The 141722-nt window shown below is 37.7% G+C and overlaps 13 protein-coding genes and 2 pseudogenes across 18 annotated transcripts; 7 read left to right on the forward strand and 8 right to left on the reverse strand.

Annotated features, from left to right (window-relative positions):
- The first annotated feature begins 5304 nt into the window (after positions 1-5304).
- On the forward strand, positions 5305-9890 carry LOC126805134 (protein unc-13 homolog). Its single transcript, XM_050532243.1, has 5 exons — positions 5305-6030; positions 6421-7287; positions 7431-7886; positions 8049-8238; positions 8329-9890. Exons 1-5 carry the CDS (start codon positions 5527-5529, stop codon positions 9258-9260), a joined length of 2949 nt encoding a protein of 982 aa, XP_050388200.1. The 5' UTR covers positions 5305-5526; the 3' UTR covers positions 9261-9890.
- Positions 9891-10038: 148 nt separating this feature from the next.
- LOC126805135 (dolichyl-diphosphooligosaccharide--protein glycosyltransferase subunit STT3A) lies at positions 10039-16563 on the reverse strand. Its single transcript, XM_050532244.1, has 23 exons — positions 16366-16563; positions 16063-16125; positions 15825-15880; positions 15631-15702; positions 15380-15485; positions 15244-15294; positions 14595-14690; positions 14395-14454; positions 14188-14301; positions 13864-13950; positions 13517-13620; positions 13336-13431; positions 12842-12962; positions 12630-12710; positions 12404-12535; positions 12083-12313; positions 11621-11764; positions 11266-11452; positions 11091-11188; positions 10841-10920; positions 10663-10750; positions 10343-10432; positions 10039-10237 (listed from the first exon to the last, which is right to left on the reverse strand). The coding sequence occupies exons 1-23, from the start codon at positions 16480-16482 to the stop codon at positions 10178-10180; spliced, it is 2334 nt and encodes a 777-aa protein (XP_050388201.1). The 5' UTR covers positions 16483-16563; the 3' UTR covers positions 10039-10177.
- Positions 16564-17301: 738 nt separating this feature from the next.
- Positions 17302-19742, forward strand: LOC126796683 (SNW/SKI-interacting protein). Its single transcript, XM_050523457.1, has 2 exons — positions 17302-17434; positions 17701-19742. The coding sequence occupies exon 2, from the start codon at positions 17711-17713 to the stop codon at positions 19538-19540; it is 1830 nt and encodes a 609-aa protein (XP_050379414.1). The 5' UTR covers positions 17302-17434; positions 17701-17710; the 3' UTR covers positions 19541-19742.
- Positions 19743-19913: 171 nt separating this feature from the next.
- On the reverse strand, positions 19914-22222 carry LOC126787665 (protein phosphatase 1 regulatory inhibitor subunit PPP1R7 homolog). The gene is made up of 6 exons (XM_050513557.1): positions 21909-22222; positions 21593-21823; positions 21292-21438; positions 21060-21202; positions 20857-20971; positions 19914-20378 (listed from the first exon to the last, which is right to left on the reverse strand). The coding sequence occupies exons 1-6, from the start codon at positions 22197-22199 to the stop codon at positions 20298-20300; spliced, it is 1008 nt and encodes a 335-aa protein (XP_050369514.1). The 5' UTR covers positions 22200-22222; the 3' UTR covers positions 19914-20297.
- Positions 22223-28460: 6238 nt separating this feature from the next.
- LOC126791075 (cell division cycle protein 27 homolog B) lies at positions 28461-35316 on the reverse strand. Of its 2 annotated transcripts, none has more exons than XM_050517584.1 (16): positions 35159-35316; positions 34554-34626; positions 34322-34431; positions 34069-34115; positions 33524-33621; positions 33114-33412; positions 32690-32833; positions 31963-32173; positions 31266-31489; positions 31111-31176; positions 30581-30700; positions 29924-30000; positions 29681-29800; positions 29365-29584; positions 28981-29262; positions 28461-28847 (listed from the first exon to the last, which is right to left on the reverse strand). In XM_050517584.1, the coding sequence occupies exons 1-16, from the start codon at positions 35261-35263 to the stop codon at positions 28797-28799; spliced, it is 2247 nt and encodes a 748-aa protein (XP_050373541.1). In that variant the 5' UTR covers positions 35264-35316; the 3' UTR covers positions 28461-28796. The 2 variants fall into 2 exon arrangements, with proteins under 2 accessions (XP_050373541.1, XP_050373469.1); XM_050517512.1 differs by having other exon boundaries at positions 32660-32833.
- Positions 35317-36050: 734 nt separating this feature from the next.
- LOC126793435 (lachrymatory-factor synthase-like) lies at positions 36051-36519 on the reverse strand (annotated as a pseudogene).
- Positions 36520-37539: 1020 nt separating this feature from the next.
- On the reverse strand, positions 37540-38665 carry LOC126797476 (lachrymatory-factor synthase-like; annotated as a pseudogene).
- Positions 38666-39924: 1259 nt separating this feature from the next.
- On the reverse strand, positions 39925-40542 carry LOC126797375 (lachrymatory-factor synthase-like). Its single transcript, XM_050524016.1, has one exon. The coding sequence runs from the start codon at positions 40540-40542 to the stop codon at positions 40024-40026; it is 519 nt and encodes a 172-aa protein (XP_050379973.1). The 3' UTR covers positions 39925-40023.
- An 838-nt stretch (positions 40543-41380) lies between these two features.
- On the reverse strand, positions 41381-43269 carry LOC126795159 (uncharacterized). 2 transcript variants are annotated; one of them, XM_050521993.1, is made up of 2 exons: positions 43190-43269; positions 41381-42632 (listed from the first exon to the last, which is right to left on the reverse strand). In XM_050521993.1, the coding sequence occupies exon 2, from the start codon at positions 42619-42621 to the stop codon at positions 41644-41646; it is 978 nt and encodes a 325-aa protein (XP_050377950.1). In that variant the 5' UTR covers positions 42622-42632; positions 43190-43269; the 3' UTR covers positions 41381-41643. The 2 variants fall into 2 exon arrangements, with proteins under 2 accessions (XP_050377950.1, XP_050377958.1); XM_050522001.1 differs by lacking the exon at positions 43190-43269 and adding an exon at positions 43068-43155.
- An 8156-nt stretch (positions 43270-51425) lies between these two features.
- Positions 51426-52569, forward strand: LOC126795150 (uncharacterized). The gene has a single exon (XM_050521983.1). The coding sequence runs from the start codon at positions 51510-51512 to the stop codon at positions 52170-52172; it is 663 nt and encodes a 220-aa protein (XP_050377940.1). The 5' UTR covers positions 51426-51509; the 3' UTR covers positions 52173-52569.
- A 6054-nt stretch (positions 52570-58623) lies between these two features.
- On the forward strand, positions 58624-64951 carry LOC126787025 (golgin candidate 1). Its single transcript, XM_050512988.1, has 20 exons — positions 58624-58825; positions 59464-59544; positions 59891-59940; positions 60025-60690; positions 60801-60863; positions 61072-61149; positions 61260-61463; positions 61743-61799; positions 61895-61969; positions 62063-62134; positions 62500-62562; positions 62663-62761; positions 62844-62915; positions 63041-63109; positions 63357-63404; positions 63499-63671; positions 64059-64104; positions 64179-64277; positions 64373-64417; positions 64497-64951. Exons 1-20 carry the CDS (start codon positions 58798-58800, stop codon positions 64566-64568), a joined length of 2160 nt encoding a protein of 719 aa, XP_050368945.1. The 5' UTR covers positions 58624-58797; the 3' UTR covers positions 64569-64951.
- An 827-nt stretch (positions 64952-65778) lies between these two features.
- Positions 65779-72950, forward strand: LOC126782790 (uncharacterized). 2 transcript variants are annotated; one of them, XM_050508144.1, is made up of 7 exons: positions 65779-66298; positions 66410-66466; positions 66562-66693; positions 66780-66908; positions 66986-67138; positions 71786-72402; positions 72483-72950. In XM_050508144.1, exons 1-7 carry the CDS (start codon positions 65962-65964, stop codon positions 72792-72794), a joined length of 1737 nt encoding a protein of 578 aa, XP_050364101.1. In that variant the 5' UTR covers positions 65779-65961; the 3' UTR covers positions 72795-72950. The 2 variants fall into 2 exon arrangements, with proteins under 2 accessions (XP_050364101.1, XP_050364177.1); XM_050508220.1 differs by having other exon boundaries at positions 67001-67138.
- Positions 72951-82795: 9845 nt separating this feature from the next.
- On the forward strand, positions 82796-92447 carry LOC126782698 (probable RNA-dependent RNA polymerase 3). Its single transcript, XM_050508034.1, is given in 20 exon segments — positions 82796-83375; positions 83492-83612; positions 83727-83856; positions 84166-84240; positions 85519-85711; positions 86513-86714; positions 86813-86900; positions 87015-87155; positions 87929-88003; positions 88129-88200; positions 88535-88644; positions 88862-89010; positions 89200-89425; positions 89809-89950; positions 89952-90041; positions 90991-91139; positions 91297-91459; positions 91562-91700; positions 91798-91967; positions 92062-92447. Coding segments are annotated over 20 exon segments (3033 nt in total). The 5' UTR covers positions 82796-83011; the 3' UTR covers positions 92296-92447.
- A 5357-nt stretch (positions 92448-97804) lies between these two features.
- Positions 97805-107547, forward strand: LOC126782577 (probable RNA-dependent RNA polymerase 3). Of its 2 annotated transcripts, XM_050507885.1 has the most exons (24): positions 97813-98321; positions 98436-98492; positions 98588-98719; positions 98806-98934; positions 99022-99165; positions 99246-99389; positions 99506-99626; positions 99733-99862; positions 100164-100238; positions 100758-100950; positions 101681-101879; positions 101978-102065; positions 102180-102320; positions 102917-102991; positions 103116-103187; positions 103536-103645; positions 103863-104011; positions 104199-104424; positions 104808-105033; positions 106038-106186; positions 106344-106506; positions 106637-106775; positions 106873-107042; positions 107136-107547. In XM_050507885.1, the coding sequence occupies exons 1-24, from the start codon at positions 97958-97960 to the stop codon at positions 107367-107369; spliced, it is 3630 nt and encodes a 1209-aa protein (XP_050363842.1). In that variant the 5' UTR covers positions 97813-97957; the 3' UTR covers positions 107370-107547. The 2 variants fall into 2 exon arrangements, 1 of the variants encoding a protein (XP_050363842.1); XR_007670785.1 differs by lacking the exons at positions 106873-107042; positions 107136-107547 and having other exon boundaries at positions 97805-98321; positions 106406-106506; positions 106637-106673.
- An 18931-nt stretch (positions 107548-126478) lies between these two features.
- On the reverse strand, positions 126479-129489 carry LOC126785369 (2-oxoglutarate-Fe(II) type oxidoreductase hxnY). 2 transcript variants are annotated; one of them, XM_050511038.1, is made up of 11 exons: positions 129232-129489; positions 128941-129136; positions 128720-128821; positions 128542-128593; positions 128130-128251; positions 127938-128038; positions 127788-127846; positions 127484-127540; positions 127268-127313; positions 127011-127090; positions 126479-126906 (listed from the first exon to the last, which is right to left on the reverse strand). In XM_050511038.1, the coding sequence occupies exons 1-11, from the start codon at positions 129337-129339 to the stop codon at positions 126816-126818; spliced, it is 1014 nt and encodes a 337-aa protein (XP_050366995.1). In that variant the 5' UTR covers positions 129340-129489; the 3' UTR covers positions 126479-126815. The 2 variants fall into 2 exon arrangements, with proteins under 2 accessions (XP_050366995.1, XP_050367004.1); XM_050511047.1 differs by having other exon boundaries at positions 126480-126906; positions 128720-128818.
- Between the last annotated feature and the right edge of the window lie 12233 nt (positions 129490-141722).

The raw sequence follows: 141722 nt of genomic DNA on the forward strand, positions 1-141722 counted from the left end.
TGAGATTTGAAAGAACCACATGAATTACTGAAGCTCGCAAAATCGACAAACAATACGAACAACACAAAACTCAATTATTTTCAGTTAAAACCTGCAAGCAAGGGTCATGATCTGCCAGCCACGTTGTGTGTTAATGAGAGAATACGCTACTTATATTAATTTACATTTAGTAGCATGCTTGAGTGACCTCATGACTTTCCACCATACACTATTTTTTATAGTATGTTTGGATTATTGGAAAATGACATGCAATATAGGTAGAATTTCGAAGAACTTAATAAATATGTAGAATGAACCTCGCTCATTCTACTTGTGGGCTCCCCACGTTTATGTATACTTTCTTCCACTTTGAATCTCTTTTGGTCTACTTTTTGGAGCAGCATTTGGACTAGTTCCGGAGTAAGTAGGCAATGAGGAGAGACAAATACTAAGTGGAAAGTTTTTCTGTATGTATCGTTCTCGTTTTATCTAAAGGGTGATCAAGATTCCAAAGAGATCGACAAGAAAATCTAATCTCATTTTTCTAATGGAAAAGTGATGATAATACCATAACAAAATGTTCCTTTCATATATTCATGGTAGAGGTCCTCACAAACCATCTTCAAATAGCAAAGACTTCTATTGATGATCGAAAGTTACAAGTCGAACCAAAAGAAAAGGCAAATGCATGTGAGTGGAACTTATTATAGGATAATCAAATGCCCAATATGTTCCACCTCCACATTATAGCTAGGACTAGGAATACCACAACAAATAGTGGTCGTAATGATCCCGACGTGTCTCAATTTGCCATATGCATGATATATATATATATATAGGAAAGTTTTCAGGTTTAGATTTCATGATTCCGTCAATGACAGGCCGTAACGGCGGGGCGGACCCCGATATGTACATTCCCTTCATTATGGCGGTCATGTCTGTGCCGGCTGAAGCTTCATCGGCAACCCACGGTGGCTGGAATGACGAAATCGCTGAAATCTCCCTAGAAACTTGAATTTTGCAGATTTCGCCTGCTATGGGTCGCCGATGGAACTCCGACCGGCACAGACATGACCATTAGAATGTAGGGAGTGTGGTTGTCGTGATCTGCCCCGCCATTGCGACTTGCCGTTGCCGAAACGCCGAATCTGCAAGGTGCGAACGTCCGCATCAGAAGCCAATGGTTTTGGTGCGGATTTCCATTTTTAAACCACTTTTCGGTCGAATTTTCTCATCTTCACCATCTAATATGTAGAAAATATTGTGTAGATAATCTCTGAAAAATTTCAGCCAATTTAGTGATCGTTAAAGTCTTCAAAATCGAAAAACAAATAGACGGACTGAATTATGTTAAACATGAACCATTCATGTTTTTAACAGAAAAACACAATTTTGAAGGACTTAACGATCACCAAATTTGTTGAAATTTTGCAAATATGATATACACAATATTATCTAGATACTAGACGGTGAAGATGAGGAAATTCAATCAAAAAGTAATGCATAAATAAAAATCCGCACTAAAACAGTGGTCCAAACCTCCGCAATCAAAAAAGATGTATATATGTATATATGTATGCATGATCATGCATGCAACTAACTAGTTTTAAACAAAAGAAGAAAGGCTCACGTAGAATTGGCATAGATATACGAAGATATTGAGTAGCAGAGGACGTACGGGTCGAGTGGTCGACTACATGTACCAATGATATTCTGCCGACTGGTTCTGAATCACCGTTGGAGTCACATCCATCTTTATCGGCTGAAGAAACCAATTTTTCTGATGCGGTCAAACTTTGACTCCGGTCACCGATATGCTCACTTGGCCGGTGCTGTGCCCTTACGGTAAGGAGCACCATAGGGCCCCTTCAGATTCTGCTGTACTTGCACGTGGGATATCGTATTTCTATTCAACCCCACGTGTGATCGAACTCCTCTAGCTTACGCCTTACGGTGCTTACCTAATTGTATTTGGTACCACTTACACAAAAGTCACCTTTCAAATTCATCATTAGTTGGACACTCTAGTTTGATTGCGATTGCAGTCTATTATTCTCGTCGTCATATATGTTAAATCATCTCCATGAAATCTTATGGAAGCAGAAATCGTGAAAGAAATGACATTCGAACTATGAAAGTCGTAAGATAGCTTATTAGTAATTTAGTAATGAAATGATCCGTAATTTCAAGAAATAAGATCTTAAATTGCACAAGGACATATACATGAATAATGACGTTGTGATGATCGGGTTACTTCGTTAAAATAATGTCATTGTTACGGTATTCTATTGCAATTTCTTTGTGAAAATAATAGAACCTAAAAGACTCTAAAACTCCTAAATGGTTGATCAAAGTATGTACTATTGGGCTGTTTGAGAGTTACCCACTATAGTTATGGGCCAACACCTAGTTGATATGGCAAAGCAATAACATTAACTTGATTTGTGGCATGTTTTCTCATTCTTTCAGCCCAAGCCGACCTATGGCTAGAATTCAGAAAGGCCAATTAAGAATGATATTCCAGTATTGTGTCTTCTAAGTTCTAACTATAGCAATAACATAAACCATCCCCTTTTTCGTTTTACATTTATTCATATAAATTCTTTGAATTTCATGGACTCTTTTATATACTCTCATGTTCAATGGTGACTGATACTGTACAAATGAGATCCTCCTGTATTTGTGAACTTGTTGTGATCGATTGTATGATAAGTGTGATTGCTGTGAACCAAACAGAGATCCCAGTTTCCTGAGTTGAAGTGTACACGGCATCACTTTGGTTCGTTCTTATAAACTACTTGCTAGTTGATCACAAACGAAAACTTGAAAGGTATTCATATGAAATGTGAAACTAGGATCACAATTTGAAGCAGAAACTACAGTAGAGATTATAAGGGTATAACACAAGTACAGAACCATTTTAATCAATCAATGCCTATCTTCACAGTTAGAACAAGATACCACAAACCAATTAATAAACACCCGATATCTTCACTGGAGACAAACTTAAGAAAGCTACCAACAGTTTCAATGAAGCTAGGATCTTTGGTACAAAAAATGAATCAAGAACTTCTGTCATACTTGCACTTTGCAGTTCTCTCTGTTCCCATCATTTACAGAGCCATCAACTCCTCAAACAGAATTGTTCTGCCTCGTCAAACTCACGTATATACACGAGTGCAAAGTGTAAGAATTGAATAATATTTCTGTGAGCATTTTTTTGAGCACATATATAGTCCTAGCTAATATGATAGGAGATCTGTTCCCATCATTCAAAAAAAAAAAATCTGATGGGAACATTCACAGTGATTAAGGTATTAAGCATTCTTAAAGAACATATATAGTCCTTATATATGAGACATCCTCCAAGATCATGATGCTTAATTAGCGTAAGGATCATGCATCAGTGAAGACTGATGATCAAACAGAAAGAACGTTCTCCCTTCAAACCTATCAGTTTATATGAGTCAATCCTAACCAATAACTACTTCCAATACTGCAGCTAATTCCCACGTTCGTCTACACTATTGTCCAAATCGGTAATAACTAATAACGTAAACACTAAGATATATACGTTCGGTGTTGTAGTCGGTGACATACCATGCATGCTCTTCACTTATTGAATCCAAATACTTCTGGCCTCTCTTAATCAATTTAGCATGGAAACACGCAGATACAAGGCCCCAATGAAAGTTACCACATGATTTAAATAGAGTTTCATTTTATTACAATTTACAAACAACACAATACAAGGCCAAAGGCTAGCTCTAACTGAAAAGCAGCATAATAGGGAAGCGTTTAACACACAACACATATTTATACAATCAATGTGTTTCAAATATATATACACTGCTCTTAATTATGCTAAAAATAATCACAGTTCGTAAATTACCCCCAACGGAACTTTGGGTTGTGTTCCAGATACTAGTGAAGTTGTTATCAACACCAAAAACCAGAAAAAATAGCAAGGTTTCGGTGAGTTGAAGGAGAAGGGAAGCAGATGCAAAGTGTGGGAGTATATACTGCATGTGATGACTTAATTAAGCTCCTCTAATTAAGCAGCGGTCTCAGGTGTCCAATGACAACATCGTCATAAAGAATTGGATAAGTACAATCATACAAATCCAAACAATGTTTCTGTTATGCGAAGACTACTCCAAACAATACGAATGGAAAACTTATTGACATGGAAAGAAAAAAAGGCTATGTGACAAATGGAAGAGAGATGCTCAAACTACTATCTATAGATTCAGCCAAATGCTGCTAATGCAGGCCTTGTGTCCCGTTGCGTTTTTTTAGCTTATATCCAAGAATTTGATGATAACTTACCAGATATAAAGATACCAGATTCAAGCTAATATTTCCTCTAGCTAGTTCTTTGTACCTGAATTATGGTAGATCTAATCAATACTTCATGCTTGTGACAATAGATGCTGAGCTAACAGAAAATACAAGGAATAAAAGAGGTCTCAATCCACCCATGAGGTTGAAACTTGAAAGGTTGGAAATTTATATAGAAAATTCCTTCGTGGGTAACAATTCATTTTCTTTGGTTGAAATGTAGGTAGGTTGGATTGTTGGAATTGAGATGTGAATGTAGTATATGGAGAAAGGTACATTAAAGCATTCACTTTTTTTGGCTGATCTATACCTAACCTCTCCAACATTTAAAGCAGATAAATATTCACTGCAATATATTTTCAGATTTTTATTTACAAACCCAGATCTTCTTTCTTCATTCAGTGATTTTACTCCATTCTGGTCATGGATAAGACTGTTACCAGACTAGTTTGTTTTAAGCTCACAAAACAAAACTGGCACAACCTGGGAAGCTAGATGTGGAATTGATATTTCTGATTTAGGACTAAATTCAGGAAACAACATGGTACTTGCCTCCCGTCATGTACCCCCTATATTCCTTTCTGTGGGCTCAGCAAACCACAAAACAAATAGGACCCCCATTTCCTTTTTGTTCTTTCTTAAACCTCAAGCTACAATTCTTGAACAAAATCAGATCAAGCAGAAGGTGCAGAACAGACTTCGAAGTTGAAAGCTCTACACTAATAGTATGATAATAATACAAAGACCAATTCATCTCCATTCCAAAACTCAAAAGACTCAGTAAAGCTCATATCACAACAAAGACATACAACTCATAGAGAAGACAAGGTCTTTGCAAGAAATGGTGTCAAGTTTGACATTCATATAATAAAAACAATTTAATACCCCAATATCTAACTGATGATAACTGTTACACTCTTAAACCAAAAAAAAAAGATGATAACTGTTACACATTTCCATTAAATTATCCATTGTTCTAATATCCAAAATTCAAAAAAGAGTCCTACTTTTCTCTCCTCCAAAAACCCATCTTCTTCTTCTTCCCCAAATTTCAATCCCAATAGAAACAAAGTAGTGGGTTCTCAAATTCAGTGCCTTTTTTTAATCTCTAAACAAAACTTCATGATCACAATCATGGCTTCCTTGAAAGTCAAGCAAGCATAACCCCACAACCAAAAACCAAAGTCTCTTCCTTTCTTTACCAAAATGGCTCAGATCATCAGAGACAGAGTGTTCGGCTCTTTTGGCGGTTCAAGAAGACACAACAAACTCCCTATTCCAATTCCAATCCCAAAACCAGAACCAGAACCAGAACCCGAACCCGATCGGGTCATGCCCGTTTACCCAGTTGAAGACCTCCCCAACCCGTTCGGGGAGTTGGGCCGGGAAATCTCGGACTCGGACCTCCGGGAAACCGTGTACGAGATCCTAGTCGGAGCATGCCGGAGCTCCGGACCGAAACCGCTCACCTACACGCCGCAGTCGGAGAAGCCCGACCGGAGTTCGCTGTCGTCGCTTCAGAGGTCGCTGACGTCGTCGGCGAAGGCGGCGCTGGGTTTGAAGCAAACGGCGTCGTCTAAGAGGCTTGGGACAGTTGGAAGTAGCAAACGGACCGGGTCGGTTTTTGAGCTCATGCGGGTCCAGATGAGGGTTTCGGAGCAGACCGATACCCGAATCCGAAGAGCCCTTCTCAGAGTTGCTGCTGGTCAGGTTAGTAGTGATTTCTTTCTTCTATCTAAATTTATGTTCTGTAATTTTTAGTATTTGGAATTTTTACTGTTTATTTTGTAGCAAATAAGTAAGAAAAATCGAATTGTGAATCAAAATTTTACTGTTGTATTGATCAATGTGTTTTATGCTTAAAATAGTGTTTGAGGAATCTGAGTATTAGTAAATTTTGTTTTCTTCATAATGGTTCAATTTTTAGCTGCTGTATTTTTTTTTTTCTGCATTTCTGATGAAGTTTGTTGTAAACTTGTAATAGTAAGGCTTAGTTTGTGTTTACTGAGATTTGGGACTGTGAAGGGTGTTGAATGCATGGTTTGGACTTTTGGCTGATTGTTGATGTTATGGAAATGTGTTTGTGTGTTTGTGTTATAGCTGGGACGAAAGATAGAGTGCATGGTCTTGCCACTGGAGCTCTTGCAGCATTTCAGGTCGTTGGATTTTGGCACCCAGCAAGAGTATGAGGCTTGGCAGAGGAGGAATTTGAAGGTTCTTGAAGCGGGGCTTCTTGTGTATCCGCATATGCCTTTGGATAGGAAAGACACTGCTGCTCAACAGCTGCGGAAGATTATTCGTGGGGCGTTGGAGAAGCCCATGGAGGCTGGGAAGAATACCGAGACAATGCAGGTTCTCCGCAGTGTTGTTATGTCTCTTGCCTGCAGATCGTTTGATGGGTCTGTTTCTGATGTGTGCCACTGGGCGGATGGATTTCCTTTGAACCTCAGGCTCTACCAGAAGCTCCTTGAGTCGTGTTTTGACCTGAATGAACAGACCTCTATAATTGAAGAGCTTGATGAGGTTTTAGAAGTCATGAAGAAGACCTGGGTGGTACTCGGAATAAACCAAATTCTGCATAATCTTTGTTTTGCTTGGGTTCTGTTTCATCGATATGTTACAACCGGCCAAGTGGATAATGATCTGCTGTCTGCATCCAATAACCTCTTGGCTGAAGTTCAGCAGGATGCCAATGCCACAAAAGATCCAGCTTATTTGAAAATCGTAAGTTCAACATTGAATGCAATACTGAGTTGGACTGAGAAAAGGCTTCTTGCCTACCGTAAATGTTTCAACTCTGGCAACATTGAGGTGATGCAAAACATTGTCTCCCTGGGGGTATTATCAGCAAAAGTACTAGCAGAGGATATTTCTCAGGAGCGTCGTAGGAAGAAGAAAGAAGTTGATGTGCCGCATGACAGGGTTGACAGCTACATAAGATCATCAATACGCACTGCTTTTGCTCAGGCAAGTTCTCATACTCCATTACTGGAACATTTCTACAAGATGCTATATTGTGCATCATGCTCGGAATTATATTATTAAGCTTCCTTAACTTTCCTTGTACGCTGTAAATCATATTGTTCATTAATTACTATCTCTTATGACAGAAACTGGAAAAAGTGGGCTCCAACAAGCGCCCATCAAAGAGCCACAATAATCATGTTCCTACACTTTCTGTCCTTGCAATTGAAGTTAGCGAACTGGCCTTTAGTGAGAAGGATATATTTGGTCCAGTATTGAAGAGATGGCACCCTTTTGCAACTGGGGTTGCTATGGCTACACTACATTCTTGCTACGGAGACGAGCTCAAGCAATTTGTGGATCGTATCAGTGAGTTGACTCCTGATACTGTACAAGTACTAAGAGCTGCTGACAAATTGGAGAAAGATCTTGTGCAGATTGCTGTTGAAGATTCTGTGGATAGTGAGGATGGCGGGAAATCCATTATACAGGAGATGCCTCCTTATGAGGCTGAAGCTGTAATGGCTGAGCTTGCGAAGGATTGGATAAGGACAAGAGTAGACAGGCTGAAGGAATGGGTTGACAGAAACGTGCAACTAGAGGTATGCATTTTCTTTCTTGACAAATGACAAGAAGTATCTCTGCTTGAGCTTCTCACTGGTGACTCAACCACATTCAGAGATTACGGAATTGTGTCCCACAGTGATCAAGTTTCAGTTGCGCAACTTGAGACTATTTTCTTATGTTGTGAACTTTCTCTACAGGTCTGGAATCCACAAGCAAACAAAGAACGCATAGCTCCATCTGCCGTTGAAGTTTTACGTATTATAGATGATACACTGGAAGCATTCTTTATGTTGCCTATACCAATGCATCCCGGATTGATTCCAGAATTGAAGTCTGGTCTTGATAGATGTCTTCAATACTATGTATCAAAGGCCAAGACTGGCTGTGGTATAGATCTAAAAAGCTTACTCTAGTGCATTAAATTTGAAGTTTTCAATCTCCATTATAACAAATATTTCTCTTCTATGATCTGTGCAGGAACCAGAGTTACCTTCATTCCCTCTATGCCTGCTTTGACTAGATGTTCAGCAGGATCAAAATTTCATGGTGTATTCAAGAAGGAACGGTCACATATAAACCAGAGGAGGAAAGCACAGGTTGGAAGTACAAATGGGGATAGTTTGTGTGGGATTCCACAGCTTTGTGTTCGCATTAATACTCTGCAGCTGATTCGAGGGGAGTTGGGAGTTTTTGAGAAGAGGATATTTGCTCATCTGGGGAACTTGGGATCCACTCAAAAGGGGGATTTTGTGAATGGGATGGGAAAAATGTTTGAGCTCTCCGCATCTGCTTGTGTAGAAGGGATCCATCAACTTTGTGAGGCAACAGCTTACAAGGTTGTTTTCCATGAACTAAGTCATGTTCTTTGGGATGGCTTATATAATGTGGATGCTTCTTCTTGTAGAATTGAGCCTTTTCTACAGGAACTCGAGCAATTTTTGGAGATCATCTCGTCAGCAGTTCATGACAGAGTTAGAACACGCGTCATAACGGATCTCATGAAAGCTTCCTTTGATGGATTCTTGATGGTTTTGCTTGCTGGAGGCCCTTCCCGCAGTTTTACACAGAGAGATGCTGACATAATGGAGGAGGATTTTAAATTTCTGACAGATTTGTTCTGGTCAAATGGGGATGGATTACCAGCTGATTTAATAGATAAGTTGTCAACCACTGTTAAGGACATTCTTCCTCTCTACCATACTGATACCAATAGCCTTATTGAACGGTTCAAGCGCGTGACTCTGGAGAACTATGGCTCTTCTGCCAGGTCTAACCTGCCATTGCCTCCAACTTCGGATAAGTGGAATTCCAATGACCCAAATACACTTCTACGTGTCTTATGTCATAGGAATGATGAGACTGCAGCCAAGTTCCTGAAGAAGACTTATAATTTGCCTAAGAAGCTGTAACAACTGCGGTGATGAATGACAACAACAAAATGCAAGGTTTCCGCAGCAACTAGGGTCATTTCGCTCTTGCTTACTATGATGTCACCCCTGAACAGCTCCAGAGATGATCTTGTTTTGTGAGAAGAGCCGTTCAGTTGGGGGCATAATATTCACATGTACAGTGTATTTGATGACCACAGGTTACATGTGCTTGATGCTCATAGCTTAGTTAGTCGAACTTCAAGCTTGATGCAGAGGCTTGGAATTCTAATCTTCAAACTTCAAAGATTATTCTTTCTCCTGATGTGTTCATAATAATGCTCGAGGGAATGTGGTGAGACACTTCATTTTTCTCTTGCATTGTATCCGATTACTGTCGGAGGCACTTTCCGGCAAAGAAATACTGACAGCTGCAAATTTTGCGAAATTTATCTGTTCTTTTTAAGAGTATACGTAAATACTGGGAAATTTACTGAGAATGATTGGACTACATACTCCAATCTGATGAACTGATATTACTTTGGTGATAATAATGGGCCTGTAGCAAAGATTTACCAAATTTATGTAGTAGCATCTCTAGGTAAACAACAGTTATCATGTCAAGTTACTTTTCGATATTTGACAAAAGGCGCCATTGTGTAGCTAGGACATGCTGAGTTTGAGAGCCAAATGCTTTCATTTGAACTACCAAATTGACTCATCGCACCTTGTCTTTTGAACCACCAGATGTTGAGTTTTTTTTGGCAGTCCATTTCAACCAACACTTATAGATTATGCCCTAAAAGAGTACAAATCAAAATCATCTAAAGCGTAGCAAAATTGTCATTTGAATTTCGTAAGAATGCCACTGCTTTCTGAGCCTTCTCAGCCTCTAGAGGCCCTCGCTTTTTGTATACATAATGAAGTTACAGATAACATAAGCAAAGATTAGATGGCTTTTAGTTCCATGGATTCTTTCTATTTCCACTTCTTTGTCCACTAATCGTAGAGGTTGATTTCTGTCAATACAGCAAGCATTAGTGATTTTGTATCATTACAAATAATGGTCCAAATAATAACAATAACCAAACATAATACTGGGGAACAGAGATGATGAAACATACCGATTTTGACTTTTTAGTCTTTCCTCTGATTCGGTTCTTTGGTGATTTTAGTTTGTATATCCGAACCATCCAATGGTGAGTTGTAAAGACCTAAATTGAACAAAATTCAACATCAGTTAGAAGCTTATGAAAAAAGGGTAGGAAGATTCTGTGTGCTTGCGTTATTCCCGCTAATTAAAAAAATTCACAAGGAATGACAATGAAACCGAAACAGGTGAATCGAATCTAATCGATTGTTGTCTTTTCTTTTATCACATATATTGAGAAAGTATTTCACACGAGACCGGCAAAGCATCAATTAAATGTTTAGACAATCTGACCTCTTCAAAATGGGTTAGTTTGAAATGCTTCTTTCCTATTTCTGTTCGCCTCACCCTATCAAAGCCTTTACCATCTGTGTCCACAAACCTGTAGTAAATGAAGACAAGCAACACATTTTAACAGCAGGAACAATCAAACTCTACAGATGAATAAAAAAACCTTGACATTTGTTCAGACCTGTAATAAGAGAGCTTGTACATGAGACAATTTAGCATGGTAGGGGTGGCCTGATTGTCAATCCGATACTGACCGTCTCTCTGGTGGAGGAATGACAATGTAAACACATGGTTCATGACTCAATATTAGAATACTATTAACTGAAATCTTCCATAGTACTTAAGTGTAAAAATATATAAAATTAACTGACAGCCAATCAGTTACCCCAGGAAAGGGGAAAGGAAAGAAATGAGTGAAGAAAATAACTCACTAAATAATCAGGTTCCTTGATATGAGGAAATACACCACCTCCAATACGGACCATCCACAGGAATTTATTGATATCATCACTGGGGTACCCAACAAGACCTGAATAAGTATATTCATACATCAGAATTAAGTTTAACTTTCTTTGGTAAGATTTCAGCATGGAAAAAGAAGCCAACCTCCAAAAACAACAAGAACATATTTTACATCCAATGAGTTGAAAATTTCCCACGCGGCCTTTTCTGGAGAAGACATGGCTGTACCAACTGTTGCAATATGAGTGTTGTTCCAGGTATTATTATCAACAATGACAGTACGGTTAGCCATGGCAGTGGTTTGGTAACCATAATCCCACCAAGATGCAACCTGCAAAAAGTGATATATTCAGTTATATTACTATTCTCCCTTGATAAATAAATAAGGTAGAGAACAGCATGTAGCTTGAATGATTACTTATTTGCAACTCCCAGTCTGTTAAAAATCAAAATGAGATACTAATCATACTGGAAAAAAACTCAATGCTGAGAACCTCACTTTATCATCCACCTCAGTATTGTGGCTTAGCCATGCATAAGCCTCTCTAAAATCATCAAACACATGGAGACCGTCATGTGAATGAGATGTTAGAACAATGGATGGGGCTGAATATGCTTCTGCTGCTGCCCAGACACAATGAACCTACACAACAATCAACAACTCATCATCACAAGCCTCTTGTAAGTCAAAATTCATTGGAAGAAGTCCAAAAGGAATATAGGAAGTCGCTTCTCTGTAGGAAAATTACAAGTTCATCTGGAAATAAGGGTTCTGTTTGAAAATTTTATATAAGTAACAAATGCATAATATCAAAAGGCAGGAAGGAGGTACAAGTTCAAACACCATCATGTACTGTTACAAAAGAAATTTGATAAAATCTACTAGTGTACATGAATATCAGAATCAGATGTCAGATTAGTGGTTGATAGTAAACATAGAGAACAACAAAGAATACTATACCACATAGAAGGCACCCAGCAGCACCAGTAGAAAAAGAGCAAGAATCGATCCCTCAAAAGGTAGCACCAGAAGCTTCTTTTCTATTCGAATTTTGATAGAAGGCTTTTCCATTGGTTCTTTTTCCTTCTTCCTGTTCTTTCTTGAGGGTCTCTCCTTTAATGTCTCTCCACCTTTATCAGCCTTAGGCACTTCATTCAGTGGCACAGGGCTATCAGTACTGGTCACCTCTGCCTTGATGTCCAAAAAGAAACAGTCAATGCTAGTCTAAATTGAGCAAAGTTGAATTAACATCAATGAGCGACATAACGAATGCATGCTCACCTCAACTGGTGAAAGCCCTGGTAATCCAGGGAACTGAAACTTGATTGATCGTGTGAAAACTTCAAAAGCTTCAGAGAGAGCAATTCCGGAAGTAATGCATGCTGCTGGAGCAAGTACCAGCATAAGCCGTACCTGTAATATTACCAAACAATTTATTTTACATGAATCGTGCATTAAGGCTAGAAGAAAACAAATCAGACTTTTGATTACCCGCAAAAGTTCTTACCATAACTCCAGAGAAATAAACTGACGTTACTATATACAGGATGACAAAAGAGCTTGCATCTGATAAGGGTGAAAAGCATGCCTAGTAACAGATATGAGCCATTAACACAGCAGTTAGAACACGGAAAACATAGAGAGCTGTACAAAAAAGAAAAACTATAGTAACTTGAAAATAAAAGGGTACAAATAGTAACTAAGAAGAAAATATCTTACAATTATGCCCGCTGGAACTAAGAATGCCAACACATTAATGTCCATAAAGTACGAGGGCCAAGTAGGAGGTTGATGTTCACTAACACTGGCAATAATCGGGATGTACTTGCTTGCATAGGTTCTGAAAAGAAAAAAAGATGGTACATGTAACATGAGACAATGAGATTACTTTTTCCATGAGAAACATGAGAATAATTTGGCAAGTTTATGCCTAAGCACAATGACATGAGACATAAAGATTACTCTCTCCGTGAGAATCCACCGAACACTAATTAAGTTCAGAATCTATTTCCTTCCCCAAATTAGCCCAACAGAATCACAGAACTAGACCAAAGCAATATATTTTTAATGATTTCTGAGGCCATAAATCCAACTGCAGTATAGTTATACACTTGTCCAGTTATAAAATGTCTGACTATACTAATGCGAGTTCATCCATAAGACCACAAGTTAGCGAAGCAAAAGACCATATATATAGTGAATTTTGTACTTACGGATCAAGAAGACTCAGACTTCGCCCACTCCATCCCTTTGTTGGGCTTGAAGCTACCAAAGCTACCAGCACTGCTATCACAGCACAGCATATTACCCTGAAAAATAATGTGAGAGATGGCTATCAATTGCGTTCAACCATGAGAGCTAGCACAAGTTCAAATACAGAACAAGTAAGCTTACGCGCCAATAGAGAGAACAAGTGTCACAGCAACTTTGAACATTTTAGGAGAAAGAACCCCTTTGATATAGTATACAAATGCGACCACATGTATAATTATAAAAACCTGCATAAGAAAGAAAACATGTTGTCACATAAACAGTAGCAACATAAGTATATGACACGATCAAATGCATCTGATGTAAAGTACAAGTGATTTTTGTTTCTGCAGCAAATGGAAAAAAAAAACCGACTAGCTTTGGTGGTAGTCCTAATGAATAAAGGCATTGATTTCACAAAACTAGGTTGTTACTTAGTTATGTAGCCAATCCACGACACGCTCCAGTATCAAAAGTTGGTAAACACTCACCAAGAAGGATGCAAAATGTTCGGATGTCATGACTGCATTAAATCCAACAACAGGCACCAAAGCAGCTAATAATGTTCCCAAGACAACCTGGATTAAAAAAATTATGTGTTCAAGAAGAAGCAAGAATCTCAACAGAGTATAAGAATAATGGAGCTTCCTTGAGTTCTCTATGAAATCTTACTTCTAACTCAAAATTAAACCAAGTTGTGATTATTCAGTTAACTTTCCAATCTCGAGAATATAGGTATCAATTATATACTTTCAAGGCTAAATGCATCTATTAATTTCAACCCCGCATAAAGCTTTGGAAGCAATTATACTTACAAGAGGAGCATAGGCAATGTACAGCCGCGATGAGTACCGACCAGTTACAATGCACATAAGCACATGGATTGGAATAAGATTGATAATAAATGTGTAGCCTCCCCAAGAGCAAACCTGTAACATTGACAAAATGCAGATCAAATCAAATTGAATGTGATGTGAAATTGAGTAACTTTTATCATAGAACAAACAACTTCAAAAAATTACCATGTAAAAGTATGCTAGGGCATTAAGAGTTGCATAGAAGAGGGATCCTGTATTCAGAGTCTGAACATAAAGCATTCAGAGTCAGAAAAAAATTGAAGCATGTTATAGAGATATTCATGTAGCTTGTGTAAACCATATATCTATGGGATACAGATAAAATGGAGAAACTTTAGAAACCTGAAACCTGAAATAAAGTTAACCTTTATGTAGAGATAGAAAGTGAAGACCAAAGCAAAAATAGCCACAGCTTCATTGTCATAGCTTCCAGCTACAGAACGCGAAATGTAAGATGGGACCTGTAAACAAAATCATAACAGGTCAAAAACAAACAAGTGTCTGTTGCAAAGAATAATTTCAGTCATACAGCACAACATATCCATAGAGAAGCGACGGCATGAATTCTTTGTAAACTATTGTTCCAACCAGATGAGAAAGCATAAAATACGAATTTAGAATGCACATTTCACACTTCACTGAAAATCTACAAGAGGTCTATGCAAAACTATACAAAAGTGGCTAGAACCATTGTTACTTGTCCAGTTGTGACTGCAAATTTTACATGAAGAAAATTTTGAGGATATTTCATGCAGGATTTTCAAATTATGTCAGAGCAGAGCACCAGTGAGACTTAGGACAAATCTGTACGTTCTATTGGACCAAAACCCAATAGCCTAGCCAGGTGAAGTAAATTTTGACATGATAAACATGGTTATACATGATCCCAAGAAATAGTTACTGGTTAATGCCACAAATAGGTTGCACCAACACTATTTTCAACAATTAGTGGCATTCAAAACCAAGAAAACGATTCTTTTTTGTTTTGTTTTGAGGAACCAGCATATTATTTACCATCGCAATAAGAGCTGCAGCAGTTAGTCCAGCACCAGTGCCCTTAACTTCCTGGAAAATGGTAACTGAATATCAAATCAACAAAAAAGGATGAAAAGATTAACTTTGAAGAAATAACTAAGGTGTGAATACGAACCCGAGTCAGAAGATAAGCTGCCCAGGATGTGAAAGCAGAGAATATAGGCGCTGTAAATACACAAATAGTTTCCACCGAAAGAGGAATATTTAATGAATTCAGCAACCTGAGACAAGAGCGCAAACATACCAAACCTTAGTAACACAGTACAACAGTTCTTTTGTCTTTCATTTTCTCCTTGGGCTTGTGTAAATATTCATGTCAAACTCAATCCATAAAGAAAAAGATATCTTTATAAATGCAATACTCACCACCATAGGGTTCCTGCTGTCAAGGTCAATCCAGGGTAAACAGTTCCACCAATCACACGACCAAGAGGATACCTTCAATGAAATAATAGAATGTGCATTAACTATATATTGCTGGATGCATTGACTTTATATTGCTAGATTATGTAATCAAATAACATATGGAGCTCAATGCCATAACAAGTAGAAGAAATTACCAGGTCCGGTCATCGAACCAGTTCCAAAAGTCATATATCCCATTCTTTGTCAGAAACTGAAACCATCAAAAAACAGTATTACCCTCTATACAGCTTACTGAGCTTAGCATCACTGCAATACAATAAGACAAACCGGTACACAATATGCTAATATCTTCCTAAGCTTTCAAAGCAGACCTAACTGAACAGAAGGTTACTCGATGCCGAACTGATGCGAAAATGAGAAAAAGAAACCAACCTGAGTGACTCTGTAATTGAAATAAGGATCAAACTCGTGAATAACACTCTCGTACTTTATAACCTGCAGATTAAATAAGCATTACTAATCAAATCACTGATAAATCACAGTTCTTAAACTCCATTTCACAAAACTAAACCAAAACAAATCACAAAACCTACACTATGATTCATAAGCTAAATATAATCCATAACTACACGAACAACTATATACATGCATTATAGAGGCATCGATACTAGTAAGACTGAGTTTGAACAAAACTAAACGATAAGATCTAGACGAATTGAGGAAGATGAAGCTTACGGAGAAGAGACGGATCGAGAAAGCGAGAACGCCGATCAGGATGAGGATGAAGAAAGAGAGGACATTACCGAAAGCATTCCTCAAGGTTTTACCGCTGGAGGGCTCGGAGGCCTCCATTGACGACCTCAACGAGCTTCGAGGTTTTCACAGAGAGAGAGAGAATTACAGAGAAGACTGAGGGGTTTTGGAAAGGCGTGAGTAGGGGAGAAGACTTTGCTGAACTAGACTGAGAGAGAGGTTGGTGGTGCTAGGGTGAGTAGCCAAAACTGCCCCCGCGTTTTCTCAGAAATGGCGGAGTTGTCCTCGGGTTATATACGTGGCTGGTTCTTATAGATGCGAGGCAGAAGCAAGGCTGGTGATTGGTCACGAACGACGCAGGTGTGTCACGACGTACGACGAGTCTAGCATTGGTGTGTGGGCCTGATTAGAAGCCCAAGTCACTAGAAACCAAAGCCCCAAACCATAATGCTTGCTTCCAAATAATTTCATCTCTATTCTCTAAGCTTATAAAGGTATTTGTTTGATGTCTTATGCTTCCCCAACCTCTTTAAGAATGGCATTTTCAAATTTAGAGAAAAACAAAAGATTCGTCTGAAATCATGATTTTCGCTCAAAACTCTGGAATTTTCAAATTTAGAGAAAAACACACGGTTTTTCGGCCAAAATCGCATATTCATAGTGTTCCACCAAAATCCTCCTGTAATTAAATCATCAACTTCGGAAAATTGTAAAAACAAAACGGCTCTATATCAAATATCAAGCCGTTTTGTTTTTACAATTTTCCGAAATTGGAGCACATCTCTAAAACTAAGTGATATCTATGCCCTAGGCCCAAAACAACATTGGTGGTCCAACATTAGCTAAAAAGCACAGAAATGGATCAGCCCAATCTATATAGCCATTCCCCAATCGAAGAAAATTCTAAATTCCCATTCCTCTCTCTGTATATAAACAGAAGCACTTATCCGTCGACTTTTTTCCACTGTCTTCTCCAACCTTTCTCCCCTGATCCACAAACTCGCCGTATCTAATTAAACCAGCCGCCAGAAAATATCTCGCCGCCGTTAAGGTCAGTTTCCGATTCGCCGTCTCCGTAGCTCCTTGCTTCTCTCTCAATCTGTATAATGAAATCAATTCAATGATTTGTTTCTCTCCTGATCTAGAAGTTAGGGTTTTTGATTATCTGTGTTCTAGCTTTATCTCGCTTCAATTTTTGTTTCGATTTTAGGTTCTTTAGTTTGGTATTTATATGAATCGGCGTATGTTGATTGTTATTCATTTGAGTTTAAGCTGATTAGGTATGTATTAATTTGGTATTGCTTTGTTTTTGAATAGCTTAATAACCATGGCGGCTCTGAAGGAGCTTCTTCCGCCAGCGAAATCGACCACCGCCACTTATTACGACCACTCGAACGATTCGTGGTTCAAGCAGCGGTTCAGTACAGAGACCGAGGCCGAAAAGGCTGCTGTGGTGAAGCCCAAGGCTGTGCCTCCTTACCTGAAGCGTCAAGGTTTTGTGCCGAGGAAGGTGGAGGACTTTGGAGATGGGGGCGCGTTCCCGGAGATTCATATCGCTCAGTACCCGCTCGGCATGGGCAGGGACAAGTTGGCGAAGCCTGGGAGTAAGGTTCTTCCGGTGACTGTTGATTCGAAGGGGAATATATCTTATGATGCGATTGTTAAGCAGAATGAGAATTCGAGGAAGATTGTGTATTCCCAGCATAAGGATATTGTGCCGATGATTTTGAAGAATGAGGAGGATATGATGAGTGAGGAGGAGGACGAGGAGTTGCAGAAGGAGATTGAGGAGACAACAGCAGAGACGAAAGCTGCACTTGAGAAGATTGTGAATGTGAGACTGAGCGCTGCACAGCCGAAGAATGTGGCGACGCAGTCGTCGGATTCGAAGTTTATCAAGTATAAGCCGTCTCAGAAGTCGTTGGCTTTTAATTCTGGTGCCAAGGAGAGGATTATTAGGATGGTCGAGATGCCTGTTGACCCACTTGAGCCTCCAAAGTTCAAGCATAAGCGTGTTCCAAGGGCTTCCGGGTCACCACCTGTCCCAGTCCTGCATTCCCCACCTCGGCCAGTGTCTGTGAAAGACCAGCAGGATTGGAAGATTCCACCTTGCATTTCAAACTGGAAGAATCCAAAAGGATATACAATCCCATTGGACAAACGTTTGGCTGCTGATGGAAGAGGTCTTCAAGACGTTCAGATTAATGATAATTTTGCAAAGCTTTCCGAGTCTTTGTATGTAGCAGAGCAGAAGGCTAGGGACGCAGTTGAGTTGAGATCTAAAGTTCAGAGGGAGATGCTGCAGAAGGAGAAGGATAGGAAAGAGCAGGAGCTCCGGGCTTTAGCTCAAAAAGCTCGTTCTGAGAGAACAGGAGCTGCACCCCCAGCTTCCTTTTCGATGCCTTCTGAGAGGGCAGGCATGGATACTGATAGGAGAGATGGGGATTATGAGCGTCATAGGGAAAAGGAGATGGATTACCCCAAGGAGACAAGAGAGGAGAAAGAACAGAGGTTGCAACGGGAGAAGATCCGTGAGGAGAGACGGCGAGAGAGGGAAAGGGAGAGAAGGTTGGAAGCCAAAGATGCTGCAATGGGAAAGAAAAGTAAAATCACAAGAGATAGGGATCGTGATGTTAGTGAGAAAGTGGCCCTTGGCATGGCTTCTTCTGGAGCAGGAAGAGGAGGAGAGGTTATGTATGACCAGAGGCTGTTTAACCAGGAGAAGGGAATGGGCTCTGGGTTTGCTACTGATGACCAGTACAATGTTTATGATAAGGGCTTGTTCACTGCACAGCCTACACTGTCCACTTTATACAGGCCAAAGAAGGATACCGATGCTGAGATGTATGGAGGGGCTGATGAGCAATTGGATAAGATTATGAAGACTGATCGCTTTAAACCTGACAAAGGATTCTCAGGAGCTTCTGAGAAGGCTGGTGGTCCGAGAGATGGACCTCTTGAATTTGAGAAGGATACCGAAGAAGCTGATCCATTTGGTCTCGACCAGTTCATGACAACCATAAATAAGGGAAAGAAGGCCATTGACAGAGTTGGCAAAGGAGGGACGATGAATGCAACTGCTGGGTCTTCTATGCGAGATAGCTCTGATACGGGATCCGGGAGAAGTCGTATCGGGTTCGAAAGGGGGAGCCGCTAAAAATGTGTCAATCAGCTTGTTTGGTAGTTGGATCAACATTTGGCCCTTATGTATGTTTTGTTGCTTAGAAAAAAGTCAGTAACGTACCGTACTGTCTTGATTTTTCTCTGGTTGTATAATGATGACTGATGAGTGTTTCGTTCATTGTGAACAAGTGCGTTCCTACTTTTAATTGTGAAACAGCTCCAGTTATTCATGTTCACCAATGTCTAGTTTATTATTCAGAAATTGTTGTCACTGGCCAAGGCGGTTCTCCACTTGATTATGCCTGGTAAATTGATAGTTCCGCGCCTACATGAGTGCTGTTCATTCAACAGGTACAAAGGCAACTCAGTTGTAGTACAACTTCTAAGGGAAGAACTTAAAACCTTGATCAATTGTAAGTTTTGAGTCTGAAATCTCACAACCTGATAACACGATCAGAAGTCATTTGGGAAGGACCAAATCTCACATCACCTCATAAAGTATGAAATGAATAAGAGTATAGTAAGACTAGACGGTAAACTAAATAACATGAAATTCAGTCAACTCTAGAAACCGGTGACATCAATTTTCAATAAATATGCCTAGTCTGGTACCCATCTACAGAGCATGTCCTTCTGGTACGGGCTGAACACTGGCCTGCAAATCGGTTACATGAGAACACAAACATTGGCCAGTGTCGTTTGGAGTCCTGAAAGAACACCCGTATTGCAGCTTGGAATTCCAGTGCTTCTTCATATAAATCATGTGGACAAAACTGAAACCACCATAACTTTTAAGCAAACATATAAGAATCAATCTGCTGAATGTTCGGGAAGGTCTGTTTCAATGCAGCAGAATAGTTGGGAGATTTTGCCTGAAATAGGAGAAGCATGATCACTGATCAGATATAGATAATGACATAATGTTAAAATCATACAAAACACATTCGCCAACCTCAGAAATTCTTACAGAAAAGGATGATGCATAACATATAATTTTGTGTCATACAGACCTTTTTCAAACTTGTACACTACCAATCCATAGATGTATGATCCTCCAATGCTACTATTGCACATGGACTCTAGGAGGTTTTACATCATCGTGCCAAAACTCTCACAGCCAATACCAACCATCAGCCTTTAGCAAACTATCCTAATGCTGCTAACTACTACCTTTAACTACTTTAGTTTTAATTGGTCACCTCAACAGCCAAAACTTGGAGGCACATGACATTTTGATTAATATGAGTTAACATTTTAGTATGGAGTTTATAAAGTTTCTTCAAGGTGTAACTGAAGTATATGAGAGGTACTGAGTAATATAATTATTAAAAATCTAGCAGATAATCATACACATGGATTGTGTTCGAGATAGATAGTAGCCAGCTTCTCTCTTGAACCAACAACAGCCTCAGCAATGCCTTCAATTGATTCTATCTGGTTGTCATTAAGCCACAGGTCTTCTAACCTATACGCAAAGTTCTCATTAGTTGGTACAATCAACAAGAAAGGACAAGACATATCAAGCCAACGGTTACAAAGACAAGAATTCATACATTGTCAAGTTTTCAATATCATTCACTGCTGTTAGCTTGTTATTAGATACATCCAACACACGCAGGCTAACCAACGTCGAGAGGCCTTCCATTTTGGAAATACCATTATGGCTCAAGTACAGTTCCTCCAGCGCAACGCAACCCTGTAAAAAGAAAAATGGGGCAATTCAATTTAATATCAACCAAAACGCCTCCAAAAACAGTGTATTATAGTAAGGAAAGGACCGCGTACCTCAAATCCAGCCATGGAAGTTAGCCGATTGCTTTGCAAGCTAATCTTCTTGATGCACTTCAGCCCACATAAATCAACAACCTTGATACGATTCCGGCCCAGCCATAGCTCTTGTAACTTTGTCATATTCTCCAGACTCTGCATCACCTGAAATTGGCACCTCACTCACTTATAGCATCAAACCTTTACTCGAAAATTTCTCATACAACAATGTTAAATGCTACATTGCTACATTACCAATATTAACAACCTAAAACATTATCAAATGCTCTCTACTTATAGCAAAACAGAGAGAACAAACCCTCAGCCGATTCGAACCGAGCTCGAGAATTTGAAGCTCATGGAGGTGATCAATCTCCTCGATCTTCGTAACTTCATTCTTGGAGACATAGAGCTCCTTGAGGTTGCTGGAGACCTTGGACATTCCCTGAAGCGATGTAATCTCATTGAAGGAGACGTCGAAAACCAGAAGCTTCTGGAAGATACTCGCGTCTGGTATTTTCCTCAGCTTATTATCCCTCAGCACCAATTCCTGCACACAATTTCATCATATTGAAAATTTAAGAGAGAAATTGAAAAAAAAAAAATTGGTGTGGTGAATTCGGTGGAGGACGAACCTCGAGGCCGGAGAGGGCGGTCCAGGCGGAGATCGGCTCGACGGCGGCGTCTTCGAGGAGGTTCTGGCGGAAGGAGAGCTTGGCGAGGCTGGAGAGGGCGGAAATGCGAGTGTCCAAGGTGGAGAGGCGGTTGGCGGTGAGGTCTAGCTCGGTGAGACTCGGCGGTAAGTCAACCGATTCGAGGGAGTGGAGTTGGCAGCTGGTGAGATCGAGGACGGTGGAGGAGGAATCGCCGTCGTCCTCGGCCGTTGGATCGTCGTGATTCGGCGGTGGTTTGGTTTGGTCGTCCATCGAGGAATAAGGTAAAGGCTGCGTGTTTGTCTCTGATTTATTCTGTTCTCTATTGATCCACGGGTAAACCCGACCCGTCTGATCAAGGCCTGGTTTCGCTTTTTCTTATCTGGTAAATAACTCGAATGACTACTACTATGAATTTGTATAATCAAATTCACTAATTAATTTGTAATTCTATATGTGCATGCAATTTGCAATCGTTTGTACATAATTACTATATCTCTAATCTTGAACACAACAGTTTAAAACAAAAAGAGTCTCAAATTGCAACATTTGGCCAAACGATTTTCAATCTTGAAGTAAACTTTGATCTAGGATAGTATTATGAGGTCCGATGTTAACAAAGAATCATTTGATTTGATGGCACACCAAGGAAATACAAAAATATAACTTTAGTCATCAAAATATGCTTCGGCACTTTAGTCATTCAACTTTTAAAACTTCACTTTGGTCATTAAACTATACTACTACACATATTTTACATTGGTCATTTTGTCTATCTTTTGTGTTAATAAAACGTTAAATTCTAATATATAAGGTCATATTTGTTATTCCAATTAGAAACGAATTAAACATTGTGCTAGAGAATAAACAAAGTTGTCGTTTAAATGCTTTAATCTCCGAACTACACTTCGAGTTAATAAAGAAAACAATGAAAATAAACGGAATAACAAATGTGACATACGGGTAATATAGTTGGATGTCAAAGTGAAATATTCAAAACTTCAATGATTAAAGTGTCGAGCGAAACATACTTCGATGAGTAAATTGATATTTCTTCCCCAAGGAAAATATAATATTGCTAGTTGAAACCGATAGAGAAATTTTCTAACATTTATTCATCAGTTGTTTCGAATCTTTTTCTGGAAATTTATGTAAATTTCAAGTTTTTTGGAAATTTGCCGATTCCGGCTACTATGGGCCGGCGATAGAGCTCCGGTCAGCACAGACATGAGAACCATAAATGGGGAACACGGTCGACACCATCTGCGCCGTTGTTGCTTGTCGCTGAAATCGCCGACGTCCACATTTTTGGAGAGTTGCGAACGTATGTTTTTGATCGGGCATATATATATATATATATTATAAAAAGAAACAAAAGAATAGGGGTTGATGTTATTCATGACTTTTGAGCTCTATTACAAAAGGATTTGCTAGTGTTAAGAGAATATTATTTGTTGTTTAAGATCATTGTTTGATGATTCCTTTTTGGATTTTAATTTGATAACTTAATTCTAATGCTTCCGATGTCTATAACTCATCTATAGAAGCAATTGCAATTGATCGATGCATGCAGCGTACGCGTCTTTTTTTTCTTTCTTTTCCCCTTATTGAGTTGACATTTTTCTAAGTGACTTGTACTATTATTTTTAAGCATTCCGTTGATTTGGTTGAGAAAATTTTTCTGGATCCGCCACTAATTATAAGAATACCCTTCTTGAAGCTCAATATGAAACCGAGGACCATAATATTCTTGTCTTATATGGTAACTTATTTCAATTGACATTATGTATGACGAGAACAGAGATATGCATGCACAGATCGAGAAGCGAAGCCATCGATAGGGTCATGGTAATCATCATCGCCCACATCGAGCCAGAAATCATGAGAGACGGGTTAAGGAAAATGATAGTAACATTCATGAGAAAACAGGACGTGCGGCAGCATCGTAATAATGGCGCCAACAGAAAAAAAAATTTACTCCAGAAAGTGATATGTAATGCTTCCAAGGACCTCAGAAAGAGAAGAGCGAAGTTGGAGGAGCCTATCCATGATTCAAAGATCGATATAGAAGATGACCTCTCCACCATTGCTACCATAATCAACAGATTCAAATTTACTCGTACAATATTCGACAAGTCTTCCAAGAGAGGCCGTGTCCTGTATTTTATGGATAAGTTGTTGGAGCTCATTGATTGATCTGTTCGCTTTGCTATATTTGGTGTCAAAGGAAGGAATGGGGTGCTGTTGCGGAATATCACAAACGTGTACGATGCAACGTTGGAGTAAGCGGCAAACACCACTTTATAAAACATTGATAATTGACCAACCGGTATATAGTTACTTGAGTCACAAGCCTTACAACAATAGAGAACTTAAATGATATAACATAATTACTCAGTCGTACGTACGTATCTATATAACAAGAAATATATACATCATATAAATATTATTAACATGCATGATGCTAAAGATCAATAAAAACAATGCTAAATTTGGCGCCGCAATCTTATATGGCATGCTACGTCACATTGTCACATCAACAATTAAAATTATATAAAAATGTCATTTTAAATAAAAAGACAATCATATTCTTGTTAATCCAACGGTTCTAAATTTATTATAAAAATATTTGTTGTTCTTTTTTATCATTTCTTGTTTTTCATCACAATAATACTTTTAAAATATAATTTAAAAAATTGAAATTTGTGAAAATATGCTTGAAATATGTGTGTGCATGTGCGAAATATATATATATATATATATGCACAAAATATATTTATTTTTAAATTTTAGACAATTTAAGGTAACTACAACATTTATATTTAGATGAAAACTTTTGGTAAGATTCTTTTGGGTTTTTTTTTTAAATGGAATATTCTTTTGTTCAGGTATAATCGATTTAAGGGGATATGTAAAGTAACAAATGTTATTTTTCCTAGAATATAAATATCTTAATTAATACCATATTTAATACAATTATGTCGATTGTAATCTTTATAGTGACAAATATGTCAAGATTCATGACTTTCTTATTTAATTAATTTACATTTACAATTAATTAATGACTATATTTAATTAATACAATTACCATATAGGCACCCATCCACACACATATATATATATATCGTCTGCGCGCGCACACACACATATATATCTATATATTTCAAACATACTTTGTATATATCATTTTTTTAATTACATTTTGAAAAAAAAATTAAGAACTACAATTTTTTTATAATAATCTAAAGTTATTAGATTAACAAGGATAAAATTGTATTTTTATTTAAAAATGACATTTGTGATTATTGTAATTGCTGACATGACAATGTGATGTGGCATGTCACGTGAGATTGTGACGCCGAATCTGACTTCATATTATGGTGGTAAAATATTTCCATATTATATATACGTAACATACTAGTATTTGGAGCTTCAGGCCCCATATATACGTACAGTTCTCTACCGTTTTGGGCGCCACATAGTCGTAAAGCTAAAAAATATCCGTCTCTTCAAGCTTTCTACCCTCTCCTCGATCCGTTGATGACGTGGCCCGAAAGCCTCTCTCTCTCTCTCTCTAGATAAAAACCAGAAACTTAAATCACAGGCAGAATTTTTTTAATTACCTCCTTCTCCTAGATGAAGTAGAAATCTGACAACCTTTTCCTGGATGAATTAGTATATAGACAAACTCTCATTATGATTTATGAACCTATATATATGACCTCAATCGGGCGGGCAACCGTGCTGCCTTATGAATATTAGGCTCGATCGTACTCACAACATTGTGTGGTAAGGGCAAAGGACGACTTGGAGGACAACCGATCTCAATGGAGATCAATGATAGAGATATAAAGAGAGGCAGCAGGAACAAGAGGGTGAGGCGAAGCCATATGGATCATACATTTCGATACAGAAATCATAGAAGACAGGATAAAGAAGATGATAGCGATATTCATAGGGATAGATGCAAGTACAGGAGGGTAAGGCGAAGCCATCAATATGATCATAGAGATCATGATGGTCGTACACTTCAAAACAGAAAGCATAGAAGACAGGTAAAAGCAGATGATATTGATATTAATAGGGATAGAGATATGCACAGAGACAAGTACAGGAGGGTAAGGCGAGGCAATAGATATGATCATAGAGATCATGATGATCACGATCATCATACACCTCGACACAGAAAGCATAAGAGAGGATATGATAGTGATATGTATAATAGGGATTCGTCCAGTCCGCATGATACCGGTGCCAACGGAAACGTTTTTAGTCAAGAAAGAGAAGAAACTTATTTTAAGGACCTTAGAAAGAAAAGACCGAGGTTGGAGGAACTCGTCCACGATTTGAAGGAAGTTGACAACTCTCCACCATTGCTGCCATTATCAACAGATTCAGATATAGTCGTAAAATGGACTAGTCTTCCTAGAGATGCCGTGTTCTGTATTTTGGACAAGTTGTTGGATCCCGTTGATCATGTACGCTTTGCAAGGGTGTCAATGGAATGGGGCGATGTTGCAAAATATTATAACGATACGACGCAACGTTGGACTAAGCAGGGAATACCACTTCCCATGCTCATGATTCCTACTGGAACTGAAGGCGAGCAAAAACTGTACAGCGTTTCAGAAAGAAGAATTTACGACCACATTCGGGTACCAGTTCCTTATAATGACAAGTGTTATAGCTCTAACTTTGGTTGGCTGGCCACTATTGACAGATCTCTAGAGGAAATATGGATATCTGATCTGAGAAAAAGCCCTTGCGGACATGAAGTAGTAGTAGCCACTTATCAAATTACTCTGCGAAACCCTTCCAGAGAAGGAACAGATGTAATTCATCTTCCTCCTTTAAAGTACAGCTTCGTAAAACTTGATGAAAATTACAGCAGATTCATAGTCCCCTATGTGCTCTTGTCCGACGATCCCTATTTGCACCCGGAAAACTATGTAATCTTAGCATTCTGCAATTTTTATCTGCCGCTAGCTTTGTTTAAACGAGGGAAAAAGGATTGGGATTAGTTTAAGTCTCCACGAGTCTCCGGCAACCGTATGTATTCCAGTGCTATATTTTATAGAAGCCAAATATATGCCATTGACGACCCTGGAGCGACGATGATGAAAGCTGCTGTTAGTTACACCGGTAGTAGTCCTCCAGAAAGGATCCTTAGACAACCTGATAGAAAACAATGGAGTCAATTAGCTAAATCTTATCTTGTGGAATCAACCAAGGGAGACCTGTTGTGTGTTCGGAAAACTAATGAGAAAATCGACGGCGGTGGGTGGTCGTTTATCGAAAGATTCAGGGTTTACAAAATTGTGGAAGATGAATTCACATTTAAAATGTTAGAGATGGAAGACATTGGTGATGAGGCTATATTTTTGGCCGGCGGTCAATCAATATGCGTATCGGCTTCAAAATTTCCTGGATGTCAGCCGAATTCTATATACCACACTAGTAATGACATCAGAAGATTGAAAACCACCTGCCCTCGGAAGACGCCCAGAATGTGTGAAATGGGTGTGTACAATTTAGATAGCAAAGTCATGACAGAGCTTTACTCATCTGAAGATGAGCGCTACTGGAACAATTACATGCCCCACTGGGTCCTTCCATCTTTTAACGGACTCTTCTTCTAGCTAGTTAACTCAGCTTGCTGCTAGCTCACTGATCAAATTGTACAGATACATGCAGTAACTAACAAACTCATGAGTAACAATTGAGATAACGTACTATTTGAGAGGGGGCAAATACAGGGAGTGTGGACTAAGAGCAAAACATCTCTAAGCTATATATAAAGCTATTATCATTACAGAGAACAAACTGATCAGCATCTTAACAAATTAACAATGATGCTTGGTGGCAACAACACTATATCAGCCAGATTAGATGGAGCTTAATTAGGAAACTGAAAATGTATTGTGAAATATGCAGAATAGATAAGTACGTACAAGAAAGAGTACAGATATGAGAGAATACATCAAATACAGATTAATTCAGCGTCATTTACAAGTACTACTAAGATTTAGCCAAATTGTCAAAACAGGAGTGTGCTTCAGCAGCAGGTCTAGTGCTCCTTCGGTAGAATCAAAAGATAATCTGTTTGAAAGTCTGAAAATGTGCAAGTCCTATACTCCAAAACAAGCGGTGAAGCAAGAACAAAACAAGCACTATCAGGGGAATATGCATATCAAACTTCAAAAATGGACATATCAACTGTATTAAACTAAGATATAATAGAATCTATGTTGTGAAACTTGAGAAAAAAAAAAAAGACGATTCAGATTGGTAGAAAAACCAACCATCATAAACAAGTTAGGAAGATTCTTCCAAGTTATGTATGACATATCTCGGCCAACAATATAAAACGAGGAAGATGAACAAGAGAACCTTGCTTTTGGGTTTCAAGTGCGGCCCCGTCCTGCTTTTTTATTCTTTTTTCCTTTTCCCAAAGTAAGGTTTAAAGGTTATATAGTTTGTAGAGAATAAATGTGATCACATGAAATACAAGACCCGTTATAGATAGGGATTTGAACAATTTATTTCAAAGAACAAAGCAAATTATGATTATGGACAACTTCTGATTTGGCCGTAAAACATACAAGCATCTCATCAAGATCATGATACAAATTAGCCGTAAGCATATTAGTCATGTTGTCAAATCATGTCTTTCAGTATGTGATTCACCTACAAAACTGAGGTCATTTTTTACAATCTACAGACCGCATGTTGTGCTTGGTCTAACTGGGAAATAGCCGGAGCTTGGGCTTTGCGATCCAAGTCAGTCAAAGCCCCAGCTAACCACCTAATTGCGGCCGATCTTTTTAAGCCGAATAATTTACACCATGTTCACTTTTCTTGCAAGTGGATCTACAAGCTGTCTTCTAATTCATCTGGTACAAGTAACCTCTCAATGGCAGCCTGTGCAAAATCAGGAGATAAGGATGAGCAAAAACGCTTAATTCTGTGTGTGAAATTTTCTATGTTGCAGGTCATATAATTACCAACTGTAACTGAAAATGCAATCAGTAAGGCCAACAGATTATGGAATCACCTTAATGGCAGTGACATCAGCTGTAGATGGTTTCAAATCCAATGCAATGCCAAAATGAAGCATTGCTTTGTCGTGCATGTTTCGCCGCTTATAAATCCTGCCCATCAAAGCATGCACACTACTTTCACGAGGAGAGTATTCATTAAGCTCCTCCAAGACTGCTAAAGCTTCATCAAACTTCTCTAAGCTCATTAATATATTAGCCTTATGATACATGGGGACAGGATTCTTCTCATCTGCTCTGATAGCCTTCTCCATTATTGCTAAAGCTTCATCACTTCTCTGCCATATAGGAACACAATTTCAGTTATAAGATTAACTATTCCGTAGATTAAAGTAAAACTTCTTGAAATAAAATTTTACAACTTATATAGTCAACGGAACCTGTAAAGCATGCAATGCTGTGCCGAGATTAGACGCAATAACAGAGGAACACGGATTAATTTGGTTAGCCATCCGGAAGTGATGCTCTGCAAACTCAAACTTCTCTTGCCGAAAATATATCATTCCAAGCCCAAACCAGGAATTATAATGCCTTGCGTCTAGACGAAGTGCACTCTGATAGCTCTTCATTCCATTCTCAAAATCATCTAGGGCTACATATCTAGAACAAGGTCAAAACCATCAGGAAATAAAATAACTACGAAAAATTTCATTTCGTACATCAGATACCGAAAGGAAGAAAGGGTGTGTCTCATACTCATGACCACAAAGGGTATGTGCATATGTGAATTTTGAATTAAGTTGAACAGCTCGCTGGAAATTCTTCAGAGCAGTTTCATGATCTTTCTGCAAGCTATAGCAATTTCCCATTGCACACCTACAAGCCAGTCAACAAGATAAGTTAAATGGTGAAAATGTAATTCGGTCTCAAAAGCTAATGACAGATTATTATGAAACAAAATTAAAAATAAAATGCTTTGTGAGAGCTAGATTTATCTACCAAGACTGAGGAGCTAAGCGATCAGTTGATAAGAGCTCTTGTGCCAAGTAACTTAACTTCATATCTTCGTTCAAAAGCTGCAAAAAAAATTGGAATATATTCAGTAAAGCAACTAAATACCTGGTTGTACAGATAGAAGCTGTGACTAACAAGGTCGTGAGTAAAGATTGAAATAGCTATTTGGAAGGGGGGGGGGGGTGGGGGGAATAGGGAGTGTGGACTATAAGCAGAACATCTGTAAATATTAAAGTATAGACCAAAATCTAAACAGCATGAAGATAGCTAAGTAAGAAGCATTATCCACAATGACTGTGTGGAGTAACTTGAGTATCTAATGTCTCCAACATACCCTTTGAAAAACACAAAATCATTCATCTAACGGGGGGAAATGTTACTGTTTTAAGTTGAGGCTTTGAAATGGGAACTCACATAAAACAGTATTCCATTCCTTCCAAGTTATTAACATTACAGTGAACAAAGGGAGCAGCTTAACAACTTGGTGACAACAACGCTATATTAGTCAGATTAGCTGGAGCAACCAAACTGATGATGTAAACTCAACATACTCTGAAAAGTGAAAACCAAATGCCATTTGTCGAAAATAGGAAGCTGAAAAGGCAGCATACAAAGAGTTTCATGTACATCAATGGGACTCACATAAAGAACTGTGGAATATATATCCATTCCTTCTAAACTGTAAGGTGATGCCTGCCTAGCCCGACTGAAGGCCCTATCAGCTTCAAAATAATCTAGCAATTCAGAATAAGCTTTTCCAACCTGCAATTGAAGAATGCCAGATTAGTAAGTTATACACAGGTATTAACATGTATCGTGAAATAGGCTTATATAATTAAGTACAAGGAAGAGTAGAGGCATCAACTACAGTTACTGCAGCCTCATTTACACTGATTACTATGATATCAAATTTAGCTAAACTTTGACAAAAGAGGAAATAAACATCTTAATAGGGGAATAGATATCAGACAAACAACTGAAGATGTTGTTGATGGAATCTATGATTAATAAATTTCAATGATATCACTAAATGTAGACAACTGACAGCTGAAAATGGTGCGGATGAAAATCCTATTATATATATAAAAACATCCAATGCATCTGTACAAGGTTGTTACTCTCGTCAAAGTTGGAGATGATATAGAAATCTATCCCAGAATGGCAGAAACTACCTGGCAGAGTACCCAGCTTGTATTGTAATGCTTGTATGAAAGTTTCAGAAAGGCATCTAGTGCGTCCTGTGCAAAACAGCATAATTAAACAATCAAACCTAAACCCAGGAATTAGAATATTAGACTCGGATATACTTGTAATGGCCAAGTAGTACCTGGCACTTGTACATGCATGAAAGCCTATAACCTTCCCCAAGAATTCTCAACAGGTTCAATAATTCTGAAGCACCGCTCATAACTTTTGAAGCATTCATAATACCTCCACCAACTGACAGCGTAGCTCCATCTTGTTCAAGATATCTGGTTTCACTAGTAGGAGTAAAACCAGAGATGGATGCTGTATTTGAACGGGAATCATCGAATGCCTCATTCCGTACGCCTAGATAAGACCAAGTTAGATTTCACCACTATTAGCTGAAAGGCCATTAAACAGAATACGAGTAAAGGGAGCATGAGTTGTATTAGCCTGGCAACTTATTTAAACCTATCTCATTCTAGGAACTTATCTATTGAAGAAACAGCATTACTGGCATGCGCAGTTTCCAAAATCCCAGATCGAATTGATATTTAGGTTAAAAAGCATTTAATAGGAAGCAAAGCTTTATCAAATGCAATTACTATAATATACAGAAGTTCAGTTGTTTCTCCAAAAATGAAAGAAGGACTAACCGAGTAAGTACAATAACTAAGAAAACGTTTTTCTCCCGCTCGTATACACATGCTAGTTTAGTTCACTTTCAGCAAGTAAATAATTACAATGGTTAAGAAAAGGTTTTTTTTCTCCCTGCTCATATACATATGCTAGTTTAGTTCATTTTTAGCAAGTAATTGAGAAACAAGACATTGCAATACCTTCATCAAGGTTTTCATTGGCCCATGGCTGACCCTTACGACTTGCCAAAGAGCGTGCTACAGAGCCCAACTTAGAACTTCCAATTTTAGAAGAATTTGTAGTTCCATTTCCAGCTGCCATGGACACACTTGCATTGGTGTTAGCAGCTGCTTCAGCAGCAAGTCTATTGCTCCTTCTGTTGCCAGAATCAAAAGATAATCTACTTGAAATCTGAAAAGAGGACAAATAGTCATTGACTTAAGAATGTTAAGGAATCAACGTGAGAATGTAAACGAATGTTGCAATCAGGCTTAAGAGAAAGTAACACCACCAACAATAAAAATGACCTCTGTCTAGGCCCGAATGAAGCAAGAAAACAAGAAAAGCATAAAGTGTAGAAAACAACCAAGTGCAAGTAAACAAAGAAATATGACATAATGGTTTTCAAAGGTTAAAGTCTGAAACCAGCCCAGTTAAACCAAATCAAAGGCAGGATATCATGATAACAAGCGACACAAATTTCCTTTCATCAGAAAACCAACAGTTGAATTTTATCACCAGTGACTCAAAGAAACTTTTTATGTGTGGTTCAGAATATTGAAGATACATGATTATAGATATGCAATGAAACTAGACCGCTACTTTACATAAACTTGAGCAGTTGATATATGCTAACAAACAAGAAAGTATGGAAGCAAAGAATATGATTCTTCATACCAATCGAATAGCTGACTCATTGTTAGCTACCTTTCGAAGTTTTCCTTCATCAACAAATTTTCTTCTCCCAGATTGAATGGTAGAGCTTATCGTTGACCTAGGAGAGCTATCAGTACCAGAGCTAAGGTACACCGGAGGGGCTCTGCACACCGGCGGGGGAGCGGTACCGGACAACTGCATACAGCGAAACTTAGAGCAACGAGGATGCAACAGTGAAAATGACATGGGTGATTTTTTTGTGTAATTTTGAAATATTTAAGTAATTTTGACTTTAGTATACATATGAATTACAAATATTGGAAGGCAATATTAAGTCTCCTCTTCCCATAACAAGCCAGAATAGAAACACTACTAAAACTTTTACTCATAAAATTGAGTAGAATGTGGAAGAAAATAGATGCACCAACATGGGAGAAGACTTCCGAAAACATATGAAGAGAAAATATATATATACCTGCATAGGCATTGGCGAAGGAGTGTTATAGAAAGATATGTTAGAACTTCCGTTTGTAGGCTGACCAGAAACTCCTATAACATGCGAATTTCCAAAACTATCTCTTGTATTACTGCCTTGGACAAGTTTCAATTGTCTTGGACTAACATCTTCAAAGCTAAAGTTCCTTCCATAAACTAAATTGCAATCATCGTTTGTCGTCAGCAAACTTTGAGAAGCTAATCCATGATGCAAGTACTGTTTTTGTATGGTAACAGAAGCAGCTTCCCCAAAAACCACAGCTGCTTCTTCAGCAGAACCTGAAATAAAGAAATGATAAAACCTTTAGATCTGAACATAAGGTCTTTCCATTAATAATATTGGAAAGACATGTGGATCAATACAAATTACTTGCAATAAAATTTACTGACCTAGCACACAGAGCTCTTCATACGCAGCCCACATTAAAGGGTCTATAGTCAAAGCTTGTTTAAAGTGCTGAATGGCACTTTTCCTTCTATCAGTATACCTAGAATAAAACAACCAATAACCAATGATATTAGAGACATGTACATACATAAAATATGTCAACGTACAAAAGAAATTGGACATTAAAAAAATGTAAGGACAGAATAGCTATTGAGGTACATGAAATAGAATATATGTCTTGAAACTTAGGTGACAGTAGGCCAATGAGTTATTTCGCATGCATTCAAGTGCTAGGTCAATGTGGGGCTATGGCTAAGCTAAAGAGGACATCTGTGGTACTAGAACACAGATCGGTACAGAAAACGAACTATCACAAGAGAACATCCCAGTAGAAGATACTATTGAAAATCTGAAGAATTTCCAGACAGAGATATTCTGGCCAACAACAAAAGGATAAACAATATACAAGCCTGAATTAGCCCAAGGATCACATGTCTTTGACAAAGTTAAAATATCCCCTATAAATTTGATTCAAAAGAAGACAGACCTATAAATAAGCCCAAGAAGGTAATGACCAGCTGCGCCATTTGGAACCTGCATAAAGAAATAATTAGAGCATATGAACAAGGTAACAACTGAAGAAATGAAAGATGCAAGACTAGCACCTAAATACATAATGCCTAAAGGGTTAGTTCCTTTGGTCAATATCTCCCTCATTTCAATCAATTGTCAAAGAAGCTTGCAATCAAGTGCATTTATTTTTTTACATCAAGATTGCCAAGAAATACAGCCGCAAGTACCTCTGCACTAGGCTCATTAGCAGGGGACAATGCTGCTTCTGCTTCATGGAGAAGATTCATCTGATAGCACGACATTGCAAACAAATAGCGGGATTGAGCCACTTGTGTACCTTCACAAAAATCAACAGAAAGAAGCTGAGATATGCTAAAATGATAACAATGAATTAAAACAATAAAAATACGACACAATGGTCAAATGTATACACTGAATGCATGCACTGGTATTTCTTACCCTTTAAAATATGGTACGCTGCATAAGCTTGATTACTATGCAAGTAGCATCCAGCCAACAATTGCAAATTCGTCTGCAATAACACGTCGTCAGTGACTCCATAAACAACCAGCAAGCTATAAAAACAACACGATACCGCCTCGTCTCATATAATGAACATTTCACAAGCACATTTCTCCAAAATAAACAGCTCAAATCTATAGAACAAGTATGTATATAGTCAAATACATCACTCTAGTAACGAATTGCTCCGAAAACAGTCTACGCCCGAAAAATCACATGAAAAATTCATTTCAAATTAACAACAAACCATTAGTAACTATTCTCCAATCGAACATTTCCAAAGTGAAACGAAGAACATGAACACAGCGAAAACTAAAATCGAATTGAAATCTAAGCCGATGAAACCCTAGGTGTCTCAATTGGAAACACTGAATTCCGCAGTCTAGTCAACACTCGGAAAAAAAAACTAGAGCAAATCAAATTCGAATATTCTCCATCTCCGTCCGAATTTCCTAGGGTTTTGAGAGCGAAAAGAAACGGAGAGGTGAAGTAAAACAGAGGCGGCGGAGACGGAGGAGGAGGAGGAGGAGGAGGTGACGAACCTCGGAGGGGAACTCGGCGCAGAGACGCTCGCAGAGGAAAATGGCGTTGCGGTGGAGGAAATCGCGGAGGCTGTGGTGGACGGCGTCTCGGAGTATGGCCTCCATGGCTGGGTCTGGGTTTGGGTTCAGTGAATCAGAGAGAAGAGAAGAAGAAGAAGAAGAAGAAGAAGAAGAAGAAGAAGAAGAAGAAGGGGGTTTTGGTTTAAGGCTTTTTGTTTGGGTTTGAAATCAGGGCGGCACGTGTGTGATCTCTTCTTAATTTCAAATCACGCCGGAAGTCTCATCCTCCAGCTGCCTCCCTATATTTTGTCTGTTTTTTTTTTCTTTCTAAAAATACGATATTCAATTATGAGACAAGTGCTTTAACGGTAACAAGCAGAAAAAGGAATTAAAATTTGATTTTAGAAAAAAAAAAATACATGTTAAATAAACAGTTTCCGAAATTTCTTTATATAAAGATCACGATTGAAATACAATAATGTAATCGGACTTAGATGATCGAACTTCATCAGTTCGGTTTAGATCTTTGTTTACTCAAACGACTCTTTTTTTTTACGTTTATTGATGAGTAAATATTGATCTACATTAGCTTAATTATGTTATTCAACAACTTATTGAAACAAACATGGACATATCTATACACTGTACACAGAGCTTGCGGATTATAGATGGTGTGACAATTACCCATATGGATCGAATCGTCTTAAATGAGCTATTACAAAAGTACATACACATTGAATGAGTTGCAAAGAAATAGTCATGTCCTTAGCAACGAACTTATTTGGGATCGGATCCATGTTTAATAAGTTTGTTGCTAAGGACACATTGAGTGAATCGCAAAGAAGTAGCTATGTCCAGGCCAACAGAATCGAACCGCGAATGAGTTCAGACTTCAATGTTGATTAAGGCTGGCTTCCATTCTGCTAGCCATGGCTTGGAAGTCGGTGCTTTTAAGCATGTCCAGATCCTTCAGTGTCCACCCCTCTTCCTCGGGCAAGACTCGCATGGTTGCAATGTACGAGTTGAAACCCATATTCCCATCTATAATGGAATAGCTGAAGGTCATCTGGCTCGAGTCTATGGACAGTAGCTGCTGCTTACACCAGTTCACCTGCTCCGGTTTGTTGCTTTCACGATCAGCCGGGGTCATGATTCCCTCTAAGTAGCGCACACAGCCTGGCTGCCCCGATACGCCCTGCACAGGAAAGCAATTGGGGAAGGTTGGCAACCACTTGTGTAGGCCAAAGTCCTCCAGCAAAGGCCACATTTGTTCTGCTTTTGGACCTCGTAGCTCTGCACGACCCGCGCCTTCCCATTTTCTCTGAGGCTTGTCATCATGAGCCATGAGTAGTAGGTTCCATTAGAAAGCTAACAATTGAAGGTTTAATTTGTTTCAGGATGTTTATATATAAGGACATAAGGTCATTGAACGATATTATAGTTAGGCCAAAAAATCCTGATCGATGTCTGATATCCATGCCTAGTTTCATGTCATATATCAGTATAACCAATTAAATGAATCTAATGTGCCTGAATAGCAGGCACAATAATGGAGCTGTTAGGTATAGCTAGCTTAATTACTTCTTTGGCGATGCATGTGATATGAGAAGAACGCTGTCTTCGATCGACCCTAGACAAATAGAGGATCCTAGCCTTCAGCTCCTGACATGATTAGCCCTAAGTAGATAGACGAAGGATCGATCGATGTTGGTGTTTGGTTCAGTTAGGTCTTGATTCCCCACTTCCCCGCCGACTGTACGTTCGAATTCGAATGGATCAAGCTAGTGATCAACCATCATCCTACTTCAAGGTATTGCAATCAGCAATTAATTAAATCCCTCGATCATTTCATGTGGTGTGCGTCAGTGCAAGGGCGCCGGGCAGTAACTCGAATACTCGATCTTCTGTGAACGTTTCGAACAGTCCATGAATCCTGCAACGTTTCGAACATTCGATCAGGCACGATATACTGAAGAACAATACGACGGGAAGGTTAAAAGTACGTATACTCGGAATCCATGCCAACAACTGCATATATATATCTTAATCTCCAGGTGGAGGCTCTGCATTGTTGCAAGTTTCCGGCTGAACTTTACAAGCATTCGGTTATTGGTTATGAAATTTCTATGCTTTTCTACTGTCCATCGTGATAAACAAATCGACATATATAGAAATAGGGAATAATATATTGATTACTATATATTCATCTCACATTATATACACCACGCACATTATATATATATATATAGTACGTAAAGCAAGCTACATGGAGCATGTTTTAACTTATGAGATACATGTACACACTGAAAGAGCCCAAATTTTACTAATTTAGCTAGATAGAGCTGCAAAGCAACTATGTCCTTGGTGGCACAACTAAGAGCTCAAACTTTTTATCGATTAAGTCTAGCTTCCATTTTGCTAGCAATGAGTTGCAAGTCAGTTCCAATAAGTATGTCCAGATCCTTCAATGTCCACCCCTCAATTGGTTCAACCTCATACTTCCACTCAATGCTGCACCCATCTTCCTTGCGCAACACTTGCATGATTGCAATGTACTGTTAAACAGCGACAAGCGTGGTCATGGACTAACTGTACCGATATTGTCCTAACTTAGCCACCTCACAGGTGTTAAGTTTTAATCACAAAAGGCCTCAGTACAATTGGGTATTATACACACACTTATAAGCTTTATTTTCTTTATCACTTCTTAGATGTGGGATCTCTACTCTCTAACACGCCCCCTCACGTGCAACCTAATTTTTAGGTCTGCACGTGACAGATTAACATCCCACATACTGGGACGAAATAAACCAAGGTTCAGTAACCAACGACACTTGGTGACAATCCAATCGGAAACTCTCCGATGGCATAATAATGGCACCCATCTTGGGCCCATGACAAAGTGACACCCAACTCGGACCCACAACATATTGGAGGCGCGACTGGAGATGGACCCGCTATGATATCATGTTAAACAGCGACAAGCGTGGCTCATGGACCTAACTGTACCGATATTGTCTCAACTTAGCCACCTCACAGGTGTTGGGTTTTAATCACAAAATGCCTCGGTACAATTGGGTATTATCCACCCAATTATAAGCTTTATTTTCTTTGTCACTTCTTAGATGTGGGATCTCTCCTCTCCAACATGTACGAGTTTAACCCAATATTACCATCTATAATGGAATAGCTAAAGGTCATCTAGCTTGGGTCTATGGACAGTAGCTGCTGCTTACACCAGTTCACATGCTCCGGCTGGTCAGATTCGTGATCACCGAGAGTCTTGATTCCTGCGTTGGCTGCGCAATAGCGCACACAGCCTGGCTGCCCAGATATCCCTTGCACAGGAAGGCAAATGGGCAGGGCTGGCAACCATTTGTGTAGGCTGAAGAAGTCCTCCAGCAAAGGCCACACTTGTTCTGCTTTTGGACCTCGTAGCTCCGCACGAGCCTTACCTTCCCATTTCAGCTGAGGCTTATCATGAATCATTTGGGTTATAGGTTCCATTACAAAGCTAGCTAACAAGTGAAGCTTTGGTTCAAGGATGTTTCTCTTCTACGAGACTAGAATGAGGCTATAGTACGTGTATATATCTAGGAAGCACGGAAACGTCATATCACCCACGTTTCCCGCTTCCGATGTCCGGAAATGCTCGGAAACGCCCGGAAACGCGCCGGAAACGTCCGGTAACGTGCCGGAAACGTGTTTCCAGAAAAATGTGTTTTGGAAGCGCGAGTTTCCTAAAAAATAAAGATTTTTTATGTTTTTTTAGTTTTTAAATGAATAGCTAGACCTACATTCGTCGAGTCAAATGACTTATTTCGACATATTTTTGACCTACCGCCGAGTCACCGACCCTCCTTCTCTCTTGTTGATACCTAGATCTCTCATAATATTTGTATTATTTCGAATGTTGAACATCAAATTATTTAAGTTATTTGAGATTTTGAGTTACTTAAACTAAAAATTTGTTACTATATTTATTTTTTGTATAATATATATATATATTTTTTAATTTCAGCGTTTCCAAAACGTACCCGCTTTCTAAAAATTTTGAAACCACATACCCGTATCCGATTCCGTACAGCTTAAGTATATATACACGTACCGTATACAGACGCAGTTAAGAAACCTAAATGAACACTTTGAACGTACAGTTTTTATTTTCGATGGGCCTGACGGCTAGAGAATGATTGAAATATGATAATTAGGCAAAAAAAATTGATATCTGTTATCCATCCATGCCTTAACTAATACATATTATTAGTTTCATGTCATATATCAGTATATCACTTATATCAAATTAATCTGATATACCGAAAAGGCAGGTATAGTGGATATCCCTCAGCTCATGATCTTGTTTAGCCCCAATTCCCCTAAATAGAGACTCGAAGGGTGTTGGTCTTTGATTCATCAGTTAGGTCTTCGTTCCCCGCCTAGTCTTCCAATCGATCAACCACCACCCAATCGTTTGTTTATGACCGAATTGTGTCATGGTAATTACCAAGTCACAACCCTATGCACTCTAATGTCTGTTTTCTGCAGGTAATCTCACTATGCATAATTGCATACCACTCAATGTCTGGATCTGGGGAATGATGGAACTATTGTTAGGGGTTTGAGCTTAACCAAGATTACCTCAAAACCACCCTTAAGCTTCAATGGAACTGGCAACAGAAATTATGCATGAATTTTACATATATAGCTGATGGATCAAACTAGGTACTAGATCACATGTGGTTTGAGCTCTAAAAAGAAAGTATAAAACCACTGCTCATACCAAACAGTAGACTTATTCAACCAAAAAAAAACACCCCAATGGAAGTAAATTGATGCATACTAATTAATTACTAATATTGAGAAGCTCAAACTTCGAGTTTAGGAGAGAGGCTAGCTTTCATTCTGCTAGCCATGACTTGCAAGCCAGTGTCAATAAACACGTCCAGATCCTTCAGTGTCCAACCCTCCACTGGCTCAACCTCATACTTCCACTCAATGCTGCACCCATCTTCCTTCGGCACCACTTTCAGAGTCGAAATGTACGAGTTGAACCCAACATTCCCATCTACAATGGAGTAGCTATACGTCATCTGGCTTGGGTCTATGGACAGTAGTTCCTGCTTCGTCCAGTTAGGCTCCGGCTGGTCGCCTTCGCAATCAACCGGAGTCTTGAATCCGGCACAGTAGCGCACGCACCCTGGTTGTCCTGATATACCATGTACAGGAAGGCAGGTGGTGAGGGTTGGGAACCACTTGTGCAGGCCGAAGAAGTCCTCCAAAAAAGGCCACACTTGTTCTGCTTTAGGGCCTAGTAGCTCTGCCGTAGCCACGCCTTCCCATTTTGGTTGTTGCTGGTCATGAGCCATTTGGGTAGCAGGTTCCATACTTCCGTTGAAAGCTTTCTTTTGGTCGTTAAATTAAGGGTATAGGATCTGAGAGATGGTAACATGCAGAAGCTTGGGTACGAGTATGTCGATCTCTTCTAAGAGGGCTTAAATAGAGATTGTACCCTTCTCTATGTACGTAACAGTGTAACATCTACAGTACATTAATGTATCGATATATACATCCTGACGACTAAATTTATCATAAAGGTAAATTATAAGCTAGTGAAGATGCACCAATTTGAAACTCATGTCCACCACATGAATTGCATGGTTGAACAAAGGTGGGTAAAACAGGGACACAAACACAAATGTATTTGGGAAGAACATCATGTCCTGATGTCAGATACAGTATATACTCGACACATTTACAATGTGAAGTATCTTCATAAGATTCGGTGCTAGATTGCCTCAAATTCCATGTGATAGACATTGAAGATCTTCATGTCGGAGGGAAGAAACTCAAGAAAGTGATGATTTTTATAATAAAGGACTAAAGAGGACGAACAATAATATCAACACTAATAATGTTTTTTTTTATCGATCAACACTAATAATGTTGGATGTAAACGGTTTCCTTGCTCAAAAACATCACATTCTTGTGTTAAACAGAAAAGAACTTCTAGTTAAATAGTTGGATGTAACGAGACTGAAGAGGTAAGTTTTTCTGGCAAAACCGCAAAAACATGCAGCATTATGCAGGTTTCATTGAAAAAGAAACATAGACGAGGTCAGAGAGTAAAATTCATTAGTTGGTTTTGAACAAATGATTAAATTGCAGATCTAATGGTAACAGATTTGAACTATTTCCTCTTCTTACTGAAAACCAACATTTATGTGTGTAATAGCACTCAGAACTTGTACTATTAGGATTGCTCCTTTCCCATTATCTAAGCAAAAACAACTCATCTCTATAACTTGCATTACAATATATTTGAAATTAGACTATACAATATCATTCAAGGAAAAGAAAAACTTACGACTACGACTCACTTTCTATCTTTAGGCCTTTTCATCATCTCGTGGATAACGTTATAATGTCAGTGACCTTCTGTTTCACTTAAAGATCTGAAACTGAAGTGCCTCCTTGTGTAGTTACGCTCATACTATTGATACATGGACACTAGTTTCAGAATTTGTTTCTGACTCAGGTTCTAAATCTTGTACTGAATTTTTGCTTCTGGCTTCAAAATCAGCATTATCTTCTCTATCAACAACAACTTCACTTTGAGTGTTTTCGATGGTTTCACTTTGACTGTTTGAAGTAGAATACATATGTTCATGCAACCTGATTTCACCATCACCATTTGATTCTGTCACTCTTGATTCTATGATATCGTTACCGTCTATAGAAACACCAGTCTCATCATCAAAGGCATGGACTCCATCTACCATTGAATTGTGATCCTGAGCAGAATCATTCTTCCTTTCGGTAGGTTGAACTAGAAACTCATTGTCAGTTGAACTGAAGTCCTTTTTCTCTGGCTCCTTCTGTGCATCACTTCCGTGTCCTAGCTCATCATGATTAACATGTGATATTTGCTCCTCATCCTCTTCAACTTCATGGTGGCTAGTATTCGCCACATCTTTCTCACCTTCCTGATCAGATATTGTCACCTGTATTCCTTCCTGCAATGAATCATCTTCCAATCCCACTGCCTCACTATTAGCTTTGACTTCAATATCAGAATTATCATCAGCATTGTTCAGCTCTTTTTCTTTCAGTTCCGTTTTCTCTTCACTTTCTTTCCCTTCATGTCTCCCAAGATCTTTATGAGTATCATTAGTTACTTTGTGCTTCTCGTCAGCATCTCCATCAACACCACCACCTTGAACTTCATCATTTAAGCTTTCTCCTCCGAGACTTGAACCACCAGCATTCACTCTACGCCCCAAAATACCTATACCATGATCCTTAGTAGCCTCATTCTGCACACTTCCACTGTAGTCTCTATCGTGAGACTGATTTGCTTGGTACAACAACCACAAGCATACAGCCAAAAAGGACCCAATCTGAAAGGCCAGCTTCATCCTCTTCCCTTTGGGTCTCTGGCAGCGGCCAATAGACTGGGAATTCATCGAACTCTGCTCTGTAACCAATTCAGAATATAATTCAATTCTCCATGAATTTATCACAAATATAAAGAAACAGTTTATATGTCTCTGTCTCGATCAAAGAAACAGTTCATATCACTCATATAGCCTCACAATTTGAAACAAAAATTCAATGAAACTAATAACAATCTGCAACCCGAAAAAATATCAAACACCATTTTCTTTCAACTAGTAACGTACTTTTCTTTGGCTTCATAACAATAAGAACTAGATCTAACTATCACAAACTACTCATAGATCAGTTTCCCGATGCAAACTCCTGCTTCTAGTTCTACATAAGACTTCATAGACCAAGGACAATCAGATCACCCTCTAATTGGTTGCTAAACTGAACAAAAATTTAAGCTACCAAGTCGAACTCAAAAACAATTTACATGATTAACTATAGTCTAAAACCAACTGGCACTTACAGATTCCGAGCTCAAAAGTTTGGATTCCTTATTAGCTTCCAGTAATGATGGAAGAACTTAAACAAGCATTTCCAAATTCGAAATAGAGAGAACCAAATATGAAGTATGAGTAAAATCAGAACCTTTTTAAGAGTAACGGAAACTTCAGATGAGCCCCTTGCGTGCAGTTGGAATTTCTTGCGTCGTTTTTCATAGCTGCTTCTCTTGGACTCTCAAGGGTGGAGGAAAAACATGAGAGAGCGGTTAGTTTTTGGGGCATAATTCCCAAAATGCCCCCAGACCAGGCGGTTTGAGAGTCGGGTTTCACGAAAATAGTGGTGGCGTGGGGAGGGTAAGTTTGGGAGATGGAAGATGTGGCGTCGTGAATGACGTAATGCCGATGCCCCGTCGTCAGCGATCGCAACCGCTTTTCTCGGAATAAGAGGGCCATTTGTCCAAATCTTCGCCAAGTTGACTTTTAAATCTGGGCCAAAGGCAAATTTATGGGCAGGCCTCGGACTTCTAATGCTATTCAGAGCCCAAAGTCATTCAAATTTCTCCTACACAACTCTACAATTCCCTCTTTTTTTTTCTTTTTTTTCTTTTTTTTTGGTTTTTGTTTTTGAGAATGTACTCTACAGTTTCCCTCTGAAAACAATGTACATTACCTCAACCTATACGCTCCTTCATTTGTTTTGTTGCATGCTAATTTCTCATGCTTGTCTGCTTCACTGTTTGTGTATAATATCTATGCAGCACGGAACCGCAAGGAAAGACACGTTTCCTGCTTCCAAAGTGGAATCACTACGAAACCGCGATGGAAATGACCGGAAACGCATTCTCATACAAAAGAGTTTTGGAAGCGCGTGTTTCTGATAAAATAATAATTTTTGATAAATTTTTGAACTCTGTTGCCGACCCTCTATCTCTTTTGATACTTAGATCTCACATTATATTTGTGTTATTTCGAATGTAGAACACTAAGTTATTTGAAATTTAAGTTACTTAAACTATAAAAAAATTATTATGTTTATTTTATTTTGTATAATTTATATATATATATTGTTTTATTTCAACGCTTCCAAAACATATCCGTTTTCAAAAAAATTGAAAAAAAAAAACAATGTTTCCATGTTGTCGTACGTTTTGCTTCCGCATACTCGTACCTAATTCCATACAACTTAGATAATATATTAAAGCAGTTTCATAAGAAAAGTTAACGAATCAATAGCGTTTATATTGACTTTTTCATAGTGTAAATTATTACACATTTAATAATTACTTATTCATAATCTTCGGTAATTTATATTTTAAATTTTTTATAGTGGTAATGTGTAAGCTACGTACTTATAAAACGGCGTGCCTTCCCAATAGAAATGTGATTTGCGAAGCCTTAAGAGGCCACGCAGGCAAAAGCAGATCGAGATGGCGAGCTACTATACCTCCTAGCTAATCATGATGTTGAAGATAAGCTTCAGCTCTGCAATTAAATACAGACGACGACGTATCTTAAGGCCGCCAAATACCTTCATGAATGAATTGAGTCATTCCACATGGCACTATTTAAACCAGTCTAGCTAGCTATAATAAGAGGAGAGAGGAATATGATAGAGCTGATAAACCAAAGCAGCAGTATGTGTGTCTTTATCAAATAGAACTCAGCAACAATATTTCATCTAGTAGAATTAGGCATCGTAATATCGTTTCCAACTAGTCTATGTGTTATACTCTAATTGTATTTGTCAATATCTATCTGATGTAATCCCTATTTGGGAACACTTGTAATTCTACCTGTATATATACAAGCTCATGTCAGGTTGAGGTTGTACGCCTAAACATTCAGCAATTTTATCTTTAACTTTGTTCTTTCATGGTATCCGAGAAAGTGATTCGGAAGGAGCTTCAGGTTTAGTTTGTGGCTACTGATGATCAAGTTGCAGACATTTTCACAAAAGACTTGTCTTCTACACGGTTTCATTTTCTAGTAAACAAGTTTCATGTTCTTCTCAGACCACTTAGCTTGCGGGGGAGTGATAAACCAAAGCAATAGTATGGGTGTCCTTATCAAATAGAACTCAACAACAATACTTCATCTAGTAGAACTAGACATCATAATATCGTTTCCAACTAGTCTTTGTGTTCTACTCTAATTGTATTTGTCAATATCTATCTGATGTAATCCCTATTTGGGAACACTTGTAATTTTACCTGTATATATACAAGTTCATGTCAGGCTGAGGTTGTACGCCTAGACATTCAGCAATTTTCTCTTTAATTTTGTTCTTTCAAGAGCATCTCCGACCATTTTTTTCCTATTTTTTCTAAAATAGATAAATAAACTTTAAAATCTCTAAAAAGTTTATGCTCTAATTCTAATAGTTTATTTATTTTACATATTTATGCATTTTCTACAAGTGAATAAAATCTTATATATTCCTATTTTTATAACCATAAGTCATTTGATAATTTTTATTTGCAAGTTTGGAAAGATTTTTGATTGGTTGTTATTGAAATTTGAGTAATTGGAGAAAGTGTAGTATTTAATATTTAATTATGCAAAACTTTTGCTAAATCATGTAAATATAGATATTCATTTATTCTCTTTTATCTCTTTCTCTATTTTAGAGAATAATATAAAGAAGCTGTTGGAGTCAAAATTAGACAATTTTTCTTCTAAAATCTCATTTTTCTCTAAATATAGAATTCGTTAGAGATGTTCTTACAATGACGTCATTGATGAGAAAGCTCTTCAAAGACGATGATCACCAGTATGAGTGAGAGCTAGGGTTTGCCAAGAGAGAGACGACTGTGAATATAACAGCGACACACCCAGCTTAAATGAAAATCACAGCCCTTAATTTAGGTCATCTTTCGCCGGACCACCAATAATTTAAGCCGGAGACTCAAATATCTAGTATACGCCTTGATGAAGTTATAATGACAATAATGAAACTAGTTTCTTTTATGTAATTAATGTTAAAGGAGAAATCCTCTCAAGTTAGGTGTGTGTGGATGCAGAGAAATTGGTGACTCGTTGGGATCGTTGTGCACGTCCTAGCTAGCTAGCATGGTCGTTCCTTTGAAGCAATTTGTTTCATTAATCAATTTCATGTCGTCCTTACACTGTTCATTCGTTTTCCATATGTTTTTAAAATTTCTGCTGATATATTAGTGAATTATATGAGATCGAATGTGTCCTTGCCGTGTTGTTAAATGATAACTTAATTTGTTAGTCTAGCTATCAGCTGGTTGTCAAGTTTATCTCGATTCATGATAAATTTTGTCATTCCCTTTTAAATATATCAAACGTAAAAGACCTATATTCAATATGATATGATATGATATATATATATATAGTCTCTATTCAGAGTGAAGCTTCACTCTGAAATTACAGAGTGAAATTTCAATTTTAGCACACTTTTCGGTCAAATTTTTTCACCATAAGGGATTCAATATTTAGGTATTCTATTCAAGATCATCTATACAAAATTTCATCTAATTCGGACATCGTTAAAGTATTGAAATTAGACTAAATCAATGAATGAATAAAAACTGTTCAACGTGAACCGTTCGTGTAAATCTCAATTTTAAAAGCTCAAACCATTGTCAAATTGGATGAAACTTTGTAGACATGATCTTAAATAACATACCTAAATATTGAATCGTTTATGGTAAAAAAAATTGACTGAAAAATGTGTCAAAATTAAAACTTCACTCTGAAATTTCATAATGAAGCTTATAAGGACTATATATATATATATATTGAACGATCCATTGAGCGACTGATAGATCCTCTGACTCATTAGCTCTAATCCGATTTCGTGGAAATTAAAATAATTGTATATCAAGAAGTGCCTACCAAGTGCCTATCCGAACTCTTTTCAGATAGGTAGTATTAGTAATGTGTTTATGCAAAGACATTGTTAGTGTGAGACTATCTACGTTAGGTTATTTCCCGAACAATAAGGTTTCCTCGTCGAAATGCTTTTAGCATTTCAAGCCAATCCTGATTCCCAGTTGTCTCTTCAGACCAAAAACGAAAATAAATAATAATTCCCAATTGTCCCACATAAAGGGCTTTATTTGAAGAAACACTCCTTGTTCTGCAATTCCACTAGAAGCAAAGACGAAAAGTAGCACTCAGATGATAATATTAATAGTAGTAAACATGCATTGCCCTACTGATGTTGATCTGCGAGTTTGTTTCTTCCTGAAAGCTAGATATGTATTAATAATTGGAGTACCAAATTATTAATAAATCAGAAAAGCACAAAGGATCCAGTCAAATAAAGACCTATTTGACGTGCTTAATCAAGTTAATTAAACTCAAACTGATAAATAGTAGATCAAATCACACATCCGGGAAAGAGAGCAAGCAAGAGACAATAATAAAAAGTTAATTTGGACACCCGGCACAAGCACACTAGCAAGCGCCACGACCGGAAGGGATGGCAAATGGCCGTTGAAGGTGGCGGCAAAACTAAACAGCTGATCGACCTAGGGTTCAATTGTACGAGGGTTCTACATGATTCCATTTAACTCAGAATTGTACTAATGATCGATATGATAAAAACATGGCAAATGAATATGACATTGACGGATTGAATATAGTCACCAATTAAGTTTGTCCAAACCCCACCATGAACAGAACACAACTTAAATACTGTATATACATGCATGATGATCAAGCATGAGAAAATTCAAAGCCTTCATTGATAGGCAAGTAATTAAGTAGTAGTTGACAGATGGCATCAGGTCCCCGCGCCTTAGGTTCTTTCTGGCTTGCTAGCTCCCACTAATTGGTTTACAAGTTTTATTTCAATGAAAAACAAGCTCGATCATATATATATATATATATATATATATATATATATATATATATATATATATATATATATATATATCTGTGTGTGTGATAGAGCAGTAAGAAAACTCATAATGGAAGATCGATCATCCACAACCACATACGCCTTAACAGAAAGTGTTATGTATTTGGCTTCCAGAAGCACCTGATTTTCCTAGCTCCATCAGTCCGTCGCGTGTGCCTAATCAAGCTTCAATCATTTTCCCAAGTCAATAATTACCTGAATGGCCGGCGCTTTCACCTCTACGAACGTGGCAGATTAGACATACACAGGCCTCAGAGTTTTCATGCATTACTGGAACACAGAGTCAGAGATGGACCGTGGACGCAACTAATTGAATCACGCTAAACATATAACACAATTTGATTAAGGTGCCATGAAAATTACCCATATGATAACTTATATAGACCACATTTTATTGTAAGATCTTGATTTCTTTATGATACTAGCTAGGACCCTTAATTTTATACATCACAACATATATGAAATTCGTATTATCTCGGTCTATGCGCGAATGAGCTAGTTCACTACTCAATTTTTTTCGTAAATCACATATATTGGTGTGTAATTACTAGCAATTCTTTTATGCCCAATTCTTGTATGTTAACTATGTTTTATGAAATGTGAATCATTTATCATATATAGAAGTTTTTAATTAATTAGTATATGTACGTAATTCCTCACACATCAAATCAGCAATGATCAATATATGAACAATGGTACATAATCTTTTTTAACAATCATGTAATCATCTAAATGACTATTACATCATCCATGCAAAAAATATATATAACGTATTGAGTATCATCAACATTACGTCTATTTGAGTAATTTGACCCAGCTACAATTACTACTAAACAGTCCCATATATACTTCATACATCAACAATTAACAATTCTTTTTTGATAAAATTAAAAATGAACAATTATGCATGGATTGATGCGACTATTCTTAGTCTCCCATGAAGGAAATCACATTTAACATATTGCGCGCAAAAATTGAAGGTTTTTTTGTTTGCACAATTGCGGCTGTATTTGGCCCTGAGATTTTTAGAGATCATAAACTTAAATTATGAAATAAGCTGAGTTAAGTGTTTGGTGAACAAAATTGTTGTTGATTATAATTGAATCTTACACTTCCAAATGCATAATTTAGTAGCTAGGTTTTTGGTGTTTCTGATTATAGAAACTGATATTATTTTACTTAATTTTACCTTATTACTCTCATCTCATCTCCCTTAAAACCCACATACTATTTAATTTCATATCATTTTTAGTATTTATCTAAACTCACCACATCTTTATTCAAATATTCACCAAACACTTCAACATTCACAATTGATTATTTTCACATTACAGCTCCACCTAATTATTTTCAAAACATAATTACAACTGATTATAAAAAATTATATCGGGGTCAAACTCGCCATGCATTTCCTAGTGAGCACGGTAGGTGGAGTTAGTGAAAGGAAAAAAAATTTGTTTAGGGTTGAACTAAAGGAAAAGCAATGGCACCATTTGTGCTTTTCTTGTTCAAGTTGACAAAGTTTACACTCGAGCTAGCATTTCCATCAGGAAACATAAGAACATCAATATTCTAATGGGGTTAGCTACTTCGAGTTGCGCAAAAGATCCAGTTTTATTGACCCAATGTCCTTAGAGGAGAAGGAAGAACAAAAGCGATGGAATGGAATATAACTAGATCGAATCGATCCATATAACTAAGAACAAAGTTAGGGTTAAAGGTCGCAGCTGGGTTTCTTGCTTTCTTCAACAGAATTGGGTACAGTCGGCTCGAAGGTTGGTTTTCGTATATGAGGGTGTGCGTATGGTGAAAGATTCAGCAGCCGGCCACGTGTTCGTAGCAGATGCATTCATTGGTCTTTCAACCCTGTCACTCTGGCTGGCAGTGTCACTCTCGCTTGCTCATTGCATCGATGGTTCTCCCCATAGGAGAGCTGTTGCTTGTTGATTAGCTGTAGCATTGTAGCAAGCAAAATTTCGGTATGAGGAAAAAAAAATTAATAGCAAAAGTATGTAGTGCATGAGTTAGTGATTCTAAACATAATTCGATTCGAGTCATATATTTTTACATTGTTTTTTAGTGAGTTCAAACCGTTAGAGCTCACCAATATACTTCTGAATGGTTTTAGATATAATTAAATGTAGAATTTAATTTTTCAAGTAAAATAGCGTGACCGAATATTCTTGTTTTGTTACAAAATGTTGAGGTCGTAATAACAACTCTTTAAAGAATAAAGAATAGACGATTGGCTTATCTAATATGTCAAGTACTTATTTATTAATTCTCATCGATCAGATTGATAATATAACGTGAGTAGTTTGCCAAATACGATTATCTTTGACACGATTTGTGCATTTGTAGGTTTCTTAATTTGCATGACGGGATATTCCTTTCTAGTAGTTAAGACTTAATAGTGGCACCAGTCAGGTAGGTTTCTTAAAACGTACACCACGTTACCTGAGTTGTAATAGTAATTCAGAATGGAATAAAACTGACATTTATGATCTATTCATGCTAATTAATTAAGGCACTCAATTAGTTGTATACATTCATTTTCGTTAATCTTGGTACATAAATTTGATTGGACTACTGCTCGATCAAGTACGAAATTTTGATTGGACTTCTTATTTGTTCCTACAAATTAAGGTGTCAAAATGTTTTGAAGAAAGTTGATTGATTTAGCATCGCCCAATACGAAACAATAACAGCAAGCTAGCTTTGGGTCGATCGATATCCCTTGCTAGTTGGCTAATCTCGGTAGTTGCAGATACAAATTTTAGCATTTTCGTTACTATTGTCTAGTCTCAACAACTCAATATATGAATATCCTCTAGTTTTGTCTAGGAACGTTTATCTGGCAGCTGGCCGGTTTCATGTATAAGCTAAGCCGTACGTAACAACCCTAATTAAGTATACTAATGGTTTTTTTCTCACTATTAGTGAAACAACCTTCAACTTTATTATCATATCTACTTCCATATTGTAGCTCCTTTTCAATTCCAATTTCTATCACATTGTATATATTGTATAATGTAGTTACCTTTCCGAGAGGGATTGAGCAAATACACCTTAGTACGTAGGGCAAAAATATATACTTGACATTTGGGACCTTCCCAAATATCTTTAATCATTGAATGTGATGGCATCCTTAGGTAATTTGCTTTTTCCCTGGGGATGTTATAGTAACCCTTCGTACCCCGCCATCTACAAACCACTAGGAAAAGAAAACTCAAATCTAAATTATAATTCACAAACCCTACGAATTCCTATCACTTTGGAACCCAAACTCTTCGCGTGAGTTTTCTTACTAATGTCATCGATTTCTTCTAACTAATGTTCTCCACGCGCTGTAGTAGAGACTGCAAAACGTCTTCGCCATTACATAATTAGAGAATTCAACGTTATTGATAATATAATTATTTCTGAGCCCTTTATATACCTCTCTACCCTCCCCTTCACAAGCTCGTACCACCAAAAACCCTCTAATTAATCTCCTCTATCTACCCCTCCCCTCTCTCTCCCTCTCCAGTTTCTCTCTCTACAGAACAAAACTCTCTAGCTATCTCTCTAGAAAATGGAAGTTGAACCGAGTTCGCCTGTTGTGGCCAAGAAGCTATGGAATCTAGTACGGATAGTGTTCTTCATGTTGCGAAAGGGCTTAACCAAAAGCAAATTATTAGTCGATCTCAATTTGATGCTCAAGCGCGGCAAGCTAGCTAGCAAGGCCATCGCCAACAACCTCATCATGCTCCATCACTCGTCCAACTCCACCTTCAGCTGCCGCTCCAACGACGCCGTGTCGTTCGTCACTCCCCGCGAGTACGAGTTCAGCTGCAGCAATAGCCCCGCCACCCACAACCCTTTTCATTTCCACCACAAGCGCAACAAGAACCACTACCACCACCACGGATATTTTGCTAAAAATGCTAGTGCCGCAGCCGGGGCGTATCAATACGACGATGTCAGCACCGCCGCCGCGGTGCAGAGGGCTCTTGAGATGCTAAACAATGAGATGGTCGCCGAGGCTTCGCCGATGGTGACGCTGCCGGGGTTCGGGAAGAGCCCCATGGTGAGGCAGCTTAGGATAACAGACTCGCCGTTTCCGATGAAGGAGGAGGGAGATAGCCAGGTAGACAAGGAAGCTGAGGAATTTATTAAGAAGTTCTACAAAAACCTCAAGTTGCAGAAAAGGACATCTGTTCTTGAATCACCATATCGCGCTTTGCGAAGTCGATGAGATCGACCTTTCAAATTTACCACCCTCACTCTGGGTTAAAAAACCTAGCCTCAAATCTAATATTCCATGTGATGATCAAACAGGAAACAGCTAGGGCTTCATACGCCTGCTTTGATCGAGTGCATAGTTAATTTGTTTTCGCTTTTCAGATTTGCACATAAGAGTATTCACACACGCAAGGAATTTTTGTATGTGCCAGATATACTGTATCTTTTGTAATGTTTCCTGTTCTTCTGAAGAACATGCATGTGAATTTCAGTTATTTACTTAACGGTGAATTCAATATACATGTTGCAAGAAGAATGTTTAACTACAAAAAAACAAAAACTGGCGGATACAATAATCTCCTCACAATCCCTTAAAAAAAACTGTTACTTAAGCTAAGTGAGCAAACCTTTGATAATCTGTCACAAACGGATACAATTTTTCTTTAGATGATCGTTTATTTACGAGTTTAGATTATATGGGATTAACCTGAAACCGACGCTCTTGAATTGGAGCAATAAGTGTGATTAAGTTGTGTTTGGGCAACGTACGTATTAGTTAGTAAATTTGCTCCTACCAATTAACTTTATGTCCTGTGGTGTTTGTAATTAACTTTGCATGGTGAAAGAGAGAGGAAAGGCAAAGGTACGTAGCCTCTCGTCTTTTCATAAAGTTAAACCAAATATTGTACCTACTGCGACCAATTGCATGGGTTAAAGGGGCTTTAAGGAGAGCGTTGTGTTTGGCTTGGCTCGATATATATGGGGGGTTGGAATTTTAATGTATTGCATTTCTAGGTTGGTGAGTATGAGCTTTGGAATTATTAGGGTTTAGGGTTTTGTCTGCGTGTAGTGTTGTTCTGAAAGTGATAGTAGTGGTTCTGGTACTTCCATTTTTTCCATTGCGTTGTTGAAGGGTTAGTACCACATTGCATAAAGGGTGCCACAAATTTTTCACTTGTAAGATATATATAGGGAATGGCCTTTCATTTATATGATCATTGTAGATTGATTAAGATTAATTTGGTTAACTAGAGTTATCTTGTTATCTTCTTTTTGTGGATTAGTAAACAAGTTCAGCAAGATATCGAGTATGTACGTACGTATGTGATGTGTACGTTAATCAAACATGCATGCATGATTTGTCATGTAGTTTCAATAATTCAACTGATTGGCAACAATTTTGTCTTGAAGTAGTGATATTGCATTTTCATGCATGCTTAATTATGAAATGATCAGTCGAGCTTACAGCTTGGAGCATATACAGAATATCGTCTATATAATTGGGCGGACATCTTGCTAACCTTTTTTTTAGTGAGAGAATAGAAATGCATGCATCGATTTGTTTACAAAAGAATTATATGATTTTTAATAGAAATATATGTTCTTGTATGCAAATGAGTGTGTATATAACTATATATATATATATATATATAGTCCCTATCCAGAGTGAAGGTTCACTCTGAAGTTTCAGAGTGAAGTTCCAATTTTGACACACTTTTCGGTCAATTTTTTTCAGTATAAACGATTCAATATTTAGGTATGCTATTCAAGATCATCTCTACAAAATTTCATATAATTCGGACATCGTTAAGGTATTGAAATTAGATTAAATCAATGAATGAATTAAAATTATTCAACGTGAACCGTTCGTGTAAATCTCAATTTTGAAAGCTCAAATCATTGTCAAATTGGATGAAACTTTATAGAGATGATCTTGAATAGCATACCTAAATATTGAATCACTTATGGTGAAAAAAATTGACCGAAAAGTGTGCCAAAATTGGAACTTCACTCTGAAACTTCAGAGTGAACCTTCACTCTGGATAGGGACTGTATATATATATATATATAATTTTTTTTTTGAGAATATACATCACATGTGGCAAATGAGACATAGTTTATAGGTTTATAAGAGTTTTGGTCACTTTATCTATTGTCAATGAGTTTTGAACGTGAACTCCAAATCACTTTATAGTGGTATTAGAGACTTTATCATGATATTAGAGCGGATTATCACGTATAAAGCCCAAATAACCACACATACTTCACGTCACCTAAAATGTTGTTCACGTGTATGGTTTGAAAATTTATCATACGTGCGGGGGTGTGTTGATAACTTACATCCCACATAGAAAAATGAGACATAGCTTGTGAGTTCATAAGAATTTGAGCTACTCCATCTATTGCCAATTAATTTTAGATGTGAACCTGAAATCATTTTATCATATATATATATATGTGTATTACTATATTATATACTTTTGGTGAATAAAGTTGGAATTAAACAATCACAATATCCACTTTTCAATTGTCATGATAAATTTGGGAAAATTATAGTCTACGCCACTACATGCTATGCATCAGTCTTTTCCTTTACACACTATCACACGAACTACATGCGTGCATGTTATGACACTAATTCTATACCACACATCAATGTATGTATAACATACACTGCTACACAGCAGATGAACCCATAAATTTGTGCTATGAAATAAATTATCCTTGATTGCATATGTATTGTCTGTACAAAAAAAGAAAAGAAATATATCATTCTGTTCATTATCATGAGGTAAAGTCCTGAACTTTCTTTTCCTTCACATTTATTCTTCTATCTTTCATTTTAACTATATTTAAGCTTGTAGGGTGGCATGTGGCAGCTCAAGTGTCCATCTCACTTTTCCTGTATTTCATATATTGACTCTCATAAAATAAAAACAAGAAAGCACACCCAACGAATTCGAAGTAACTCTACAGTTGACTAAAAATTCTATGTAAGGTAGCTGTTGATAAACATGACTGACTTCACTCAACAAATAATCCGGTACCATTTATAACTTTGGGTCCGAATCAATTAAAACTTATTATACCCCACGTACTATTTTAATATTACTAGTTAATTTTTTTTTGTATTTATTTTTGATTGGTTACTCATATTTAAATAATATTGTTCTATTTCACTGCGTGCATATTTATCACACCATGAAATAATATAATTGAATGAGTACACTATATGATAATGTCACTTGACTAGGCTCCACTTACTTACTGGATTGGCTGCTTGCTTGGACTTACGAGTGAGTAAGAAAGACCTACTACCACCCTCTTCTTAATTTAGCCAATTTTGTTATAAGTACACAAAATAATTAATCCGAATAAAGGGACATACAATTTTACACCCAATTTTATACACTCACAATGAGCCTTTGGATTTTAAAACATTCAATGGCTTATATTAAGTGTGAGAATCACATAGCATTTTATATCTTAACAAACAAAAAAAGAGATAAATAAAAGTGGATTAAACTGTTTTTTTTCTGTAAGTAAAATAAAAAAAGAAATAATAATGGGATGAGAAGAACATAAGAATACGATTAAAGAAACACCACAGCTAGCCGTGAGAACGCCAAAAGAAAAGAAGAACTATGGCGTTCGAATTCATCGTTTGTAATTTTCTATGGCCAGTTAATTTTCTATTAATTATGGAATCCTTCATGAAGTTCTTCGAATTCTGATATTGTGAGTTCTTGGACCTATATCTACCCCTTCAATTTCTTATTGAATGGATCCTCATTTACATGCGTGCTCTTATAGAACACACGGTAATCAATATAAAAATCACAAGATTGTAGATGTATTGTGGGCGGAACAAAATATATAAAGAGTGAAAGTGTGAAACAGATTAAATTGGTGTGTGAAACAAGCTAGTGAGACACTTTTCCTTAGTTAATGTTTCTCACAATCCTTGCTCCCAGCAACTAGTATGGGGTTCAAATCCTTGGATCCGTATCCCTTATTGTTCTTCCTTTGTTTGTTGTTGAAATTGGCAAAATACAAAGAAAAAGTATGCAGGGGTAACTCATGACAAATCATTAACGGCATCATGCATGAATCTTGATTTCACTATTTGGACTTTAGGGAAGATGGTGAAATCATGGGATCCCTAAAGTCGTTTCACAATCTGCATGTGTTCATGTCTTGTTAATCTTTTTCTTAATTTTGTTAGTAGAAATGTCAATCCGATTTATAACTTAATGAACAGTACATACAAGAAGAAACACACTCATTAGGACCGACACTAAGAGTCTCTCATATGAAAACTCAGCACCTAGCTGCCCCTAGATCTCAAATAAACAAACAGACGTTCACATTCTAAATACCGTTTATAACACCTTTATTTAAGTAGTCTTGAAACACTTAAAAGAAAATGAATATTGATGCAACTAAGCTAATCAAGATTACACTTCACTCAAAATTACACTTTGTTATGAGCCCTGAAAACCCAATCCAACCATATGGATATTCAACCTTCAAAACTTGACGAGCCCAACGAAGCCCTCCAAGCCCAAATTGACTAGCAATCCAAGAAACATAAACCCTAGCAATTGGGAACTACCTAGAAGTTGCCGGCATCCCCAAATCACCACCGACGTCAATCTCTACCATGGCCTCCTTCACCATTAAACTCGTCGAGGAAAACCCGACATCATGACCCTGATCATCCACCAAATTGTCGATGTCACACGCACGACGAGAAATCAAATCCATTCCTATATTGGATCCAGAATCGAAGACCCCAAAATCCCTTTCATGAATAGAAAAGATGGAGAATCCCTCTCCTATTGTCGTTGTAGGCGTAATCAGAGGAGAGAGGAGACCTTCCAACCCTGCCGTCAACCCCTTTCTCTCGGTGAGAGTGGAAAAGCTCCACCATCCTGAGACACTAGTGCAACACCCATATCTTCACACCACGCTAATCTGTAGAGGAAACCAAGAAGACATATAAACCCTATAAGATGTGGCAAAAGGAGAGAAAGAGAGAGAGAGAGTGCATTTTTAATTATTATATATATATATATTAATTTTGATCATGCTCTGTTTGCTTATTTATTTTTTGTATTTTACTTTTTAATTTCAGAATTGAAGAGTTTTATTTATGTCATGTCATTTTCACACTTAATCTATGCCATTAAATGTCTTAAGATCTAAAGGCTCACAAATAGTGTATAAATTGTGTAAAATTGAACCGGACCCTATAACTTTAACCGACATATGGAATTCATTTCAATGATAAGAATCTTTAGATGATCGAAAGTTCGAAACCATAAATGCAAAGAAATAAAAACACGAAACGATATATACCTGCAGATTCAACTGTATACGTACACGCATATATGGAGCTACAATAGTACAGTATATATAGTACTTAGATCATCATTGTGGGTTTTATAGATCTAGAGGGGTTAAAAATATGTGGTAGACAAAAGATTACAGAACTAAAGAATTATGAAGAGTAGGTGAGACTGAGAGATTGTGATGTTGTGTTGCATGATTCTTGAAGGGTCTGCTTCATGCACTAAAGAGGCGCCTCTCGATCTTAGTTCTCTCTCTCTCTGATAAGAAGCAACTTTGTTGCCCACCTCTATCATGTCCACTATCTTAAATAAATGTTAAATGCATTTTTTTTCAATAAATTTATAACTATAGTATTATAAAAGACACTTGACATTTATTTATGGTGGTAGACATGATAGGGGTGTACGATAAATTTGTTTCCTCTTGAATGCATTAATTGCGCGCTTTGTGATAAAATTTATTCAATCCAAACTTAGGCTTCTATTTGTTGACCCAAAAAAAAAATTGAAAAAAAAAAGCTTAGGCGTCTTGCATTATTTTCAGTCTAAACTATCTATCTATAAATAGAGTGATCATAATCAATCTTCATTTTCCATTTTTGATTAATTAGTTTATTTTGTTTTCATCTTGTTATGTAGGAATTATGAACTTCTGGACATTTGTAGAGCCAATTGGCAAACATGCCAGCCTTGTAGACGCGTGCTATGCATGATGGTTTGATATCGATCGGCGGAAGATTAATTATCACGCACAACTTTCTCTCAGTTTTCAATTCTAATTCAACTAATATTAAGTCGAAGGCGACTCGTCAATTATCATTCAATCGATCACTAAACTATTACGTACGTACTATTGATTTGTTTCTTCAAGTACAAAACATCCTATTAACTTTTTGTTCACCACTTCACACTTCACACTAAATATTTCCAATAGTTATTATTAACCACCGAACGCATGCATTGTTTTACTACCTTTCCGTAAATTTCTTTCGGTAAATTGACATAGGCTTCAGCGTCGGTTTGGATCTATACGTATATGTGTATGGATCTATACGTTTTTTTTCACATGCCTTTTGGCGAACAAAGCCATTTTCTTTAAATACTGTAAATTTGGTATTACGCCAAATTCCGTCTCCCTCAACCTCCCAACAGTTGGGGTCTTTTAAAAAAATTCAAACTTGGGCTATCCATTATGACTTGGCCCAGATCTCACTATTCCAGCCCATATAATTGTCCCCATCAGCTTTGCCACGTGGCAAATAAAATTGCCATACGAACAACCACCACCACCTCGCTCGTCTTTTTTCTTCAGTTTTACTCCCTAAAACGCCCCAAACCTTCACCTGACTTCATTCACAGATCGCCGGAATCTCACTCCAGCTAAAATCGGACTCGAAACGCCGTCGTTTTGTGATCCCGCACATTCGCGCATGGAAGCCACCGTCGTCGCTCTCTAAACCACCGTCGCTCGTCGCAGATCCGAATTCGGTCCCCCCCCCTCCTATGGCTTCGTGGCTCAAAGCTGCTGAAGGTTTCGCGTCTTTTCCTACTGTGTTTCTGAATCCTATCGTGTTTGTTTTTGCTATAAATTTTCGTCTTCTGGTTGATACTCTGAATTTGAAATGTGTTAGCTGGATAATTGTGTTTGAAATGCTCAGGAATTTGGTGTGTAATACAATGTGTAATGATGCTTAGGCTTAATAATAACGTATTAGCATGATCTAGATGGAATTAGTGTTCAATGAAGGAACGAGATTAGTGTAGTTGATGATTCGGAGACGATTCAATATATTTATGTATTGATTAGTGTATGGAGTTCATAAAAGAAATTAGTGAGGGTTGGAATCTCAGTTTAGATTTGTAATTAGTAGTTGCGACTTTCGAGTGTTTATGCACAATTTACAAATTTCGTGATCCTGTGGAAATATTTGAGTGGTAACAAAATGAGCTGGATAAACTCGGTGTTGTTTAGTTTTAGGATGTGTTCTGATATGGCTGTTCCGGCTAAGCTGTTATACTATGAAGCAAAAAAGAAGAGAGGTTATCGAACAATCATAAATCGTCTGTATCATATGTGGAGAGGCGTCATAGTACGAGAATTTTGAACTTGATGCCTCAGTTCTTGTGTTTTTGATTTTGTGTAAGTTATAACGCTTTCTTCGGTCTCAGATTTGTTTGAAAATGTTGATCGAAGGGCAAAGCTTGTTGTCAATGAGTTGTCCGATGAGCAGCTGGCTGCCCAAGTACTAGGTATGAACTTTGAACTGTTTTAGTGTCTTTAGCTACATTTTGTATTATTTGCTATATTCAAGTGATTGCACATATGTGTTGGATATAGTCTCTTCCCAGCCCATTTTCCTACATCCTTAGAGATGGGGCTGGCTTTAAGTGACGTCACCCACACCAAACTGGCTGATGCCTTCTCATCTGTTATGAACACATAACACTGTTGGGACTTAGGACGCACTCTAGAGTCTTGATAGTCGTGCCTTAAAAAATTCATCCTTTAGCCTTACTTGATCAATTTCTGTCTGTCCATTAACCTGAAGACCATTTTATCTGTTGCTAACTGTTGTTTGTCTCTTCCTTCCAAAAGCTGCTAATGGACAAGGATCTCAAGCCAAGCGGACAAAGAAGAAGACTAAGGTATCGCAACTTTACCTATATAGATATATATTTTTGACACAGAAACACATCCTTCAACTATTGTTTCACATGTGGTGCTTTCAGGCTCAGAAGAGACAGCCGATAAATGAAACTTCTGAAACAAGTTCTAAAAACAAAACAGAGGCTCCAGAAACAAGTGCCTCTGCACTAGCCCAGACTCCACAAGTAGATTCGAAACCTGAAAAAGGTAGTGATGTTCATTTAAATGACAATGATGGGACATCCTCTGAAAATCCTGTGATTCAAACAATCGAAGAGCAGCAAAAGGATCTCAAGACAGACTCCACGGCTAGCATTCCTATGAATGAGACACCAGGAATTGGAACCAGTGAAACGGATGCTGGTAAACTGGAAGCGTCACCAGTTCCTACTGAAAGGGAAGCTTCCTCATCAACTTCAAATGGTAAGCTTGTGAACAAGATTGCCACAGTTGGTCCGGAAGAACAGCATTTGCCGGTAGTTGCCAAAGAAGTTGAGGTTGTGCATGAAAATAATCATGTAGATTCAGTTGATGCTGCCCAAGATAAAAGATCGAAAGATGCGGGTGCCCCTTCAACGTTTGAGCAAGAGAGATCACATTCTACAGCTACTGATGTCCCCAGTAACAAAGAAGGTCAGTTAGAAGTCGCTGATGGCAGTGAGGAACCAGTCCTTGAGAGAAGAAAGCAAAATGAGCATAAAGCTGGTAGCTCTCCGATAAAAGTACAGGAACAGGATCAACTTGAGGAGGTAAGTTATTTATTATGGGGTGAACATCCATATACCTAATTATATTGGATCTGAATCTTGTTACCTTCGGTTTAGGCTATTATTGACTAGTTTCTTTAGTTGATGTGCAGGCTCAAGGATTGCTCAAAACTGCTGTTTCCACTGGTCAGTCTAAAGAAGCAAGGTTAGCGAGGGTAAGCTTTACTGATACATGCTTATCTTTGTTGTATAATATGCATTTGAATTCGATTAAGTAGGAATGTCACTTTATTTCAGTACTCTTTTAAATGGTCTCTTTCATTGATATTTCATAAATGCAGTTTTTCTGACCTTTGAGAAATTTTTACCGATTAAGTTGAAAGTCTTCCGTTTAGTTGTTAATCGTTTGCTCACCATGGTTAGGTTTGTGCTGGACTTTCATCCCGTCTTCAAGAATACAAATCTGAGAATGCACAGCTAGAGGAGCTTCTTGTTTCAGAGGTGAGACGCATTCCAGTTTCTAGTTCAGGTATTATGTGAACTTAAACATAGATAAACGTGATATATTACTAATTTTTTATTGATACCACACGAACTGTCTCTTTTAATAGAGAGAACTGAGCAAGTCATACGAGGCTCACATAAAGCAGCTCCAAAAAGATTTGTCAGCATCCAAAAACGAAGTGGCAAGAATAGAATCAAATATGGTTGAGGCCTTGGCAGCAAAAAATTCTGAAATTGAGGCACTTGTCCGTTCCTTGGATGCACTTAAGAAGCAGGCCGCTATATCTGAGGGAAATCTGGCATCTATGCAGGTTCAATACATTAACCTATTATCATTATTCTTGCACAATCGTCCTTTCACTCTCCGTCTCTCTCCTCTCCCTGCCACTGCCATTGTCAGTAGCATGTAGCAAAAGACATTAGAAATGATTGGGCTAGTTCACATGTAGCACCTTGTCTCTTGTTTTTTTTATTCTACTCCTTTGACCTAGACTTGTAGCACCCACTGCAATAATGAATGCTCTAAACCTGAAATTTTGTTTTGTGCTGATTTGGTAACAGTTGGTGATATTTTAATTTTGTTTAATCAGGCTAACATGGAAGCTATAATGAGAAATCGGGAACTGACGGAGACAAGAATGATGCAGGTTAGATCTTGTGATGCTTCCTTGAATGTAGTTAGATTTGTATTTGTTCTATTTCTTTTTATTAGATTCTGAAATAGTGAGAATGTATTCTTCAGGCTGTACGGGAGGAGTTGGCTTCCGTAGAACGGAGAGCCGAAGAAGAGCGTGCTGCACACAACGCTACCAAAATGGTTTGCATTTATAACACTTTCTACTTTTGATAATTTTTTCATTCTATCAGGTGGTTTTCTTGTGCTGGTAACGATTACTTTTTGGTAAAACAGGCTGCTATGGAAAGAGAAGTTGAATTGGAACATAGAGCCCTTGAGGCATCCACGGCCCTAGCACGAACTCAGGTGAAGTAGCCCATTCCAAATTTTTAATTTTTTGGCTCAAGTAGCAGCACTTTGTTTAATGAGAGCAGTTTTGTGTTCTTCTTTATATTTGAGATTACTATATTCTTAGGTTTCGAAAACGATGCAAGTGCATATTAGATTTTTTTAATTCCAAATGGTTGTAATCTTTTGAGTTCTTACAATTATTATTTTCATTATCAAGCTTTACTTGGTGATTTGTACTTTAAATGCACATCTCAGAAGCTACTTCTATGTCTCTCTGGAGTTTTTGTTTTTTTGTTTTTTTCTCTCATTGATCTCTTCGTTAAATGATTTTTCTACATTGAATTTGAGCAACTGAGTATTTTAGTGGCTTCCATATCTAGAGAATAGCGGATGAAAGGACATCGAAGGCATCAGAACTTGAGCAGAAGATGGCATTGCTTGAGGTAGAATAGACATTTACATTATATTTACTACAGTTTCTAGTCAATAGTACAACATATTCTGTCTTTAGCTTCATTTATAATTAGTACTATGTGGTACCAGGTTGAGTGTGCCAATTTAAACCAAGAGTTGCAAGATATGGAGGCTCGTGCTCGTCGTGAGCAAAAGAAGCCACCAGAAGAGGCAAATCAAATGATTAAGGTACGTTTTGACTCAGTTTTACCATTTGAACCTGGTCTCTTGATCAGAGTATAATTATACTCATAGCTGTAGTAAGATGCAGGTGTGGCAGGAAGAAGTGGAACGTGCACACCAAAGTCAGAGGGATGCAGAGGGCAAACTTTCTTCTTTAGAGGCAAGTTTCTTTTCTTGCATAATATTGGTGCTGGTTTCATGTGTATCTTTGGGTTCTGAATTTCTTTACCCCTTTTTAGTCTACTTATTCTCCAAGTTCCAACACTAGCTAATATTTTGATATAGGCTGAAGTTCAAAAAATGAGAGTTGAAATGGCTGCCATGAAGAGGGATGCTGAGCACTACTCACGCCAGGTAATCTGATCCAGTTTTTTCAATATCAACCTTTCAAATATTTTATGTTATTTCAACCTTGGTGTGGAGTAGAAATTAGAAAGTCTTTAGCCTTTAATATATTGTTGATGCTTTATTTCCTCTTGTCCTGAATCCTTTGGAGTCGCTCTGAAAATCTTATCTAAAGGGAAATAAAAAATTGTTCTGAAGTATGAATTATGTACTTTACTTATTATGTAAATTCTTGATTATATTTGCCATTTTGCAGGAACACATGGAACTAGAGAAACGCTACCGTGAATTAACTGATTTACTGGTATTCTCAAGTCTCAACTCAGAAATATAAATTTTACATTGCCAGTTGTATATCAAGCCTTTTTGACAAGTAGTTTATTCAATGGATTATGCAGTACTACAAGCAAACACAAATAGAAACCATGGCCAGTGAAAAAGCTGCTGCAGAGTTCCAATTGGAGAAGGAATTGAAGCGTCTCCAGGAAGCACAGGTAGAGGCAGAAAGAAGTAGAGTTCCCCGCCGGGCATCAGCATCCTGGGAAGAAGATGCTGAAATGAAGGCACTTGAGTATGTTTAAAATTTTAACTCTTTTGCTAACCATTATTGTAATCCTTGAAGTATGTTATACTTGTAGCAAAGCTGGCTGTCTTTTATCATTGTGCAAATCGCTCCTTGAGAAGATTAAGATTGCATTAATCCACATCACGAAACAGTACCTTCCATAAGCCCATGAAATATTGCGTCACACAGCATGGGAATGCCATTTTAGTTGAATTTTCGATCATTTTCTAATCTATGACTTCCATTAACATGTTTTCTTTATTCGTTAGCCCTCATTTATGCGGACATGTAACTTGAGAGTACGCATATACCAAATAAGTTTATTCGTCTGTATCTTTTATGTGGCTATCTCCATATATTTCTTCAGCAAGTAACAAAAACTAATTTCTGCAGGCCTCTTCCCTTGTATCATCGTCATATGGTTGGGGCCACAGTGCAGGTAATCTGCTTTTAACTGACTATTTGTTCACCCTTTGTTGTGCTCAACTATGAATCTCTCATTGTCTGATGCAGTTTCAGAAGGCTGCAAAACTATTAGATTCAGGAGCTGTCAGGGCCACAAAGTTTCTTTGGCGGTATCCAACAGCTCGAATTATTTTGCTGTTCTACCTGGTAAATCAGTTGAATACTTGTCTAAAGAGTTTAAAGAGTCAGACATATTTTGTGGAGTGAATTATAGCAAAATAACTTTGAAAAACCATCTGCAGGTATTTGTGCATCTGTTCTTGATGTATTTGCTTCATCGCCTTCAGGTATGTATCCCGACACAGTTTGTATGGTAGCCAATATGTATGATACACATGGTTGTTCTGAATGTGTACCTTTGCACAGGCACAAGCAGATGACTTTTCGGCTAGAGAAGTTGCAGAGTCGATGGGACTTGCTAACACTAACTTACCATGAATTAAGTGTTGCACCATGTGAGAATTTGCTGGCACAAAAGAGTCTTCAAGGTTTGACAAAACATAGAATATGCCTCAAATGATGTATTTAATTATGAGAGGTAAAGAGGAGTGAAGCTTTTGATCATTGGGTATATAGTTTGAAATATCTCCATTTTTTGTTGAGGATATGCACGGAAAGTTGTTAAGTATTGGGGTGTGTTATTGCAATTAATAGACAAGGAGCCTGCGTCTTTCATCCCTAATAACGATTGTGAATTTTTCATATACATACTGAGCGACAGCCAATTCTTTCATTATAATGTATTAAATGTTGTTTTGAATTTGGTCAGGAATTGCTTTCGTGACTAGTGAAGTGTGAAATGCACGTGTATAATCACACTACCAGCAGTCCAACTACCAAAGTTCATAGCTTCTTCCCTTTGTTATTCCTTTCAATTGTTTCATACTTTCATTGAACTGGAATGCGGTAATAAAAACTTGTGATGAGGAACTAAATTGACTTGATCAAACTGGAAACAGCACCATGTTCATACATTCTCCGATAAAACGTGAGGGAGATATATTTCAGTGCGAGAGGTTTACCAAAACCGAATGTTACCATGTTTCTGTTTACCTGATCAAAATTTCTCTGAATACATAGTAGAAAGGTAATGTCATTGACGAGCTTCTTAATCTACATTCGTTTTACCCTTCAGAGTTACGCCTCTGGGTTTTGGGTTCGGTAAATGCTGGTCATTCTTCTTCTCCACGTTGCAATAGTTGCGAGATGCTACATACCTCTTTCAGTCTTTCCCTTGCCATGTGTAATGTTTTCAACTTTTCAATTTCACCAAGATCACCATCTGTCATTTCAATAGGCTTCACTTGGATAACAAGTGAATGAATATGAATCGCATTGAATCCTTTCCCTTCTTCATAGCCTAAGCCTTTAAAAATGTAAAAGCCCATTATGGTTTCCCTTCATTCATTGGTTTGTGAGGGAGGTTACTTAACGAACAAGGTTGCCATGAGTTATGAGTACGTTCGTCAAAAAGCTATGTGATATGAAAAGGAAAGAAAAGAAGGATTGAAAAGAAAAAAAAGAGAGAAGTCTGTCTGATTCTGTATGATAAAAGAAGTGGATGTGATTAGCCCAAAATAAAGAGACAGAAAAAGATTAGAACTAGGTGCTCATCAATGGTGGTTTGGGTATAGGCAATTGTGACAGGGAATATGATTTAGCTCTTTTTCTTCACTGTTAAGTTTTCTCTAGATATTTTAGAAGCAAAAGTAATAAACCTTATACAAGAGTAAGAGTAAGGGGATAATCCAGAGTCTCGAACAAGAGAACAGAAGACAACCAAAAGAAAAGAACAGAGGTCAACAGTGGACTGCAAAAAAGAAACCTTGACATGAAGCAGAGTTGGGTTGAGCAGCAAGAGGCGCTTCTACCTCCCCTTGTGGAGTCGAAGCTCCTGGAAATCTGTGAGAAACAAAACCAACCTCGGCCGGAAGCTGACGTCATCCGGCAGCTCGCGGCCCAGGGTGAGGAGTCAGCAATGAAGATCCTGACGATAATCTCCAAGAGCGAAATCAGAAGCCTCGGCGGTTTTATCATCCACATGATCAAGAAGCACGGTAGCTCTTCTTCTTCTTCTCCGTCGCCGTCCAAAACGGTGCGTTCTGCTCATGTTCAGAGCCCAGGTGGCAGTTCAGAGACTCGTCGGAGGCTTCACTTCGGCCATCCAGGTAATGCTGAAGCAGTTTAGATTGTAAAGTTGGAAGCTTTTTTTCTTTTAGTGTCCTGTAGGTGTTTGATGATATGATTAAGCTTAAAGGTTGAAGCTTTTTGTGTTGTAGAGCAACCTGGAAGCTGTAATGGGAGCTCTGTTGCTTATGTACAAGAGGGGTTTCGAGGTTTGTTATGCTTTTTGTGATCTCAATTTTGATGCATTGCATCGTGGTTATGTGTGTTTCCTTGTGTGTGAATGTGTTTAGAGTGCTGGGTGCAGGTGAGGCACTCGGTGACAGGTTAAATGTTGTTGGACGCTTACCCCACTGCAATGGTTCTCCTTCGGAAGCCGCCGGGAGTTATTCTTATCAAAGATTATATACTCATGGACAAGTGGATGAGAGGTCCCAAGGTTTGTCATATGTTGCTTTCTCAAGTTGATTTATTTGGCTGTGGATTTGTGGTTACCGCTGTTATATGACTAAACTTTGGGTGCAGGCGAAGCATTTAGTCATCTGTCACCTGTTATTGAACAATCCCCATATTCCTGTGGTTCTCAACTGAAAGCTGTAGGCACTTCTTCTCAAATACTGTCTGCCCCTGTCCAACTTAGTGACAAGATTCAAGGTTTGTCACTATTTTCACTTTTTTTTTATGTTGATTTGATTGTGTTGTGATGGATGGTGTTTATATAACTTTGGCAGTTGCCTCTGGTGTAGGTGAGGAACCTACTGCTCTAGAGCAACCCGGTGGAGGATCACCGTATTATTGCTCTGGCTCTCCGTTCAAAGTGGCACGTACTTGTTCAAGCCCTTCTACTTCTGTTGCTCGTGTACAACTTGAGAAGAGGTTTCAAGGTCTGTCATACTTTCATTTTCGCATTTTGTTGGAAAATTTTAGTATGCCGTTTGACATACAACAAACTAGAGGCCAAATTAGCTGAGGTCATCCATCACCTTTTCCTATACCCACCAACCGAACAACCTTCTTAATAGGTTTCCTTCTTCGTTTTTGGTTTTTAACCTTACTGTATATATAAATATAAACTGAAAAATTGACGGACGGTAGTGGGCTGATTTCTTGAATCTGTTTATTTGAACATTTTACGGCTAATAGCCTATTCTTAATACTAAAAAGTAAACAATTAATTTTTTATTATTCATAATTTCGCTTCTTACTAGAGTACAATTGCTTTTTATTTGTAAACACAAAAGAAGAATTGGTTGAAGAATAAAAAGAACTTGCGATCTTAAAGGATTTTAGATCTAAACTTGATAAAGAAAGTCCTAATTATTGGGATAATATTTATTTAGTTCAGAGAAAAATCTACAAAGTCTAAACGAATATTAAGATTATCAAAGAAACTTTTCAAGTATATCAAGAACCTCTTGATTATTTGAGCATTGGTTAGAAGATTCTCTTCATCAAGAACCTCTTTCGAAGAGACTTACTCTCATTTGAATTTAGTTTTGAGCATTTTCTTACTTCGAGTAGATTACCTCGAGCCTGAGTATATTTGATCTCGAGCACTTTGATAAAAGCCACTAGTATTAGAGCCTAGCATCAAGCTAGTGCTCAATAAAAGTCCCAAGATGTGAACAACTTCTGAAAAAATACTACAAAAACTAGATTTCCTAGTAAAACAAAATGATGCAAGGCATCAAGAAACTTTGACTGAATTCACTAGATATATAGAATATCTAGAGACACTACCAAATATAGCATATCAATTGACTAAATTAGAAAGCAAGATAGACTATATTCAGCCTCAACCTGAAAAAGAAGAACTATTAACAAAGGTTAATAATAAGATAGGAGAGCTTAAACAACAACAAATAAAGATATTAGATTATGTTCAAATGATAGCCGGAGAACATAAAAAATTAAAAAATGATAACCAAGTCACAAAGACTCATGGTTTCAAAATTTTAGAAGTACCTAAAGGAAATCCTTCACCATATGTTTTCCTTTTGGAACCAACAACAAGCCCAATTTTTTTTGGTTCTTCTGAGCTACCTAAACTCATAGATATAAGAGCATAAAGATGATGAGCATCTTTGGGAAGAAAAAGGGAGTTCAGTTGCTAAATGTTGAATAATTCAAGTATAATGAAATTGAAAATAGTGTCAGGAATTCTTCAATTCCAAAATTTGAATTCAACTAAATTTATGAAAGAGAAAATTTTGAAATGTTGGATAGCCACCAACTCAAAATGTTAGAATTCACTACTCTTGCAACAATAGGAAAGCCATATAAGATTGAGCCCTTGGGCTATCCTCGATGTGGGACTGATACCCCTTTGATGTTCTACTTTATGAGCTTATTCTCATTGCTAAGGAACCGCTCGAGTCCTCACCCCGACCTATGCCTTGGGCGGGATTGATACTAGGCCATAGCCTACTGATGTTGAGTTAGTGGGGTGGGTCCAAATGATCCAGTAATAGTTATATTGCTACTACCAACAAGTCTCCCAAGTTTCTGATCAAATGATCTTGAACGGGGACTTGATATGTCTTTCAGGATCATTTGACGACCGCTCCACTAAGCGTATCCCCAGTTATAGTACCCCAAGTTCGTGCTCAAGATTGGTATCAACTGAACAATTTTATTTCTGTTGCGTTGTATTCATGTTGTCTTACCGTATGGGGTGAGGTAGCGAACATTCCCACTATAAACGTTCTGTTTTCTTTATGTACTCGACTAGTAAGGTTTTAAGCTTGCGTTAAATATCCTAATCAGGGATATTGCCACCGCCCGGTTTGGGTTTGTGTGGGTGACTAGGCGTCAACCTGAAGTCACTTGCATGTGTTTCTTATTGGTGTTTCTATTTTGAATTACCGCATGGTGCTTCATTCTCCTGATTTGATGTGGTGGTTATAAAAAAAATTTCTCGCGGCATTGCGCAGTGTGACTTTCATTATTTTACCCTTTCGAGGTTTTATGCATGACTTTCACATGGCTTACCTACCTTTGACCTCTCATAAATGAAGTAGTCAAACCGCCCATTCTTCAAGTCGTGCGCGCCTGGGAAGTTTGAAAGATAGTGGGACACATGGCGAGCTGTAGCAGTGAAGATCGACGGTTTAAATCGCCTTGGTGGTTTTACCTAGCTGATAGGGGCAGTTTTAAGAGAGAAACATAAAAGTTTTCCCTCTCCCTTATAAGGGCATCTCCAATGGTAAAGCTATTTTAGATAGCTAAAAATGATGGCTAAATATCACTTTTGAGATGTATACTCCGCTATTTCAGCAAAAATTATATTTAGTTTTTAAATAATTTTTTTTCTTGTCTAACTAGATTTAGCTAGACTATTTAGCTAAAACTATATTTAACTTTTAATAGCTATTATGTTGGAGCTCTAAGTTATCCTAAAAATTGTTAAATTTTAATTTTTTTTTTCAAAATGACTAGGCTGTTGGAGATGCCCAAAATGCCTAGTGACCTCGCCACTTCTTCCTTTAGTGTCATTTTTCAGTTTTCTCTAGAGATCATAAAAATTTTCAGAGCTTTGAGATTCCCAGAGAGTGTCTCTCTTTCTCTCTCTCCCAACTTGATTGCGAGGTGCGTGTTGTATTCTGCCTTTGAATGCCATTAGTATGCTCTTTCTTCCTTTGCTTGAATGCGATTTGTTATGGTTTTGGAATGTTTTTGCTGTTTTCTGGGTGTTGTCATAGGTTGATAAGATATTGTGTTGTTTTAGGTATCTTTCTGAGCTTCTTACGAGTGTTTGTGGTCTTTTGGAAATGGTATTTTCTGGGTAGATTGCTAAGTTGATGATGATAAAATGTAGGTTTAGGTTTGGCTGCGGTGTTTGACTGTTTATTGTTGTTGAGGAGTTGCGGAGTTAGTTGAGGATCCCTTTTTGACACTAAGGATAATATGGAGACATATGATGCACAAGTACGGATAAGGCACACGGGATATGGGTACGACATGATACAAGATAGAAAAACAAGTAAGATGTAGTGTTTTAGATACGTTTTGTAAAATAATTTTTAATATATATATATATATATATAATAGTTTTCAATTTGAGTTTTTAATCTCTGGGCATAGAAACCCGAGCCCAAGGCCCGAGCCATTTCCTCTCTCCCTTTTTTCTTCGTTTTCTTCTTCTCCTTCCTTTCTTTTTTCTTCTCTTATTCTTCGTTCTGCTTCTCTTCTCTCTTCTCGACGCAACAACACAAATGCAGTCTTTGACCGGCTACGCCGCCGCCTTCCAGCCATGTCAAGGCACGCCGCCACCGCCATTCTCTCTCCCTCGACAAGCTCTACACAACCCAGTCCTTGCATGTCGGATTCGAGCCACGTTCCGGCGAGATCGAATTCAAGACAACGACGCCGGTGAGCTTCTTGGTGTGTTACTGGAGCTCCGGCGATCCAATCTCATTCCCTTTGGTAATCTCAGTAACCTCTATAACTCTATTCCATTTTCAGTCAAGAATACGTGTATGTAGCGTATCCGGCCCGCACCAGTATCCGATACGGGCATTCCTCTTTTATAACATATAGGTGTATCATAGACTAGTGCACACACCACTGGTAGCAGTAGTTCCTCTGACCGAGCGGTCGACGATTTAGATCAGCGGTTAGACGAGTATCTTGATGCTCATGTGGATCAGAGGAATCGTATAGAGTCGTCCATTCCCCAATCTTCCGCCGGTAGCCATACCGAGGATACCCTTAGTGGCGGGATTCCGGTATGTTCTATTACGTATGACACGCCCATGGGTGTCCCGCCTCACCGGATAGGCTCTACGGTTTGTGATGAACAGGAAAGGAGCATGACCATTGCTGAGATGAGGGCATTTAGGAAAAAAATGGGGAATACCAAACGACATAAAACTGAGAGTGGTACGCCGGGGGGAAAGTGCCTGTAATCCAGAAGATGGGTGAGTTTCAGCTCTTGAGGACCAATTTAAACATGGTTTGTCATATCATTTACCGCAAGCGATTCAATATCTATTGAGCATGCTTTGTATTTCTCTAGCCCAATTACCTAGCAACCAATAGAGGCAACTGCTGAGCCTGTGTTGCCTCTTCTACCTTTCCGATCTTTTCTTTCCTACCGTCAATGAATTTAGGGCCCCGTACAATTTGACCTACCGTCGGTTAGTTGCATTACTTTCGCTACTCGGGATTACAAACCGCTGGCGACCAATTTACCGTCTTGGGTAAACAATATATGGAGGAAGAAGGTCGTTATGGTCGGCGGTAAATGGCGGAGGAACTCATCCAAATATCCTGTAAGTGGCACCTTTCAGCCAATCAGGGATCAGTCTTACCGCTTGAGCGATTTGGAAAAGGGGCGGATTGCCAGGCTATTTCATTGCTGGAGTGATAATGACCGAAGCTCCTATAATATCACCCGGTGGAATGTACTGGAGTATTGTAGATTAGGGCGGTCACCTAGTAGGCGTAGATATACTTTCTGAATGCCTTTTCTTTTTCTCATGTTTTGCTTTGTGATAACTAACCGACTGGTCTTGTTATTTATTTTGCAGCTATCTTACCCAAAACTACCGTTCCCTCTAGTCCTACCATCAACATGGCTGACGACCAAATACTTGAGAGTCACATTTCGAAAAGAGACATAGCTTCCCGAACTGTCGTGGATCCAGTGACCAAGGAGTCCAGCCTAGAGACCATCGCCCAACATCTCACCATTGCTGAGGGTGATTATGGCACCGCTCCTCAACCTGTCTCTACCGAAGCTCCGGCCTCCTCTGCAGGCACTGAGGTGACTGAGGTTGTTCACTGGGGGGAGAAAAGAAAGCGCCGGAGGGATAAGGGCCACGAGGAAACTGTTGCTTCTGTCAACACTGGTGTGACTTTCACCGGTCATACCGTTGGTGAGCATGTTTCTAAGAAGACCAAAACATCGGAGAAAGCCCCTGTCACCGTTGCCTCCACCACACCGTCCCTGGCTCTGCTTTCCCCAAAGGTGCCGGTTACCTCCCGGGTTCCAATAAAGGAGCTTCTTACTGAGTACGGCTGCGCGGATGAAAAATTCGTCCGGAATATGTTAGGGGAGCTGAAAGGGATTGAGCTGGACCGGATCCAAGCTCTGCAAGCTACGCCCTGGGAGAACAGGCTAAAGGCCCGAGAGCACATGATGAGGGTAATCTTCAATTCCTTGTATCTTGTTTGAATAAACTGACATCTGTTGCTTGCTGTTGATTGCCGCACGGTTTATTGTAGGCCTTATACAATGTCTTCCTGGTTGATGACACGGAGGAAGAGACCGGTCTAAAGGAGCAAGTTGCTGAACTCTCCAGCCATAAATCATTCTTGGAAATGGAGAAGAACAAGTTGAAGACCGAGAAGGAACAGCTGGAGAAACAAGTGGCCAGTCTGAAGGAAAAACTGGCTGCAGGACCCTCCAACCCGGTCGGTGAGCACCAGGAGGGTGATGAGGAGGAAGAAGAAGAGCGTGAGGACAGGTCCAGCTGGGGCATATTGACTGCTTCCTTTCTTTTCTTTTCTTCTATAATATTTTTGAACAATGGCTGAATGCCTATTTTGTTAATATATACTGGGCAGTATACCGTTGCATAGCTCATATCTGGTTTTTCATAGTCTTTTTTATATACTTTACCTAGGTCATGAGAAAAACAAAGTGTTTATCATTATTCTCATTATCAATTGATGATCCCATATTTGTTTTTATATTTGACACACTATTGAAGATCTATAAGATGTTCTGTTTAAATCATTCTTGACCAATAGGTTTGAACCAAAGTATGCAGCTGACTATGTATTTATAAGAGTTAATTTCGCCATCGGTATCTAAACTATTGTGGCAAGGTCAATGTAGTACCCCAACTCTGAGTTGTACCAATGTAGTACCCAAACTTGTAATTCACTATCAACGAAGGGTCTGAACTTAATTTCCGTTACAGCTTCGTTATCTCGGTCACGTGTCCCGCACGTGACCACAAAAAAAATTTTAACATCGGTACCCAAACTCTTGTGGCAAGATCAATGTAATACCCCAACTTTGAGTTGTACCAATGTAGTACCCAAACTTGTTTTTCTCTATCAACGAGGGGTCTGAAGCCAATTTCTATCACAACTCCATCTTCTGGGTCACGTGTCATAACTTCTCGTCTTTTCTCATTTTCTTTTCATTCTCCTTCACTCTCACTCCTTCCACACTGTATTTCTGAGCTCAGATTTCGAGGCAAAACAACACTACGGGTTGTGTTTCTTCCAAACTCTTCAATCACGATGACGACTTCTCCCAGCTCGGCAGCTCCGCCTTGAGCCACAACATCGTCTCCTTCACATCCTCCACCTACGACATTCTCTCCCTCCACCTACGACATTCGAGGCATGTAAAGCGGCGCAGTCAGCGGTCGAGAATCTCATAGTGAAGTTCTGCGATCGTGACGTGCCGATGGATCAGGGGTTCCAAGGAGAGGTGGAGGAGCTCAAAGATGGTGTTGGTGGTGAAGGAGGAGGCGGTGGGGATGAGAGGAGGTGGAGCTCCTCGATGCCGCCCTGTGGTGGTGAGGCGTCCAGAGCATAATGAGAATGAGTTGGTGTTTTTCCCAATTTGTAAGTTGTTTCTTAATTCTAGATATTTATTGTAAGAGTTTCTTATTTATGGCCTTAGAACCCACATAGAGTTATTTAGGTAAATACCCTTTTTATTTTGATCCATAAGACGAAACCGTGACGTAAATTGGCCTCATACCCCTCATTGATAGCGAAAAACGAGTTTGGGTACTACATTGGTACAACTCAGAGTTTGAGTACTACATTGACCTTGCCACAAGAGTTTGGGTATCGCTGTTGAATATTTTGTGTAGTCACGTGCAGGACACGTGACCGAGATAACGGAGCCGTAACGGAAATTGGGCTCAGACCCTTCGTTGATAACGAATTACAAGTTGGGGTACTACATTGGTACAACTCAGAGTTGGGGTACTACATTGACCTTGCCACAATAGTTTGGGTAGCGATGGTGAACTTTTTTCTATTTATAATCATCTAGGTTGTACAACCTTCACATTATAGTTTTCATAAGGTTGATAGGTTCCTACCAATTAGAGGCTTATTATTTGCATGATAATTATAATCATCTGGGTTGTACAATCTTCAAATTTCTGCTGTTTCAGTTTCGCTACGAGTGAGGCTGCTAATAACTGGCTTGCTTGGATGGATCGATTCTTGACTCTAGGTGATAATAACATGCATGCATAAAAAGAATGATGTGAAGGAAAAGGATGATGGGACGAACATTACATAAATTACAGGGGAGAGATGAGCTCGGCCTTCAATGAGGATGGAGATCAGGCAAAGAGTGTCATAAGAAAGTATAAAAATGTGATAAATAAAATATATAATGTAGTTTTTTTTTTGTTGCAGTTTGAGTCTACTCAATCCAGTAACTATTTGTTGTTCGTGCTTGTGCTAGCTGCTTTTCATTTGTAGAAGCTGTATAATGACCCTGATGACTTTGAGGACAGTGCTGAGGACTTGGAGGACAATCGAAGGCCGATAAATGAAATACTTGACGAGGCACTCGCTGTATACCATTTGTGTTATGACCATGATTGTGGAGATGTGAGAAAATGTTCCTTTGCATGGAGAGTTGCCGGTAAAGCTTCACGCAATGAAAAAGAAGGAGAAGTGGTTAAACACTTGAACATTGCCCCTTCTGTTTTGAAAGAGCTTCTGCAATAGACATGCGAAATGTCGTATGTAGCTCTGTGTAATATATATATATATATATATATATATATATATATATATATAGATTTTCTCAGGTGTGGACGTCCTCATGGTGCGAATTCGGCAATTTTGGCGACCGGCAATACGAAACAACGGCGCGGATAGTGCCGGCCGTGCTCCCTCCTTCTGGTGCTCCTGTCTGTGCTGGCCAGAGCTACAACGCTAGCCTATGGCGGTCAGAATCTCTAAATTTCCGCACGGTGCCCAAAAACTTGAAATTTTGAGATTTCGTCCGCCGTAGGCCGGCGTTGTAGTTCCGGCCGACACAAACAGAAGCGCCAGGAGGGGGGAGTGCGGTCAACACCTTCCGCGCTGCAGTCGCGCCCCGACAGTCGCTGGAATCGCCGAACCCGCACGGTACGGACGTTCGCAGCTGAGAAGCTATATATATATATATATATATATATGACTTTCCCATTTCCCCAGTTCCGACCCAATATTAGATGAACTTATTTAGATTGTAAGCTCCCTACTCCAATATTAGCGTGTGTATCTATTAAATGTCACAGTTGATTCAGTTCCTCATTATCTCACATACAGTTTTCATGGTCTCGACGCTTTTTTTTCCTTGTCCCCATGCAATCCCTTGTTCTTTGTTTCACAATTTCCAAATTATTTGTGCCTTGCTCACTACGTTTTTTTTTTGGGGATAGAATAAGAAACTGAATTAAAAAAGTAGAGCCTTTATGACACCTAAAGAGTTCACAAGTCACAACATAAAACAAGAGAGCATTCATGAAAGCTTCATTCGGGACCTGATTAATGGTGGATCTACCTCGTAGCTTGGGGTGAAAAGCATCCCCGTGCCCAAGATGAAGGAAAAAAAACAGAATGAATACTCTATTGTTTTCTAGCGTGTGCTCCACCCTCAGCCAATCATCCCCGATTTTAATCATCTTCCTCAATAGCTCAACTAATAGTATCATGTGTTTATTGATTAATTGATTTATCAATTATTTGTACTTGCTTTGTTGTTACTATTTGCTAATTTGTTAGTCTAGATGAAGTTTTTGTGTCGGCTCACTTGAATGTTCAACCTCACATAAAGCTCTACTTTGTTTTATTTTATTTTATTTTATTTTTAAAAGCAGTAATGCACAATGGATTCCAAATCTGGTTGTCTGACATAAGCATATATTGTGTTTTAGAATATAGGTATTTATTAGACTATAATATCAAATGTTGAGCCAAAATTGAAGCATTTTAAAACATTTACTTCTTCCAAAGAAAAGTTGAGGGTATTCTAAGTTATGAACTTCTATAAAATAAACATAGAAGCAAGACAAAGAGATGATTTTTTGGGTGTTTGTATGATTTTTCACATGCAATTAGATCAAGTATGCTGAATCTATAGATAATGAGAAAGTCATTAGAGAGTTTGAAGATTCATCGACTCCTAGAGCTAGATTTAGATAGTTTACGCTTTTTGTACATGCATATGAGGGATAAGACTAGTTACGTCTATCAATTTTAATTTTAATTAATAATATTCTCGTGCACGGTTGGGAATTTTCATTATTTTTTGTTTCTTTGGATAAGCAATTTAAGCATTCCCAATATTCTAATTATGGATCCGCCAAGTGAATAATCAAGTACTATCACTAACAAGATTGTCACCTAAATCAGCAATACCAACCAAGTTCTATGACTTCCATCACTAACAAGGTTGGCACCTAAATCAGCAATAATATCGGTAATAAAATTGAACTCTCTAATTCAGTCGTGATTTCGGCTATAATGTCATCAGCTAGCCTCTCAGTCACCTATGTTGCTCATTTTACCTCTTAAAGTTTCGCCTTTGGGTTTTGGGAATGGTAGATGCTATAGTCATCAGACTCATTCTTGTTCTCCACATAAACTGTAAAATGTGTAATGTTCCTTACTTGCAAAGTGTAATGTTTTTGCAGTCAAACGGTGTAACGATCCCAAAATTTCAAGCATAAAAACTCAAAATTTCAAAGTCGTGAAACACCAAAACAATCTCAATAAATCGAAATCATTTTAAATGCCACAACGGATCATTACTGAGGTCTCAATACAACTCAGACAAACCAATTATTACAAACCAAATTTATAATTCAACATTACATAAAAATGGAAATGTAATAATTCTCACAATCTCTCACAAAACCCACAAATAAAACCTCACAAGTCCTCACACAAATCCACAATAGAAACCTCACTACAAGCAGGATAATGAACGACTTCAAGTCCCCAGAGTTGTTCTTCGATTCCCACTAATCGACACCTGCAGTATTATCCCCTGCACCATCGAATTGGTACACCGGGATTGTAAACACAAACCCGGTAAGCTTTACAGCTCGTATGAGTAAAATAAAACAATATAATTCTCATATCAATATATATACGACAATCCACAAATCAACAAATATAAATGCACTCATGAGTCAATGGACGGCTCATCTGGTTGAGAAATTGGGCAACCCCTCTGTTTACCCAAATGCATTTATAATACGGGTACTAATGAGCGCTGGTACACCTCTGTTACCCCTCAAGTAGTACACCGCCGACATTGGGCAACCTCCTCGCTACCCAACGTCCGACATTGGGCAACCTCCTCGCTACCCAACGTCCAAAAATATGAGTACTCATGAGCCGATAACCCACCTGTTACCTCACATGCAGTACTTCGGCAGACAGACTAGAGCTCTAACTGTATCGTAACTTTCGCCCGGCCAAAGGCTAGGTTCCGACATGCCAAACACGTCCGAAGACTGTCCGAAGACATAAACACGTACAATAATCTACTCATTATTGACAAATCTCCTTAACATGCTCAATATATGATTCTCATCACCACTGTGATCATATTCACAACGAAATCCTAACAGTATATAATATAGCAAACTATATATATATGTACCTATTTACCATTTATACAATATATATATATATATAATCCACTTTATTATATACATGTCATATTTCATAGACACGTCCGAAGACAAAATGTTTTAACAATTCTTAACGTTAAAACCACGTATAATAATCTACTCATTATTTGTACAAATCGCATCACATGCTCAATATATAATTCTCATCACCACTGTGATCATATTCACAATGAATTCATAACAGTATATAATATAGCCAACTATATATATATATGTACTTATTTACCATTTATACAAATATATATATATTCCACTATATCATATACATATCGTATTTCAATATTTAAAACTCTTGCAAAATCTTGAATCTCCGCAAGAGTAGATTCGTAAATATGTGAGATTTTACTCACCTTATCAACTCGAGCGTAATTCCACAATTTCCGAAGATAATTCATTTTCTTGATTTATCGATCACCTTGAAAAGATAAGAAAAGAATTTAGAATCGTTTCGTAAACCTTTAAATGCCGAAACAGTAATAATTTGTTACTGTTAAGCAATTTCTGGTTTTACGAATTTACTGTTCACTGAGTACTATTCATGTATTTACTGTACAAATACACATCCATTACGTATTCATGTACGAGTACATACTGTTTACATATTTATGTACGTACGAATACTATTCCAAATGTAAATACTGTCTCAGTAAATATTAATTATTGATTTATCCTTTTGAAATTACTTTTTACATTTACTGAAAGTAATTTATATTTACCGTATGTAAAATAGATTTACATTTACCGTATGTAAATCACTTTTACATTTACCGTACGTAAAAATAAATTACAAAATTACCATTCGGAAACACAGTTCACGCGCCGCCGCACGTGGCGGCGCGTGGGGTGCACGCGCCACTCATTGTGGCAGCGCGTGGGGCACACGCGCCGACACCAAAAACGGCGCGTATCACGCCACCGCCGCCCCATTTCTCCCCCTCTCCTTCTCCTCTGCCCCTGCATGGCCCAAGGCCACCTCCAGACCTCCTCACGCACTCATACGCGCCGCCTAAGGCGGCGGTGTTCCATTCTCCACCTATACCTCGGATCCTCCTCCAAAATCCTCCTAATCGATCCACAATCCTCCCAATCTGTAACGACCCCAAAATTTCGAGCTTAAAAACTCAAAATTTCAAAGTCGTTAAACACCAAACAATTTCAACGAATCGAAATCATTTAAAATGCCACAGCGGATCATCTCTGAGTTCAAAATACAACTCAGTTAAACCGATTATTACAACCCAAATTATAATTCAATATTATAACAAATGGAATTGCGAAATCCTCACTACAAACTCACAAGATAGTCACATAAAATCCTCACACAAGCTGGACATAAATAACTTCAAGTCCTCTGAGCGGTCCGTCATATTGTACCAAATCACGTCCGAAGACAAATCAACATTTTAACAATCTCAATGTTAAAATCACATACAATAATCTCACATCATATTGTATCAAAAATCATGTCCGAAGACAAATCAACATTTTAACAATCTCAATGTTAAAATCACGTACAATAATCTCACATCATATTGTATCAAAAATCATGTCCGAAGACAAATCAACATTTTAACAATCTCAATGTTAAAATCACGTACAATAATCTCACTTCATATTTTACAAATCAAAATCACATGCTCGATATATAAATCTCGTCATCGAAATGACATAAATCACGATAAAATCATAACAGTATATTATATAGCAAACTATATATATATATGTACATATTTACCATTTATACAATATATATATAATCCATTATATCATATACATGTCATATTTCATAAACACGTCCGAAGACAAAAAAAACTCGTCCGAAGACAAAACATTTTAACAAACTCATGTTAAAACCACGTACAATAATCACACCTCATATTGTACAAAAATCAAATCACATGCTCAATATTTAATTCTCGTCATTCGAAATGACCAATTCTAATGAATTCATAACAGTATATAATATAGCAAACTATATATATATGTACTTATTACCATTTAACGATATATATGTAATCCACTATATTGTATACGTGTCGTAATTCAATATTAAAAATTCTTGCAAAATCTTGAATCACCGCAAGGGTAGATTCGTAAATAAGTGAGATTTTACTCACATTCTTTCCTGCGTGCAACTTCCACGACCCTGAAAGTAATTTCCTCACTCGTTTCGTCAGTCACCTAATAGCACGATAAATGCTTAGAAAATGATACTTAAAATATCAGATGACGAGTTCAGCACAGCTAAATGTTGTTCATAAAACATTGTTCACGGAACACTGTTCATGTTTACTAATTATTGTTTTTTACTAAACAACTGTTCACAGTTACGGTTTTACCATGACACTGTTCATATTTACTGTTACAGATCACTATACACAGTTACTGTTACAGATCACTATTCATACGGAGTTACTATTCACAGTTACTATTCATTCGGCGTTACTGTTCACCGACCGCCACCAATCATCACCAAATTTCACCACCACAACCTAAACAACATTTCCAACAACTTCCGAGTTGATTTTTAGAAAAATCTGATTTTCTGATTTTTAATCTCCTATTCTTCCTTTTATACTATTTCCAAAATCGGAAACGAACTTCCGACGTTAATAACTTTCGCGTCCGATGTCCGATTCGAACGCATGACGTGTCCACGAATTCGTATCGATGAGCTCTACGACTTTCGTGAAGGAAGTTTTCGCAACCGAGTGACGGAATAAAAGTCGATCTATACGTTGCAGTAACGTTACGTTTTCTAATTAAACGATCCGAGAACGTTTCCGTTTTCGTTTCGAAATGTCGCAAACCTCCAATTGTCGTCTTGAATTAATTTCACAAGTTTAACACTTTGAAAATACTCGACATTTAATTTCTAAAAAAATTCGGGTTATTACACAATCAATCCCAAAACATCACACAATCACACATAACAATCAATTTCATCAATCCTTACCTAAATCGAACGGTGGAGGCTTCGATTCGTCGTCGGTGATGCGAGAGGCCGACGACGTCGATTCGAGCAGTGGCGAGCTTGAGGGTTGCAGCGGAGGGTCACGCGGTGCTCTAAGGACCGGCGGTGAGGGACACGACGGCTTGGAGGCGGAGATCGCGACGTGATGAAGAGGGAGGCTCGGGGAGAGAGAGGAGACTCTCGGCGGCAAGACGGAGCGGCGCGAGCTCGGGGTTTGGTGAGGAGGGTCGCGCGTCCTTTTGGGCTAGGCGGTGTGGCCTACGGAGGGCCGGTCGGCGAAATCGCTGGTGAGGCTAGAGAGAGAGAGAGGGGAATCGGGGAGAGGCGAGAGAGAAGAGAGAGAAAGAGGGAAATGAGAGAGAGAGGCGCGGGGGTGAGGATTTCCAGAAATGGAAACCCTAACTCCAATATATTTATATATATACCCGTTTCTTAAATCGGAAACTAACTTCCATCATTAATAACTTTTATGTACGACGTCCGATTCGAACGCGTGACGTATCCACGAACTCGTATCGACGAGCTCTACAACTTCCGTGAAGGAAGTTTTCACAAACGAGCAACGGAATAAAAGTCGATATATATTCGTTGCGGAAACGTAACGTTTTTCTAATTAAACGTTCCGAGAACGTTTCCGTTTTCGTTTCGTAAAGTCGCAAACAACCGAATTCATTTTAATTGAATTTCACAACTTAATAAAAATTAAACAAACCAAACATCTTTTTGAAAAATCGGGTTATTACACACGGTCACACCCAAGATCACCAAGATCAACATGTCATTTGAATAGGCTACACTTAAATGAATAGCGAATCGATTAGAATCATTTCCCTTCTTCATAGCCTAATGTCACGTCCCGTATTCAAGAGTGTATCGTGGGCGTCGCTGATTGTAAAAGATTAATACATATGTGGGATCACATCAAGATCAGGAAGTGTAGGAGCATATGTGTGTTGCCCTTACAAGTTTAGGCAGACCAACCCAGTTAAATATGAGGAGTTTGTCGTTAATTAAAAACTTGACGATGAAGAAGAGATTAGGTTATCCCTACACAAACTGGTCGGAGTCTAGAGCTGATCCCCTGATGAGCCCAAGACAGGGTAAAACTAGTGCATTGTCTCGTCGAATAAGGTTAGCTCCTAGGTGATGAAGCACTACATGGACCCAGTGTGGTGACCAAATGGCTAGGTCTATGAAAATCAGACTTAAAAAAATGTAAAAGCCTATGATGGTTTCCCTTCGTTCATTGGTTTGTGAGGGAGGTTACCGAACTGACTTCTCCAAGTAACTTAACGAACAAGGTTGCCATGAGTTATGAGTACGTTCATCAAAGACCTATGTAACATGAAAAGGAAGAAAAGAAGGATTAAAAAGGAGAAGAAAAGAAAAGAAAAGAAAAAAGAGAAGGTCCAGATTCCAGACTTTATAGATTGTCTCTGATTCTGTATAATATGCACCTTCAAAAAAGAAGTTGATGTGATTAAAATAAAATAAAGAGACAGAAAAAGATTAGAGCTAGGCGCTCATCAATGGTGGTACCCAATTGTGACACGGAATATGATTTTGCTCTTCTTCTACACTGTTAAGTTTTCTCTAAACATTTTAGAAGCAAAATCAACTCCCAGTAATAAACCCTAGTCCATATACAAGAGTAAGGGGATAATCCTAAGTCTCAAACAAAAGAACAGAAGACAACGAAAAGAAAGGAACATAGGTCAACAGTGAACTGTAAAACGCTAAAAACAAAAGCAACTGGTTCAATACTTCTATGTTTGGTTTAGATAAACCTTGTGGGTGGCCTAGTCACTAAAGCTTGGATTCCACTATATATGCATCTTTTAAGATTCTCACTTACACTTTTGATGTGATTTAGAGCAAAGCAAAGATGAGAGCTGCTCATCAATGGAGGCTTTGGTATAAGGCAAGTACAGTGCTGAAAAGGAAGCTTAATTAGACCTTGGTCTTGGTCATGAAGACTAGCACTTCTCCATTGTCTTTTACAAACAGAAACGATTTTCTCTCACTATATAATCTCACTGACACACACCACTCCATCAATCGCACAGCACCAACCGGAAACCGGCCAAAATTCAAACTTTGATATGAAGCGGAGTTGGATTGAGCAGCAAGAGGCGCTTCTACCTCCCCCTGTGGAGTCAAAGCTCAAGGAAATCTGTGAGAAACAAAACCAACCTTGGCCGGATGCTGACGTCATCCGGAAGCTCGCGGCCCAGGGTGAGGAGTCGGCAACGGAGATCCTGAGCCAAATCTCCAAGAGCCAAAGCATCAGAAGCCTCGGTGGTTTTATCATCCACATGATCAGGCATTGTAGGTCTTCTTCTTCTCCTTCTCCCTCTCCTTCTCCTTCTCCTTCTCCTTCTCCGTCGCCGTCCAAAACGGTGCGTTCTGCTCATGTTCAGTGGCCAGGTGATGTTATTCCTGTACAACTTCATCAGAGGTTTCAAGGTCCGTCATACTTTCACTTTCTTAGATTCATGCAAATCATTGTGGTCAGTAGTTACTATGATTATAACGCCATGATAAAATCATTGCGGGCTCAGTGTGAGTGTGTGCTTCTGCAGGTGACGGTGCCACTAGGTCCTCAGTTATCGACAAACCTGAAGGCCATGGAGAAGCACACTTGGTAGCTCTAGGAGAACTTGAATATAGAAAACAATTTCTCATATTGAGTTACGCTGGAGGGTAAGGAACATTTCCTCCTTTGTGATTTGCTTTGCTTATTTGGCAGCGAGTCTTGGACTCTTGGTTAAATTATTTACCTGCCTTTTGGGTGGCGATTTTGTGTTTATTTGTCAGAATGAAGCTGAAAGATCTTATAGCGGTCGAAGACATTCGCCATTGGAAAGATTTCCCCATGGTAAATTTTGAGAGCACAGTTTGGGAAAATCTAGGTCGAAAATGCATCAACACCGAAGACCGTAGATTGGTAAATTCCTTTCTCTAATTATTGTACGATATTGATTACTGTGATCTGTAATTTAAAGTATAGTCAGCCATTATGAAATCTTTCAAGATGTAAAAATTACTAACATCATGTGTAAGTGTACTAAATACACGTACACTGGAAAGCCATTGGCTGTGGCTTGCATCATTTGAGCCCTTGCCTAAGTAAATACTAATCAAGCATTTAGCTTTAAGATGCATTATAAAGAATCATTGTTAAGATCTTTAATACAAGCACACGCCTATCTCCATATATTTTTGATGACCCTTTTATATTTTTGATGAATTATAGAACTTTGATTGGGATTCTGGAAGTACATACGTCTATCATTGTTACGTCAATGTGGATGGGAATTACACATTCAAGGTTTGTATGCTTACCTCTCTGTTATTAGTTTAATGCTTTTGATTCCATGTTTACAACTTTGTATATCAAAGAGGACAAAAGTTGATTCAAAACAAGAGAAACAGTAATGTAGATATTATATCATGAAATGTGGTTTTCAGTAACACTGTGGATGTATTGAAGGAATCAGGTGGCCGAGATCCAGTTTTTCTTTTAGGTAGAGGTGGCAAACGCCTGATTCATTTTAAGCGGGCTAAAACCGTGTTGGTGCCATGCTTGAGTCAGTCCATTTATTTATTGTGACGGGCTCATGCCGGGCTAAGAAGCAGGTCGGCCCGGCCCATTAACATTATAAGAACAATTAAAATAAAAAATATTGGGTTATGCTATTAACACATCCAAAATTTCTATTCATACACTCCAATTATTTTATCACTAGAAATTTATTGAATTTATAAATTTACCCCTAAAATAAGCTTTATGATTGACTTGGAGGGTGTGTGTGAATAGCACAACCAAAAATATTATGTAATTATAATATTTGTTTTATATAACTATTAAAATAATAAAATAAATAAAATACTACAACATATTTCATAATCTTATTTCTAAAACGTTATGTATGTCAAAACAATGACGTTTTCTTCACTACTTTTATAATATTTGCAAAATATTATATTTAAAATAATGAAATAATCTTGAGATTTTAATTTAAAATGTCTAATATTTAAGTCTAATAATGATAATTATTTAAATATTTATATAAATAATATAAAATTATGTGTTTAATGTGTCGATTTATGAATTGATCGTGTCCGGGCTCAAAAGAGGCTCGGGCCGGGCCCGGCTCATGAGTTAATATATCTCAGCCTAGTCCGACCAATTTTAATAATGAGTTCGGTACGAACCGGACCGCTAACGGACTCGGCTCGTGCCGGGCTCGGACTTTTTGGCTTATTTGCCATCTCTACTTTTAGGTAGTGTGGAGGTCTCAAGTTCAAATCCTTCCCATAAAGGGTAAACTACACAAATCATATTATTTGATTTAATACATGTGAAACAGGAACCTAATAGTAATCTGGAACTTGCTTGTTCTAATTCCAGCTCTAAGTAAGACCACAGTTCCCTCTAGCCATCTGCGATTCTTTTGTGGAAGTTGAATTGATATCATAAATGAGAAATTTGCACTGAATCTCATGCATTCATTTCATTTTCAGTAATAATTTTATGGTCCCATCGCCATTGGTTGCTGCTTGCAGATGTTTAGTAACTGATGTTTTTTCTTGACTTTGAATCCAGGGCCCATATCTATACAAAATTAGAAGGACACTCCTACAGAAAGAATTAGGAGATGACAATGTTTTAATGGTGAAGTTTGCCAAAGAGGAGGTGCAGAGAGGTCAAAGAGCTGCTGGTGATCATAAGTATTCTACGTATATGAAGGTTGCAAGAGAAGGGATTCTTGTTGGTTTGAGGCGATATCGTTTCTTTGGTATGCTTTTAATGCCTTCTGATGGTGAATTTGAACTTTGAGTTTTTGAGATGTTTTACTTCCCTAACCAGATCTAAGATATTCAATTCGAACTGTATTATCTTTAATTTCATGATAAAATTTTTTTTTTGGTCAATACATGATAAATATTTAATCAAGTGAAATGATAGATCATCTGAGGTCCCGGATGGGCATTTCTTTAGTTGAACTAGGTATTTTTGTTTACACGGGGTAGGTCTTTGGAATCACACTTGTCATAGCTTGGGTGGTAGTGGGAAGAAAAGGCTCGACCCTCGGCTAAAGCACTACACTATAAACTACTCATACCTGATAGGTAAAGGAGCATCAATGTATTTAGGCACAGAGTTTATAGTCAGAAAATAAAAAGGATTCATGCTATTTTCAAAGAACTGCCTTGATATAAGATTTATATATATATATATAATGAGAATGAAGGATTTAAGCCATACTTCCTATGAAACAATGGTTGAGTAAGCAGATAATTGACTTCTACAACAGAATTGTTTCTTTTCATATGTATGTCGTGTATGCGTGTGTGCGCTATCCATAATAGTAATCAGCCATAAGATCAATTATTGGGGTTTTCAAGGATTTTCTCTTCATTCTTCTATGCCCAAAACACCTTTTCAAATATGAAGATTTTCAGACCCTTTTTCCTGTGGGTTTTTAACCTAGCCTATATATCCATCCTTGAACGTGTTGTATTCTTAGCAATAAGTTGTTGAGAATCCTAGCAGCATTGATTATCATCTTTCTACCTTTCATATGGTTATAAAACAGTGTTCAAAGATGGTGGTAATGAGGAGAAAAAGAAAGATCCAACCTCGTCAGCTGTCAAATGTTACTTTGTTCGAGTGGCATCTGATGCAGCGATAGACCAAGATGTCTATTACAAGCTATCTAATTATAGAACAATGCATGAAGCCAGATGCCTTTTCATGCATGCACATACTCTGGATAGTGTCGATAACTACATGATTAGGTATGTAAATTTTGTAGCACTGACGTTAATTTTCCAAATGCTATTATATAGCACATTTCCTTTACGATTCTGAAGTACCTTTCTTGTTGGGGATCCAGGTTTGCACTCATTTTGTCCAAGACAACAAGCTTGAAAGTAGATTGGTCACTCGTCACGGTTGAACCCATCGAGGAAGAATACTGTCTCGTATGATCCTTAAACTGTATTATTTTGTGAACTTCCTTCCTTTCCTTTTTTCGGTTCATTTTTCACTTTTAAATGCAGTATATTTATAATTTTTTCCTTTCTTGTCAACTGCAGGATGAATTTGGTAATCGTATCTATAGAGATGAAAAACCTCTTATACATACTGATGGAACTGGATTCATATCTGAGGATTTGGCTTTACTTTGTCCAAAGATAGAAGCGAAAGGACAGTGGATCAGAGATGAACACATGAAGGTTCCCAATTCTAAGTGTTAATTAGTTTTTATATTTGTTTCAAGTAGCTACACCTTGAAGATCATAGTTAAATTATCTTCAAAATTTGGGGCATCTAACTTATCAAAATAGATTTTTTTTATAAAAAAAATGAGTGCTTGAAAAGCATACAAGCTTGAGTTTCTATGATTATATCTGAAATTAGGGTTAATACCGCCAATTTTTGGTTATGCTGCGTTCATTATAGTAATATGAAAATGGGTCAGGAAAAGATTGGTTGCTGTAACAATATTTCGAGTATTGCTTCTAGGACAAGCTGTTATTTCTTTTATACAATACATGTAGTTTAATAAAAATCAAGCAGAAATGTACTTTCAAACAGATATCATGTTACTGTTTGGATTGCTGTTTCACAGCCAAAAACTTGGTATACAAGACAAATAAAAATATTGCTCGGGGTGGTGGCGCACTTGGCTAGCGCGTAGGTCTCATAGCTAATGACAGATACATATAATTTGCAAGAGTCATGTTTGCGCGGATGCATTACTTTTTTCTGCAATTAAGTTTCTTTTCCCTGCTTCATAGTTTCCTGGAATCGACTGGGTATCTTTTTCTATTTTTGTCTATTTTTTTTATCTCCTCTCTTCTCTCAGTTTCTATGGTTGAGTCCAATCTGCATATAATTCTCATAGCTTCATATTATCTAATTATGTTCTGTGTTGTCCTTGTCCAAAGATGCAAATGTCTTCTACTATTCTCTCTGCATGCTTATCCTGTAGTTATGATTTATTTAGGGACTTCTTGCTCCTGATGAAGTTGAAGATAACAATATGGAAAAGAAACGGCCATGTCTTCGAACTGAAGAACCGGTATGCAAATAAGTATTCTGGATGTTCTTCTCTTTTCCAGACTCGGTTGTGCTTCACAACTTCTTTTTTAGCGCACAATATATTCTCATATCCTTTTTCCTTTTTTTCCCCCTCTCCTTTTGTAGCCTTTGCTCATACAGTGCCGATTTTTTCACAATGGCAGTGCTTCTAAAGGAACATTACTTGTTAATAAAAAGGTATTAAAGTTGTCATTTTTTCTGAAACGATTACTTGATAATGCTCTGTTCTCGTATTTATATTTTTATGTTAAAAAGCTCCCTCAGATTGTGGTTTCATTGCTAAAATATATTGAAGTAACACTATCAATCAGATTCGGCTTGATAACAATCAAAATTTAGGGAATAGTTCTTAGTGCCAATTACTAGCTTCTGAATTTAAGTAACACTATCTGTCAGATTTGGCTTGATAACAATGCAAACTTTAGGGCATAGTTCTTAGCTCCAATTACTGGCTTCTGAATTCCCTTCTTTTAGTATACACCATTTTCAGTTGTTATGTCGAAATTTGCAGCTTCAATCGAAGAGAATCCAGATTCGACCATCAATGCGTAAAGTTAGGACAGATCCAACCATTTCCAAAAGTATTCAATCACTGAACTCCTTGGAAATAGTTGGCACCAGGTATATTCAGATTTAGTCACTATCTTTGCGTTAATTTGTTTCTTTTCACCACTCAATTGATATAAAATATAGTTGGTCATTACCATATGTGGATATGTTTCCAAAATTACTCACATATATTCACTTGTTGAACAATGAATTGTTCGCAGCTTATATATTTAACAATATAAGATCAGGAGAAGGAACTTATTATATCTATGGAAACTTCGTTTTTCAGTACCCCCCCTAGGAATACACATTTATCAAGGATATTAATTGCACTTCTAATGCATGGAGGGGTACCGGAAGAATTTTTCATCCAGATTTTAAATAAAGCTTTGGAAGATGCTCATGGTGTTTTCTGCAAGACGCGACCAGCTCTCAGAGGTACATTATAGTGCTTAGAAGTTAAAGCTGATAGATTTACATTACTTTTTCTTTCTTCTTCTTTATGTTTCAGATTGTTTGGGGTCAAGTTGACAACCAATTTCTTGCTTTGGTTTATATTCTAGCAATTTCCTGTTCTTCGTTTTCAGTTATTGTTGTTTTATTGGTACCCATCATATTTTTTCACAGTTGCTGAGAAGTATGGTGAGATTGATGACAATTTCTCTGCAAAATTAATGATCTCATTCGGTATACCTCTCGAAGAATCATACTTGCGGTTTCGTCTGTCAATTCTCATGAAAGAGGAAAACAACAGCCTTCGAAAAGGGAGACTTTATATTCCTGATTCCTATAATCTGATGGGAACTGCTGATCCTACAGGGACTTTAAAAAAAGATGAAGTCTGTGTTATCCTGTATGTATAATTTTCTGGCTCCCGTCCTTGTCACATATAATATGAAATACAGTTCAGAATTTGATGTCACATCTTATATCTAGGATGATACAGCTAGATTGAATCAAAATATTCCTTTGACTGTATATCCCATATGTACCATATATTATAGTATGTACACGCACCTATTTTGTTTTACTTTATCTGATCAGTAGTATTTCTTGTGATTCAACAGAACTATTATTATTTTAATTATCTCTGCAGTGACCTATTTCAAATTGTACTTGAAGCAATCTTTTGTTGCAATATTACATGTGTTGTGTTTTTGCTCAAGTTCTTATTAAATGTATGGATTTTAGTGTCAACAAACATTTTTCTTAAATCTCTGTTCTGGTCTGATGTAGGAAGGATGGACAACTGTCGGGGAAGGTACTGGTGTACAGGTATCCGGGTTTACACTTTGGGGATATTCATGTTTTAAAAGCCGTCTATGTAAAGGAGCTCGAATCTGTTGTTGGAAATGCCAAATACGGTATATTCTTCTCTTGCCAAATACGGGTTTACACGTTCTCTTGCTGATGAAATGGGTGGTGGAGATTTTGATGGTGATCTCTACTGGGTCTGAAGAAACCCTCAGGTTGGTGACTTGGCATTGACATAAAGCATAGATTGGTTCCTTGAAAAGTTTGGCATGCGTAGATCCAGAATTACTTGGCCAATATATGAAATTGCAAATTTTGTTCATACCTGAAGTCTTACTCTCATATGTTTTCTTATGCATTCATTTGCATGCTAGTGAAGTAAAACTCCATATCTTTTCAAGTTATCAGTCAATACTAATTATGGTCAAAATTCGATATATCAGTCAATTGATTTTGACATGATATATCAGATCTTTTTTATTTTATTTCAAAAAATAATGTTATCGTACTACTTTTTTAAAGAAAAGAAAAAAAATATCTAAACTTAAAATTGAGACGAGTTGCACATCAAATCCATGAAAACTTCATTTTCTTAGAACGCAAAAAACTTCAGTTTTTTAGAAGGCAAAAACTTTATATTCATATTCAAACGCCGAAACCTTAATTAGGGAAGACAAAAACATCATTAGACGAAAACCTCTAACTTTATATGTGAAGTCAAACCACTACATATCTGCCTCAATCCTTATTTAGACACTTCTTTTTATTATTTAAAACTATTTGTGTATTTTTATTTGGTATTTGTTTGAAGTAAAATTCATAAATATATTAAATTTAATTAAAAATTTACTATTCCGATATATTCCAATAAATCTCGATATGATGCCGATAAGTGATGTAATATTTAGATAACTGAAAACGTAAAAAGATATTTGAAAGTTTTGGTCATTGGAAAAACACACACTATTGTCTACATATCTTTACATTAATTTGAGTGGCTTGCATAGCTCATATCTGGTTTTTTATAGTCTTTTTTTATATACTTTTCATAGGTCATGATATAGCAGGACACTAAGAAAAACAGTGTTTATCAAAATTCTAATTATCAATAGATGATCCCATACTTGTTTCTATATCTTACACACACGATGGTTACCTCTTCAGCTACTGGAGTGGTACAAACCAAGTGCACCTTGGATTGCAGCTTCAGTATCTACTAAAAAATATCCCAGTAGGAGTCCATCTGACCTTTCGCCTGAAGATCTAGAAGATGTTTTGTTTAAATCATTCTTGACCAATAGGTTTGAACCAAGGTATGCAGCTGACTATGTATTTATAATCATCTGGGTTGTACAACCTTCACGTTCTAGTTTCATTAGGTTGATAGGTTCCTACCAATTAGATGCTTATTATTTGCATGATAATAATAATCATCTGGGTTGTACAATCTTCAAATTTCTGCTGTTTCAGTTTTGCTATGAGTGAGGCTGCTGATAACTGGCTTGCTTGGATGGATCGATTCTTGACTCTAGGTGATAATAACATGCCTGAAAAGAATGATGTGAAGGAAAATATACTAAAGTTGGTTGACTTATATTATACAGCCTTAGATGCAGCAAAGAAAGGTGTTAAGGTCGGCTATCTTTAAGTTAAAGAATTAAAAATGGAAATTATTTCAATAACTTAAAAGAGTTTTTGATGTTCTTTCAAACTAGGTTTACTTTCTGTGTAACAGGTTGTAATCCCAAAAGAATTGAAAGTCCCACGTTTCCCCCATTACATGGGAAAGAACAAGTCTTACCCTTCTACTTCAGTTTTGGGATTGATTTATAACAGGGTGGACGAGTATCAGACAGAAGAGCGTTCTCTCAAAGGTGATACATGTATTCTAATATTAGTTGGGCTGTCATCAAAGTTCTTGCGCATTATAAGATGCATAGAGTTTTAACACGCCAATCTTTCCTTATGCAGAAGTCGAGAAACTTCCTGCTTTTGATAAAAGAGAAGTCCCTGATGCCTGCTTGGACAAGTGGGAGGAACTATACCGACAGTATAGGGAAGAGATGGCCTCTGCGATGCGTGATAATGATAAACAGAGCAAAAACCAGTCTGCTGATGTGGTCATAAGGAATTATAAAAACGTAAATGTTTGAGGTTTCTACATTCTATGCTTGTTGATTATGAAAAAGACGTAGTTTACTTTTCTTTTGACAATTGCCTGACCTTCATCTGTAGATTCTGTACGAGGCTAATGACTTTGAGGAGAGTAGAAGGCCGATTGAGGAGATATATAACGAGGCACATGCTATATATCATGTGTGTTATGACTATGCGAAGAGGAAAGAAAGTGTGACGTTGTGTTCCTTTGCGTGGAGAGTTGCAGGTAAAGCTTTGTGCCAACTTCACGCCAGGATCAAGAATGAAAGGTGTTGTACAATTGTATCCTCTGTTTTAAAAGAGATCCTGTGACTTTTAGTCTTTTACTGTCATTTCCTTCTCTAGTGTTGCGTTGTGTATCATACCTTCTAAATTATATAAAGTGTTCGCAGGCTTCCCCATTGATGGTGAACAACTCGTTAAAAAATACCATTGTTAAAACCAATTTGATTTTGTTACAAGAAACATCACCACTCTGAATTAGAATTCATGAACTAATAACACCAATACTTGCTTATATGATTGGTCATCAACACTTGGGTTCTTCTATAACTCATGACAGAAGCTTCTTTTGGGTTTAAAATGCCCATCTGGTTGAGATCGAACCCAAACAAAAGCTCGAGTTTCTTCATGTTTGATCATTTAAACAGAAGCTTGATTTCATAGTTACTGTCTGGGAGAGCACTTCGTTTCACTTTTCTACAAAATGAATCAATGAGAAGAACTATGGAAAGATTAATAGCTATCCTTTTCTACAGTTACAGTAGGCAAAGTTGCTTCAAAGAGTCGACTGTTTTTTGTAATGTAGAAAGGTACATGAGCTTTTCCCCGTTACTAATTAAGATTATTTTATTTTCAAAACTAAATATATAAACTACATAATTCGATCTACTTTTAATACATATTGTTATTCACTCAGTTAGTTCATGTGATTAATGATATACTTTCATGTGTCAGTTTGTATTCTCAGTAGTAATGAAGAAGTGAAAACTACTTTTACTCGTTTTACATTATTTCTCTCTCACTTCTTTGTCTGCGTAATGGAAAGCTTCTTCAAAATTATAATGTAAGTGTAATCAATGAGATTATTGGTCGTATGGTTATTAACAATTTTGTTTTGAGTATTTGGGTCTTAGGGTTATAAATAATTTCTTCTCCCCCCCTTCACCCCCATCTTGCTCTAAACCACAGTTCCCGTCAAATCTGGGTCTTTTTCTTGCATTTTGCTTCATTTCGCCTCTTCTTCCTCTTGCACAACCCCAATTATTAGTTCAATCAACATGTTATAAAGGAGGAAGAGACACACATAAATTTCAAAGAAGGAAGAGAGGGGGGGGGGGATTATTTATAACTCTAAGACATACATACCTAGAGCAAAATTGTCAATAACCCCAAGACCAATATTCTCATTGATTATACTTACATCATAATTTTGAAGAAACTTTACATTATGCAGACAAAGAAGTTAGAGAGAAATAATGTAAAACGAGTAAAAGTAGCTTTCCCTTCTTCATTACTACTGAGAAGACCAACTTACCCATGAAAATATATCAGTAACCATATGAACTAACCGAGTGAATAACAATATGTATCAAAAATAGATCGAATTATGTAATTTATGTACTTATATGATAGTTTTGAAAATAAAATAACATTGATTATTAATGGGGCAAAGCGCATTATTGTTCTTAAAATTTAGCCATGTAGAAATTCCGACTCAAGTTTTCATCTTTATTGATGGACTGTAATTACAAAGACTACTTGACTGTAATTCCAAGTCAATTAGGCTAACATGTTCTGCCATTTCCTTTTTAGCTCAAAAGATATGACCTTTACCACAAATCATCATCAGTATCATGAAAATATATGGTCTAAAAGACTGAAAATGTCTTGTTACAGTCCTGGAATTTCGAATGACAAAAATTCGAATTCGAATCCATGATAATTCTAAAACAATCTCAAAATATAATAAAATCATCTTACAACAACAGTGTATCGAAACTGAGTTCACAGTACGACTCAGTCGACTTAAATAATACATAACCAATTTATACCTCAATATTAAAACAAATGGAAATGTAAAATTTGCTCAATCCTCACAACAAACAGAAGTGAGAAATCTTCAGAGTAAGCCCCTTCGAATATGCTAATCCCCACATGCAGAACTATCCCCTACACTATCGAATTGGTGCACCGAGATTGTAAACACAAACCCGATAAGCTTTTCAGCTTGTATGAGTAAACCAACAATATAACATACATCACAAACAAAGGAAAATAACAGATAACATTTAAAGATAAGCGTACTCATGAGACACTGGATGACCCATCTGGTTCTTTAATAATATATAAAAATATGCGTGCTCATGAGACATTGAGCAACCCATCTGTTTACCCAATATCATTTAAAACACATGTACTCATGAGACCTAGGTACTCATCTGTTATCCCTCATGCAGTACACCGACATACACTGGGCAACCCATATGTTACCCAATATCACTCAAAACATGGGTACTCATGAGACCCAGGCAACCCTTCTGTTACCCCTCATGCAGTACACCGACATACAAACTAGAGCTCTAATTGATCGTAACTGACACCCGGCCAAGGCTTGATTCCGATTACTGCCAACAACGTCTGAAGACCAGAAAACGTTTTAACAAGACTCAATGTTAAAACCACGTACAATATAAAAATCAACACATGTTTATTGTACTACAACCAGATGACTCTTGCACAAAAATATAAATATAGTCACCACAATATAATCTCATTTGGAAATATAAACCGTTGCATTATATAATATAGTAACCCATATATATGTATCGTATTTACCATTTTTGTACACATACACAACCCACTATATTATATAAATGTCACCGTTCAATCTTTTTAAGAAATCATAAATATGAATCACCGTCAAAGGTAGACTTGTCATAGTGAGATTTACTCACTTTATTTCTTGCGTGTAACTTCCACGACACCAAGAGCGATTCCCTCACTCGTTTCGTCGATCACCTAATAACATGATAAAATACTTAGAAAACGATACGTAAAATCTCAAGTGCCAATTCAGTACGATTGAACAATGTTCATGAAACACATTCATAAAATTAATGTTCACGCGCCACCATCCGGCAGCCGTGCGTTGCGCTCACGCGCCGCCTAAACAGGCACGCGTGACCTCACACGCAGCCCCCAAAACCCCACAAAATCTCCTCATACACCGTTCTAGGTTGATAGCTTAGCCCCTGCCGCCCTGACCTCCTCCCACGCGCCGCCACAGACGGCGGCACGCGCACCACCACCACCTCCACCCAAAACTCCTCAATTTAACAAACTCCCAACATGAAAAATGTAGATCACAAGGAAAGAGATATAACCATACCTTTAGTTCGTCCCAAGTCGGCTGGAAACCGCCGGCGCAAGATCCTGAATCGGGGAGAGAAGATTGGAGCTGAAGCGGCTCGATTCGAGCTGCACCGCCGGTGGAATCGCGCCTAGGAAGAGGAAGGAGGACTCGCCGTCACAACCTTGAGCCCCTGCGTCGCCGTCGCCGTTGATTTTTCCGGAGCTGCTACACCGTTTCCTCGGTGGCGACGTGTCACGACACGGGGTGGTTCGCCGCTACAATGGGTCGAAACGTCTCGGCAGTGCGATTCCAACGACACCGGCGGTGTCGTGCACGGTGGTCGGAGGAACGAGATCGCCGGTGGTGAAGGCGGCGGAGAAAAGTCGATCGGGGAGAGGAGAGAGAAGATCGGGGGAAAAATCTGATTTTTTTGGAAAGTTTCCAAAAAAGTCCTTTTATAGCCTTCCAAAATCAGAAACCAACTTCCGTTGATAATAATATTCACCTACGACATTCGATTTAGGTGTGCTGCGTGTCCACGAACTCGTATCGACAAGTTATACAACTTTTGTGAAGAAAGTTTTTAGAGACGAGTGACGGAATAAAAGTCAACTCTCGTATGATAGAAAACGTAACGTTTTTCAATTTAAATTTCTGAGATCAGTTTCGTTTCGCCTGACATTGACGAGAAAGCGAAAAATGTGATTTTTACTCAAATTCCAAGTTTAATAATCTATAAGAATTATACGAATTAAAATAAAATATTAAAGTTAATTAAAATAAAATATTTTTGCAATTTTCCACAATCTAACTAAAGTTAATTAAAATAAAATATTTTTGCAATTTTCTTATTTTCTAAAAATTCTGATTGATACACATGAATTTTGGGCTACAGAAGTTGCAGAGTCGACGGGACTTGCTAACACTAACTTACCATGAATTAAGCGTTGATTGCTGCCTTGTACTGTACATCCATAAATTGCATCTGCTTTGCAGATTGTGAATTTTTCATATACATATTGACCACCGATTCTTTCATTATAATGTATCAAAGTTGTTTGAATTTGGTCAGGAATTGTTTTCGTGACTAATGAGTGCGAAGTACATGTGTATATTCATCACTACCAGCAGTCCAGCTACCAAAGTTCATAGTTTCTTCCAACTGATAGTCCTTTTAATTGTTTCGTTGAACTGCAACGCGGAAATTAAAACCTGCGATAGCCACATAAGCTTCTTAATCTGGAAACTTGATACGTTGAACTGCAACCGATAGTCTCACATGCTTTCGAGGAACTAAATTGACTTGATCAAACTGGAAACATCACCAAGTTCATACATTCTTCACTAGAACGTGAGGGAGATATATTTCAAGATACGGTTTACCAAAACCGAATGTTACCATGTTTATGTTTGGGCGCAAACCATGCCTGGTCAAATTTTCTCTGTAAACAAGACATTAGAAAGAAGGTAATGTCATTGACTAGCTTCTTAATCTACGTTTGTTTTACCTCTCAAAGTTACGCCTTTGTGTTTTCGGTTTGGTAAATTTTAGTCATTCTTGTTCACCACGTTGCAATTTATGTGTTGTAAACTTGTAATGTTGCTTACTTCTCAGATGCTACATAACATACCTCTTCCCTTGCCATGTGTAATGTTTTCGCAGTCACACCCAAGATCATCAACCTCTGTCATTTCAATAGGCTACGGATGAATAGTGAATGGATTATAATCCTTTCTCTTTTCATAGCCTAAGCCTTAAATTGTAACAACCTATGATGGTTTTCCTTCATTCATTGGTTTGTGAGGGAGGTTAGCAAACCGACTTCTCCAAGCAACTTGACGATTAAGATATGAAAAGGGAAGAAAAAGAGAGATGAAAAGAAAGAAAAAAAGGTCCAAACTATAAAGTTTGTCTCTGATTCTATATGAACCACATGCACCTTCATGGTTTAAAAGAAGTTGATGTTATTTTGAGAAGAAGAAGAAGAAGAAGAAGAAGACATCAACTTCTTTCTTCTTCTCAAAATAACATCAACTTCTTTTAAACCATGAAGGTTAGAGGTGCTCATCAATATGTAATATAAACCCTATGCAAGAGTAAGGGGATAATCCAAAGTCTCAAACAAAACTACAAAAAAAACAGAAGACGACCAAAACTCCAAAAGAAAGGAACAGAGGTCAACAGTGAACTCCAAAACGCCAAAAGCAACTGTTTCAATAATTCTCTGTATGTTTGGTTTAGATAAAGTTTGTCGCCTAGTCACTAAAGCTTCGACTCCATTATTTGATATACTATATACGGACGTACTATATATGCATCTTTTAAGTTTCTCACTCACTAATCTCACGGGAGAAACTTACATGTTTGATCTGATTTAGACCAAAGCAAAGATTAAAGCTGCTCATTAATGGAGGCGTTGGCATAAGGCAAGTACATTAGTGCTGAAAAGGAAGCTTACCTTGGTCTTGGTCATGAAGACCAGCACTACTCTATTCTCTTTTACATGCAGAAACGACTTTCTCTCGCTATAATCTCACTGACATACACCACTCCATCAACCCCACTGCACCAACCGGAAACCGGCCAAAATTCCGACCAAAAACCAAACCTTTATCCAAATGTCCGGTAAAAATTCGAACTTTGATATGAAGCGGAGTTGGGTTGAGCAGCAAGAGGCGCTTCTACCTCTCCTTGTGGAGTTGAAGCTCCGGGAAATCTGTGAGGAACAAAAGAAACCTCGGCCGGAAGCTGACGTCATCCGGCAGCTCGCGGCCCAGGGTGAGGAGTCAGCAATGAAGATCCTGACGATAATCTCCAAGAGCGAAATCAGAAGCCTCGGCGGTTTTATCATCCACATGATCAAGAAGCACGGTAGCTCTTCTTCTTCTTCTCCGTCGCCGTCCAAAACGGTGCGTTCTGCTCATGTTCAGAGCCCAGGTGGCAGTTCAGAGACTCCTCGGAGGCTTCACTTCGGCCATCCAGGTAATGCTGAAGCAGTTTAGATTGTAAAGTTGGAAGCTTTTTTTTTTCTTTTAGTGTCCTGTAGGTGTTTGATGATATGATTAAGCTTAAAGGTTGAAGCTTTTTGTGTTGTAGAGCAACCTGGAAGCTGTAATGGGAGCTCTGTTGCTTATGTACAAGAGGGGTTTCGAGGTTTGTTATGCTTTTTGTGATCTCAATTTTGATGCATTGCATCGTGGTTATGTGTGTTTCCTTGTGTGTGAATGTGTTTAGAGTGCTGGGTGCAGGTGAGGCACTTGGTGACAGGTTAAATGTTGTTGGACGCTTACCTCACTGCAATGGTTCTCCGTGGAAAGCCGCCGGGAGTTGTTCTTATCAAAGATTGTATACTAATGGACAAGTGGATGAGAGGTCTCAAGGTTTGTCATATTTTGCTTTCTCAAGTTGATTTATTTGGTTGTGGATTTGTGGTTACCGCTGCTATATGACTAAACTTTGGGTGCAGGTGAGGCACTTAGTCATCTGGCACCTGTTATTGGACTATCAGCATATTCCTGTGGTTCTCAACTGGAAGCTGTAGGCACTTCTTCTCAATTACTGTCTGCCCCTGTCCAATTTAGTGACAAGTTTCAAGGTTTGTCACTACTTTCACCTTTTTATGTTGATTTGATTGTGCTGTGATGGATGGTGTTATATGACTTTGGTAAAGCTTTTGGTGTAGGTGAGGCACATACTGCTCTAGACCAACCCAGTGGAGAATCACCATATTATTGCTCAGGCTCTCCATTCAAGGTGGCACGTACTTGTCCTTGTCAAAGCCCGTCTACCCCTGTTGCTCGTGTACAACTTGAGAAGAGGTTTCAAGGTCTGTCATACTTTCATTTTCTCAATTTGAAGCATTTTGTTGGGGTCAGCAGTGTTTTATGATGAAAGCTTTTGGTGCAGGTGGGGTATTAACTTATCAGACTCCTGTTCAAGGGGAACCACTATATGCCACTAGTTGTTCTCCATCAAAGGCCGTTTGCATCTCACCATATCATAGACTGTCTGCTGATGTTATTCCTGTACAACTTCATAAGAGGTTTCAAGGTCCGTCATACTTTCACTTTCTCAGTTTCATGCAAATCATTGTGGTCAGTAGTTACTATGATTATAACGCCTTGATAAAATCATTGTGGGCTCGGTGTGAGTGTGTGCTTCTGCAGGTGACAATCTCACTAGGTCCTCAGTTACCGACAAACCTGAAGGCCATGGAGAAGCACACTTGGTAGCTCTGGGAGAACTTGAATATAGAAAACAATTTCTCATATTGAGTTACGCTGGAGGGTAAGGAACATTTCCTCCTTTGTGATTTGCTTTGCTTATTTGGCAGCTAGTCTTGGTTGAATTATTTACCTGCCTTTTGGGTGGTCATTTTGTGTTTATTTGTCAGAATGAAGTTGAAAGATCTTATAGCAGTTGAAGACATTCGCCATTGGAAAGATTTCCCCATGGTAACGTTTGAGAGCACAGTTTGGGAAAATCTAGGTCGAAAATGCATCAGCACCGAAGACCGTAGATTGGTAAATTCCTTTCTCTAATTATTGTACGAGATTGATTACTCTGATCTGTAATTTTAGGTATAGTCAGCCATTATGAAATCTTTCAGGATGTAAAAATTATTATCATCATGTGTAAGTGTACTGGATACAAGTACACTTGGCTGTGCCGTGCATCAAATTGATCATTTGAGCCCTTGCCTAAGTAATTATTAATCAAGCATTTAGCTTTAAGATGCATTATAAAAAATCATTGTTAAGATCTTTAATACAAGCACAAGCCTACCTCCATTTATTTTTGATGACCCTTTTTGATGTATTATAGAACTTTGATTGGGATTCTGGAAGCACATACGTCTATCACTGTTACGTCAACGTGGATGGGAGTTACCAATTCAAGGTTTGCATGCTTACCTCTCTGTTAGTAATTTAATGCTTTTGTTTCTATGTTTACAACTGTGTATATTATAGAGGGAAGTTGATACTAAATAAGAGAAACAGTAATGTAAATATTATATCATGAAATGTGGTTTCAGTAAAACTGTGGATCTACTCCTTCAGTAAGGTGGGATCCAGGTATTCTTTCAGGTAGTGTGGAGGTTCCAAGTTCAAATCCTTCCCATACAGGGTAAACTCCAAAAATCATATTATTTAATACATGTAATACAGGAATCTAATAGTCAACTGGAACTTGCATGTTCTAATTCCCATTCTAAGTAAGACCAAAGTTCCCTCTAGCCATCTGTGATTAGCCCTCTGCAATTCTCTTTTGGAAGTTGACTTAATAGCATAAATGAGCAATTTCCACTGAATCCCATGCATTCATTTCCTATTCAGTAATAATTTCACGGTCCCATAACCGTTGTTGGCTTCTTGCAGATGTTTTATAACTGATGTTGTTTCTCGAATTCGAATGCAGGGCCCTTATCTATACAAAATAAGAAGGACACTCCTACAGAAAGAATTAGGAGATGACAATGTTTTAATGGTGAAGTTTGCCAAAGAAGAGGTGCAGAGGTGTCAAATACCTGCTGGTGACATTAATTATTCTACGTATATGAAGGTTGCAAGAGAAGGAATTCTTGTTGGTTTGAGGCGATATCGTTTCTTTGGTATGCTTTTAATGCCTTCTGATGGTGAATTTGAACTTTGAGCTTTTGAGATGTTTTACTTCCCTAACCAGTTTTGAGATATTCAATTCTGTATTATTTTAATTCTTTTCATGATGAATATTTAATCAAGTGAAGATCATTTGAGGTCCTGGATGGACATTTCTTTAGTTGAACGGGGTAGGTCTTTGGAATCACTGGTCATAGCTTGGGTATAGTACTGGTTGAAAAGGCTGAAACCTCAGCTCGGCTAAAGGCACCTTAAACTACTCATACCTGATAGGGAAAGGAGCATCAATGTATTGAGTAGGCAGGGTTTATAGTCAGCAAATAAAAAGAATTGCGTACTATCCTCAAAGAACTGAATTGATATAAGATTTTTAAATATAAAATTGGAATGAAGGATTTAAGCCATACTTCCTATGAAACAATGTTTGAGTAAACAGATAACCGATTTTTACATCAGAATAGTTTCTTTCCATATGTATGTCGTGTGCGCGCCATCCATAATAGTAATAAGCCATAAGATAAGTTATTAGGAGGTTTATGGATTTTCTCTTCATTCTTAATGCCCAAAACACCTTTTAATTTATCAAGATTTTCAGACCATTATTCCTATGGGGTTTTAACCTATTATCAATTCTTGAAAATGTTGTATTTGTAGCTTTGAATTTTTGAGGATCCTAGTAGCATTGATTATCATCTTTCTACCTTTCGTATGGTTATAAAACAGTGTTCAAAGATGGTGGTAATGAGGAGAAAAAGAAAGATCCAACCTCATCAGCTGTCAAATGTTACTTTGTTCGAGTGGCATCTGATGCAGCGATAGACCAAGATGTCTATTACAAGCTATCTAATAGAACAATGCATGAAGCCAGATGCCTTTTCATGCATGCACATACTCTGGCTAGTGTCGATAACTACATGATTAGGTATGTAAATTTTGTAGCACTGTTGTTAATTTTCCAAATGCTATTATATAGCACTTTTCCTTTACGATTCTGTAGTACCATTCTTGTTGGGGATCCAGGTTTTCACTCATTTTGTCCAAGACAACAAGCTTAAAAGTAGATTGGTCACTTGTCACGGTTGAACACATTGAGGAAGAATACTGTCTCGTATGATCCTTAACTGTATTTTTTCATGAACTTCCTTCCTTTCCTTTTTCGGTTCATTTTTCACTTTTAAATGCAGTATATTTATATAAAAATTTCCTTTATTGTCAACTGCAGGATGAATCTGGTAATCGTATCTATAGAGATGAAAAACCTCTTATACATACTGATGGAACCGGATTCATATCTGAGGATTTGGCTTTACTTTGTCCAAAGATAGAAGCGAAAGGGCAGTGGATCAGCGATGAACACATGAAGGTTCCCAATTCTAAGTGTTAAATAGTTTTTATATTTGTTTTAATTAGCTATACCTTGAAGATCATGGTTAAATTATCTTCACAATTAGTGGCATCTGGCTTATCAAAATAAATTTTCTTAAAATGAGTGCTTGCAAAGCATACAAGCTTGAGTTTCTATGATTATATCTGAAATTAGGGTTAATACCGCCAATTTTTGGTTATGCTGCGTTCATATTAGTAATATGAAAATGGGTCAGGAAAAAATTGGTTGATGTAACAATATTTCGAGTATTGCTTCTAGGACAAGCTGTTATTTATTTTATACTATACATGTAGTTTAATAAAAATCAAACAGAAATGTACTTTCAAACAGATACAAAGACTTACTTTTTTCTGCAATTAAGTTTCATTTCCCTGCGTTATAGTTTCCTGGAATCGACTGTTTTTTTTTTTTTATCTCCTCTCTTCTCTCAGTTTCTATGGTTGAGTCCAATCTGCATATAATTCTCATAGCTTCATAATATGTAATTATGTTCTGTGTTGTCCTTGTCCAAAGATGCAAATGTCTTCTACATTCTCTCTGCATGCTTATCCTGTAGTTTATGATTTATTTAGGGACTTCTTGCTCCTGATGAAGTTGAAGATAACAATATGGAAAAGAAACGGCCATGTCTTCGAACTGAAGAACCGGTATGCAAATAAGTATTCTGGATGTTCTTCTCTTTTCCAGACTCTGTTGTGCTTCACAACTCCTTTTTTAGCACACAATATATTCTCATATCCTTTTCCCTTTTTTTTCCCTCTCCTTTTGTAGCCTTTGCTCATACAGTGCCGATTTTTTCACAATGGCAGTGCTTCTAAAGGAACATTTCTTGTTAATAAAAAGGTATTACAGTTGTCATTTTTTCTGAAACGACTTTACCTGGTGGAGATAATGCTCTTTTCTCCTATTTATATTTATATTTTTATGTTTAAAAAGCTCCCTCAGATTGTGGTTTCATTGCTAAAATATATTGAGTAACACTATCAATCAGATTCAGCTTGATAACAATCAAAATTTAGGGAATAGTTCTTAGTGCCAATTACTAGCATCTGAATTTAAGTAACACTATCTGTCAGATTTGGCTTGATAACAATGCAAACTTTAGGGCATAGTTCTTAGCTCCAATTACTGGCTTCTGAATTCCCTTCTTTTAGTATACACCATTTTCAGTTGTTATGTCGAAATTTGCAGCTTCAATCGAAGAGAATCCAGATTCGACCATCAATGCTTAAAGTTAAGACAGATCCAACCATTTCCAAAAGTATTCAATCACTGAACTCCTTGGAAATAGTTGGCACCAGGTATATTCAGATTTAGTCACTATCTTTGCGTTAATTTGTTTCTTTTCACCACTCAATTGATATAAAATATAGTTGGTCATTACCATATGTGGATATGTTTCCAAAATTAGTCACATATATTCACTTGTTGAACAATGAATTGTTCGCAGCTTATATATTTAACAATATAAGATCAGGAGAATGAACTTATTATATCTATGGAAACTTCGTTTTTCAGTACTCCCCCTAGGAATACACATTTATCAAGGATATTAATTGCACTTCTAATGCATGGAGGGGTACCGGAAGAATTTTTCATCCAGATTTTAAATAAAGCTTTGGAAGATGCTCATGGTGTTTTCTGCAAGACGCGACCAGCTCTCAGAGGTACATTATAGTGCTTAGAAGTTAAAGCTGATAGATTTACATTACTTTTTCTTTCTTCTTCTTATGTTTCAGATTTTTTGGGGTCAAGTTGGCAACCAATTTCTTGCTTTGGTTTATATTCTAGCAATTTCCTGTTCTTCGTTTTCAGTTATTGTTGTTTTATTGGTACCCATCATTCATTTCACAGTTGCTGAGAAGTATGGTGAGATTGATGACAATTTCTCTGCAAAATTAATGATCTCATTCGGTATACCTCTCGAAGAATCATACTTGCGGTTTCGTCTGTCAATTCTCATGAAAGAGGAAAACAACAGCCTTCGAAAAGGGAGACTTTATATTCCTGATTCCTATAATCTGATGGGAACTGCTGATCCTACAGGGACTTTAAAAAAAGATGAAGTCTGTGTTATCCTGTATGTATAATTTTCTGGCTCCCTTCCTTGTCACATATAATATGAAATACAGTTCAGAATTTGATGCCACATCTTATATCTACGATGATACAGCTAGATTGAATCAAAATATTCCTTTGATTGTATATCCCATATGTACCAAGTATGTTATAGTATGTACACGCACCTATTTTGTTTTACTTTATCTGATCAGTAGTATTTCTTGTGATTCAACAGAAATATTATTATTTTAATCTCTGCAGTGAGACCTATTCAAATTATACTTGAAGCAATCTTTTGTTGCAATATTACATGTGTTGTGTTTTTGCTTAATTTCTTATTAAATGTATGGATTTTAGTGTCAACAAACATTTTCCTTAAATCTCTGTTTTGGTCTGATGTAGGAAGGATGGACAACTTTCAGGAAAGGTACTGGTGTACAGGTATCCGGGTTTACACTTTGGGGATATTCATGTTTTAAAAGCCGTCTATGTAAAGCAGCTTGATTCTGTTGTTGGAAATGCCAAATATGGTATACTCTTCTCTTGCAAAGGTCCCCGTTCTATTGCTGATGAAATGGGTGGTGGAGATTTTGATGGTGATCTCTACTGGGTCTCAAGAAACCCTCAGGTTGGTGACTTGGCATTGACATAAAGCATAGATTGGTTCCTTGAAAAGTTTGGCATGCGTAGATCCAGAATTACTTGGCCAATATATGAAATTGCAGATTTTGTTCATGCCTCTGAAGTCTTACTCTCATCTGTTTTCTTTCACCCCATACTTTGTTAAGTTTCTTATGCATTCATTTCATGCTAGTGAAGTAAAACTCCATATCCTTTCAAGTTATCAGTGAACGCTAATTTTATGGTCAAAATCCGATATATCGGTCAACCCGATTTTTACATGATATATCAGATCTTTTTAAATTTTATTTCAAAAAATAATGTTATCGTTTTACTTTTGTGAAGAAAAGAAAAAATGTCTAAACTTAAAATTGAGACGAGTTGCACATCAAGTCCATGAAAAACTTCATTTTCTTAGAACGCAAAAAACTTCAGTTTCTTAGAAGGCAAAAACTTTATATTCATATTCGAACGCCGAAACCTTTATCATGGAAGACAAAAAATCATTAGACGAAACCTCTAGTTTTATATGTGAAGTCAAACCACTACCTGTCTGCCTCAATCCTTATTTAGACACTTCTTTTTATTATTTGAAACTATTTGTGTATTTTTATTTGGTACTTGTTTGTAGTAAAATTCATAAATATATTAAATTTAATTGAAAATTAGCAAATCCGATATATTCCGATAAATCTCGATATGTCCCCGATATAATTTTTTTTCGAAACCGATATGATGCCGACAAGTGATATTTAGATCTGAAAACGTAAAAAGCTATTTGAAAGTTTGGGTCATTGGAAAAACACATACTATTGTCTACATATCTTTACATTAATTTGAGTGGCTTGCATAGCTCATATCTGGTTTTTCATAGTCTTTTTTATATACTTTTCATAGGTCATGATGTAGCAGGACACTAAGAAAAACAGAGTGTTTATCATTATTCTAATTATCAATTGATGATCCCATACTTGTTTCTATATCCTACACACACGATGGTTACCTCTTCAGCTACTGGAGTGGTACAAACCAAGTGCACCTTGGATTGAAGCTTCAGTATTTACTAAAAAAGATCCCAGTAGGAGTCCATCTGACCTTTCGCCTGAAGATCTAGAAGATGTTTTGTTTAAATCATTCTTGACCAATAGGTTTGAACCAAGGTATGCAGCTGACTATGTATTTATAATCATCTGGGTTGTACAACCTTCACGTTCTAGTTTCATTAGGTTGATAGGTTCCTACCAATTAGAGGCTTATTATTTGCATGATAATTATAATCATCTGGGTTGTACAATCTTCAAATTTCTGCTGTTTCAGTTTTGATATGAGTGAGGCTGCTGATAACTGGCTTGCTTGGATGGATCGATTCTTGACTCTAGGTGATAATAACATGCCTGAAAAGAATGGTGTGAAGGAAAAGATACTAAAGTTGGTTGACTTATATTACACAGCCTTAGATGCAGCAAAGAAAGGTGTTAAGGTCAGCTATCTTTAAGTCCAGGAATTAGAAATGGAAATTAATAGCTGGATATCAATAACTTAAGAGGTTTTGATGTTCTTTCAAGTGATTTGGTTGTGAGTTGAAACTAGGTTTACCTTCTCTGTAACAGGTTGTAATCCCGAAAGAATTGAAAGCCGCACGTTTCCCCCATTACATGGGAAAGAACAACTCTTACCCTTCTACTTCAGTTTTGGGATTGATTTATAACAGGGTGGACGAGTATCAGACAGAAGAGCGTTCTCTCAAAGGTGATACATGTATTCTAATATTAGTTGGGCTGTTATCAAAGTTCTTGTGCATTATAAGATGCATAGAGTTTTAACACGCCGATCTTTCCTTATGCACAAGTCGAGAAACTTCCTGCTTTTGATAAAAGAGAAGTCCCTGATGCCTGCTTGGACAAGTGGGAGAAACTATACCAACAGTACAGGGAAGAGATGGCCTCTGCTATGGATGATGGTGATAAACAGAGCAAAAACCAGTCTGCTGATGTGGTCATTAGGAACTATAAAAAGGTAAATGTTTGACGTTTCTACATTCTATGCTTGTGGATTATGAAAAGTCGTAATTTAGTTTTGTTTTGACAATTGCCTGACCTTCATCTGTAGATTCTGTACGAGGCTAATGACTTTGAGGAGAGTAGAAGGCCGATTGAGGAGATATATAACGAGGCACATGCTATATATCATGTGTGTTATGACCATGCGAAGAGGAAAGAAAGTGTGACGTTGTGTTCCTTTGCGTGGAGAGTTGCAGGTAAAGCTTTGTGCCAACTTCACGCCAGGATCAAGAATGAAAGGTTTTGTATAATTGTATCCTCTGTTTTAAAAGAGATCCTGTGACCTGTAGTCTTTTACTGTCATTTCCTTCTCTAGTGTTGCGTTGTGTATCGTTCCTTCTAATAGACTATATATGTAAAGCCGTAAAGGTCTTCGCAGGCTTCCCCATTGATGGTGAACAACTCGTTAAAAAATACTATTGGTAAAACCAATATGATTTTGTTACAAGAAACATGACCACTCTGAATTAGAATACATGAACTAATGACACCAATACTTGCTGATATGAATGGTCATCAACACCATCTTCTATAACTCATAATATGAAGCTTCTTTTGGGTTTGAAATGCTCATCTGCTTGAGGCCGCACTCAAACAAAAGCTCGAGTTTCTTCTTGTTTGGTCATTTAAACAAAAGCTTGATTTCGTTGTTATTGTCCGGGAGAGCACTTCATTTCATAATTTGGTTTGTCGCCTAGTCACTAAAGCTTGGATTCCATTATTTGATAGAGATACTATATATGCATCTCTTAAGATTCTCGTTTACATGTTTGATGCGATTTAGACCAAAGCAAGGATTAGAGCTGCTCATCAATGGAGGCTTTGGCTTAGCAAGTACATTAGGGCCGAAAAGGAAGCTTAATTAGACCTTGGTCTTGGTCATGAAGACCAGCACTTCTCCATTGTCTTTTACAAACAGAAACGAATATCTCTCACTATATAATCTCACTGACGCACACCACTATATAATGATGAGCTTGATATATCAAATTTTTACCATAAAATTAGCGTTAACGATAAGTTGAACGGATAAGTACGAAAGATATCGTATCATTTTCTTAATTTTACCTATTTAGAACAGAGACCTGATCAATATCTCTCTGAACACATATATAGTAGAAAGGAATACATTAGACTGAAGAAGGTAAATGTCATTGACGAGCTTCTTAATCTACGTTCCTTTTACCCGTCAAAGTTACGCCACTGGGTTCTGAGTTTGGTAAATGCTAGTCATTCTTGTTCTCGACGTTGCAATACTTGCCAGATGCTGCATACCTCTTTCCCTTGCCATGTGTAATGTTTTCAATGTCACCAAGATCAACATCTGTCATTTCAATAGGCTGCACTTGGATAACAAGTGAATGGATTAGAATCTTTTCCCTTCTTCATGGCCTAAGCCTCTTAAATTGTAAAAGCCTATGATGGTTTCCCCTTCATTCATTGGTTTGTGAGGGAGGTTATCAATCTGACTTCTCCAAGTAACTTAACGAACAAGGTTGCCAAACTGACTCATGTCAAAAAGCTATGTGATATGAAAAGGGAAGAAAAGAAGGGTTAAAAAGAAAAAGAACTTGAGAAGGTTCATACTTTATAGATTGTCCCTGATTCTGATTCTGTATGATAAAAGAAGTTGATATGACTAGACCAAAATAAAGAACAGAAAAAGATTAGGGCTAGGTGCTCATCAATGGTGGTTTGGGTATGGGTAATTGTGACACGGAATATCATGAAAATATATGGTCTGAAAATGTCTCTACTGTTCATGTCAATCAACCCTGTCGTTTATAAACGGTAACCAACAAGGAAATTACGAGAAAAAACTCCACACACTTGTCTTGGTTGGGAAGCGTGATCTCGGTTGAAACTCAGTTTACACAAACGTTGGATGAGCGGGAAACACCAGTGTACTTTTGGGTTTTGAAAACAACCCCAAAAACCAAAACCAAACCAAACCAAAGAAAACGCTGCAGCCATGTTTTCCGGCGTGCCGCTACCACACTCAGTGCAGCGACTGCTGGATTCGATATGCCAACTTAAGAACCAACCCCAGCCTGATGACGCCATCAGAAGAAAGCTGTCACTCTTGAGCGAGCAGGACGCGCTCAACGTGCTCACCCAAATCTACAACACCAGAACTCCCATCAGAAAAAGCCTCAATGCATTCATAGCTTACATGATCAGGAAACTAGAGACTAACGCAACTTCTTCTTCTTCGTCTTCTCCCAGATCAGTTTGGACCGCTCAAAGCTCCTATGCTTCTTCGTCTTCTGTTTCTAGTCCTCAACGCCCTTATCATTCTCAAGGTTTGGTTTTTCTTCTTTTTATTTCCCCTGTTTTCAGAGTCGAACGTTTTGATTATGTTGATTCCCAGTTCTATTGATTTTCGATTTGAGCTTTGTTTTCAGGTGAGACAATCGATTGTGGTTCTCCTGTTTTAAAGCAGCATCTAGATTATGATCGAGAGCCGTTCTATTCTTTAGCTTCTGATCAGAGCCATTGTTCTCCTACTGTAACCACAAATGCAACGGTGCACTCCAGTTCTCAGCCTCAGACTCAGGGTAAGACTTTTATTCTGATTGATGCGTTTCGTTCTCGACATAGTTTTATGATGAGATAGAAGAGTCTTTGAGTTTTTTTTGGTGCAGCTGAGAATTCCAATTTAACACCGAAAGCATTGTACAATGGACAGTCACCCTTTTCCTCTCCTTCTCCCTATGACATCTTGTCTGCTCCTTCTGATATGTATAGACAATTATGTGGGATGTTACAAGGTGAGACTGGCAGTACAACATTTGATGTTTTGTAGTAATAAGTAATGTTTAATGTTGATCATTAGCCCAGTTCTGTACAATGTTATGATAACATTTTGTTGTGTTACCTTATCAAGTCCTATTTGCTCCTTCTAGTATTCATGTACAAAGTTATGATTGCTTAAATTTTATAAAGGTAATACTCCTGTCTCCATATGTGTGCCTGATTCCTCTGATTATTCTTCTTCAGATGTCCACATTTCTCCTTCTCAAACCCCATCAGCCTCTCGGCCCTCTCCTGTCACTCCTGTTCAACTATATAAGATCTTTCAAGGTCAGGCATCCATGGTTGTTTATGTTACCTTACACCAATTGTCTCCGTCTGACTGCATGTTGATACAGATGAGACTATCACCCACTCCCCAGTTCTATACCATCCCGCAGACCATGGACAAGAAATCTTAGAAGCTTTGGGAGAGCTTGAATTCAGAAAACAATTTCTGATACTAAGTTATGCTGGAAGGTAGACTAAATTTTTTTCCTCTCTTCTTTCCTCTTGTTTATTTTGCATTGTAGCTTATCTTGATTTGATTGTATCCTTACTGTCTTTACTTATTTATTCATTTTTCAGTACAAATTTAAAAGATGTAATAGATGCGGAGGATATTAGGAGGTGGAAAAATTTGCCAATGGAAAAGTTCGAGACCACAGTTTGGTATGTTTTGGGTGAAGAAAATGTTAGCAAGGCTGACCGCCGATTGGTGATTATCTCTCTCTCGTTCTTAATCTTCTGCATAATACCGCCTTACTTCATTATTCTGCAGTCTGCACTAACTTTATTGAATTATTCCAAGGACTGTAAATGTGTTGCACAGAGAATTATAACCTATAACCCCTTCCCCGTGGGAATCCCCTACTGTATCTGACTCTTTTTTGTTTTTGGGTGCATTTTAGTATTCAGATTGGGATTCTCCAAGAACGCACCTCTATAATTGTTATGCTTCCATGGTGACAACCCCAACCATCTCCGAAGCCGATCAGGGTAAAGCCCGAATGATGGGATATAGAGCCATCAAATATTCCAATAAAACCCATCTCGAAAAGAGCATTGACGGTTATGTAGGCCTTGGACCCTTCATGGCTACAATACCAAAGAAGGCGAATGAAGATTACAACCATCCCTCTCGCATTCCGCCCCTAGCTTTTAGGGGAGAAGAAGCAAATCACAAAGGCTGGCAGACCCAATCCCATTTCGATGTTCGCCTTGGAGCCTGGCCAAAGCTTAGTGAGAATATGATGCGCTGGTATGAAAATCGGCGAGCACTTAATCTGGCTCGATGGAACGCAACAGGGATCACTGACACCATAGACCTCTGTTTCAAATTGGCGGACTTTAAAAGTAGCAGATGCTCAATAATGGCGGCCGCCTGCTTTTGGAACACCACCTGCAACACTTTTGATTTCCAATTTGGGCAAATGGGAATCACACTGTTGGATATGCATGCCATCACCGGTCTTCCAGTCGGTGAGAGGCCATACAGAGAACATGACTATGCAGAAGTACTTGCTTTCGAAGCTTACCACACTAATCCTAATTCCAAATCCTATGAAGCTTGGGCAGATCACTTCTACAAGAATCTCAGCAAAGATAGTGGCATAGCCTTTCTACTTTCTAGAGCTCTGGCTGCACAAATTCATCCTCTGTACTAACACTCAGAAAATGACAAAAACACAGGAGCGAACAACAACACTTCTATTCTGCGGTCATCAACTTGGACTAGCCCAAATGGTACTGGCACATCTCTACCGGGCTCTGTACAACCTATCTGGTCCAAGCTGGATCCTATACCTCTGGATTCAGGTTTATTTCCCCCAATTACGCAATGAAAAGGTGGTGAACTTTGTAGAAGATCAAGTATTGGGACGAGCATTCGCCGTAGTTGATGCTTCCTTCTCCTTTGGGTATGCAGCCTGCTTTCAGTACTTCTTTCATCTAGATGCTACTATTCTAGATTCAAACAGTTTAATTTTGAATGGAAAGTATCCAACTGCCTTAGCGAACGGCTTCATGTGGACCCAACACCACACTCCTAAAGGTTTGCAGTTTTTCACACAAGCCCTTAATTTGGCGATTTCTCCCTCCATCTTAATGGTGGGATGGAACTGTACGCTCCTCACTTCTTCGCCAGGCAACTTAGAATGACATAGTTACTTCCTTTCCCACCAATTGAAAGTCTGAACTGCTTCACCTCCTAGCGCCTAGCATTTCCCCTCAGGGACATTGAAAGTTCCCAAGAACACCTATGTTTGAGCGAATAAGGGTTCGAGGTCCAGAAAGTGGTATGCTCCTGTCCTCAGCCAATGTTCATGGCAACTACACCCACTGGTGGAACCTCATTCAAAACGATCGCTGGAGGCGACACTTTCTTAGCTTGTTCAGCACTGTCTTCTGCCACTTCTCCACCATCTTTCCCAAGGTGGACGCTCAAATTCTTGCTGATCAAAATCCAACACACATGTGTGACCCCCAGTCCTTTGAAGTAAACTTCATTTGCTAACTAACTTCGTTGTTGTTATTAACTTCTTTGATGAATAAAACCACTAACCCAGTCCTCTGAAGTAAACTTCATTTGCTAACTAACTTCGTATTTGTTCTTAACTTCTTTGATGAATAAAACCACTAATTGGTTCATATTGGTTTACAGGCTGTTGAAAACCCTGCCGTTGTGCCTCATCACGTGCTCTAGCCTTCATCTCTCAACCCCACAAGCCTTCATCACATGCTCCAGCTTTCATCTCTCAACCCCACAAGCGGCGAAGGGTGGTTTTAGAAGAGTCTAAAGAAGAAGAAGAAGAAGAAGAAGAAGAAGAAGAAGAAGATGAAGATGAAGAAGATGAAGATGAAGATGAAGAAGATGAAGATGAAGATGAAGATGAAGATGAAGAAGAAGATGAAGATGAAGATGAAGATGAAGAAGATGAAGATGAAGATGAAGATGAAGAAGATGAAGATGAAGATGAAGATGAAGATGAAGATGAAGACATCCCCCTTGTAAGCCCTTCTTATTTACCACTGCAATTCATATCAACACTCACTATTTTTTTCATTTTAGTTTCAATAATTCAAACTGTTATGCAGGTCCAACGTAAAAGAACCAATGTGGTGAGCACTTCAACTCTAATAGGACCTTCTATTCCACATTCGCCATCGCAGGTGCAAACAGCTGACTCCGCCAGCAAATCTTCCATCCAGGAACTCTCCATCACACATGTTGAGCCCATCTCTTTCTTAAATCAAAAGGAAGAGACCCCCTCCACGATACCAGAGAACACCTGCACCGCTATGGTGATATATGCACCTCTTAACCCCCTCAATGAGTCGACAGAGAGAGGACCTGAGCATTCAAGTCATGATCAAACTGAGGGTACTGCACGAACCACCCCAATAGAACTAGAAACAGCTTCTGCCAAAACCTCTGGGAGCCCTGCGAACAACTCTCCAGTTGCTAACGTGATTGTAGGTTCAGAAGTTGATGAAGACACCGCAACATCTCTGTCCTCTCCAACAGCTATCCTTGACATTGAGGATGAAGGAATGACTAAAGTAAACAGTATCAGACTACCTCAGTAGGAACCATATACCATTCCTGAAGAAATGCCCTCCATGGCTGACATAAACCATGAAGAAGTAGCAACAACCAGTTTGGATGGTACAAAGGTAACTTGTAAACATCACTTCCTAATTTACTTTCTTACTTTAAGTCTATAAACACTCATTTGTTTATCTTTTGTGCAGACTTCAACCTCCTCTGCTGCGGCGAATGCCCCTGTACCCCAAGCAACACCAAATGTTGGAGGTCCGACTATTGCCCCAGTAACTGAACCTTCATCAGATTCTATCTTGCCCTCTATGGCAAACAACCTAAGGGCTTTGTTGGAAACGAAGTCTACTAAGCCAACACAGACTTTCCCAAAGCTGAATCAAGCAAGAACACTATTGGCGAACATGGCCTCCTTTGACATTACAATCTTAGAGAACCGAGCCAAAGCTCTGGATGCACTTCAACTACTGAAAGCAAAGGCTACTGGTATAGAAGTCTCAGAATATGACGACCTTGAAAGGAATCTAGAACATCTGACAATACTCCTTGGCGAACGCAACTCTATGGAAGAAGTATTCAAAAACCTAGCAGAGCACACTTCAGCACTCAAGGCCACCTTTTCTCGAAGCTCTGACCCCATCCATGCCAAGTTTCATGTAGTGAACACCACTATCGCAAAGAAGCTGGCAGACTTGAAACGTCAAAGAGCATTGCTAGATGCTGAGATAATAGCTACCAAGGCTGAGCAAGCGGCCCAACTCCAAGAAGTCCAAAATGCCATTCCCCGCATGCAAAGCCTCAAAATCCAAGTGGAAAAGGCTGAAGTTGTAGAGAGGAGGATGAAAAACCTCACGCGCCTGAAGGCCAATTGCATAGATAAACTGCTCCTAGATATCCACCTTGCTGGACAACTATTGTAAACGCCAATTGGGCCTATAATAATATAGCCATTTTTTCTAATCCATATGGCCCAACAATAAACATCAAACCCATATCAAAGACTAGTCGAAAAACCTAGTCAAAGTTTCAACACGCCAATTAATGATAAGTTTGAATTCTAACTTAGGGAACGCACGCGTATCCAGCCTCATAAATGGCACGAATCCGTTTCGGTTGAACATCATAACTACCCATAACTCTTCGTTATGATTTCCCATAATATGCAACTCATCTCAGCCATTGGATTTCAATACCTCCCTCTATAAAACGAGACTCTATTCTTGATCAAAACACAGCCAAATCAACTAGTCTCAAATATGTCTACTTTCTTGCTCTCGAAACCCCTATGGTTCCACAAGTTCTTCCCTCCAGACTTGGCCTTCGACATCAATTAGATTTTCCTAAGCCTAGAAACCTATCCTCAAACATGAGATAAGCCTAAAAAAGTATCCTCATGCTCTTCTTTACTGATATCCTAGAACTGAAGGAGGCAAGGAAATGCTCCTCCTTCTTTAGCTCAATTCTAGGTGTCAAGATAGAACAACAAGTCTGTCTCAACCCTTCCTATTGATATGTCTCACAACCGAATATAGAACCTGTAGCTTCATGCCCAGACCTGAACTGAACTACTACTGGCTTAGCCCTTTGATCTGCTTTGTTTACATGACTTACAAATAACAGGAAGCGAGGGGAGGGTGCACTCGTCCGCGGCCAGCAACCAGCTTCTGCGCAGCTGTCTCTTTGGATGAAGGAATTAGCCAGGGATGGTAGTAGTCCATCATGCTAGGGCGAGCATGGTATCATAGCCACTTATTGAATTTTTGTAATCAATAATGACATTTCTTGTAAAAGTTTATGGTCACAAAGCCACAATTATGTAATAAACATAGATTGTTCATATTGAAAAAACACTGGATATGTTTCTCTGTTTATATTGGAAACCATAAAGTTTGAATTTTTATAACCACATGTGTTGGTTCAAAAGTGTATAAAATAAATGAAACCCTAACCGTTTCTCTTGAAACTCAGATAGTTTCTAAAAATTTAAAAATTATAGGCCACAAAATTTCCTAATTCCGGCGAATGCAAAACCAAAAAGGCGAATGTGGATTTAGAACGTAGAAGCCTGATGAATTTCCATAGTGTTGCCCCCTGTTTAATTGGTTAATACAAAGTAGCAGCAACCAAGAAAACACAAGTATAGGACTGAATACCAATGTCATTTCTTTTCAACAACAGGGGGTGGATCTTCAATTCCTCTGGTATTCTTCTTGAAGAACCATATGTGCAACATCGTCTCTCAATTCTAGTGAGAGAGGAAAAGAAAAATCTTAAGAGAGGGAGAATTTGTATTCCTGATTCATACTATTTGATGGGGACAGTTGATCCCACAGGGATACTTGAGAAAGATGAAGTCTGCATTATGTATGTGTGATTTCTGGCAACTCCCTCCTCTATTTTTTTTTTAAATAATCCTCCTCTATTATATGAAGTTTTTTCCTTAATTTGATAATATATTTTTTAACTGTTACACTATAGATAGATTGCATTGATTTACTTTACTTTGATTCTACTTCCTATGTCTCTTTTTCAATCATAGCAGAACATTTTCCGCACTTTTCTAGTTCATACCCTGCCATTAACAATGAGATGCAATTTCTCAAATTAATGTTAATGATGTATGGTTGTGCTTACTCAGGACTATGATAGTCCGACTATCATTATTTTAGTAAACCATTGTATTCTTTCCTCTCTTTTTTGGATAGGATATTGAAGCAGATGTACTGATACGTTTTAAGTTGTATGCATCATATATATCGACATGTTTAAGTACATTTACATTTAGTATTCATCTGATTGTTCTAGTAAAACTGTTTTAGAAAACTGTGTTTGCTTGAATTGCTTCCTTCAATCATATCAATATTAACTCTTTTGTTGTACATTCTTGTTTTCTTAATTCTCCTAAATACCATATTTTATTCAATCATATTTGCTAAGATACATTCTTCTTGAGTTCTTGTTATTGATTGCAGTAAAGATGGACAAATATCGGGAAAGGTTCTAGTGTACCGGAATCCTAGTGTACACTTTGGTGATATTCACGTACTTAAGGCCAGGTATGTCAAGGAATTAGAACCTTTAATTGGACATGCCAAGTAGGGCTCGTCAACGGGCCAGTCCGACTCATGAGTCGCGGGCTCGGACCGGTCGGGCCTTAGTATATTTAAATAAGTGAATGATCGGGTTAGGTATTTTCACAAATATAAAAATTCAAGCCCGCCCATCTAAAACGGGTCTTGCGGAGTTGTATTAGAAAAAAAAAACATAATACTCTAATTTAAGGGTTTGAAACAATAAAAGAATTATTATAAAAATTCTTTAAAAAAAGTCACAAATAAATTCTAGTTTCGAAGTATTGTCAATCGACACCAGTTGATGTGATTGATATATATATATTTAGAGACCCTGTAAAAATTTCATCCATTTTGAACATGGTTTGACCGTCCGTACCTACGGTGAATAAAAAAAGGCGTTTTGACATAATAAAACTCATTGACCGGGGTTTTCCCAAATGAGTTTCCTCGTTGCAACCACGCACGATAGGTAATAAAAATTAGGTAATTTTAAATATGTAAACAGCTTTCCGCATTCACATCTTGGCAATGGGTCCCCCTTAGGGCATATTAATGTTTTTGGTTTAATGAAATTCTGACGCTCAAATGAGGTCTGAATTAGATGAAATTTTAAAATTGTCACTACATTTATATAATGATAACATCAGATGGTTTCGATCGATTCCGAAAAGTTCCCTTCATATAGTCGCTTCATAATATATATTCTAAACCTAATATAAGGGTTATGATACATTAGTAGACACTTGGGCGATCGGCAACTCCAGTTTGAAATGTGGTCGATCGACACTAGCAGATGTGATCGATATATATATTTAGGGACCCCGTAAAAATTTCGTCCATTTTCGACATGGTTTTACCGTTCGTACCAACAGTCAACTAAAAAATAGGCGTTTTGACATATTGAAACCTCATTGACCGGGACTTTGCCAAATGAGTTTCTTCAATGTGACCACACACGATAGGTAACAAAAATTAGGTGATTTTAGATATGCAAACGGCTTCCGGCGTTCGCATATTGTAATAGGTCCTCCCTTATGGCATATTAGTGGTGTTTTCGATCAACCAGAAATTTCAACAGCTAAACGAGTTCCGAATTGGATGAAATTTTTACAGGATCACTAAATATATATACCGATCACATTGGCTGGTTTCGATCGATCCCAAGAAGTTTCCTTCATATAGTCGTTTCATAATGCGATAGTTTTATTCTGAACCTAATATAAAAGTTATGATAAATTAATGGACACTTAGGCGATCGCCAACTCCAGTTCGAAATATGGTCGATCAACACCAGCAGATATGATCGGTATATATATTTAGGGAACCCATAAAAAATTCGTCCGTTTTGAACATTGTTTGATTGTCCTTACTTACGGTCAACCAAAAAAGAGGCGTTTTGACATATTAAAATCTCCATTGACCTGGGCTTTGCCAAGTGAGTTTTCTTGGTGCGACCGCACACAATCGATGACAAAAATTAGGTGATTTCAGATATGTAAACGGCTTTCGGTATTCGCATTTTGGTAGTGGGTCTTCCTTTTATGGCATATTAGTGTTGTTTTCGGTTTACCAGAAATTTTGACGGTCAGACAAGGTCCGAATTGGATGAAATTTTTACGAGGTTATTAAATATATATACCGATCATATCGGCTGGTGTCGATCGATCCCGAGAAGTTTCCTTTATATAGTTGCTTAATAATGCGATAGTTTTATTCTAAACCTAATAAAATATGTATGTATAATATTTTATTATTTGGCGAGCTTTCTCGCGGGTCGGGCCGAGTAAAAGCCCATTGGACTTGTGGGCCTCCGCGGGCTAAATGATGAGGCCAAGTATGGTATATTCTTCTCTCGTAAAGGTCAACATTCCGTTGCTAATGAAATGGGTGGTTGAAAACTTTGATGGTGATCTATACTAAATCTCAAGAAATCCTCAGGTTGGCAATTACACAAGTCGGACTCTTTTTTTTTTAATTGAGCGGGCAGAGGCATTTTATAAGTACTCTAATAGATATGCATGGAAAATAATTTTGTTTTCCATACCACGTAACTACCATGTTGTTTTCTTGTTCTTTGATCAGGGTCGGCCATGAGAGATTCGAGGCCCCGTGCGTAAAAAAATGGTCCCTTGTACAAATTTTTTTATTAAAAAAAACCTTCTTCATTGGCAAAATTAGAAAGAAGAATAGGGGATTATATAAAGCTTCGAATACCAAAGCCGTCGAATTCAGAATATCAGAGTAATTGTGAAAGATCACTATTAAGTCTATCCATTTATAGAGGTAGCAAAGAAAGAAATTTTGATTTAGGAGAACATCAATTAGCAGCCGAACTCCTTAATTCTTGCAATTGGTCTCTTCATAATGAAATGAGAAGATTAAGAATTTAAGAGAGAAGGAGATGGCAGAAACATGAAAAAAATGAGATTTTCTTGAAAATAATGTAATTATGAAAGCCGAAGAAAAAAAAGATGAAATTAATCGGCAAAAGTAAGCAAATAGAAAAAAAAAATTTTGGACCCTGGGCCCAATGCTTGCCCTCCCTCAGGGCGGCCATGTCTTTGATTGATACTCCATGATTTTTTAACTGATCTTTTATAGTATTCATTCCATATAAGTGGGACTTCAAAAGTTTGGATAATTTATTCTTGATTCTTGTGTAATTTTCATTTGGCATTGATCTAAGAGGCTTGTATTGCTCCTACTTATTCGCTACACTCTTGATAATATGTGTGGTTTGCTAATTTTAATACTTAACACTCATTATTGGAACTTGGAAGTACTTCAGCTATTGGAATCGTTTAAACCAAGTGAACCTTGGATTGCAAAGTCATCTACCCAGAAAGATCATGGTAAAGCATCAAAAAGACCAACCGAGCTTTCAGATGTTGATTTAGAAGATGAGCTCATTAAATTATTCTTGAAGACTAGGTTTGAACCAAGGTATGCTTTGTAATTATAATCATTCAATTCAAATTCCTGGTTTCAATCAGGTTGGAGGTATTGAAGAACTGGCCCGAAAAGACTATTCAAGTTATTGTTGTCACTAGTGGTGAGCGTATATTGGGACTTGGTGACCTTGGTTGTCAGGTAAGATGTTCAAAATCATTCCTTTAAATTATAAGCAAAAATCTTTGGTCGAATGACCATGATATGGAAAGTTGCTTGCTCTTACTTGTTTCAGGGGATGGGAATTCCTGTGGGGAAGTTGTCTTTGTACACAGCTCTTGGAGGCCTTCGTCCCTCAGCAGTAAGCCTTTTCCCTTTCCTATGTTCTCACAGTTACAGTACAGACTTACTTCAAATGCATGAATTCTATGTTAACTGTAAGTTGTAACCAAAATTTCCTTGTACTTTCTTCTGCAGTGCTTGCCTATTACCATTGATGTTGGGACAAATAATGAGCAGTTGCTGAAGGATGAGTTCTACATTGGGCTGAGGCAAAAGAGAGCAACTGGAAAGGTTTTGTAGCTTCTTGATCATGCTAGGTGCATATTCTACCCATCATATTATTTACCTAATCATGATGAGAGAGTTTTAATATCAATTGCAGGAGTATGCTGAGCTTTTACATGAGTTCATGGGTGCTGTGAAGCAGAACTATGGCGAAAAAGTTCTTGTACAGGTTTGTGTTATATAACTCATATGCACGTACATGTGTGTGTGCCAGATTAATAGTGGTCTAAAGGGCTTTGGTAAGTTCAGTTCATCTTTTCTTGGCAATTATGTTGTCAATACAGCAGATATTAATAATGCATACCTGCTGCATTTACACTATACACTCGAGAAAAGAGAAATTGAACTTACAGCAGCCATTTAGATCACCATTTTGTCTCTGTGAGCGTAAATCACGGGTAGTGATTGAAGGAGAGATTAAGGCGTGAATCACAGGTAGTGAAGAACAACGGATAGTGGAGAACACTTTATAAGTGTATATATAGATGATTGTTGTGTAATGATATTAAGCAAGCAAGTGTAATATACAAGTTTAATTTGGTATTAGAGCATGTGCTCTGTTTTTCTGGGTTAGTTTTATTTGCAGTCATTTAGTGTGAGCTCGTCAGCCGAGCTATATGTACCTGTTTTATCTCATCATTTGATCTCTGTTCCCCAATTGAACGCTGACGCTAAGTGCTCTGTGACATTTTTTCTTATGTATGTGATTTTTCAGGATCTTCTCACCGGGGAGTTAATTGGTCGGGGGTATCTGAGGGGCCGGTTGTTTCATCTGGATCAGACATATGCGGGGGAGAAACCAGGGGCACCATCTTGGACCGCTTTAATCTCCACTTCTGACAAGCTAAGTGAAGTTTGGTTATGGCATCGTCGCTTAGGGCATCCATCTTTTAGTGGTTATGAAATCATCTATGCCTACTTTGTTTATTAGTATGGATGAGTCACTTTTACGTTGTGAGACATGTGTTTTGGGTAAGAGTCATCGATCTACTTATTCCCCTAGTACTTCTAATAAACATCTTCTTCCTTTCGAATTAATTCATTCTGATGTTTGGGGACCCTCCAAAGAATCTACTGTGTCTGGGATGCGGTATTATGTGTCATTTATTGATGATTGCACCCGTCTTTCATGGATTGTTCTCATCAAAACCAAAAATGAAGTTTTTCCCGCTTTCCAAGCCTTCTATGCCACTGTTAAAACACAATATAATGCCACAGTTCGAGTTCTTCGCTCTGATAATGGGGGGGAATATATGAATCATGTTTTTCAGGAGTTTCTTAACACACACGGAATTGTTCATCAAACAGCGTGTCCTTATACACCTTAGCATAATGGAATTTCTGAAAGGAAAAATCGTCATTTACTTGACATGGCTTGGTGTATTCTTTTTAGTGCCCATATGCCCAAATACCTTTGGGGTGATGTTGTCATCACTTCTGCATACCTCATTAATCGTCTTCCCTCTCGTGTTCTTCAGGGAAAAGTTCCATATGAGGTGCTTGCATCTCATGTCTCCTTACCCTCTTTTCATAATCTTCCTGCCCGTGTTTTCGGTTGTGTTGTTTTTGTCCATCTTCCAAAACACCAGAGATCTAAGTTGGATGCTCGGACTATTAAATGTGTGTTTGTTGGGTATGGCGGATATCAGAAAGGGTGCCGGTGCTATCATCCACCTACCAGGAAGTACTATGTCACTATGGATGTTACTTTCTTTGAGGATATGAGTTATTTTCCCTCTTCCGATACTACTCTTCAGGGGGAGAATTCATATTCGAATAGCTGTATCATGGAGAGAGGGAGACAAATAAGCAAGTAGATATGGTGACATGATCAATTGAGATTACCAATAAGTCCGCTATACAAGCACCACCGAGTGATTCCGATATAGTCACTCCAGAGATTCAGGTACCATAAGATGACAACACAACTGCCCCTCATACTACTGACCAATACTCTCCTGGTACGGAAGATCACTCATATGAGGTTAGTCATTCTATTGGGACTAATACTAGTGATGCTAATAGTAGAAAATATGTCTTGCCAAATAGGTCCACTCGGGGTCAGCTAACAAAAAAATATGAACCTACCCTTCAGGCAAAAGCTAAGTATCCTGTGACAAATTTTATGTCTACCAAAAGATTGTCTAAGTCATATGAATCATTTGTGAATCAAATATCTACTGTATCAGTACCTAACAAAATGCATGATGCATTGAGAGATCCAAAATGGAGGAAAGCAATGGAGGAAATCAATGGAGGAAGAGATGGAAGCATTACAAAAGAACAATAATTGGGAGCTTGTATCTCCACCACATGGCAAGAAGACTGTGGGATGTCGTTGGGTGTTTACAGTGAAGCATACTCCAGATGGATCAGTGAGCCGGTATAAAGCACGCCTAGTAGAAAAATGGTTCACCCAGACATATGACATAGACTATGATGAGACATTTGCACATGTTGCAAAGATAAACACTATTCAGGTATTGCTCTCTTGTGCTGCTAACTTAAACTGGCCACTTAGACAGTTTGATGTTAAGAATGCATTCCTTCATGGAGAACTTACAGAAGAAGTGTACATGGATCTTCCGCCAGGATATGCGGCCGCTTCTCCAAGTAACTTTGTATGCAGATTGAGAAAATCTTTGTATAGTCTTAAACAGTCACCTCGTGCTTGGTTTGGAAGATTCTCACAATTCATGAGGAGAATTGGCTACAGACAGAGTAATTCAGACCACACATTATTTCTCAGACATCAGCAAGGGAATGTAACAGCCCTAATTATATATGTTGATGATATGGTAGTTACTGGGAATGATACTGTTGAGGTGGATAGATTACAGAAACAACTAGCCACATAATTTGAGATGAAAGACCTAGGTACACTCAAGTACTTCTTGGGCATTGAGGTAGCTCGGGGAAGTGATGGTATCTATCTGTGTCAGAGAAAGTACATCCTTGATCTACTAACAGAGACCGGTATGCTGAATTGCACTCCCATTGATACTCATATTGAGCAGAACCATCGGTTAGCAGAGTATCCAGATCAAGTACCGACTGAAAAAACTTGTTATCAAAGGCTAGTTGGACGTCTGATTTATTTATCACATACCAGACCAGATGTTGCATATGTAGTAAGTGTAGTGAGTCAGTTCATGCATAATCTCAGTGTGGACCACATGGATGCTGTTGTAAGGATTTTGAGGTACTTGAAGTCAGCCACAGGAAGAGAAGTAATGTTTTCTAATCACAAAAATATCTTTGAGGTTTGTGGCTTCACAGATGCAGACTGAGCTGGAAATATTACAGATCGGAGATCCACATCATGGTACTTTACCTTTGTTGGGGGTAATCTTGTTACATGGAAGAGTAAGAAACAAAAAGTGGTAGCTCGATCTAGTACTGAAGCAGAATACAGAGGTATGGCTCAGGGAGTATATGAATTGTTATGGCTTAGAAACTTGCTACAAGATTTGGGTATTAAGCCTAAATGTGCGATGCAGCTGTACTATGACAACAAAGCAGCTATTGATATTTCACATAATCATGTGCAACATGATCGTACAAAACATGTGGAGGTTGATTGTCACTTTATCAAGGAGAAGCTAGATGAGAAGATTATTAATTTTCCTTTTGTTCCTACAGAAAAGCAACTTGCCGATATGCTCACAAAAGGAGTATCTAAGAAAGTTTTTTATGACTCACTTGGTAAGTTGGGCATAGTTGATATGTATGCGCCAACTTGAGGGAGAGTGTGAGCGTAAATCACGGGTAGTGATTGAAGGAGAGATTAAAGCGTGAATCACGAGTAGTGGAGAACAACGGATAGTGGAGAACAATGGGTAGTGGAGAACACTTTATAGGTGTATATATAGATGATTGTTGTGTAATGATATTAAGCAAGCAAGTGTAATATACAAGTTTAATTGTCTCAATACTTTTATGTTACATCATATGGCTAATGACATGATTTTTGGAGTATGAATTTGTACATTTAGTTCTGATGTTATCTATGCCTTAAACTGATATGTGCAGTTTGAAGATTTCGCCAACCACAATGCCTTTGAGCTGCTGGCAAAATATGGAACTACTCATCTTGTCTTCAATGACGACATACAGGTACCACAAGTATATTGTGAATGGAGCTATTTACAGCTTGTACAATAAGGTTTTCACTCGTGAACTATTGTTTTATTCTTTCAGGGCACGGCTGCTGTAGTTCTTGCTGGAGTGGTGGCGGCACTAAAGTTAATTGGTGGCACCCTGTCTGATGACAAGTTTCTGTTCCTCGGTGCTGGGGAAGTAAGACCTTTGTTTATCAATTTCTTCCTTCACTATTCATGTGATGGCTTTTCGTGTCAACTAGTTAGAACTTGGCAGTCAACTTTGGGATGTAGTACTCATTCTACTTTTATTGCTTCATGATTGTAGGCTGGGACAGGTATAGCAGAGCTAATAGCTCTTGAGATCTCAAAGAAGATAATAGACCATTGTACAAACTGAGATATAAAGGTTTCCCATAATTGATCAATCATCTTCATTTATTCAGTATTGTTCGTCTCTTGCAGACAAACATTCCTGTGGAAGAGACACGCAAAAAGATCTGGCTTGTTGATTCAAAGGTTTGGTAACTATCCAATCAAGATTCTGATATTCACTCTCTTTCTTAATTTATTCCATCTCACTTGACAGAGTGGATAATCTTTCAGGGACTGATTGTTAGCTCACGTAAAGAATCTCTTCAACATTTTAAGAAGCCTTGGGCTCATGAACATGAACCTGTTAAGGATCTTATTGATGCTGTCAAGGTAGGGACCATATAATTGTGTATGTACCTATTCTGATGAGAACTCCTTTTGATAATTCCTGTTTTATGTTTGTTGACCATGCTTCATCAGGCAATTAAACCAACAGTTCTTATTGGATCATCTGGTGTTGGAAGAACATTCACAAAAGAAGTGATCGAGGCACTAGCTTCCTTCAATGAGGTGCTCCTGTCCTCCTTTCTGTGCCCTCAATACATGCCTAACTAAAATTCTGTACAAGTTTTTCTGTGGCTGTTATAACATTTACATACGAATATTGCAGAAACCTCTCATTTTGGCTCTTTCTAACCCAACATCACAGTCGGAATGTACAGCTGAAGAGGCATATACTTGGACTAAGGTATAACATTTATTTGGTGAAGGATTTAATGGAACTTAAAGTTCGAATAAGTAAAACTAAAGTAACTTTGTTTTCCATGTTAACATGCTTAATTATTGTCCCTACTTTCAATTCGTAGGGTCGTGCAATCTTTGCTAGTGGAAGTCCTTTTGATCCTGTTGAATATGATGGCAAAGTTTATGTTCCTGGCCAGGTAAATATGCACATGTGATCTTGTATTACAGACTATATATGGAAGCAGGAGTTTATTTCTATTTTCTACTAACCTTGTTGATTCTATCAGTCCAACAATGCTTACATTTTCCCGGGATTTGGTCTCGGCTTGGTCATCTCTGGAGCAATTCGTGTGCATGATGATATGCTACTTGCAGCCTGTAAGTAGATAGTTTATTAAGAATGATGAGATCTTTCAAGAAGCTTTGCAATAAGATGCTGGCTTCCAGTATTTTCCATAATACAACTTTTTTGTGCATCTTCCGTAAACAGCTGAGGCCTTAGCTGGACAAGTTTCAAAGGAGAATTTTGATAATGGACTTATCTATCCACCATTCTCTAAAATTCGAAAGATTTCTGCCGAAATAGCTGCAAATGTAGCTGCCAAGGCATATGAACTTGGTGAGTTGTACTTGTCTTCTGTAAATATTTTTGTCAGAAGAATGGTGCTTTAAGTCCTTCTTCATCTCCATCTTTTATTTGCTTTTGCAGGCGTCGCTACACGGCTCCCTCGTCCAGAAAATCTTGTGAAGTATGCCGAGAGTTGCATGTACAGTCCTCTCTACAGAAGCTACCGGTGAACAGCCTGCCACCCCAGGAGCTTTGTCATCAAGCTTTGCTAAGAAATATTCTTCTGAGTGATGCTGTGCTATTTCATTTGGTGAAAGATGATGTCTGTAAAATTAGTGAAAATCTGGTGTTTCTGGTCTCCTCTATATCAAATAAAGATGGCATCAATGGATCTGATAAGGTTTTAATTTGGAGAAAATTCTAATAGGGTTGGTTTATCACGTTTTAAATTCTATTTCGATCCAAAAGTTTTCTCATCACACCCCACCGTAGACCAATTCAGATCAGTGTCTTCAACAACTAACTGTGATAAAATTGTTTGCTGAATCATATTGCTTTTTTTAGTGGTAAGATTGCTATACATAACAGCATATGAATTTACAGATGAATCTTTCTGCCACAAACCTCAAACAAGACTGCCTCCGTTTAACTCGTTCATTAATTCTGAGATTCTTAGCGACTTAACAAGGTTCTAAAACCACTCTTGCGAAGCAAATGTGGCAACTGGTTAGATTGTGGTGCTGGTTTTCTCATAATCTCATCCCTAATTCTTCATCAATCATCTAACCTTTTCCATCTCCGAAAATTGTTGAAAAGCAAAAGTGACAAAAGAGGAGATTCCAGTTCCACCATTGAAAATTATCTCACTACAAGAGCTGGAGGGTTAATATTGTTTACATATAGGAATCTCTATTTCATAAAGTATACATGAAAAGACTGCAAGAGCTTATTCCCTTTATTGTTTCTTCAAGTTGCAAAACATCTTGCCATCGAATGGAAGGATATGAAAACATAACACTGAATTTACAGAGGGTCAGAAAGGCATCTCGCTCCCTGACCAACTACTATGCTAGCTATCTAATAAAAGAGATTCATCTTGATTTGCAAACGAGTTGCATACTTACTTTTTAATTTCTTTGTAAGTAGTCTGGTCAGTATGAGTATCACTATAGCGCTGGCTCAGGTAAGTGTGACATAAGATTGGAGGAAACCTGGGAAAGTAGACAGATGAAGAATCATAGTTTTAGCTTTTAGGTAACTGTTTTCAGTTGCTAAAGTAGTAACTGTGAAATTGGTGAAGAAATTAAGCGCTCACTTGGGAGGGTTGTTTTCTGACTTGCAGGTAGGCAAGCACTCCACAAGACAATCATGACTAGGTTCTATGAAGTAAGCAATCTGCCAAAGATAAGAAGGAAAATCATATATTTTCCATCAGAGTTGAAAACAGTCGAAATGATGAAACTCATTCCGGAACATAAAGTCGACAAATATAACCAATGCAGGTATATATAAAACTATAGACTATTGCGGGCAACAATACAGCCAGAAAGAAAAGAAAAGAAGAAGGCATACAGAGTATCTCTCTTGACCGTTCCCTACGACTCTATGCAATGTGGACCTGAAAGTAGGAACAGGTGTCACACAATAGTTGAACACAAAAATCTTGATTAGGATAACGCAAATATGAGCCAACCGCATTGCACAGAGGCTGAAATTGTCAGCATCCGTTTCATAGGAGCAGATAATACACTTTGGATTGTATTTACAACTGAGAAACATGTACAGTACTTGAATTTACAGTTGCTCCAGCGTTCTAGCATGTCGCCAAGATTCACTATAAATGCTCTGCAAAGAAAAAGAGAAAGAGAGAGAAAAGCATTGTTACCCCTCTGAATCAAAATGGTGTTTTTGCATTGTCCATTGTTTTCACTCTTGTATACAGACAAGCTTCAAAATATGTCACCAACTAAATATGCTCAACTAAGAAAGCTTTAAAATGGTCATAGTGGACATATAAACATAGCACATCTAAATTAAACAGCTTCACCTACTCAGGTTTTATCATTTTCCAGTTACTGGTTGAATTACTAACCCTTTAACCGGTGCTACATATTCCCATAATTGAGGTTTGGCATCCTTATCCTTGCCTATCTGCAATGAAATAACAGATTAATGATGTTAATTTACCAGTTACGACAGTCTCTACTAGATGCATAGCTAACTTTCTGATCAGCCTTCTTACTTGGAGACCTAAGACATCATCGGTTGCCAAGAGGGTAATGAGACCATAGTCAGAATGAGCTCCCGCTCCAAAAATTCCATTTGATGGATCAGAAACTTTTCCTATGTATAAGAAGAAAATGACAACAGCTCCTCAGATAAGTTTAAAGTAAGATACTTCATAAAGTTCCAAAGGTTCTAACTGAGATTAGACCTTCATAGTGCAGTAAGCGGAATATCGCAATAGCCTCACCAAGCATCTCTTGCTTATCAAAGAAATGAACATCTAGGTCAAGAGCAAGGGCTATGAGCCTAGCAACCGCTTTACCCACCTCTCTGAGACAATGTACCCCAAAACAGCTCATAAGCTCTAGTTTTGAACCCACTATACATCAATCATTCTAGAAAGTAGTAATCTGAATCAGATACTTAGACCAGTAATCTTAGAAAGTTTCAGGCAAAATTGTAAAGTCAGCTTGCACACTTGGAAAATCAGACTTCTCATGAAATTAGTTCCTCGGACTTCTCACACCACAGAAACATTGTACCACAAGCATTTACAAAAAAAAAAAAACAGCTCTTCTCCATCCCGTGGAGATATGTAGAGTCAAGAATGTACAACTTACAAGGCTTGTCTTTGAAATTCTTCCATGGTCTCCCTCCACCCAGGTAAGATATCTACCAAAACAACAAAAAGGGATCATTAACATACTTCTAGACGCTCAAACGGACCACAGCACAAAAGCAAGTCGAGTTAAACGAATCAGCACAATGCCAGCTTTCCCAACTCTACTCATTCATTACCTGGAGCAGGCCAAACATTAGGACCGTAAAATGGTCTTTCCGATTTTGGGTCATCTTCAGCTACCTCAACTCCTATGTAATACCCCTCCTTGTAATCTCCTACTAATCAAGAACCAAGCTTTTTCTCAAAACAACAACAAAAACCCAGAATTTCAATCTAAAAAAAAAACACAAACTAGCAGCAGAAGAGTTTCTATGAGTGATATTTATATCGAACTAACCATGAACTTGGTTTTCATGGTCCAGATGCTCATCAAGAACAGGAGTATAACCCCTGTGCTTCTTGTTCCTCAAGAGCTTCATTTTTTCACCCAACGGTAAACCGAACATCCTCCTGCTCTGTGAAAAGACCTCGTCCATGAATTGCTCACTTATCCCATGATTTACCACGTAGAAGAAACCGCAATCCAAACAGGCCTAGAAACCCAGAACTAGATTAACTCCTAGACCAACGACGTTGCAACACAAAGTACAATGAAACATGAACAAGTTCGGAACTCTATGATGGGAACCTGTTTGAGTAGAGAGACGGATTGGTTCGTGTCTGTGCTGAAGAGATCAATACAGTTGAGAGACGATACTGATATGACTTCAGCACCGTGCTTGATTCCGTTATCCATTTTTCAGGTGAATTGAGCTGCGGGGAATTGTTGGTTTTCTGTGAAAGATTTGAGGGTGGAGAGTGGAAGCTATATATAGCTTTTCAGTTTTCAGTTTTCACCTTGAGAGTTATCTTGCTCCAGCAAGTTAAAGTGTTCTTGATGCCCGTTTGTTGGGCTCTCCGGGTGTTGTTTCCAACAGCTATAAGGCTCCGAAAATACATCTTTTACGGCGGACACTAATTTATTTCACCCATAAAGGTTTTTTTTTGTTGAAAATTCTAGATTAAAATTAATACTGACGGATTGGTTAAAAGTAACTCTAAGTCATGTAACATGTGAGGGTGTTTTTCGTGATTTTTTTGGGGATCTTTGTCAATCACTTAATTGGAGTTTTTCATTTTATTCTAAATTTTATGCTATGATTTTGACAATTAAATTGTCATTGCTAAAGGTTGGTTATACTTATAGTTGGAAAGTAATTATAAGTGTGGTGAAGTATTTCTCTCCCCGTAGAATTTGAGAATCTGTTGGTACAACAATCTATCTAAAGTCCACCTAATGTATTTTCAATACAATCACATTTTTAGAGAAGAAAATGTGATAGTTGACAAAATTGCAAATTTAGGCCTCACCAATAACTTTTTTACTTGGTATAATAGTTCTCCAAGTGTGCTCATTAAGTACTTACAAGATGATTATTTAGAATTTCCGAATTACTTAGCTACTCAAATTTAAAACTACATGTTAAACTGCTTGTACTTAGAGCTCGTGTTCGTGTTGTAATCTGTACTCAGTTAAAAAATAATAACGCATGCATAGAGTTGCTTACGAAGAGAGCAACTCCAAAATTAAAACAGAAAAATCCTAGATCGATCGGTTTCAGATCTTAGATTTATCCGGAAAATCTTCATAGATTACGATGCGCGGTGAAAGGGAGACAAACAGAAGCATCCCAATTTTTCACATGCTTAGTTGATTGGTAGCTGGATTGAAACATTTATGGGATCAGGAAAACTAGCAAGGACAGAAAGGCTGGGGTTCGAAATTAAACTCTTCCCCGGCGCCTTTTGGATTCAATTATGTATCAAATGGCGAATTTAATTAGACTGCAAATCTGCAATGCTAAACCTTAATTGCATATGTGATTGAAGTAGTACAGACATTTAACATCTCATTGATGATTCCTCAGCTACGCGACTAACCATTGACTAATATTATTTAGAGGAATTACAAAGAGAATTTATAGATCGGTAAACGGTAAGTAGGAGGGTCAAGCTAGAGCGTTGTTACGCTACAAATCACTTTTTTGAGTTTTTCCTATGATTATACATCTGCAATTAGGGCAGCAATTGGATCTGGCAATCCAATTTGATAAGCAGTTTCGGTGGTAGACATGGCCACATTGGGTTTGCTTACCATTACTTCCTTGAAAACCTTCGAAACAAACAGTACAAACATCATCAACTGTAGCCTCTGGCATCTGCTCTACCAAACAAATTGCGGTAAGTTCGTCCATAGTCTCAGAAATACTGTTCAAATTCTTGATGGAACTGCTAAACGCAGTCTCAAGGCCACTCACAGCAGTTTGGTGTCTTTGTGCTGCTCCAGGGTTGTTAAGCAGGAAATCACAAAGCTGCTGCAAGTCGTGTTGTAGTGCTAGACTCTGGTGAAGTATGTCTACTCCTGGTTGGGTAGTTTCTTGACTCGACAATGGTGACATTGTGCCTGTCCTTGATTTCATTCACTAAATCGAGGGAGATATATAGCGTGAGGATGAGAGAGAAGGATTGCTAGCGAATCAGCGTAAATCCTATCAGTAAAAGGAATCCGAAGTGAATTAGGTTTCTGTAAGATATGAATGGAGTCAATGGACCAAGAGAGAAGATGAGAAAGACCGAGAGAGACAAGTGGAAGGAAAGAGAAACACATATGAACCCTCGGATTTCACTCATTCAGATCTAATGGATGTAGATAAACCGTCCTTTTTTGTCCCTCAAACTTAGTCCCGCAGGTGAGCGGGCCTGGTTTTAATAGGCAATAACTGACATTCAGTCTTGGGTATTAAATTATGTAGCACGGACACGGACACGAGTGTCCGTATTGGACACGATTCGATACGTAGATACGGCATGTAGAAATTTTTTTGGACATGGACACGTGGTGGACACGTCAATTAAAATTATTTTAATATATATTTATTTATTTATTAAAAAATTAATTAAAAATTTGAAAGTATTTAGATATATATATATTAAAGTGTGCATAAATATAACAAAAACTGAATCTGTTGGAATGGTTGAGGATTTGTTGGGTCCTTTGGATGACCAAGGTTCGAATCCCACCACAAACATTCTTATTTTTATCATGAGTTTCTCTCCTTATATATATTAAAGTGTGCATAAATATAACAAAAACTGAATCTGTTGGAATGGTTGAGGAGTTGTTGGGTGCCTTGGATGACCAAGGTTCGATTCTCACCATAAGCACTTTCACTTTTATTATGAGTTGGTGCGTGTCCGCGTGTCCGGGCCGTGTCCAAATTGAGTTCGCGTGTCCGAGCGTGTCCGTGTCCGTGTCCGTGTCGGACACGTAATACGGACCCTTGTCCGCGTGTCCGTGCTTCATAGGTATTAAATGTCTTTGTACTTTACTTATGTTACTCTATATATAGTCTCTATTCAGAGTGAAGCTTCACTATGAAATTTCAGAATGAAGTTCTAATTTTAGCACACTTTTCGGTCAAATTTTTTCAGCATAAGCGATTCAATATTTATGTATGCTATTCAAGATCATATATACAAAATTTCATCTAATTCGGACATCGTTAAAGTATTGAAATTAGATTAAATCAATGAATGAATTAAAACTATTCAACGTGAACCGTTCGTGTAAATCTCAATTTTAAAATCTCAAATCATTATCAAATTGGATGAAACTTTATAGAGATGATCTTGAATAGCATACCTAAATATTGAATCGCTTATGCTGAAAAAATTTGACCGAAAAGTGTGCCAAAATTGAAACTTTACTCTGAAATTTCAGAGTGAAGCTTCACTCTGGATAGGGACTATATATATATATATTATAACGTATAGATCATCTCCAAAAAATTTCAGCCGATTTCATGATCGTTAAGGTATCGAACTAATCAAAACCAATGGACGTATTGAATTTGCCGAACCTGAACCGTTCATATTTTGAGTAGAAAATCAAAGTTATGAGTACCTTAACGGTGATGGAATCGGCTGAAATTTTGTGGAGATGATCTATACGTTATAATTTAGATATTTGACTGTGGAGACGTGAAAACTCGATCGAAAAATCGGTCAAAAATGAAAATCCGTAACTTAAGCTAAAATAAGGACCTCCTTACTTAAAAAGCCCAGTATATATATATATATATATATATATATATATATTCCTCTTTTAGATTATTTGTACTAGTTGCTAAAAAAAAGATTATTCGTACTAGCATGAGTAGCAATGTAGCATTATGACGACCTGCGTAATAAGCGTGGAAAAAATTGTACATGATGTCAAGATCGATGAATACACATTTGCAAATTTCCGCAATTAATCCCACGTCTTTCTCTGTTAAACTTTTTATTTTTCTTTTTCTTTTCTTTTTCTCTTATTTTTTTATACATATTTACTATAAGTCTATAACCATTCCTCTTACTGTATATTTGGTAGTTCACTTTTTTGTGAAATTTTAAGGTGCCAGATTTATAAAGGTATCTTCGTTGTAGTTAATAACTTGATACTCATTAGAAGCTTGTCAATGCAGCATCCTTTTCCGTTTTCAGAGTGGACTTGTAAATGATTTGGCCACCACCGGATGATATTGATTATCAAATGCATGACGAAACTTTGTTTGAATTGTATATCCAAAGATAAAATAGGAAGACATTTATGTAACCCACAAATTGTTTAAAGCTTACTTCCAATAATACCTACATCTTATATATACAGTTCATATACAGTGAACTTTCACTCTGAATGAGACTTTGTAAAGATGATTTTGAATAACATACCTAAATATTGAATCACTTGTGATAAAAAAAATTGAGCGAAAAGTATGATAAAATTGGAACTTCACTATGTAATTTCAAAGTAAATGTTCACTCTAAATATAAATTATATATATAAAGTTACTGCTCCAATATTTAAAATTGACCTAAAATATGTCCCGTGTGAAAGTCTATGGTTTCAACTCTCAACACAAATACCCGACAGGGTGAAAAGCATATACATGAAATCGAAGAAGGCAATTCACAAAAACTAGCCTACAAAACAAATTTATTCTTGCAAGAAATTGCACATATAAATAAATGGTAGAATATATTATCAATTTTGATATTTGTTTGTGTGCTAGCTGCCTAGCTCTTAGCTGCAAGATCGAGTTGTGTGATTGATATCCAATAACTAGTAACGTGACAATTGGAAGAAGAGTGTACACATCCTTTGCGGATTTGAATGCAAATTGGCACATTGACTAATGGAAACTGTAAAACAGTTGTTGTCAAACTCTATCCAGCTTTAACGTACTAATTTTTTTTTAATCAAATGAAGTTAATTGAAAGATGAACAGTACAAAGGGGATAGGATAAAAGACATGCCTCCTCCAGATTACATAAAATACAAAGAGAAAGAGCAAATTATCTTATAGGACTCCACAAGAAAAGTCTAATTCAACTCAAAAAGAGGCAAACACAGCAACAGTAACAGGGGAGAAATAAGATAACAAACATACAAACAAACAAACACAATAATTAAAAGACAGAGAAACAAAAAAACATAACAAAACCAGCAGCAACATGAATTCGAGCACTGATGTTCAACGAAACCTTTTTACCGAAACCTCTGACGATCCAAACCATGAACTAGTTCAGTCAAAGAAACACAAAGAAGAACACAAAAAAAACCACAACATGGTGGATGAAGCTGCGACTTCCGGTGAAGAGAGAGAGAGCCACCAAGCACCGAAGCGACCTAGCACGCATCAAACCGATCGACAAAAATGCAAGAGAACTTTATTCAAACCAAGGAAAAAGGAAAAAGCCACAGTGTTTCTGATCACAAGGTTGAGGATGAAACAAAACCCAATCAAGGAATTAGATATGAACCTAATCCAAGGCTCCAACATAATTAAAGCCGTATCCGACTGAGGAGCAAGAGAGTCGCGTCGTCGAACGCAGGATTTTTCGAGTGGAAAATGTTTTAGCGCCATAATATAGCGTCAGATCCGGCGCCGCAATCTTATATGGCGTGACAAGTCACCTTGTTATGTCAGCAATTATAATAATCACAAAATGTCATTTTTGAATAAAAATACAATCTTATCCTTATTAATCCAAAAGCTCTAGATTATTATAAAAAAATTGTATTTCTTTTTATATCATTTATTTTTTCAAAATGCTTTCAAAATGTAATAAAAAAATACGATATATATATAAAGTATGCTTGAAATATATATATATGGTGCTATTATGATAACTGTATTAATTAATTATAGTCATTAATTAATCGTAAATATAAACTAATTAAATAAGAAAGTCATGAATATTGACATATTTGTCACTAGAAAAATTACCATCGACATAATTGTATTAAATATGATATTAATTAAAATATGTATACTCTACAAAAAAATAGCATTTGTTACCTTACATATCTCCTTAAATTGATTATACCCTAATAAAAGAATATTCTCTTTCATAAAAAAAAACTAAAAGAATCTGACCAAAAGTTTTAATCTAAATATAAATGTTGTAGTTACCTTAAATCGTCTGAAATTTAAATGTCTGACAATGTGACATGACATGCCACGTATGATTGTGGCGCTGGATTTGACAACATATTATAGCGCCCTAGCACTCTTCTTTTAGAGTATGAGAAATTAAAAACAACGTACTAAAATTCGGTGAGTGTAACGTTTTCTATTCCTTTTTTATAAAATTAATTTTTGGTGAATGTTGTTATCACCCCTGTTGGCTAATATATATATGGTGTGTGTATAAAAATTTTAAATAACGCATATAATTTTTCAATAATGCAGTAGCTAGGGACCTGATAGATTTCGATGTCGGTCAACTAGCTAATTAAAGATGCAGGCAAATTGGAGAACAAATTAGTGAATTACATTATACCTACAGGCAAATTGGAGCCTCCACCAAAGGCATGTGCCATTGCTTGCCTCCTAATACTAACATATAAAATTATTATCTAATTAGATGTGACATCCCTAAACTAAACTAATTAGATTTGATGTTCTTAATGTACATTCAAAGTTGACTTAGTAAAGTTCAATGTACAACAGTAGTACGTAGACGTAGTGCTCATTATCAAATAAGATTGTTGCATTATTCAATTAAAGAATGATTGTGAGATCTGAATCAGCCTGAAGCAAGAGGGATTGAGTAGAAGCAAATACGATTCATATTAAAATATAGAGATCTTCAATATGAAAATTACAATCTACGTATACAGAACTTGTTTAGGGGTTCATTCTCAAAAAAGAACTTGTTTAGGGGCTACTATACTCTCGACCGGATTAGGGCTAACATTTACTGACGAGGATCGAAGATGGTAGAGCGGCATAGAGGGCAAGAGTTGGAGTGTGATAGCCACTTTGATATGCAAGTTTCATGATAGACATGGCCACAAGGGACTTGCTTACCTCGACAACCTGCTTCTTCTGCTCGGAAACCTTCCACACAGATTGAGCAAATCACACGGCCTTCAACTGCAGCAACGGTTGGCAAATTTGCCACCAAAACATCATGACCACCTCTATCACTCTCCGACGACGTCCTTGCACTAGTTTGGTAGCCGGCTTCACTATGCGGCAGCGTCAGCCCGTCGTCTAGATCAAAGCACATATCGATTGCATACGCCTCTGATAGAAATGAGCTTATGGACAAACTAGACATGGGAGAGTTGTGTATAGAGAGAGGGATAGAGGAGAGAGCTACAGAACGTAATTGAATGTTTGATACGGTAGAGATGTCGAAGTCAAAAGCCAATTTATACACACACAAGGAATGGGAGCTGTAAAGGCTCTTAAGTACATAGCCCCATTACATAGGAGGAGTCAAACCACACGAATAAGATCAGATCGATCAAGTTGTTTGGTTGGGGGGGGGTCAACTTGCAAGTTTCAACTACATCGTCTCTAATCTCTATAAAAGGACAAGACATCTTCGGCATGATCGAATTGGACCGTAATCTAATTAAAATGAAAATATGTGGAATAAAAGATGGAAGCTTCCATTCGTACATCTAAAAATGTTATTTAGATCTCCGATTTATTTGAAAAATAACTAAAATGCTATTTTAGACTTCCCTAATTTTCCAAAATGTCCATAGTCCAATAAGATTAATAAAACTCTGTTTTTTTCTTCAAAAATTCATTCAAACCTATTATAATTCAATTGATTCAAATCTATTATAACTATATCGAGTCGCTGAAACTTAAATAGAATCACTGTATAATAAAATTTATATACAATTCATAACAACAAACGAGCAGATCATAATAAACTAGAAGAATAAAAAACTAAAAATTTTAAAAATAAACATTTAAAAGTGAGATAATATATGTGAATTATTAAAAACGATAATATCATTGTTTAACTAAATCATCATTCGTTTGAAATAATTATTGTAAGAAAAAAAATTGAGAAATCAAATGTATTGTATTAAATTATTTATTTTTTTATTATTATATTTATCTGTATTGGTAATTTCGTATATGTTGACAAAGTCAATATTAACTTAGAAAATGTAGAAAATCGAAATGTTATTTTTAGAGTTATAAATAGAAGCTCACATAAGAGAGATGAGTCAAAGTGAAAAACATAGTTCTTTCCCACACTGTTTTAACTTTTAAGATACTGCGTACTGTATTCATATGGTTAAAGACCCAGTCAGACTAAGCTAGCTCTACAATCCGGCCCATAATGCAGAATGATCCCAACAATACTTGGGTCGCACATGGTTTTCTTCAATCGGGGAAAGCTTAATTGGGCTACAAACCCAAGATCAAATATGTACTTACCAAAATGGCCCAATTAAGTGAGTTAAATAACACAACCTGTTGATACCATGTACAATACACAATGCCAAGCATAAGTATACACCCCTAGACCAACACTTGGGTTACCGTCCTGTGCCACATCCGGAAGCCACTTTCTCATGCTCCACAATAAAGTTCAAGAGTAGTGAATATGTGTACTTTGTTTGACATTGGAAACAAGGATTGTGAGAAAGCTTTCCTTAACTATAAAATGAGAACTTCCCTTAGATAGAAAGAGGCTCAAACCTTAGATATTTCTACTCACCGAAATTCAGTTCTTTTTGAGCCTATATAAATGCATACTATGAGAAGTAAGACAACCATAATTAAATGTGGTTAAAAAACGTGAAAACTTGTATTGTGCGACTTATACGAAGTAAAAGTCGAAAGAGATAAAATAATTACGATAAAAAGGATAAAATAATTATGGACTAAAAAATGTTCAACCGGTCAGTAACTGGTCCAAGAAATTGTTCAATCACATTTAGATGGACATGGATCCTCTCCTTACCTCATTTTTCACCTGACCTACCTGACCTAATAGGAGATGATGACATGTGAAAACAAAACAGATATGATGGTGTACACAACAATTGAAATGTTTATCTCGCTTTGTTACAGAAGAATGTAATAAGTATCAAAATAGGAGAAACATCACATTTATTCATTGATAAGAGAGCCTTTATATAGGCCTTACATTGAGTATCTCATAGATTTATGGATTATATATCATTTCTTATCTAGACTAACATATACTAATTAGGACAAGATACACCAGAAGATTACAGAGAGTAATTCTCCTACAACACTCCTCCTTGTATCGCGATCCTAATGCGTCATGATGCATAACCGTTGCCTTGGTAAAAACTTTGCCAAGCAAAATAAAAACCTCTTAGGTAAAATAAAAAGCTTGGTCGAAGGGAAAAAAAGCACAACGCACCAACTATAATTGAAGATAACATGTGGTATAGACTCTCCTTGAAGTCTACGAAACAACTTTCGTTGATCAGTAACTCAATATCGGAGTTTAAATAGATAATGTATACAAACGCTCTTCACATTCTTCAAAAGTAGCAATGGATCAATGGTTTGAATATCAAATCTCGCCAAAACATTCTTAAATCAAACATGTACATTTATCCGTACATGGATCAAAAGAAAGAGAATTGCATGACAACTCAAAATAAGAGTTTGCAATGAAAAACAGATTCACGTGTGGTATGACATTCACACATTTAAATAGTCATAACTTCTTCGATACAATAGGTATGGATGAACGGTAAAAAGTTCAGAAATTTAGACACCCGTGGATTTCCATTAATATGTGGTTCACAACCTAGTTCGTTCGGAGCTGATCACAAAGCTCTGTCAAAGTTGACTCAGCTACATGTTCCTGACAGATCCGTCCTATTTTACTAAAATAGCTAAAACTCACTCAATATAATAGATATGGTCAAATGGTAGTGTCCCTGGAAAGTAGACACATATAGTTTTCCAGTGATACTAAATTCACTATTTTTCCAATGAGTGAGCTGCCTTATAGGTCCCGTGGAAGTTGACTTACAAATGTGAGCAGATTCTGACATCACTTAATTAAAGTGTCTTTGTGTTGGGATATAAGAATGTCATAAATGTGTTGTGCTCAATCATTGACATATGTGTGGGCATACTCAGCCATCATCTTGGCTTTATGAGTTTAAACCGAATGAGATGTCGAATCAAGTATAATACAGCAAGTACATGCATACACATATCGTATTTAAATGTGGAGAGTTTCATCTCTTAAGATTTATCATCGCTCATACAGCAGAAACACGTCTTCTCATGACTTTGACTGATTCATGGAATACTTGTAGGCATTAGTTTAATGTCCTTGTTGCATTTAGCCAAACGATGATTAACATCATCAATACCGGTCATCACTTTTGAGACCTAGTATTCACAGCATCCTTTCATTCTTAAGTTTGGGTCAGTGATAGATCTTAGCTCATCAAGAGTAATCAAGTTAGCGCGCTCCGTAGTCTAGAGTTGAGTAGGTGAAAACCAATATATCCAAGATATTTATCTACATCTCTTATCTTAGTCTCAATAGAGATAATTTTTGACCACAAGATGCAAATTCAGTTGTTTGGAAACCACCTAACTGATAAGGTAGTGGAGTGCAACGACATCCATTATGAGAGCAAACATTCTCATATTTGATTACATGGCGTTTTGTTACAGAGTTTGCGTCATAAGATGAGTCTAAACTCTTCTCTTTCTCATTATGCCTAATAAATGTATAACTGATAAGATTTACACTTGCAGCATTGACATTACCTGACCAAGTACCTATCTTTTTGTTTAAACTGGATCCTACGGTTTTTCTGGACAGCGACAATGGCAACTCGGTCACTTACCGGCCTGACATTTCCATCTAAACCTACCGAAATAGCACTTTCTATGTATGCCAAACTACAATGTTGGAATTTTACTTCAACAGAGTATGCATGTATGGTTTGACATCAAAATCTTTCAACATCGTCATTTATCGAGATCTCTCTTTGGATTGGTATTGACATTGAGGCATCCCCACCATCATCCAAGAAAATAGGTGAATGAGTATCATTGATCATAGATCAAGTTGTGCCATAACTTGCATTCATCAAGTGTAATCGAACCAAGTGGTATCTCTACACTTTCGTGAGAGCCACGCCTAATGACACTATCTACCACATTTGTGGAGTCACCACGTTACCAACAAAGAGTGACTACATGTTTATTTGTTGGACATCAATCCTTACATGCATAGTTGCAGCATGTATATCTGATCTCGTCACTTCAATTTATGAGACTTAGTAAGAACATAATGAGACACAGTGAGACAAACCACGACAAAACCAAGCTGTTTAACTTGAAAAACTTGTTTTTCTCTCCCCATAAATGACGGAGAACGACTCATCAAAAGTGACTAAACAAGATCGCATGTTAATATCGTTATATAAGCAGACATAGGTGGAAGCTCATGTCTTAGTCAAAGACAACATTCAACATCAAATAACCAATTATTATGCGCTTGTGGAGGCGCAATTTGACACATAAACTATATGGACGAGAAACTGTTAACATAATCCGTTAACAACCATGCATATCATTAGGTTTGAAACACTAACATGCTAACCGTTACAATCGTAACTTCAATAATGATTATATAGATATATATCGTAAAACAAGACACGCTACAAGTCGTAACTTATGGTTTGAAAACATTGGTTTATTGTTGGAACCATGGTACCAACTAAAATATATCACGGTTGACTCATGCGCACATCCACAACCAACACCGAAGCTCTGTTTTACATTTTCTTGAATGATTCACTGACTTTCCGAACCTCAAATGCTACCAAATTTTTGAAGCAAGTAAACATGAGTGTTAAGAATTCAATTCGTCGGCCTCACTGCCGGAACCGGTCGGAGAAGCACCAAACCGGCCAGAATACTCACCAGAGGTCAGTGACCTCTTATGTCAAGTTGTTCACCATGTTACAGATCTCCAAATGGGCTCAAAATTTGTGAGTAGGCAGCCTTGGATGTTAGACATCAGTGGCCACAAATAGCATCCCAATAGCCAACCTAAAATTAGGTAAACCGGTTCTCACAATGACAAGTCCGCAATCTGGAAATTCTGAATTTTTTAGGCTTTTCACACTTTTTGTCATTGTTTGTGTGCTCCATAACATCAACGTGTTATGGCTTGAGTTTAACAATGATATATGTATCACCACAATATATTTTATTCTCAAAGTGAATCATAATAAGCCAATTTAGGCTTCCATCTTATATTTCATTCTCTTTAGGGTAGAATAGTGCTACTCCTAAATTTTGTTAAAGAATAGGCATGGCGATTGAACATAGTCAATGAAAGATTATAGAGGGGGTTTATACACTTTCTAACGCATTGATTACAGCTCCATTACTTTGGAGGAATTTTATTGATCCGTATAACTTCTTTGCTAAAAAAAATAGCATATACAAGTCATCGATTCATTATTCTGAATCATAGTATCATGAAAGAATACAATTCACACTATTTAGACTCTTGAGATGCGCTCCGCCATTAGAAGCGACACATAAGAACTCTTTCAAAATGAGTGTTTAGGTGATACATGTTGGCACAAATATTTCATTCAAATAGCTTATCGTCTCACAAATATCATGGTTCCGTTGTTAATTCATCAACGTAGACAACTATTATGACAAAAACCAATTCATAGGTTTAATTGTTCTCTTGATGCATAAAAGCATGTGACTTAAATCATAATATCATATGACATTTAAACTTGAG

This window comes from Argentina anserina, chromosome 1 (genome assembly GCF_933775445.1).
Source record: "Argentina anserina chromosome 1, drPotAnse1.1, whole genome shotgun sequence".
Taxonomy (NCBI): domain Eukaryota; kingdom Viridiplantae; phylum Streptophyta; class Magnoliopsida; order Rosales; family Rosaceae; genus Argentina; species Argentina anserina.

What these genes read in the sequence shown, in the direction of transcription:
- LOC126787025 (XM_050512988.1), top strand. Translation starts at nt 58,798, where the DNA reads ATGGCTTCGTGGCTCAAAGCTGCTGAAG. An exon ending in GGACAAAGAAGAAGACTAAG is followed by an intron (nt 59,941 to 60,024) that starts GTATCGCAACTT and finishes TGGTGCTTTCAG; the next exon opens with GCTCAGAAGAGACAGCCGAT. An exon ending in CTGAGCACTACTCACGCCAG is followed by an intron (nt 63,110 to 63,356) that starts GTAATCTGATCC and finishes GCCATTTTGCAG; the next exon opens with GAACACATGGAACTAGAGAA.
- LOC126787665 (XM_050513557.1), bottom strand. Translation starts at nt 22,199, where the DNA reads ATGGACGACCAAACCAAACCACCGCCGAATCACGACGATCCAACGGCC. An exon ending in CCGCCCTCTCCGGCCTCGAG is followed by an intron (nt 21,824 to 21,908) that starts GTTCGTCCTCCA and finishes AATTGTGTGCAG; the next exon opens with GAATTGGTGCTGAGGGATAA. An exon ending in TCGGTTCGAATCGGCTGAGG is followed by an intron (nt 21,439 to 21,592) that starts GTTTGTTCTCTC and finishes TGCCAATTTCAG; the next exon opens with GTGATGCAGAGTCTGGAGAA.
- LOC126785369 (XM_050511038.1), bottom strand. Translation starts at nt 129,339, where the DNA reads ATGGATAACGGAATCAAGCACGGTGCTGAAGTCATATCAGTATCGTCT. An exon ending in GAATTTCAAAGACAAGCCTT is followed by an intron (nt 128,252 to 128,541) that starts GTAAGTTGTACA and finishes ACATTGTCTCAG; the next exon opens with AGAGGTGGGTAAAGCGGTTG. An exon ending in ACGGTCAAGAGAGATACTCT is followed by an intron (nt 127,091 to 127,267) that starts GTATGCCTTCTT and finishes TATCTTTGGCAG; the next exon opens with ATTGCTTACTTCATAGAACC.
- LOC126805135 (XM_050532244.1), bottom strand. Translation starts at nt 16,482, where the DNA reads ATGGAGGCCTCCGAGCCCTCCAGCGGTAAAACCTTGAGGAATGCTTTC. An exon ending in ACAGCAGGAACCCTATGGTG is followed by an intron (nt 15,486 to 15,630) that starts GTGAGTATTGCA and finishes CTCTTGTCTCAG; the next exon opens with GTTGCTGAATTCATTAAATA. An exon ending in TCAAGGAACCTGATTATTTA is followed by an intron (nt 10,921 to 11,090) that starts GTGAGTTATTTT and finishes TTCCTCCACCAG; the next exon opens with AGAGACGGTCAGTATCGGAT.
- LOC126797375 (XM_050524016.1), bottom strand. Translation starts at nt 40,542, where the DNA reads ATGGAACCTGCTACCCAAATGGCTCATGACCAGCAACAACCAAAATGG.
- LOC126796683 (XM_050523457.1), top strand. Translation starts at nt 17,711, where the DNA reads ATGGCGGCTCTGAAGGAGCTTCTTCCGCCAGCGAAATCGACCACCGCC.
- LOC126795159 (XM_050521993.1), bottom strand. Translation starts at nt 42,621, where the DNA reads ATGAATTCCCAGTCTATTGGCCGCTGCCAGAGACCCAAAGGGAAGAGG.
- LOC126791075 (XM_050517512.1), bottom strand. Translation starts at nt 35,263, where the DNA reads ATGGAGGCCATACTCCGAGACGCCGTCCACCACAGCCTCCGCGATTTC. An exon ending in CTTCGCCAATGCCTATGCAG is followed by an intron (nt 32,834 to 33,113) that starts GTATATATATAT and finishes CGCTGTATGCAG; the next exon opens with TTGTCCGGTACCGCTCCCCC. An exon ending in CAATGAAAACCTTGATGAAG is followed by an intron (nt 31,490 to 31,962) that starts GTATTGCAATGT and finishes GGTCTTATCTAG; the next exon opens with GCGTACGGAATGAGGCATTC.
- LOC126782790 (XM_050508144.1), top strand. Translation starts at nt 65,962, where the DNA reads ATGAAGCAGAGTTGGGTTGAGCAGCAAGAGGCGCTTCTACCTCCCCTT. An exon ending in GCTTCACTTCGGCCATCCAG is followed by an intron (nt 66,299 to 66,409) that starts GTAATGCTGAAG and finishes TTTGTGTTGTAG; the next exon opens with AGCAACCTGGAAGCTGTAAT. An exon ending in ACTTGAGAAGAGGTTTCAAG is followed by an intron (nt 67,139 to 71,785) that starts GTCTGTCATACT and finishes TTTATTTTGCAG; the next exon opens with CTATCTTACCCAAAACTACC.
- LOC126782577 (XM_050507885.1), top strand. Translation starts at nt 97,958, where the DNA reads ATGTCCGGTAAAAATTCGAACTTTGATATGAAGCGGAGTTGGGTTGAG. An exon ending in GCTTCACTTCGGCCATCCAG is followed by an intron (nt 98,322 to 98,435) that starts GTAATGCTGAAG and finishes TTTGTGTTGTAG; the next exon opens with AGCAACCTGGAAGCTGTAAT. An exon ending in TGTACAAGAGGGGTTTCGAG is followed by an intron (nt 98,493 to 98,587) that starts GTTTGTTATGCT and finishes TGCTGGGTGCAG; the next exon opens with GTGAGGCACTTGGTGACAGG.
- LOC126805134 (XM_050532243.1), top strand. Translation starts at nt 5,527, where the DNA reads ATGGCTCAGATCATCAGAGACAGAGTGTTCGGCTCTTTTGGCGGTTCA. An exon ending in TCAGAGTTGCTGCTGGTCAG is followed by an intron (nt 6,031 to 6,420) that starts GTTAGTAGTGAT and finishes TTTGTGTTATAG; the next exon opens with CTGGGACGAAAGATAGAGTG. An exon ending in TACGCACTGCTTTTGCTCAG is followed by an intron (nt 7,288 to 7,430) that starts GCAAGTTCTCAT and finishes CTCTTATGACAG; the next exon opens with AAACTGGAAAAAGTGGGCTC.
- LOC126795150 (XM_050521983.1), top strand. Translation starts at nt 51,510, where the DNA reads ATGGAAGTTGAACCGAGTTCGCCTGTTGTGGCCAAGAAGCTATGGAAT.